The 136,247-nt window shown below is 43.1% G+C and overlaps 1 protein-coding gene across 2 annotated transcripts; it reads right to left on the bottom strand.

The window, feature by feature from the left end:
- Nucleotides 1-26,896: 26,896 nt before the first annotated feature.
- On the bottom strand, nucleotides 26,897-123,989 carry ILRUN (inflammation and lipid regulator with UBA-like and NBR1-like domains). Of its 2 annotated transcripts, XM_058554568.1 has the most exons (5): nucleotides 123,678-123,983; nucleotides 85,098-85,252; nucleotides 78,743-78,940; nucleotides 47,676-48,004; nucleotides 26,897-30,204 (listed from the first exon to the last, which is right to left on the bottom strand). In XM_058554568.1, the coding sequence occupies exons 1-5, from the start codon at nucleotides 123,833-123,835 to the stop codon at nucleotides 30,169-30,171; spliced, it is 876 nt and encodes a 291-aa protein (XP_058410551.1). In that variant the 5' UTR covers nucleotides 123,836-123,983; the 3' UTR covers nucleotides 26,897-30,168. The 2 variants fall into 2 exon arrangements, with proteins under 2 accessions (XP_058410551.1, XP_058410552.1); XM_058554569.1 differs by lacking the exon at nucleotides 78,743-78,940 and having other exon boundaries at nucleotides 123,678-123,989.
- Nucleotides 123,990-136,247: the final 12,258 nt, after the last annotated feature.

The following is a 136,247-nucleotide window of genomic DNA, read 5'->3' as shown; positions in this document are numbered from 1 at the left end:
CAGGCGGAGTGCAGGAATGTGCTGGGAGGAAGTCAGGCGGCCTGAGATGAAGAGTTGGCCTGGGCCTGATTTCCCATTATAAGTAATCCTTCCTTATTTACCTGAACAAATACGCTCCCTGCTTACCTCAGACCGCAGGCGGGCTCCCGGTTAACCCTTGCAGGCCTTCCCCTCCTTGCTGGGGGACCTACACCCTGGCAGCCAAGGAACTCACTCATTCATTCATTCATCCATTAACTCATTCATTCACTCATTAACTCACTCACTTACCCATTCATTAGTTTATGCATAGCTACTGAGCTCATATTATGTGCGGGGCACTGGGGATACATCGAGAGGGACCCAGGTCAGGGCACTAAGAGGGATCAGCTGAGAGCAGGGAACAGACAAGCAAACAGCAGTGGAAATTCAGTGTCACTCACACTCCAGTGCAGGGCTACGGGAGCACTGAGGCAAGGGAAGTCAGCGAGGGCTTCCTGAAGGAAGTGCTGTCTGGCTTCCAGGCCAGAGATGGAGGGAACCCTGGGGAAAGGGACCTGAGGCTCATGGGCCCACCCACCCCACATGGCAGCCATGCTGTCTGTGCCCCACAGGGCCTGGCATAGGGCCATCACACAGCGGTTCTCAGGAAAGATTGGTAGCTCGCTTTCCCAGGCCTAGAGTGGGGGTTCGGCCAGCAGCAGCTTTCTCTCCCACAGTCCCTGAAGGGTGGAGACCACATCCGGGCACCCACTACCAGGGCTCCTCCACCCCCATGAATCCAAGGAGGGCCACGCAGTCAAGCCCTCAGCTTCCTCCTCGTCCTGCCAGGTGGGTTGAGGGCTGTCCCCGGAGGGCAGGGGCTGGCTCTTCCTTTCTCTGGATCACTCTGGAAGGGCACCAAGCACCTGGTACCTGCCTCTGTCAGATGAGGGCATTCTAGATAATGTGTATTGTTATTTTCTAATTTCAGTAGGAATTGTATGACCGCCCACAGCGTGAGTATTCTGGGGATTCAGGAAGATTCCAAGGCCTACAGAACTAGCCCCTCACCTTAACTGATGCCAGAATTCTCCAACATATGGTTGCACTTTTCCACTTTTCCCCCTGGAGAGCCCTCTTCTTCGCTGTTGTCATGGGCACCTCGGTGAGGATGAGTTGTCAGAGTCGTTCCCCAGAGAAGGCTGAGATAGGACAGGATGGAGGTTGGGGGAGGTAACACAAAGTCCTAAAATGGCTACAGCCGGCCATCCTAGCCCTCCAGGGTCAATAAAAAGAAAGACCCCCAACATTCCCATGCAGGACCTCCTCTAGGATGCCTTTCTATACCCTGCTCCCTGCCCAGCAGCCAGCCCTCCTCCCCACTCTCAGGAAGCCTGTGCTTATATCTGATGCAGTCACAATAACAGCCGCTGCTCAGTGAGCACCTACTGTATGCCAGGCACTGTTCAGTGCTCATGAGATGCTAGGGTATTAATCATAGTATGAGTACTACAACATGGGTAAGTACAAGGAGTACTCAATAAATGCTCATGGAATGGAAGGGGTGTCATACATAGTTACCCCCAAGGTCCATTCCCCCCTTTTCTCAGTAAAAAATCCCCTAATTTTTAGCTGGGAACTCAGCTACCTGGAATTAAGACTATCCCAGACCCCCTTGCAGCTAGATGTGACTATGTGACCGAGTAAAAGTGTCATGTGTCAATTTCCAGGAATCTTTCTTAAAAGTAAACAGGAAGGTACCATTTGCCCTCTTCTTCTTTATCTTTCCTCCATCTTGCTGCCTGGAATGAAGCTGTAATGGCTGGAATTTTGGCTGCCATCTTGGACCATGAGGACAAGAGAGTGGAGCAGCTGGAAGGAGCCTGGGTCTCTGAGGAGTGCATAAAATCTCCATACTGGCTTTGGACTGCCTACCTCAGGACTTTTATGAGAGAAACAGACGTTTTGCTTTTGTTAAGTGGGGTCTTTATTATTCAAAGCCAAGCCTGGTCCTAGCCAAGATAGACCAGAAGACAGACAGACAGATGAAGACAGAACACTCTTGTAGTCAGAGAAGATATCTCACTGCTGGGTGGCTTTGGGAAGGGGCCTGGTCATACTACAAAAAACCTTGACCTTGGGAAGTCTACTCCTTGAAGGCTGGGTACAGCCTTGCTCTGGACCCAAGGGAGCATTTCATAGGTGTCTCCAGGGATGGGTGGGCCTGAATGGACGGATCAGGCTAAGCCGTGCAGAGTGTGGACAGTGATTCTACCTGCCCAAGCCTGGAGCAGGGAATCAAAGAGCCTGGAGCCTCTGGAAGCTGGAAAGGTCCAGGAGGCAGCAAGGAGAGGACTCCCCATCTGCTCAGCTCGCGCTTAGCACTAGACTACAGTGCTAAGAGGCTGTACATGTAAGGGATGGACATTAGTGGCGGGCTCAAGGCAGGTTTGGTGCCCACCCTGGGGCAACTGTGGCGGGCTCCAGGGGAAGAGAAGGCCAATTAGGGCCCATCCTTAACCCATGAGGGGACCCCGGGATGCAGACACCCCTCAACACCTTGATCCATCCAGCATAGTGCTGTGGCACCAGCTCAGCATTTGACCCAAATACATGTCTTGGTTCTGTCACCTTCCAGCTTGGTGACTTTGGCCAAGTGTCTGAAACCTGCTGGACAACCCCCCCCCCATCCCCAGAGAACTCTCAGAGCCCTTGTGAGGAGGGAGATAATGTTGGTGAAAGTGCTCTGTGAACCCAGACGGCCTGTCCCAAAGCCTCGCTAGCCACCAACCACACACCCCATGTCTGACACATGACATCTTACTCCCCACAGCAGCCCTTCCACATAGATATTACTAGGCCCATTTTTCAGGTGAAGAAATTGAGGCCCGAATGTTTAAAATATCTTGCCCAAGGTCATAGCTGGGAAGCAGATTCAAACTCAAATCTGCAGTCTCCTTGATCACGCCGTGCCTGAGGGGACCCTGTTAGTTCCCCCGCCCCCTCAGGGTCAAGTCCCAGGTCCCTGGCATGGGTCACTGGCTCCACCAGACCTTCTGCCTCCTGCCCACAGCTGCCCCGGGCTGGTCTCCTCTTCAACCCCCCTCTGGCCAGCTCCCATCGAGTGAAACGTGCCCCCCACTGCCCCGTTCTCCCCATCCAGACCCCACCCATCTGTTGTGGGCGATGCCTGCCCCATAGCCACCCCGGCACACAACCCACGCTGGCCCCGCGTGACTCGATCCTGGAACTTTTTTCTGACCTACTGAGATAACATATTCTCTCTCGCCACTGGGGTTTCTGAGCTCGAGAGTGTAAGCTGGGAGCTGCCAGCCTCGGGGAGAGTGTGCCGCCACAGCGCAGAGGAGAAGGACCCTCCTGATACCGCCGTGTGAACACCTGGAGGAACCGGTCGCTTCCTTCTTCTGTTGTTCACTGAGGTCTGAGTTGAGTTTCTTCTACTTGAGCCCTCTCCTCAAGAGCCCTCTCCTCCAGAACGCTGTCCCGCGGCTGCTCCAGCCCGGGCAGGCCTCACACGGCACAGTGCTTTGTGTTCCGGTTGTTTCCCAGCATTTCTTCTCCCCAGGATTCCGACTCCTTGAGTGCAGGGCCCCTGGAGCAGCGGCAGCATCAGACCCAACGCGCAGATTAGGGTTTCTGGAGCAGCTGGCCTGTGCGCCCCTCCCCTGTGCGTCCTCTCCTACCAGAGCCCATCAGAGTGAAGAGCATGGGGCAGGGCCTGAGGCTCGGTTTCCGTGCTGCCATTTCCTAGTGGTGTGCTCATCTCAGGCCCCTCTGAGCCTCCCTCACCTCCCCGGAAATGGAAATAATACTCGCCCTGCTGCCCCGTGGGGTAGGGCGTTGTGAGGAGTGGACATCACTGACAGAAGTGGCTGTACTTTGGAAAGGGCAGTCTGTCTCTGCTGGTCAGTTGGTCAGATTGCCGCCTTCCTATCTTCCCTTCTGCCCCCATCTCCCTGCACCCCCACCCTCCTACTTGGGTCCTGCCCTGCTAGGAGCTGCAGCCTGGGGGTGACGGCAGGGACAAGGCTGGGACCCATGCCAGCCACAGAGAGACGAGCCTGCCAGTAGGTTCTTGCCTGTCCCCTGCCCCCTTGACACAGGGCCCTGCTTTCATCCCAGGCTCCAGCTATGAGAAGGTGGGAGCAGCAGCAGGGAGGGCTCCCCTGTTGACGTGTGAAGAGCCTGGGGCTGCTCACCCAAATGAGACTGTGGGGCAGGATGTGCAGGAAGCCTGGTTTGTGGGACTCAGAGACCATGCAGCCCTTGTGGTGCGGAGGGAGACCCTGAGACCAGAGAGGCTGGGGAACCGGGCTGGGATCTGAATGCAGACCCTGAACCGTGCTCACATGTGGCACGTGCTAGCTCATCTAATCCTACTAAGTCCAGCACCTGAGGGGTTCGCTGACCTTCTCACTCACGGACGAGGAACAGAGGCTCCTAGAGCTTCCCGAGAGTCAGGCTAGAAAGTGGCAGAGGCGGGATTCGGGCTGGCTCTGTTGGAGTCCTCTTTCCAGGACACCACGCTGCAGCTAGATGGGGGACAAGGGGACCAGGAACAGCCTAGGGGGTGGCAGCTGGGTCCTCAGGGGCCACATAACTAGGCATTTCCATCAACTGGAGTATGCAGAGCCCACTTGGGCCCAGGGTGGCCCTTGGTGCCCCCGGGCCCTGACACATTGCTCTGCACAGGCCACCGTGCACTTGGAGTGCCTACTCTGTGCCAGGCCCTGCACGAGGACCAGGGAAGTAGTGACCAGGCACAGTCTCGCCTGGGAGTTCATGGCCTGGTAGCCACAGCCGCTCAGTGTCTCTCTGCCATAGAGGGCACAGATGACCCCCAGCATCCTTCCCAAGGCTGGCCATGTGTGGGCTTACTGGTTTCATGAACACCTACTGTATGCATAAGCCTCTCCATTCTAGGAGAAGCTGACAGGTGGGAGATGCCAAAGGCCGCCCAGCTCGGGGCCTTGTTCCCCAGGCCCTGGACGTCCTCACCAATGCCATCTTCTGTCTGTCCCCACAGTGACCCCTCAGAGAGACCCCAAGCACCAGAGGGGGCCTGAGCAGATGGGCCTATGTCCAAGGCCTGGCTGTACCCCACCCACACACCCTTCTCTGTAGCCTCACCCACCCACCCCCATTGCCATTCACACCTGGGACACCACCTGAGGAGGCCTCACCCCACCACAGGGCCCCAGCACAGCCCTTAGGGTCCCTGGAGTTTCCCTGTGGATTGAGCCAGGCAGGGATCCTGCCTGAGACGGGCTCCAAGCCTGGGGAACCCTGCAGGCCTGGAGGCAGACAGGACACACACAAAACATCCTCCCTACCCTGCAGGCCCCTGCGATGGTGGAGCAGGGTGGTGTCCCTGGCCTGGTCTCTGCTACACGAACCCACTCACTCCACAAACACGCGCTGAAGGCCTCCTGTGGGCCATGCTCCCGGGATTAGCAGTGACCCTCGCTGGGTATACATTCTAGAGGAAAAAGACAGTCAACAGTAAAAGTAATAAACGAGTAAATTATATAGTACACTAAAAGACGATGAGCACCATGAAAAGGAGGACGTCAGAAGTGCTGGGCGGGGCGTGCAGAACAGCGTCAAATATGGTGGTCGGGGCCAATCTCCTTGAGAAGGTAGGATTTGAGTGAAAGCATGAAGGAGGTGAAGCCATGAGCCCTGCAGTTATCTGGAGTGTTCCAGGTAGAGGCAAAGCTTGAGCAAAGGCCCTGAGGTGGCTCATGCTTGCAGAGCATCCAGGAGGTCAGGGTGTCTGGAGGCGGGGCGGTGTGTGGAGGGGGATGAGGCCAGGGAGGCGGTGTAGAGCCGACTCCAGGGCCTTGAAGCCGCGGCCCCTCATTTCTCCAGCCTTCCCTGCCAAGTGCCTCACTTGTCTGGTGCACTGTGAGCCAGATGTCATGCGGATTGCTTCACAGAAGTTAACTCATGTAACTGTCTTTACAGCCCATAGAGGTGTCACCCCTATCCGTAGTGTCCCTATTTTAACCTCAGTGAGGAAACTGAGGCATGGAGAGGGTGGTAGCTTCTGTGTGAGGCGTGAAGCCAAGATCCGAAGCAACTCCCTCCCTGCTCAGTGCGTCAGCCATCCCTCCCGGCCTGCTCCAGAGCGCCAGGTGCACCCCCGGCCCGGCCGTCGTGGGGGGTGGAGGTGGAGGGGCTGCGTCACTGCCCACACCCGAGAGCTGGACGCTGCCTTTCCCCCCATTAGTGCAGAGCCAGCAGGGCCTGACAAAACCGCAGGCCCAGATAAGAGCACAATCGGAACCTGTTTTGCTCGCAGGCCGGCTGGGGGGCTGGGCCGCGGGGCGGTGGGAAGTGCGCGGGGCCACTGGCAGCCCTTGGGCCCTGCTATCAGCGGCTCTGCCCACCCCCTGCCCATTAGCCCCTTTGAAATTTACCCACCTTATCAGGGGCGAGCTTTCTGGGGGAGGGCTGGTATGCCTTCGTGTCCAGCTGCGGAAGGCGGCCTTCCGCCTGGCTCGGCCTCTGCCCAGAGGAGACAATGTGGGGGGACGCGTGCTGGGAAAGAGACACCGAAGGGGGGCCCCGCCTCTCACACACACAGACCTGGGCTGCTGGCTGGCACCTCCCAGGCCAAGTGATTGCCCTGCCCCAGCGCTGGCCCTCCCTGCCCTCCACACTGCCCCCTCGAACTGAGCCCAGCCCGCAGCCCCCTCACCCCTCCATTCAGACTCCTCTCGCCAGCACTCCTGCTCAGCCTCCCTCCCCTCCCCCCGGCCCCTGGCCGGCTTCCCTCAGCAGCCAGGCCCATGACACGCCTGCACCCCCGTCACACCCTCTGCAAATGTTGATTGCGCACCTACTACATGCTGTGGGCACAGCAGTGAGCAGGACAGACCCAGCCCGCTCTCCCACGGAGCGGACACTGTCATGCTGGGGGCAGAGGAGAAATAAACACAAATAGGTAGCAGCAGGTGTCAGAAGGTGGTGACTGCTGCTCTGGGGCACAGGTGCAGCAGGGACGCAGGACAGGGGTGTTGGGGCAATCTGGAGTGTGTGAGGGGCGAGGGGTCAGAGACAGCCTGCCTGAGAAGGTGATGTCTGAATCAAGACCCAAAGGGCTCTAACTCTCTCTCTCTGTGGGGTTAGACGCACAAACACAGAAGGGCAGAGCCAAGAGGAGGATAGAGATCAACCAGTCTTACAAGCTCCCTTTTTACCAAGGCTCAGAGAGGGCAGTGAAGTGCCCAAGGTCACACAGGACAACGGCAGCAGAGCCAAGCAGGAGTTAGAGCCCAGCTAGGATCCTTCCCCCCCATTCCTGCTGCCCCCAGCCTGGGGCACGGCCAGGGCCCTGGGCAGGACAGTCTGGGGGGTGGGCTGAGCCTAAGAGTGCAGATGCTTACAGCCATTTGACGGCCCTTTGCAGCCAAGGGGCCCGCCAGGTCTTGTTTGAGGCTAAGGGTTGGGGCTCAGACCCTGGTTGGATGACTACGGGGTGCATGTGGATGGCATTGTGACGCTGGGAGCTCCGCCCTCAGTGCGCCCGCTCAGTGTCGTGGTCCCCTGGCTCCCTCGCCCACCTGTCTGTGTTCTCCGTCTGCCCCTGGATGTCCAGGTCCACCAATGGCCTGACCTCAAGGGCATGTTCTTCTAGAAGCCCCTTTCTACTCCCGACCCCCTTACTCCCAACACAGGCCTGCTCTCTTGTGAAGGGGCCAGTGGCCTGGAAGGGAGGAGGGGGCAGCCGCAGCAGCCATGGGCAGGTGGTAGTGGACTCACAGGGCCGGGCTGGGCAGATCCTGGGGTCTGACTCATGCCCGGTGGGCTCTGAGGAGATGGATGAGCAAGTGGATGCTGAAGGGAGCTCAGGCTAGTGGGCCGCTGGGCAGGCCACCCCCTTGGAGTCCTGGGCTGTGGGGGATGGTGTCAGAGGCCCTCAGGACACTGTTTCTATGAGCTGGAGAAGCCCGAGGCGGCTGGGCTGCTGGAGAAGAGCACTGAGTCTGGAAATCGAGTTCAAACCCCAGCTCTGCTGCATCCTCACTGCGTGACCCTGGGCAAGTCACTTCCCCTCTCAGCCTCAGTTTCCCCCTTCAGTAAAAGAGCAACAAGGATTCCTTCTTCAAGGGATGTTGTAAGGAGCAAACGAGAGGGAGTGCAATGCCTGGCACACAGCCAGGCTGTCAGCAGTGGGTTCTCCCTGCGGGACCCCTGTCTCACTCCTCTAGATGTGGCCAGAGTTTAGAGAGCACTCAGCATGGGCCAAGCCCCTTAGAGGCTTTTTTAAAGGACCCCTGTTAATCAGATTAGTCATAATCCTGGGTTTATGACACCCACCCACCATGAGTCCATGCACAGCCCTCTCTTAATTTTTAATAATATAATGAATATTGTGAACCCACTGCCAATCCAGGACCAATGCTACATGTATTAACTCACTTATTCTTCACATCAGTCCCATAGTTTTTGTTCTAAATTGTCCCCAATTTACAGATGAGGAAATTGAGGCACAGTTGAGGGTTCGGGCATCCTCTCCACTGAAGGATGCTGGAGATGCACCAGGTACATTCTTCCTCTGACATCCTGTTCTGGGCTCCAGAGCCCTGGACAGTGATGTCCTCACATGACCCCCACCCCACCCTTGCCATGTCCTGTAGCTCAGCTGAGGGGATTACGACCACAGGCTCAGCCCCCTCCCCCTGCAGGGCCCCATCTTCCACAGCTCTGACACCTAGGGGAGCCTCTGGGAGCAGTCTGCCTGGCCCTGCACTCCCTGCCTGCCCAGGCCTCCCACAGCCCCCTCTCGACCCCACCCAGTACTCCTCCCAGCCCAGCTCACTGACACAAGAGCCTGGGGCTCCTAATCACTCTCCTAGCCTCCTTCCGGGGGGTGCCCAAGAATAAATGAAAGAAATTAATAAGTGAATGAATGAGGATGCTAGAAGGGGAAAAGAGACATTAAAAGAAAAAAATACAGAGCATTTCTGAGAGCTGGGGGGTGGGGAGGGGTTGGGGGAGGGCAAGGTGGGACTTAGTGTTGAAAGATGCCCCTTTACCAGCTGCCACACTCAGGGAGCCCCTGTGCCCCTTTGTGTGGATCTGACCCTCAGATCCTACTGCCCGGGCCCTGACCCTGAGTCCTGCCCCCTCCCCCATGGTGACTTATCAGATCCAGTGGCAGCCACAGAGTTCCCAGAACCATCCTAAGCCGATACAGCTAAAGCTGCTTCAGGGGCCTAGACTGTGGGCGGGACGCTCCTGCCGGGCAGCAGCACCACCAGCCAGGAAGTGCTCGGTGCCCTCACCTGCTGCCGGGAATGGCCAGTTCCCGACGTAGGGCTGGGGAGGGTTTGGGGTCCGGGGCAGAGTCAGGGTTAGGCTAAGATTGGGAGGTCCTGGGGTGTCCAGATGCAATGCCCGGGGAAGCCACTGTCTTCCCCACACATGTGGGTCTTGACCTGTATGGGGGAGCTGGTCACTCTTGAGAACCTACTAAAAGCTATAGATCCCCCACTCAGAATACACACACACATAATTACAGGGGCTCACAGACACCCCAAAACCCCTCCATGAACCCCAGATTAAGAGTCCCTGTCCTGGATCCTGGGTAATGTGTGGGAAGGACTGTCTGATTCACCTCCAGCTAACAGCAAAACATCTGGCATGCAGTAGGTGCTTAATATGTGCATATTTCCACAGATCAACAGATATAGACTTGTTGGATGAAGTAAAGGGCAGCTGGGGCTGGGCTGTGCGTTGGATCCGAGAGTCCGAGTTGGGAAGGGAATGGAGGGTGAGGCAGGGGCTGTCACTCTGCAGCTCACAGTCCCCCACAGCTCCCCATTGTCCTCAGGGCAAGTGCAAGGGGATTGTGGGGCATAGGAGGCCATGTGTGACCCTGCCCCAGTCGCCCATTTTGCTTCAGCTCACAACCGCAGGTGCTGATTCAGCTCTAGGAGCTGCTAGAAGCTCTCCCCAAATTTACTTATTCCAACATTTACTGAACTTCGACTCCATGTCACCCTGTTCTAGACACTGGGGACACAGGGGTGAACAAAACAGGCCCTGCCCTCATGGGGCTGACAGTGGCTCTTGCTTTTAGATTCTTCTACTTGCCCTTGTACTTCACCTTCAGAATCCAGCATGGGCATCGTCTCCTCTAAGAAGCCCTCCCTGACCCTGCCATTCCCAGACCCTGGGATCACAGCATGGATCCCACCTTATCAAACAGTCCGTCTTGTTGTCTGTCTCCTGCTCTGGGCTGGGGGTGCAGAGTCGGGGGCTTTGTCTTATTTGCTTGGCATCCTTGGACTCCAGTGCAGTGCCTGGCAAACAGCTGTGCACGGAATAAAGGGATGGATGGATGGATGGGTGGAATGTGTTGGGGCTGGGGGTACCAACCAGGAAGTGGGAGGGGAATGGAGGCTGGGGCTGAGGTATGTCTGGGAATGTCTCTGGGAGGGCAGAGGGTGTGGGGAGGGTGCAGGGACCGGTTCTCTCCTCCCGACTCCGGTGTGAGACCTGAGTGCCCTGGACAACAATGGCCGCAGGCTTGTGGGAAGAAGGAGGGTCAGGGGAGGGGTGATGAAGAATAGGACTTGCTTCCTGGTCTGGGGTTTCCAGCCGCTCCCACCCCACCCTGGGGCTCCAGTCAGAGGCACTCCTCCCCTGAAGTGACTCAAGCTCTGTCAAGTGGAGAGGGCTGCAGGGGACGTGGGCATACAGACCACCTGCGTCGGGCCCTGGGCATGGGAAACACGGAGCTCCTACCTCCTTGGGTTGTGACCTCTGTGTCTTCAGCTCCAGGAGGGGCTGAGACATTGCCCGTCCTGTGCTTGGACCTCAAGACAGGCTCAGAGAGAATAAGGGGTCTGCCCGAGGTCACACAGCTGTGGTGACACTCATGGCCTCTGCCGTCTTCATTCTCAGGCAGGGCCTGCCCAGCTCTGCCAAGCCAAGGAGGGGGCCTCTCTGCGGGTCCTCCCTCCTGATGGAGGGGGCAAGCCAGGCCTGCCTCTGAGGGTCCCACCCACATCGGAGATGAGCAGGGGCCTGACCCACCTGCCCATCCCTGGCGCACCAGTGGGCAGCGGGAACAGGACAGAGGGTTGGTGGGAGGAAGTCCATCAGCTTCCCAGTGTCTCGATCCTGTGACCGCCTCCCCACCTCCTTCACCACTAAGGCTGCCCCTCTCCTTTGGCTGCCCTCCTTGAGGAGGGGAAAGGAGAGAGGGAAAACAGAGGCCAGGGAGGGGAGATGTCATCAGGTGTGTGGGGACTGTAAAAGCAGGAGAGAGGTGTGAAGCCAGTGTGCCTCCACTCCCGAGAACTATGGATCTCAGAGCTGGAAGCTCCAGTTGAACTAGTCAAATGATTCATTTTACAGAGATGAAGCAAAGGCCCAGAGAGGGAAGGGACTTTCTCAAGGTCACACAGCACTGTAACTGCTGAGCTTATGGAGTGTTTTCTCTGTATAAGGCACTCTTTTACGCACTTTACACATATTAACTCCTTAATCCTTCCAGCAACCCTATGAGGCAGGTGTACTATTATAATCCCTATTTTACAGATGGAGAAACAGGCACAGAGAGGTTAAGGAAGTTGCCTGAGGTCACACAGCTTGTGAGTGGCAGAGCTAATCTGTGAGCCCAGGCAGCCTGGCTCCAGGGCCTCGTGCATAATCTCAAGTTTTGTTACCCCTTGCTATAGTTACCAAGTAGGAGTCTTGGTCCCTCCTTGGCTTCTGCCTGCTGTGTGGCTTCAGTTCAGTCTCTCATGGTCTCTGTGCCTTTATACTAATAAATATAATAATAATATTACTATTTGTACTTACTGAACCCTTTCTATGGTATAGGTACTGTGAACAAAGGCCTTTTCGACATAATGCCATTTAATTCTCATAATAACCCTATAGGGTAGGTATCATAACCTTCACGTGCAGATGAGGAAACCGAGGCCCAGAGAAGTTAATTAAATTGCCCAGGGACACACAGGTAATAACAAACAGCCAGGATGCAAAGCTAGCCACGCCCAAGCTCTGATCACGACTCTGTCCTGCCTGTACATGGGCCGGGATGGATGAGGGGTCAGAGTCAGTCAGTCCCAGGAAGGTTGTTCTGTCCAGCCCTTCCCTCCACCTTTGGAGGCCTCTTGTCATGTGCACCCTTCACTGGACCAGCAGCCTGGTGGCCCCCAGGAACTGCCCTACCCCCCGCCGATGACCCTTGCCCCTTTCTGCCACCTGACGCTGCTCCTGCGTCATGTCGGAGAAGCCAGGATCCCCGCGCCCAGTCTGGGACACACTTGGCAGCAGCTGCAGGAAGCAGGACCCGCCCAGCATCTCGGGTGTCACTCACAAGCCCTCACCCTGCAGCCGGTCACCCCCTCTCCCCCACTCCCTTACTCACAGTCATCCACCACTTCTTCATTCAGCCCCACGTGTGCCTGGCCGAGGCCCTGCCCTCGGCTGGGGAGCTGAGACCAGCTGCCCGTGTGAACAGGACAGGCAGACAAGGAAGGACCAGGAGCAGGAAGCGGGGGTGGTCTCGGGGGTCTGAGAGGCCGGGAAGGCATCATGGCAGAAGCCGTCAGAGCCGGGACTTGAGGGACAGGCCAGGACTTGGTGAGGTGTGAGGGGGGAAGGGAACAAACACGTGCAGAGCTTTCCGAGGTGGCGCCGTGCTTGGCATTTCTCACATGTGAGGCATACATATGAGTGGGGCGAGGGTGACAACTTATGTGACCTCAGTTGTGTCCCCTCCCTGGGCCTCAGTGCAGACCTCTTGAGTTGAGGCGAGGATTAACCTCTGACACGCGTAAAGCAAGTGCTGGGGGTGGGGGGGCTGATCACCCGGGGCTCCTCACAACAACCCTGTGCAGAGTTCTGTTCTTACCCCCATTTCAGAGACAGGCAAACTGAGGCAGGGCAGGGGTGAGGCGACCTGCCCATTGCTGGGCAGTGGCAGAGCTGCCACTGAGCAGGCCCTGCCACTAGAGCGAGGGCCTGCCTAACCAGGCATCCCAGAGCATTTGAGGCAGGAGTGGGTTGGAAGTCCAGGGGCCAGAGAAGAGCTGAGGCTGGAGACCCTCTCTTTGTACCCCTAAAGGTGGGCGGGCCAAGGGCCTGGAACAAGGGACTCAAGACCCGGCTCTAGCCCCAGCCCTGCCTCTGACTTGCTGTGCAACCTCCACAATTTCCTTTCCCTCTCTGGGCCTCAGCCTGGTCTCCTGAAAGCTGAGAGGTTGGATTAGACAGTCTATCATTAGGTCCCTTGTGGGCCCTCTCAGTACATGCTCACAGCCCTCTCAGTGTGGGGAGGGACCTGCCTCTGCCCCTCACTGAATTTACTCTCCATCACCATTCCCAACAACACTATCACATTGATTGGGCAGGCTCTTTTCATATGCAGCCTCATTTCATCTCCACACACCCTTGAGGAAGCTCTCATTTCCAGTTTACAGATGAGGAAACTGGGACCCAGAGAAGGTAGGAGGGCGGCCAAGGCCCCACAGAGAGTAGGTGAGTGGATAGAATGAGAAGCCAAAATCTTCATGCCCCTGCCTCTCCTCGCAGGGTAGATGGTCACCTGGCCCAGTGGAGACCACAACTGGCTTGTCCTCCAGCCTAACAGACTTGGCGGAGGTTTCAGGACGGGGTGCCTTCACTGGGCCTGCCTGGTGGCCACCCACCGCCTGGGGCTGCTCAGGCCTCGGCTGGGATCCTGGGGGCACCATCTTTGCACGGTTCAGCGTTTCACAGGCAGGGGCTGGCAGCGTGCACCACGGTGAGTGGCAGCTACCATTCCCCTGCGCTGCTCCACCAGCGAGCTTCCCTGGGCGCCGCCATGCAGCACAAGCCCTGCCCTCTGGGAGGTTCCGCCTCACTAGGCGGACAAGAAGAATAACAGTAAGACCATGCACAGTGCCTGGCAGTTCTCAGCATTGTACACGTTTAAACTGTTAAATCCGCCCATCTACCCTAGGAGGCGGGCACTACTATTATCAACCCCATTTTACAGACGAGAAAACTGAGGCTGAGGAGAGGTTACATCACCTCCCGGGTACACACGGCTAGCAGGCACAGAGTGAGGGCTTGAACCCTGGCAGCTTGGCCCGATGGCGCTGTACTGCCGCCCAACACACATGAAACGAAGGACAATAGCTCACAGGCAATCTGTAATTAAGACTTGAACTGCACAGGACAGACTCTCTGTGCCCAAGGGAAGCTGAGCGGGAGGGAGATCAAAGTTCCAGAGGAGAAAGCCCGAGTCCTGGTGACCCAAGTGTGGGAAGGGGTGGTCAGGGTTGAGGCACAGGTCTCCTGGAAAAGGCATTTGATCCCTTCGAGATACTGAGTCCCCACCTCACAGGTTACAGGCACTTCACCTCCTTACCCCCACACCAACCTGCCCCTCCCATTGCACAGATGGGATAACTGAGGCCCGAGCTCCGTCCAGCAGGGCCCTCTGAGAAGAAGGGTGGGGATATCAGGCTGAGGGGATGAGTTCCTGGGGGCCCAGGAGGAGGAGATGTGGGCCCTGCTTGCCTGGCCCGGGACCTCAGCTCTCCAGGTTTCCTGTCCCATCACCCGTCCTCCTCCCCCATCCCCTCTCCCCCCACACAGTAGGGGCCAGCCAGATGAGAGGCCAGCAGGCTGCCCTTCACCTGAGGCCTCCTAAAACATCCTTTAGTCCTCACAGCCAGCCCAGGTACGGGGCCATTTCACAGCAGGAAAATCTAGAGCTCAGAGTTTCAGTGACTTACGCAAGGTCACAGAGCTGACTCAAGGCAGGTGGGTTTGCCTCTCTTGAGGAGGAGGAGGAAGAGCAGAAAACAGAGAGGAGAGGAGAGAGGAAGGAAGGTGAGGGAGGGAAAGGACAGGGGGTGGTCTCAGTTGTCCTGAGCCCCTTCTCACAGCTCCCTGCTCTGGCCTCAGTCTCCCTGGTTGGCTTCCCCTCCCCCTTCCCAGAAAGGACAGACCACAGCCCTGGCCCCAGCCACGAGGCACCCTGCAAGTGGACCATGTGGTGTGGGCCCAAGAGGGTGTGGCCTCCTGGGAGGGGCCGGGGAGGGGCTGTTTGTTCCAGGGCGGCCCAGGTTTGGGGATGGCTTTATGGTGCCATCTGGAAGATGTGGCACGGGCGGGCCTAGCTGGCCCAGGGCCAGGGCGGGGAAGGGGGCACCGGGGCACAGCGGGAGCTGCCCCCCAGCTGTTGCCTGGCCTCAAGAGGAGGGCGGGGGCCTCAGGTGGGCGTGAGCCCAGTGCAGTCTGACGAAGACCCTATGAGGCAGGAACTAGCCCCGTATCATGAGTGAGGACACTGAGGCCCAGCAGATCAGTGAACTGCCTGAGGTCATACCTGGCCAGGTATGAGTGACATTGGAGCCTGTGTCCTACCCGCCTCTCAGCACTGCCACATAGGCGCTGGGCACAAAGGGCAGGCCTGGGACCAGAGGACCTAGCCCAGATGCTCTGAAACCTTGGGCAAGGGTCTCCACCTCCTTAGGGCTCAGTTTCCTGTACTGTAGAATAGGGATAATATACACCTTCTGGGTTGATGGATGGGAGAAACAGCTGAGACAGAATTTGTGACCACGGTCAGAAGGATAAGAGAACAGTAGCCCCAGGATGGACGTGGGCGTGTGTCCGTATCATGTGGGTTGATAGCTGACAACCCCACAGTGCTCACTGCTACCACTGCGTAATGTCCTAGCCTGGCATCTGAGACCCCTGACGGCAGGATCCAGCTCTGCCCCTCCCCCACAGCCATTCCCCTTTCCCTCTGGGGGAGTATGAGCAGGCTTCTCTCCTCGCTCTGAGCCTCAGTCTTCTCATGTGTCCGGGGGCGGGGGTGCAGACAACATTCTCTGTGGAGGGTCCATGGGAGGCTCCAGGGAGCCGCTGTATGAGAAAATGCATCATGTGTACATGAAGTATTATTACGCACTAACAGCACTGCCACCTTAAGCAGTATCAGTCCGTAGCTCCTTGGTGAGAAGGAGTTTGTTTGATCTTCCTCAGGGCCTCAGAGATATTATGGTGAGAGCCAAAGTCTGGGCAGCAGGACTTGCAGAAAGGGACAGCTCCGGGAGCCAGCCCGTTCCCTTTCCTCCCCAGCACCCTGAGGCACTTTCTCCAGGGGGAAAGGCGCCCGGGACTTAGGTCTCTGCCCTGCTGGTGAAAGTTACTTCTCTCACATGGTGGGTTTGGGGGTAGGGCTGGCTCCTCTCCAAGCCCAGTGAGCTGCCAGTAGGGTCTGCCTGGGACTGTGGGGATCCAGGGTGGGGAGGCCCTGCCTCCTTCATCAGGCCTCCTGGAGTCCACCATTCAACCACAACCTGGGATCCAACCCACTAGGGAGGACCACTCAGGGGACCCATAGGGACCACAGTCTTAGACCTTTGGCATTTGCTAGGTGTCTGGACCCAGCAGCTCCTCTGAAAAGCCTCAGTACTGGCACAGGAGCCCCTACCCAGACCCCTCTCTGATGTTTTTGTCCTTTCTCCAGACTTGCCTGACACCTGCCCTGGGGGCCTTCCACCTGGAGCTGTGTCCCATCACCTGCCCCTCAAGGGTCTACAGCCTCTGACTCGGGGCCACTTTCCTGAGGGCTGCATCCAGCACACATTTACTGAGTGCCGACTGCGCCTGATGCTCCCCGACCACCTGGTTTGTCTCTATCCACTGCCTTCCCCTGGTTTGTCTTCTTGGCCCTTGGAGGAGCCTGAAACAATCTTCTTTAGGTTTTGGTGTGATGACTGTCTGTCCCCATTGGAATGTCAGCTCCTTGGAGGCAGGGACTGGACCTGGCTTGTCCACTGCTGTGTCTCCAGCTCTGGTCCCTGCTGAGCAGGGGGGTGGGGAGGCCCTGCCCTGCCTCTGATGGACACCAGAGGCTGGTGTGCTGTGTTCTTACAATTACCTCCATCCTGCCCCTTTCCCTCGAGCAACCCTGGAGGGTTTCTGTTACTGGTGACCTCCACAGGTTCAGAAAATGTGCTGCGGGCTCCTTAGGAGAGAATATACAGGTGCAGGTGAGGGTAGATGGCCTCAGAGGTGAGGGAACAGCATGAGCCTTTTAAGTACAGAGATGGAAGAGTGCAGAGCATGTATAGGGAAGAGAGCGTTATTTGATTCCCCAATATCCATTCTCTCTTTCTTTCTTACAAATGGAATCCCAATTTTCTTGGATGAAATAATGCCAGCATTCCTTGCAGACAGAAAGAACAGTTAACCAAGTTCTGGCCAATGGCATATACATGAAGTTGTTGGGTAAGGATTCCAGGACACTTCCTTCAAAAAGGGATTGATTCAGTCTTTCCTCCTTTCTGCCTGGAACTGGAATGTGATGGCTGGAGCTGTGGTGGCTACATTGTGACCACAAGGAGGCCCCGAGGATGGAAGCCAGCCTGTAATCACCTTCAGACTTGACATTTAACGAGAGAAAAATAAATCCCTATCTTGTTTAAGCTACTGTCTTTCAGGACTGTTACTTGCAGCCAAATGCAATTCTTAAATGACTCAAGAGGGCCTGTTAATATCTTCTTCTTTGCCATCTCCTTTTTTGTCTAGATGGTCTTGGATGACCATTTCACTTATGGAGGGCTTTGAGAAGCAAAGGGGATGAAGAGAAGGGAACAGGGAATACATGTGAAGCCAACTTGGGAGGAAGTCAGGGGGTACCCAGGAGAGAGATCCTCTAGAGATCAGCCAGGCCTGGGAGTGTCCAGGGAGGGTCGAGTCTGAAGGGACCCTAGACTCAGCTCTCATCCACTGTTCCCCTCCACAATAAATCTGCTGATAAACATATGGCATCCAAAGCACATACAAGTCCCCAGTAACGCCACCCCATTCTCCCAATTACATGTAGCCAACATTTGAAAATGCTCTAATATGCCAGGATTTCCCCTACCACCAGCCCTGGCCACTGTATCAAAGGGGTCAGGGCCCTGGACTGAGGCTGTGGCCAGCTGTGGAGTGAGGGTGCCGAGGCCAGAGCCAGTGCTGTGGAACTCTGCCAGGCCCTGTGACCAGACCTGGGGGTGACCATAGATGCCCTCTGCTGGGTAGGGCAGGCCCTCGAGGACACAGAGAGTGCTCGGGTGGACAGTGCAGCTCATTATTTAAGCCTCACATCACGTGGGTGAAAAGACAGAGCCCAGAGAGGGGGAGTGGCTCCATCAAAGTCACACAGCACTAAGGGCAAGGCAGGTGCCAGAATGTGCATTTCACAAAATCCATAATCGACATCTAAATATAACAGGCATCTGTCTTTTTGCTTTGTTTGGGCTGTTCTCCTTGCCTAGCATGCTCTTCTCCCAGATATCCACAATGATCACTCCCTCAGCTGCTTCCCATCTTTCCTCAAACATCTTCTCAGTGAGGACCCCCTCGCCTTCTATTAAAGTTGCACTTCCCCCTCCCTTCCCTACCCCTTCTCATTTCTCCACATCCCTTTTCATCACCCAGTATATCAGATATTTCACTGTATGTCAGCTCCACAAGGCAGGGATATTTTTTGTGTTTCACTGCTGCATCCTCAGCATCTAGGACAGGACTAGACCCAAGGTAGGTAAGTGCTCAATACATATTCACTGACAGAATGAATGAATGAATGTCAAGCCTCACCAGTACAGTCATGCACCACATCACAATGCTTCGGTCAATGATAGACTGCATATCTGACAGTGGTTCCATAAGATTAGTAACATATAGCTAGGTATGTAGTAGACTATACCGTCTAGGTTTGTGTAAGTACACGCTACGATGTTCGCACAATGACGCAATCGCCCAACAACGCATTTCTCAGAACGTATCCCCGTCATTAAGCGACACGTGACCAAAGTGCTTCTGCAGATGGAGGGCACAATAAAAATGCTTGAATGGCTTTTTCTAGTGCCGAAGTCTCCTCAAATGTGTCCCCCGACGCAATGGATGCACTATGCCCCAGGGTAGGAGCCGCAGCCCCTGAGCTCACAGAGCTCGACGATCCTTTGTGCGCCAAGATACGCCCATTTAAGGGCAGGCTGAAAACAAAGCTTAAATTGTCTCTGCTGCTTTCCTCATGGAAAAAACAAAATAGGCCCTTCCAGCCCTTTTGTGATCATGGCCCTCTATTAATGTGAGGGTGTGCACACGTACATTTATGGAGTGTGGTAGTCCAGAGGCAGAGAACTTCCAGTCTGGCCGCTTCTTAGTATGTGCCGGTGGGTCTGAGCCTCAGACTTCTCACCTCTTAAATGGGAATAACAGGCACTTACCTTAACAGAATACTGGTTCCTCATGTGAGCTGCTGAGTGGGAAGGCACACGAGAGAACCTGCTGGGGCTCTGGATGTGTTCTAGATCTTGACCTGGGTGATGATTAGGCAGGGTGTGCATAGGCGAGAGTTCATCATGTTGAACCCCTGAGCTTTGTGTTTTTTACTGCATGTAAAGTGTACTTCAAAAACAAAGAAAAACTGTACTGACTCCAGAAGGTTCTTGTGAGGACAGAACAGAAAGAATTTCAAATATACCTGACTTACAAAGAAAATTACTAAAAAATATCAACTATTATTAAGTATGAATGTGTGCATATGGGTGCGAGCTTTGGTGTGGCATGGGCTGGTATAAGATTACATGACCCTAAGGGTGTGGTGGTGTGTCTGTGTATGAACTAAGGTAATGAGTGCCCTGTGTAAGTGGATTCACGTGTGTTGTGTGAACATACATTCTTGAGTCTGAGTGCTGCACAGAACTGCACATGTATGTTGGAGGACATACTTGTGAATGTGTGTGCACGTGCAGGTATGTAGAGGACTCTGTTCTCTGCACCCTCATGTTATACACCGGACAGAGCCTGAATGCTGAGCCAATGGCACTGGGACTCAGCTGTGCTCCTCATACCAGGCTGGCATAGGGCCTGCTCCCCCACACCCACACCTCCCGGGGGAGACAGGAGACTGAAGGCCTGGGTAACGGCTCCCAGGGCCCCTTCCCTTCCCACAGCTGTAACTTCTCAAAGATGCAAATACCTCTTCGCCCCATGCAAATGAGTTCTGAGAGCTGAGGCGGCCTCCCCTCAGGGCCCAACCACCGCCACTCTCCCCTGGACCTCCCTGGCCTGGCTACCCAGCTCGGGGATGGGAGCCAGCTGGAGTGGGTTCCCGTTTCCCAACCAGTGACTCTTTCTCTTCCCTGGGGGGCCTTGGCTCTCTCCGCCGGCTCAGGTGTCCTGGAGACAGCCTGGGCTGGGAGTGGCCCACACTGGCTGTGGGACTCTGGGAAACGCAGTGCTCTCTCTGGTGGGGCTCTAAGTCTCTTCCTGGCCTCCTGTTTGGGGATGCTCTGAATGTCACCGTCCCCAACCCAAAGTGCTGGAGAGAGGCCTGGCTCTCCCAGACCCTCCTGCATGGCATATTTACTGAGGGCCCCACTCACAGGACTCTCAGCCTACCCAATTCTCCGCCGGTGCTCACTTTTCCTGTCTCCTAGGTCCTGTCTCCCCATCAGGGACGTGCGTTTTCGTGAGCCCTGGATGGCCCACAAAGGGGGCTCCACACACACACTGCCCTCCTGACCCGTCTTGGTAACAACCGCCCCAAACCCATCAGCTCTCTGTGGGCACCCCCAACCCCAAGCCTTCACCCCATGGCTCCTGGTTAGAGTGTGCTCAACTATCAGGAAGCCGGGATGTGTGGGAGGAGAGGTGAAGGAAGCAGCATGGAAGCAACACCTGGAGGTGCGTGGAGGACTCGGGTGCCGTCTGGCACCAGCAAGTGCCATGAGGATGGGGTGCAAATGCCACCTCGGTGCCCACCTGTGGCCTGGCCTCCCCCCGGCCCTGGTGCTGACACGGATTCTTGCAGGCACCTGGATGCAAACGTGTCAGCCTCCATGCCGCGCCCTGGGAAGTGGTAAACCACAGCAGCCAAACCAGTTCCCGTCTCTGGGCTGTCACTCTCAACCTTGGGCACACCTGCGATCCCCGCCTCTCTCCAGGAGCCCCCACCACTGTCTGGGGTCTAAGCTGGGCTGGGCAGTGTCCAGCTCCAGAAATCACGCCAGCCCAAGGAAGTCTCTCCTAGTCTTTCTCCCCCAGTTTCTCCTACACATTTGTTCACTTTTCCATTCAACAAACGTGGACTGGGGGCCGGACCCGCGGCGTAGCGCTTAAGTGCGCGTGCTCCGCTGTTCGTGGCTTGGGTTCAGATCCCGGGCGCGCACCGATGCACCGCTTGTCAGGCCATGCTGTGGTGGTGTCCCATATAAAGTGGAGGAAGATGGGCACAGATGTTAGCCCAGGGCCAGTCTTCCTCAGCAAAAAAGAGGAGGATTGGCCTGGATGTTAGCTCAGGATTGATCTTCCTCACAAAAAACCCAAAAAACAACAACAAAAACAAATGTGGCCTGAGAGCCTACTGCATGCAACTGCTGAGTACAGCTTCCTCCCTTAGAGCCTCTTAGAAGAAATTAGGATTCATCTAGACTCTCTTCCAGAATGGTCCTTTCCAGCATCCCAACTTCCACCTGACTAAGAAATATCAGCAAGGCAAGGAAATAAGACCTGTGGTCCAGGGAGAAATTCCTGAGCAGGCTGTGGACTTTTTGGACTCTGCCTCCCAAATGCCCAGTGTCCCAGTCCCCTCTCCTCAGGAGCCCAGACCTCCCACATCTGGCAGGTCACAAAAATATAACAGTCACCACAAACTGAACACTTACTATGCACCAGGTATACGATGCTCGACTTTTATGATGGGTTTTAATTCTCATGATACCTCTGGAGAAAGGAACTGCTCTCATTTACAGATTGGGACACTGAGGTTCTGAGGGCTTAAGTAAAGCAGTCACACAGCAGACAAGCAGCAGAGCCCACATGCAAACCCAAGCTTGCCTACCTGGAGTGGAGAGCAGAGGCAGCACTTGCCCTGGAAGAGGTGGAACTTGGAAAACATACTTGCAGGGGGCGTCAGGCCAGGACAGTATCCAGCTTTCCAAACAAGACCTGGGGCACATGGCGCCCTCTGCTGGCCTTGTGCAGTCCCCTCAAGGGCCTCCTGCTCTCCACGCTTCCCCCCTCCCACCCACAACATGGCTCAGGGCAGCCACCCCTGAGAAGGCATTCGTCGCCACTCAGCCGCAATCTCTCCCTGGCCCTTGCTGTCCCACGGCCCTCTGTGTGCGGGGGCCTCAGCTGCTCAGAGGCCCCAAGCAGTGACAGCCCAGCCTTTCAGGGATCTTGCGTGTCTTGGTTGCTGATTAGGGCTGGGGGCTTGGTGCAGGTAAGCGTGGCCCCCACAGGGCTTCTCTCCTCAGGCCTCCACTCAGACACAGGCCCCTTCTCTCAGACTGCTCCCCTTTCCCATAGCCCAGCAGGAAGAATTTCTAGAACTTGGCTCCAGGGAAGACAGGACCACAAGAGCTAAGCTAAGTGGGCCCTGGCTCTACTCCTCACGCCCCTGCTGCCTGGTTCCTGGGTGGGGGCCACCCCTGGCCTGGACAGCATCTAGCCCCTTGTTCACTCCATAACCATCTGCAGGAGGGACCAGCAGGGAGAAGGCTGGGACACAAAGGTCTAGGGACAGGACAGGCATTGCCAGGACAGGGGAGAGGTCAACTGCAGTCATCAGAGCTCTGGAGCTGAGGAGGGATCTTCTTGGTCAGAGAAGACCCTCACAGAGGGAGTTGGGGCTAAGAGCAGGCTTTGAGGGAGTCTCTGACAGATGAGGTCAAACCCACTGACACTCCTTTGATGATCTCATCCAGTCCTGAGACTTGAAATTCCATTCAATTAGCGATGACTCTCACGTTATATCTCCTGTCCCAACCTCCCTTCTGAATTGCAGACTTTATATCCACCCGCTGGCCCAGCACCTCCCACGGATGCCAAAACAGGTCCCAAACTGACTCCTCATTTCTACCCCAAAGCCTGCTCCCCATGCAGCCCCACCTGTCTCAGGTAAGAGCAACTCATCCATCTAGTAAGTCGATGCCAGCTGTTTAGGCCCCAATCTCAGGAGTCCTCTCTCTTCACACTCGACCTCTAACCCATCAGCAAATAACTGTTGGCTCAATCTTCAAAATTTTTTAAGGATCTAACTCCTTCTCACCACCTCCACTGACACCATCCAGTAAACATGGAGTCTCCCTGCTTCTGCCCTCGTCCCTACAGTTTATTCTCAACACAGCAGCCACAGGGATCTTCTCAAGGATGTCGGATGTGTCCTTTCCTGTGCTCACAACACTTCAATGGTTGCCACCTCCCCCGGAGTGAAAGCCAAAGCCATTTCAGTCACCTCCCAGCCCCACACGACCTGACCCCCTCACCTCTCTGACCTCATCTCCTACTACTCTCCTTGCTCACTCTCCAACAGCTACGTTCCCATCTCAGGGCCTCTGCATCTGCTGTTCTCTGCCTGGAACGTTCTTACCCTTTGTGTCTATTAGTGAAGGCTTCTCCGTCTTGTACAAAACAGCAATCCTCTCCCGCACCAGCACTCCCTATCCTCCTTCGTTTTATTTCTCTCCACAGCACCTGTCACCTCTTCACATATGTCTTTGTTAATTGTCTGTCTACTCTGACTAGAACGTCAGCTCTACGAGGGCAGGGGTTTTGTCCCTTTTGGCTACTGCTGTATCTCCAGCTCCTACAATAGTGCCCGGCACATAACTAATGTTCAATAAATGGATGAGTAAATGACCTGCAAAGTGGGAAGGGTAGCAGAGCTCGCCACGATGGGCTGAGGCAGCAACTGGGAAGCCCATGTTTTCATACCTCATCCCCTCCAGATACAGACAGCAACAGGACCACCCGGGAGAAATATTCCTCATAGAAGCGCTGATCTCCTTTGTGTGTCTCAAGTATGCAACCTCTCTCCCATCTTCCCATAGGATTTCCTCGCTGCCCTTCCCTTTTCTCCAATCTTCAGGTCTCAGCTTAAGTGTCGCTTCCTCAGGGAAGCCTCCCAGATACCCCTAAACTAAGTTAAGGCCGCTTACTCCATGCTCCCCAGCACCTGCACTCCATCTTCACAGTAGTTGTGACATTTAGGAGTTACCTGTCACAAACTGAGCACCAGACCAGCCTGCCCTCGATTGCTGCATCTGGATAGTTGTGAGGATTAAATGAGGTAATTCATAATAAAGAGTTTAACAGGAGGTGGTCAATAACCATCAGCCAATATTACCATAATTATAGTGGACACTTAGATATTTGCTGTTTGTGATAGAAAAGCAGCACACTAGAAAATAACATTTAAGCCAGAAATCACAGCCTGGATAAACCCTGGGAAGTGCTGGGAACCATGGCCCACATTTTGAATATTACTGTTCTAGATGACTTTAGCTCCCTCTAATTCTAGTGGGCCTGGCCAAGACAGCCCTGGCTAGATCCGACTCAGTCTCAGAGGTCAGGTGGATGGGGGAGGGAAGGCATGCAACACTTCAGGCCATCCCCTACTATCCTCACACAAAGTGTGGTCCGAGGGGAGGGCCAACGGTGCCCACCCAGCTGGGAGCCTGTTAGAAACGCAGAATCTTGCCCTCTTCCCCAAGATATACTAAATCAGAATTTGCATTTTAAAATGTTTGAGTTTGAGAAGCACTGCCCGAGATCAGAGCATCTCAGAACTCAAGGCTAAAAAGGATATACATAAAAAACTTCCACGAGTTCCATCCAGGTCCTGGTTTCTAAACCAGTACACCTCCATTTTATCCAGGAGGCACCTGAGACCCAAAGTCATGCTGGCCTGTCACAACCCCTTCTGCGGACACCCTGACCCCCAAACTCACACACGTTCTCCCCTATCTCAAAGCAGTCTCGTCTGTTCCCTGTTCCACTCCTACTTTCAAAATCCAGGGCTGCTATGAGTGCCCTTGGTTCTCTTGGCCGCCAGACAGGGCTGGACACCAGGCGGTGTCTGGGAAAGTCACTGGGTCACAGCAAGCAGATGAGGGACGGGCCTTCTCAAGAACACGGTGGGAGGCACCAGGTACAACCTGAGCTGGGGCAGGGAGGCGGCCTGAGGACCTGTTTGCTCTGCCAGAAAGGCGGGGCCCGGACCACTGCAACTGCCTCCCCCACTCCCCACCCCCCTGACAAAAGCTCAGCTGAGAGCCCCCTCCCTGTCACCTAGCCCCCGTGGGAATGGCTCAAGCCAGGAGCTACCAACAAACCTGCTCCCTTCTCCCAGGGCCTGGTGACTTCTTGACAGGTTACAGCCCCAAAGACAAACAGATTCTGCCAAGCAAATAACTGTCCAGCAGTGGGGGTGTTGGAGAAGGCCTGGGAATGGGTCTGAGCAGCCAGAAGACCCAGGTGACAGACAGGGTGGGGGCCCCTCTCCTGCAGAGAACAAACTTCCGTGGGCACTGGGAAGGAAGCAGGTTGCAGGAGCACTGTCACGGCACCATGGGCGGGGGCAAGGGCACTCACCCAGGGGTCTCAGGCCAATCTCCAGGCTCCCTTGCCCTGGGCTCTGTATCAGGCTATATATACAGAGAAACAGTTCTGCATTCGGGCCTCTGGGACAGGGACCAGTTCTCATGTGGTGCCTCCATTTCTCTCACGCAATCTGTGGCCACAGGTTCCCGTACTGAGCTGCCTATGGGGAGTTGGTCAGGGAATCCCCTCCCCACAACTCCCACAGCCTAGATGGCCCAGCTCACATCCAAGGCCACCATCATTTAGAATACATAGCTTTGCCAGGCAGGGTGAAGGCCCATTCTGGGGTCTGCAATTAAGTGAAAATAATGCCAGCATCTGGGAGCCCTGAGTCCTGGTCTGTAAGACTCAAGCAGCAACCTTCCCTCTCTGATCTCACTTTCCCCTCAACATAGAGAGGTGATGATGTGACTGAGGACAAACTTGAATTCTGAGCTCTTAAGAGTGCTACAGACATGAAGAGATGGCACCACTGAACCCACCATTTGCTGTGTTATCTGCCAATTAAGTCTCTTTCATGCTGACCACCGTGTAACCCACCTCCCCATCTCCTGGCCAAGGTCACAGGCCTGGCTGGAATAAGTACATGGGGTAGGTTCCAAGTTTGTTTGTCAATTGCCTGGAGCGTGGTCGCCACCTGACTCCCAGGCTCCCAGGCCAGTCTGCAAAAACTTACCTAATCCATACTATACCAGAAGGAGCACCTAGAGCAACCAGGAACTATACCCAACAACCATGGGAAGATGCACTCCCTCTTCTAAATCTAGTATGCCAGGAGCCCAGTGGGGACTGAGGGGGAGGACTCCCCAGCTCAGCCCTGTCTGCTTTCCCAGTGGGAAAGATGCCTGTGCAGCTCTGCATTCTTCTGTGCTGGTCCTGTACCTGTGCTGTGTGCCTGACATAGTAAAGGCCCAAACAACACCTGCTGGCTGATCACCACTAACTTGGCCGATACTTCTTTTTTTTTTTTTTAGTTTTTTTTTTTTTTATAATTTTTATTTATTTATTGATTTTTCCCCCAAAGCCCCAGTAGACAGTTGCATGTCATAGCTGCACATCCCTCTAGTTGCTGTATGTGGGATGCGGCCTCAGCATGCCTGGAGAAGTGGTGCGTCGGTGCGCACCTGGGATCCGAACCCAGGCTGCCAGCAGCAGAGCGCACGTACTTAACCGCTAAGCCACGGGGCCGGCCCGAGGCCGGTACTTCTTATGTGCTGGGGATCGAGTGGTGCTCAACAGATGCATGGTACCCTGGGGACCTAAAGGCCATTGGAAGCAGTTTCCTCACCTTTCTGGTCATTGGGAGCCAGGAAGGGCAGCAGATCTAATTATAATCCCAGGATTGATTTCCCAAACATATAATGAAACTCAAGGTCTCAGTTTTCCCATTTGCAAAAGGGAGAGACCCAAAGACCAAAAAGTGCACAATACAGAGCCACTGGGGGGCCAGGCAGATACACAGAAGTCTCGGAGGCGCAATAAAACTCACTGACACACGTGAAAACAGGGTTTTGTGTGTTAATTTAATCATACAAATATTCATTTATACAGTAAGGAAAAAACCTCCTCAACTTCATCTCCTCCCAGGCACCATGAGGCCCCACCACAAACGCCCACCCAGCTTGCTGGTACATACCATTGTCCAGGTGGAGGGGCAGCCACTGCTGCTCCAGCATTCACCCAAGGAAACAAAGGAAAGGCAAGGCAGGGTGGGGTGGGGAATCAGCTTGCATTTCTGAGCCCTGGCAATCCCACCATCCTCTCCTGCTGGGGCTCAGACTGAATTTGGGGAGGTGTTTCTCCTTGTGCCCACTTCCCACCTTGGCCACCCTCAGGCCACACACCAGCTGTCTTGGTGAGGTTCTCTCCAGGCTGGAAGTGCCTTTGATGGGCTTAAGGTTACAGCCAGTCCTTACTGGGGGTGAGAAGGCTGTTTCTTATAGAAAAATGCCCCGAATTCAACTGTCCCCATGGCAAAAAGAAAAAAAGGCATGCACGCGTGCACACACATCCACACACACCTCACTCCATGCACACAGACAGGTTCTTCCCAAGCCTGAGCCCCTCTGCCTCCTCCACTGGGCTCAGGCCCCTAAGGATGGTGCCTGCCTCACCTCCTGGGTGCCAGACACTGGTGGTCCTGCCCAGAGGCAGCCTGCCATTTGGTGAAGAGTCCAAGAGGAGCAGGGACTAGTGGAGCTGAGAGGGTAGCCTCTACCACCCCACTAGGCAGAGGAGGAGATGGGCTCTAGGCATTGGCTCACAACCCAAACCAGTGAGAGGAGGCAGAATAAATGGTACTGATACCCTCCTGGTCCTGGGGGAGCCATGGACTCCCTCTGCCCCTACTCCAAGGCTTGTACTTGCTCTGGCCCTCTGCAAGGAGCACACCTCTCCAAGAATGTGTACAGAAATGGTTTGCTCTTGGGAGGGAAGCCAATGTGCTTGGGGACAGTTACCTTCCTGGGTGAGGGTGACTATAAGCAAGAGGAGGAGAAGGATGCTTCTGGCAGGGCCAGACCCACTGATGGTGGCCTATGAAGCCCTTGCTGAGGAACCACAGGCAGCCCCTCCTAGGAAACGGGGCAGGGACACCTAGTGTGGGGCAAATGAGCAAGCCAAGAAACCAGGGATGTAAAACCTCCCATGATTCTGCCAGGGGCAGCTGGAGACGTGCTGCTTTGAGGGCTATCAAGTGAGGAGAATGGCTGGGCATGTGTGGGCTCCAGGGCGGCAGTGTCCCAGGAGGTTGGCACCAACAGCAGTGGCAATCTGGAGTTAATAGGGCCCTCAGACAAAAAGCCATAGTGAGCCCCTGGCTTGGGCCAGTGGTGGCCTGGGCACCTGGCAGGGATGCCCCTCTGCTTGGGAACGGGGCACTCATCGTGTGCATAGAAAGTGTGTGCTCCAGTGTTGAGCCCTAGTCCAGCCCCAGACCCAGCTGTACTGCCCTTCTCAGCAGGCTGGGTCCACCCTCCTCCCGGGCTTTTCCAGTGGACCAGTTTATTCCTTATTTTTTGGGGGGTGGGGAGGTGAAGGGGGAATTTCATACAAGCTTTTCTCCCACAATCAAGCTTTAAAAAACAACAGTCTCAGAAGAGAATGAGGAGGAACAAACAACACACATTTTTGGAACTCAGACACCCAGACAGAGACAGACAGGCAGGCAGACCCTCACCCACACCCAGGCTATATGACCCCTTGCAGCCGCTTATCAGCTGGTCTCCCTGCTTGTCTCACACCCTCAGGGTGGGTGGGGGTGTGGTAACAGGCAGGCGACCCTGCAACCGCACCCTAGATCCATATCCCTGGCTATCAAACCAACCACGACTTGAGGGAAGGAATGGGTGAGAAGAGAAGAGGGACTTTGCATATTCTTGTATCTTTGGCAGACAGCTGTTCTGGCCTGGTTCAAGCTTCCCATGGAGATATCCACATCTCAAACTGCTCAGATGCCAGTGGGGCCACCTGCCCAAGTGAGAAGCCAGCCAATCAGCCTCTGCTTGGCTGGGCTGCCCCTCACTCACCACCTCCCAATAATCAAGCATCCTGCTCAGGGCAGGGGTCCCCTCATTTCCATCAAAATGTGGTCTCCAAGATCACATACTCAGTAACTGTGGCCCTTCCCCATGGTAAATTCCCCATTCAGGGCTGTATTTTCATACCTTAACAGTTCAGCCTCCATTAAAAGGCTGTGAGAACACCACAAAGGACAAGTGGAGGGAAACACCGGGAAGGGAGTTGTGTGACAACAGAGAAGCATGGGACATCTTCACACTCGCCTGCTGCACACTCGCTGGTGAGCTGCACCAACACCCATGTGTATGTGCACATGGCACAAGCATATACCCAGCACAGAGGCACTGTTCCCAGAGCAAATGGGAGCCACTGTATATGAAAAATCCAAAAGAGCAGTAGGCATGATGGCGTTTCTCTCTGCCAAGAGAAACATGGAAGAAAAGCAATTTGAATTGTTACCAGTGTGTGCAGAAGGACACCTCTCGGCCTCAGAAACTCCTACGTCACCCAAGATCTATCCTCAAGGCTTCCTCTGCTGGCCACACAGGGAAGTTTGGTCTTCAGAGAAGTTCTGATGGTAACAAGCCACAGGGTTGATGAATACAAATGTCAAAGGTGTAAATCAACAGAAGACTAAAGAGAAAAGAATAGGAAAAGGGTGATAACTCATTGGTTGATGCCATTAAAAACAAATGGGGTCAGAGACTCCTGGAGTCATGTGGCACGGCAGATGTCCTCCTGTAGCACTGACCCGCAGAGTCCCCAAACATGCCACGCCAGCTTTTAACCTGAATCGCTTCCAGAGCAAGCAGCTATTCTATAAAGAGTATGTTATCCCTTATCTAAAAAAATAAAAGTGGGGAAAGAGGGAAAAAAATTAACATGTGCTCAAAACTACAACCTGTCTGTAGGCAAAATAATTTTTGTTTAAAAAGATGGCTTTTTTCCCCCATTTTAAACTTATTTTCCCTTCCCGAGTGACCTAACGATTTGTTAGACTGGCGCCTAATAAACAAAACCCAAGGTGGCTGCATGGATTTCTTCTTGGTAGCCTCAACACCATTCCTGCGATTCAGCATTCACACATGCATACTGAGTTTACTCAAAACTAGTCTGTTCTGCTTCTTCCTCTTCTTCCAGGATGGGGGTCAGAGCCAGGGGTCTGTACGATGTGGTCTGCAATCCAGAGGAACCCCTTGCCCTCCCCCGCAAAGTCAGGCCTTCTGTCTTTTAATTTTTCTTCTTGCTGACACCCGTTTAAGACTGGCCGAAGGGGTAAGGCCCGTGGAGCCCCTAGAAGAGAGTGAACACAGTCAGTGATGGTAGACATAGCAGGTAAAATCTGACAACCAAACCGAGTGAAAGAATCTATGGTTCCCAGTGAGCCAAAAGGAAGCGCCAAGGCACAGAAAAGGCCTGAAGGTTGTCCTTGCCATGCAAAACCTCAGGAGGTCAAATACTAGCACATTTCAAGTTGCTATGTGTTCTCACTCAATCATGCCATCCAGGGGAGAGACTCCTCATCTTTCAACTTCTAGATCAATGGTGCCAACTTTCCTTCACTCACGTCACAAAGCCTTCCTTCCTTCTTGACAACACTGTCCAAACCTCTCTGCTAAAGATCCTTGTACACCATTTTCTGCACCTTCAGATGTAGGCTACTGCTGGCTAATGACACTTATATCAACAACAAAAACATTACAGCAGAAACAGTGACTGTCTACTGGGCACCCAGGTACCAGGGATGGTACTAGGAGCTTTGAACACATTTGAACACCCTGGAAGCCAGGTGAGTGTTATTACACCCATTTGACTGCTGCCGATCTGACTGCAGAGACTAAGAGACTTGTTCAAAGTCACATGTGTAGTAAAGGGCAGAGCCAAGATTCAAAGCTAAGTCTGATCTTTGTTCTCCCCACATTGCTTCTCCCTTGCCACATGAGGGTAAGGTTTATTCCAAATTCCCAAAGGCACTGCTGTGCTGCTTGGTTGGGTAGAAAAGGCTTCAGAGTCTCACTTTCCTCTTATATTAAGAACGAGACACCAAGATGTGCCAACACCAAAAGCAGCTGCATGAACTCACTGGAAGGTGACCTGTGCTTCCCTCCACCTTCTCCCCTCCTCCCAGAGTATGCTTCTTGGAAAGACCCAGTCAATGCCAAGACCTAGGAGGGCAAAGGTAACAGTGACCAGCCTCACTAGGGTCCTAAACTCCAAACTGACCCAGAAGCAGCAGGGCCCTTGGACCAAAGGGACCAAATGGGCATGCAGAGCAGGCACCTCAGCCGTAACCAAGACAGGTGACCACAAGGGTTTCCCAACGCTTGACAACTACCTAAAGAATCCTGAATCTAGGCACAACTCGGGGTGAGGAGGACAAGAATGACTGAGGTGATGTTTTTCATTAGCTTAATGGGATGTAGGCAGAATTTGAACATGACACATTTCTTTGAAAAGAAATAAAAGTGCTTAGTTGCAGGGCTGCCAGTGATTGAATCCCTTTTCAGTATGACTTTGTTTTGTTTGCTGCAATCTCCCCAGCACCTAGCATGGCGCCTGGCCCTTAGCAGGCACCCAGTAAGTATTGGTTGAATTAATAACTGAAAGAGGACAGGTATTTCTCAGACTACTACTTGGAGTGTCAGACCCCTCTAAGTCACAGGAATATCAGCTGTTTCAGAACCAAGTTTTTAAACAGCTGCTTAGGCCTAGGGACATAAGTGTCTAGGTTATGCCATCCATCTGGTCACAGCCTCCTGGGGCCCAGGAGAGGCTGGGCTCTCTGGAGGTGGTTAGCTGGGGATGCATAACCCTCACAGTTTCCACTGCAGTGCATTGCAGGTCATGCAGAACTGGGAGAAGGAGATCTGGGTTCTGCTCCTGGCTTTGCACCAGCTCACCAACTGACCTCTTAAGTAAGGTCCTGTCCGCTCACAGGATCCTGTGAGGCTCCTCCTTAAATCTTTCCAGATTTAAGGTTCTAGGAATCGACACAAAGTGCTTGGGGCTAAGGAGGCTGAAAAACAGTATTCCAAGAAAAAAAATGCGCTTTCGTCACGCTATTAGGCTAGAGGTCAAAGCTGCCAAGAATAAGGAACATGAGACTAAAGTGTCCATAGTTTCTTCAGTAGAAAGCACTGAAATTGCTTTTGCTCCTCCCCCTCTCCCCCATATAAAGCCTCAAAAGACTAGGAGTATGTCTGAAGCTGCTTGGTGGTTACCACTGAACAAAAGTCCTGAGGAGGTAAATTTGGGGGATGGGCAGGCCAACACTGGCGAGCAACAACTATGAGCCAGGTGCTGCTGCAGCACTTGAACGTGTTCTCTTTAATTCTCACAAAGGTCCACTGAGACAAGTATGATCTCCAAGTTCAGAGAGGTGAGGAACCTGGTCAAGCGCACAGAGCTGGAAAGTAGAGCAGTGGTGTCTAAAATGCCAAATGCCACAGTCTGCCAGCCCTGAGCCAACCATGCCTCCAGCAGGCAAGCCAAGGCTGTCACTATCTCAGTAGCCATGGCACCTACCTACTCAGTCGAATGTGGGCTGGGGTAGCAAAGGGCTCTCAGGCTCCATTTTGCAGGGCCTGGTTGGAGAGTCACACACACCAGAGGTGGAAAGTAATAGATGCTTAAAACAAGCTGCTCTCAGTACTTTCCAACAACATTCATTCATCCAGAGCAATCCAAGGAAAGCAATAAAGGCTTAGATTCCCCTAAGATTTAGAACCAATACAATGCTCAAAGGTCTCTGTGCAGGAAAAAAAGCACAGAGAAAAGAAAACCCGAAAAACAAACAACATTTGTTTTCTATGAAATATTTTCCCTTTTATCCTAAATTTAACTGCTTTCCAGACCAAAGCTCCACACACTTCACATGGGCCTTTCAAAAGCAAGTACTAGCCTGTGACTTGTCTGGAATGCTTGGAGAAGGGAGTTCATGACTTTGCCAAGGTGCTGTTGCACAGTCTCATTTTATAGACAAATAAAATGGGTCCTACGCAATTGGCAGAGAGAGGAATAAAGACATGAGCATTTTCCGATTTCCATTTGAGTGCCCCAGCCCTTAGATCATTCAGTGTGGTATTTAACTAGCTTAGATGATGGAGTCATCGTTGATCCTCTATTTACTGACTGAGATTCCGTGCCTTTTGGAAAGAAAAATGCTACGTAATTCCCTTTCACCCAGAGAATGGCATATGGAGTTGTTGATGTTTAATTGGCACAGAAAGGTGGCTTGAGGAACAAGCTCTATTTTCCTTCCTCCCAAATTAACTATCATCACTTCAAGAAAGGGAGAGGGAGCCAATCCTATTTCGAAAGCACGTCATCATCTAGACTCCCCACATGCAGGATTATAGGTGTCACAAGTGGATGACGGAACAGAGGCAACGCAACATCAGTTGTAGGGGAAAAGCTTGGCAGAGAGGCCAAGAACAGCTTGTCCAGGGCATCTTACGGCAGGAAGCCAAGAAGTAAGCGCCTTTCCTGACAGTGGGATGGAGGTATATTCAAAATGGGAGACCCACCCACATTTTAGGTTCCCCTGGAGTTCCAAGACCCAACGTAACAGGTTCTGGTGGCTAATGTCTCCAACCCTAGCCTAAAAGTAAAGTTGGGCAAAACAGATAATGTTCACTCTCTGCTGGGGCCTAGAAACTCTTCAACTTTATCTGTAGGAAAAGCAAATGCCAAATATATATATATTTTTTTGTGAGGAATATCAGCCCTGAGCTAACATCCATGCTAATCCTCCTCTTTTTGCTGAGGAAGACCGGCTCTGAGCTAACATCCACCGCCAATCCTCCTCCTTTTTTTTCCCTAAAGCCCCAGCAGATAGTTGTATGTCATAGTTGCACATCTTTCTAGTTGCTGTATGTGGGGCGCGGCCTCAGCATGGCCCGAGAAGCAGTGCGTTGGTGCCCGCCCGGGATCCAAACCCGGGCCGCCAGTAGTGGAGCTTGGGCACTTAACCGCTAAGCCATGGGGCCGGCCCCAAAATTTTTTTTCTTTTTTTTTTTGTGAGAAGATCAGCCCTGAGCTAACATCTGACGCCAATCCTCCTCTTTCTTCTGAGGAAGACTGGCCCTGAGCTAACATCTGTGCCCATCCTCCTCTACTTTACATGGGACGCCACCACAGCATGTATGTCAGTGCGTGCCCGGGATCTGAACGGGCGAACCCCAGGCGGCTGCAGCGGAGCACTCGCACTTAACCGCTTGTGCCACCGGGCTGGCCCCAAATATTTTAACTACCCTGGCATCACTGACATCTCTCCTGTAACAGTCATACCACTACTAATAAGGAAAACAGACCAAGAGACAGATGCATCAGATGGTACTACAGAGCCCTGAATTAAACTCTGAATCAAGCAAAAAATTGAAGCCATCACAGCAGGATCACAAAACTCGGGGAGTCTGATGTACAAGGCCACCCTCCTCTCTATGAGGAATCACTTCTCACCACATAGGGAATCGCAGCAAGGCTGGATTTATCCCTGTCAACAGAAGGTATGAATAATCAAACCCAGAAAAGAACTCCTGTATCTGACTTCAGGTCTAAAGGCCAGTTCCCCAGGGCCTAGCCAACTTGCATAGAAATGGGTTTTCAAAGGCACTGTTTCTTGGAGCAGCCCCCCCTGCTGCTAGGGGACAAGTGTTCCTGGTGAAGGAGAGACAGCTTTTAGGTCCACAGGGGTTGAGATGTTGCCTGTTTGTCTCAGGCTCCCTTAAACTTTTCACTGAACAGCTGTCACAGCCGTGAGCCCTGGGATCTAAGGTCTACTTGGCTATAGGGCAAGTGAGCTCTCTCTCAAAGCACAGAAGCTCCATATTTGCCAGCTAAGACAGAGGGGCCTCCCTGGTTGCTGGTGTCTGGGCAGAGATCTTGGCCTCAAGCCAGCTGAATGATTACAGTAGTTGGGCCAGGTCCTCAACTGCACTTCCATGATGGGATAACTACTGCAAGCCATAATTTGGCTCATTCTCTAAAATATTTTTAAAAGAGAACATTTATAGACATAAAAGATAAGCTCAATCTCATTCATCACAATCTTTTTTTTTTTCTGGAAAAGATTTGCCCTGAGCTAACATCCGTTGTCAGTCGTCCTTTCTCTCTCTCTTTTTCCCCTCTCCAAAGCCCCAGTACACAGTTGTTGTATATTCTAGTTGTAAGTCCTTCGAGTTCTTCTATGTGAGCCACCACCACAGCATGGCTACTGACAGACAAGTGGTGTAGTTCCGTGCCCAGGAACCAAACCCAGCTGCTGAAGCAGAACACACCAAACTTTAACCACTAGCCCATCAGGGCTGGCTCCATCACATCTCTTGAAAGGACAATTTAAGATCTAGTACTTGTGATCTTGTTCTCAAAGCAAACCTAAAAATAACAACTAGCTCTCTGGTTTGTTTTTCACGATAGTTTATATTGTGAAATATATAGTTTCACAGTTGCTCCTGTAGAATAGCAGGATCACTCCCAGCAAGTGATTTGGTTATCACTGATCTTACGTGTGTATCTGCTAGATCTAAAAGTTCTTCCTAAAATTACACAGAAATCAAAATAACTTTTCCAAGAAGGAGTACTAAAAACTGTCACTGAGTGAAAACATTAACTATATGCTAAAGTACTAAAAAACAGGAAACTAGTTTTGTTTCAGCTAGAACATTTTTAACAAGTTTATTCATCAATTTTCAACAGTAAGAAGTGTTATCAGAAGAGCAAGCTGCCCTTTTATGAGGGTGGAACCTGTTTCTGCCAATTATTTCTGCCTTGCACACAGTAAGACTCAATTATCAGTAAAATGAACAAATAGGGGGCTGGCCCCATGGCGTAGTGGTTAAGTTCAGCGTGCTTCACTTTAGCAGCCCTGGTTCATGGGTTCAGATCCCAGGCACGGACCTACACCACTCATCAGGCATGTTGAGGCAGCAACCCACATATAAAATAGAGGCAGACTGGCAACAGATGTTAGCTCAGGGCTAATCTTCCTCACCAAAAAAAAAAAAAAAAAATGAACGAATGAACTGTGAAATGTTCTGTTTTTTGAACTTCCAGGAAATAAAAAAGCAGGCTGAAATTCCTAGTGAAACAAGGATGTCTTCTGAGGGCTTTCTGGGTTACTGTTTGTCTATATGAAAGTTTCTTTTTTAGAGAAAACATACGGAAACTTTCACATACCTATTTTTATTTTGCTTTTATTTTGTGATTTGATTTAAATAAATAAAAAGGTTTACAAAGGTTAATAAAAAGACAGGAGCGTTTGCTGCATGGCTGTAAAATACATGCTCTCCCGGTGTATACTGATAGCAGCATCAGATAACACCACAAGGGCCTTTCTCCCTCTCCTCATTTCCTGGGCCAGTCCCCGCCAGTGCTTCACCCACCTAGTGCTCCTTTTGTATCACTTATGTACACTGAAGGCAAACACAGAAGAATAGGGTTTAGTACTAAGTTCTGTTCTGATCCTGTACTGCAAACATGGTGTGGTGAGGCCCAGCTCACAAGGCTGGCTTGGCTGGCAAGGGCCAGAGACTGACCAAGCCCTGATCAAACCCATTAGTCTCTCATTAATTAGAAATAAAATAAAGTCTGTAGTGGAGTAATGGGAGGGCAGTGAGGACTCTCCCAGGAGTACTCAAACCAGGGCCCTTCCCTTGAGGGCTGCCGACCACTCAAGGAGGCTCAAAGTGGTATAGCAGGGCCACATCAGCATGACGGGAACTTCTGCAGATGCTTCAACACTGGTGTTCAAGCCACTTTCACGTGACTCCTCAAAATTTCAAAGGTGTATTTGATGCACTGGCTGAGGATGAGTGTGAGAACCAGCCAAAGAAAAGAAAATAAACCTACTTTTATGCATGAGGGCTCATCACAGGGCAGGCTCAGTTCACAGCCTTCTGGCTGTGCCAAAACTGTGCTTAAAAGCTTGACTGAGTTATAAGTGCACTGAACTAATTTTTTTTGTTTGTTTGTTTGAGGAAGATTAGCCCTGAGCTAACATTTGTTGCCAATCCTCCTCTTTTTTTGCTGAGGAAGACTGGCCCTGGGCTAACATCTGTGCCCACCTTCCTCTACTTTATATGGGATGCTGCCACAGCATAGCTTGATAAGTGGTGCGTAGGTCCCCACCCAGAATCCAAACCTGTGAACCCCAGGCCGCCGAAATGGAGTGTGCAAACTCAACCACTACACCACTGGGCCAGCTCCGCTGAACTGATTTTTTAAAAGCCCTATAAAACCATTTTTTATACCTACCTCTGTAATACAATTTTCTGTTACTCTTAACTAACTTCTACAGTCCTGCAGGGTACCTTCTTATCTATCCATCCATCCTCCCTCTACCCATCCATCCAATCCTTCATCATGCATCCTTCATTCTTCCTCCCTCCATCATCCATCTTTCCATCCTCCCTCCATTCTTCCTGTCATTCATCCTCCCATCCATCCAAAGCTTCTATGGCCAAAGGCAACTCCCAGAGCCTTCACCTACTCCCTGACAAATCAAGCAAATCACTGTGAAGAATAAAACTCAAACATAACTGTTAATGAAAACACATTATTTAAATTTCTACAAAGAGAAGGAGGATACTGGCTGAGTTCAACTTCTCCTTTCAGTGAAGACTTCAGAAAAAGCTATCTGCTATCTGGAATTCTAGCCCCACAGATCTCATGTAATAGCAAGGGTGACAGAATCTAGGTGGGATGCTGGCAGACAGAACTCTCCCATGGCCATCTCCTAGGGCAGAGGGGATTCCTAAAAAGGAAGAAAGAACTGATAAGAATCTCACTGAGGAGGACATCCAAAAGGAGAAAAGCTTATCCAAGTTCCTAGCCATGTCACCACTGGTGCTGCACTGTGGGAATCCTGCTGAGGCACAGGGTGAGGCTGCTGGTCCCATTTCCTCTCAGAATTTCTATTCAAGCTCCTGTACCCTTCTGTTAACTACAACTACCCTTTCCTTACATGTTATCATCTTCCCCCATCTCTTTTACAATTAATTCACAGCATCACCCCACCCACCCTTACGGCCAATGGCTGGCTGATTGAGGGAGGAGAAAAAATTGTCCCTCCTCGGTCCCATTCAGCCATATTTGGTTTCTTCTTGCCACGCCCCTGCTCAAAAGTATTGTTGGCACTGTTTCCTTTCACATGAAAAGTGAACTCTCCTTTGCTTGGCTTTCAAAAGTCTTCTTCCAAAATTCACCCCACCCTCTTTAAGCACACCTCACTCACCACAGTCAGGCTGGCCAGCATCCCGTGAACACACCCTGCCTGTGGTTGCTCTGCCTTCCTGCATGTGGTTTCTCTTCTCTCCAACTCAGTTTGAATCTATTACCCACCTAGGTATCACTTTCCTGGCTACTCCAAACCTCACTGCCTTCCCCTTCCTCCAAACTCCTATGAGCACTTAAAAGTCAACTGGAACTCAATATACTCCATCTTTACTGACTCTCATTCGTTCCTATGAGCTAGTCACATCTATGTACTCAGACAGTAAATTCTTTGAAGATAAGGATTAGCACAGGCTAAGCACCTAGGGGGCCTCACTTATTGACTAAATAATAGCAAGGCTATCTCGTGTAAAGCAAACAGTTCTACCGCCCTTGGGCAGTAAAATCACAGCAAAAAGCCCAAGACCCTCAAGCCTTTGCAGGCGAATGTCCACAGCTTTGGAAAGGGTCTCACTTTCAGCTGAGCTCTAAGAAAGACCAAATTTTCCCCCTGAGCTACAACATCATCTCTTAATCTTACATTCTGCACCTGGTCCTGCTAGAAAACAGTTACAGCAGACTTAGCTGAGAACAAGTCATTTGAAACCTGAACATATATACCAGGAGACAAATTCTCACGTTTTTGAATTACAGTTATCTGCTTGAACCTATAATTTCACTAGTTCTACTTTGAGAACTTTTTATTTATTTATTTATTTATTTATTATTTTTTTGTTGTTGAGGAAGATTGGCCCTGAGCTAACATCTGTTGCCAATCTTCCTCCTTTTTTTCCCTCCCCAAAGCCCCAGGAGATAGTTGTATGTCATAGCTGTACATCCTTCTAGTTGCTCTATGTGGGACGACGGCTCAGCACGGCTTGACAAGCAGTGTACAGGTCTGCACCCAGGATCTTAACTGTTGTGCCACTGGGCCGGCCCTGAGAACTTTTATCAGAAATTAAAATGCTAAATTTAGAGTATAGGTAAGAGAATGCGTCCTTACAACCAAAATAAAATATGCTGGTAATCTTGAGAACACTAGCTCCGTTTCAGCTACAAGACTGCCCAGCATCAGACCAATCTAAAACAATGCTCAGAGCCCCAAAGCAAATAAATTGGAGCTGAACAGCTTTGAAGCTGTTGAGGTACAAAAGGGAAAGTTCCTGGAGGTACTTTTTATTCTCAGATAGTAATGTTACAAACAACAAAAGACATTTCAAGGCTCACAGTGTTTGCTTAATTTATTTTTAAAATGCACACATGACCCATGCCAATGCAAACACCATTGGCTAGGAGGACTTGACTGGATCCGCTGGGTTTTCAAAAGAGAGTCAACGTAGTATCTATCAAGCCAGAGTCTCCTGGCAAACTCCTTCTGGGACAGAATGTGCTAATCTGTCAGTGAATGGGGGCAGGTTCTTCAGTTGCTCTGCATTGCTTCCTCCTTGGCCACATATTTTTGTAGCTCCTAAAGGAGGTCTCTACAACCTGACACTAAGTGTAAAACCACCTTCAGAGAACAGCTAACAAATTGCTTCTGCCAGCAAACTTCATCACAGTGTGGTCTAGAAGAATATTAGACTCAAACTAGGTTCCTGAGTTCCAGCCCATGCCCACCCTCACTGTGTTGTGTGAATGTCAGCAAGTCACTTACAACCTTCTTACTCTTTTCTCAAGAGAAAAGTGTAACTACAAAAGTCACAAGAGTGCTATGAATTAATAATAAGAATAAATGCAGTAAAGGTGCTTTGGATAACATGAAGTGGTTTGTTTACATGTCAGACAGAGAGTATTAAGCTCAGTTCCTGGACCTCTTCTCTATCTATACCAGTGGTTCACAAGTAGGGGAATTTTGCCACCCCCCTGGGGACAATCTGGCAATGTCTGAAGACACTTTCAGTTGTTACACTCTGGGGTGGGGACGTACTACTGGCATTTAGTGGGTCAAGGCCAGGGATGCTGTTAAACATCTTACAATACATAAGACACGCCCTTCTAGTTGCTCAGGCCACAAACCTTGGTGTCATCCTTTACTCTCTTCTCTCCTACATCCCCTTCCAACACATTAGCAAATCTGTTAGCTCTAGCTACAAACTAGACCCAGACTCGGACCACTTCTCCTACCTCTGCTGACACTCGGGTCCAAACCACTTACTCTCTTCACCTAGATGACTGCACTAACTTCCCTGTTGGCCCCCTACTTCTATCCTTGCCCTGTATTCTCCTCATGAGAGCCAGAGCGATCCTTTAACAACACTGTCAGACCACTTCATTCCTCTGCTCAAACCCCTTTAATGGTTCCCTTTGTCCCTCAGAGCAAAACCCCAAAGCTTTACAAGGGCCCAGAAAGCCCTCCATGACCTGATTTCTGTCCTCTGACTTCATTGCCCTCCACTGTCCTTTCCCCCCTCACTCAGTTCCTTGAACAAACCAGATAAACTTTCACCTCAGGGCTTAGACGGCTGTCCCTCTGCCTAAAACATTCTTTCTCCAGATAGCCTTTGCAGACACAAAACCCAACTTTAAAGGGAGTAAGATAGCCCCTAAGTATGTCCTAGTTCTAAAATACTAAATATGTTCAAAGGGAGATTTTAAATTTGTTCCAGAAAAATAAAACTCCACAGACTGTACCTTTTGGTCACAACCAAGGAATACAGACAGGTTTTGTGACTTCAAGAGGTATAGGTGTGGGCTGGCCCCGTGGCTTAGCGGTTAAGGGCACGCGCTCCGCTACTGGCGGCCCGGGTTCGGATCCCGGGCGCGCACCGATGCACCGCTTCTCCAGCCATGCTGAGGCCGCGTCCCACATACAGCAACGAGAAGGATGTGCAGCTACGACATACAACTATCTACTGGGGCTTTGGGGAGAAAAAAAAAAAAGGAGGAGGATTGGCAATAGATGTTAGCTCAGAGCCGGTCTTCCTCAGCAAAAAGAGGAGGATTAGCATGGATGTTAGCTCAGGGCTGATCTTCCTCACAAAAAAAAAAAAAGAAAGAGGTATAGGTGTTGCTGTCACAACAGTGAGTTAATGGAAATTTCAATGTCAACAAAAAACTAAACCCACGTGACCACGGAAGTTCTAGGGAATCTTTTCCCTTCCTGGATGCTAGAGAGAAAGGCTGATTTCTGTAGCTTCCATAATAGCTTGTGGGGAGAGGGGGTTTAGTAGTAGAGAAGTCACATAATATTTGGTCAATAATTGGCTTGATCCTCATTTGAAATGCAGGAGTACAGTATAGAAAGCATGCTTTCCCCAGCCCACAGCTATTAGCTCAGCTGATAAAAATGTGCACTTGAACATTACTTGTAATTGGGAAGCAATGTAGTGCACTACATTGTAGTAAGAGAGCAGCCTCAGGACTCAAAAACAACTGCTTTTGTTTGTATCCTGGTTTTACCACTTTCTAGCTGCACGACCTTGGGCCAGTCATCCAATCTGTGTAGCTCAGGTCTCAACAACTGTAAAGGGGATAACAACAGCACCTGTATCGTAGTACTATTGTGTGGACTAAGTGAAGTAATGCGTGTCAAACACTGAGCCTGCTGTCTCTGGGGAAGAAATACTGGCAGTTGGGAGGCAGGGAGGTGACCAGTGTTTTTTGCAATAAGTTTTGTAGAACTACTTGGCTCCTTAAACTATGTACATTGATAATTTTAACAATAAAAATTAAATTTAAAAAGTCCTTAGCACATGGGGCTGGCCCGTTGGCGTAGTGGTTAAGTTCGCAGGCTCTGCTTCAGCGGCCTAGGGTTCGAAGGTTAGGATCCTGGGTGTGGACCTACACACCGCTCACCAAACCATGCTGTGGCAGCATCCCACATAAAAAAACAGAGGAAGACTGGCACAGATGTTAGCTCAGGGACAATCTTCCTCAAGCAAGAAGAGGAAGAATTGGCACAGATGTTAGCTCAGGGCCAATTTTCCCCACCAAAAAAAAAAAAAAAAGTCTTCAGCACAGTGGTTGGCACATAGTAAGTGCTCAATAAATGGCAGTTTTACAGTTCTGATTACTGTACTTTCACTGGCCTCTGCCCAGGAATAGCATGCTTTTGCTACTTGTCCCTTGCCAGAGAAGAACACAAGCTGGATAAAATACCAAGCGACACAAGTTTTCCTTCCAGCTTCTCTCTGAGCCATCTTTAAAGCTTCCATGGAAAGGGTCTGTATCTGAGAACGAAGATTCAGGTTTCATGGCAGTGTGAAGGTTACACTGCCCTCTATCGCCTCACATACCATTAGCCCAACTAAGGACACCAACCACCTGCCTTCTGGTCAAATTCACTACCCTCTGAACTGGGCAAATGTTGGGCTCAATTCCCTTAAGTTGCCCCAAACCCATACCTTATTATTATGTTAAACTTGCTGGCTACTTCAAAGTAGATAATAAGATCCACAAGCTATCATAACCTCAGGCCCTTTTAGCAAAAGATTTGCCTTTTCCAAACCTCCCCCTGTAACCTCTACTACAATTTCTAAACCCTCACCTGAACAGAGGGAAAATAGCTCTTCTATGCCTTAGTCAACACAGATAGCAGCAGGTCAGAAGAGAGTTGATTTCGGATGTAATAAAAGCAAACTGACTCCTCTAGCCCCAGATTCAAAATTTACTAATAAAGCGTGTCAGAGAGAGAGAGAGGAAAAGGAGCAGGTGGGAACGTGGGCAGGCAGGGCAGATGCACTCAGCAGTGGCTGACGCCGGAGGAGTGCGATGAACCTCCCCACAAAGATAATAACAAGTTTCTCCTTCTGAACTAGCACTTGGCGGAAGTAATAACAGTGGTTCAGACGGTAATCCAGTTTAAAGGAGGAGTACTGTATGACATATACCAGCTCCAAACATTTTTCTAAGTAAGAATAAACAAAATAAGAGCCATAGCCCAAGTAACAAAATAAATGAATTTGGGATTCTTCTCAGCTCCCTCACTGTAAATTATTACTCTTTTAGAGAAAGGAAGTAAAGCATTTGGCTGCCCTAAAGAACAGCCCCTTGGTTTCTGCCAGCCACACTCTTATTCCCAGCCGTCCTGAATCAAACCATTTGGTTGGTATCTTACGCCTCTGTAAGGCCTTCTTAGAAAACAGAGATTTAAAAAATTACTGGCCAACAAGAAAAAGTAGCAGCTAATTTAACAAGGCCTTATTCTCCTTCCTCACCTCTATAAATTGTTTTTCACTACTCTCACACTGTCCAAATAGAAGCTATCCTGGCCTCCAGAGATGAGTCAGAGAGCTGGAATTCATGGCAAGACTAGCCTTTTCAATAGAGTGAGCACCTATCCTACTATGACCCTTTGTCCTCAGAGGCTCTTGAGCTAGTCACATAAAAAGGGTTCATTAAAACAGCACCTAACCTTCACCAATACTTGATAGGACTGTTCACCCGGGACAGGTCAGCCACAATTGAGCTGACAATGAAGCCAGCCAACTTCTAACAAAAGAGCAAGGAGTCAGATTTATGAATCTTTGGAGCAGGTCAGCATATACTTACTTTCCTGACTCCCTCTGACAGCTCTTACACAGGGAGAGGTCAGGCCGTCTGGACTATGGGATGGAGCTAGGGCAGGTGTTCCCACCCAGAGCTTCCCCCGAGGCACGGAGCACTGAGTCCAGAGAGCTTATAGTTTTTCAAGGGAAAAACCAGCTGGGGAAGGGCTCTAGGGGTGTCCAGTTCCTGGCACTGACAGATGTCCCACTATGTTGACATATCCACCCAGCCCTCATAGAGCAGGTGCATGAAGCAATCTTTTCATGTCATCCTACCAACCTTAGCAAGTTAAACTATAACTATGGAGACAGCAGGAAACTATATCTGCGTACTAAAACCGTGGTCCTGGGCTTCCAAGAGCATCATGTTCTTTCCCAGCCTTAATGGCAGGCAGGGAATTTCTTGAGAGTAAATCAAATCTATTGCCAACTCAGTGATCCCTGACACCAGGGCATCAGGAACTCCTCCTACCCATCCAATAAAGATGGCACCTGGAGTGAACTGAAAACACGTGCCCCAACTCTAGAGTCCCAAGGGTCTCTCTCATCCTTTCCACTCGTTCATAAATAAGAGTGCTATTTATTATAAACACCACATGGTTTGTGCACCCCGAGAGTTATAAAAACAGTTTTTATTATTATCAACCAGGAAAAGAATTCACTACTTTAAAGACTCAACAAATAGGGGAATTCTTCAAAAAGAAGATGCCACAGGCAATCCTCAGTTTACATTAGAGCTGCTTATCTTATTTCAACTCTGCTTCTTTCATGCCTTGATGATAGTGAGCATCAAAGCAGTGAATGCTTTGGCTCAACACAGCCTCCAGCCCAACAGGAGGATCTAGGAAAAGCCCAGGCTCACCTACTAGGAAATATGTTTTAGTAATGTGGCACCTAGATTTGAATCCCAGCTTTGCCTCTCACTAGCTGTGTGGTACTGGGCAAGTTACTTAGCCCCTCAGAGCTTTGGTTTTCTTATCAAAAAATTAGATGATACATGTAAAGTACTTGGCAGCACACCTGGCACATAGGAACAGTTAAAAATAACTCTGATATATACCTGATCTCATCACTTTGTCAAGTATACCCTTCAGAACCCAAGCATGTCTGCCTTTAAAAATAAATAAATCTTGGGCCGGGCCCGTGGCTTAGCAGTTAAGTGCGCGCGCTCAGCTACTGGTGGCCCGGGTTCGGATCCCAGGCACGCACCGACGCACCGCTTCTCTGGCCATGCTGAGGCCACGTCCCACATACAGCAACTAGAAGGATGTGCAACTATGACATACAACTATCTACTGGGGCGTTGGGGGGAAAAAAAAGAGGACTGGCAATAGATGTTAGCTCAGAGCCAGTCTTCCTCAGCAAAAAGAGGAGGATTAGCATGGATGTTAGCTCAGGGCTGATCTTCCTCACAAAATAAATAAATAAATAAATAAATCTATATTCTCAGGCCAAACACAAATGTTTATAATTATGAATTATCTCTACTTTAAGATATCCATTTAAATATAGTCCCAACTCTTTTCAAAGCCACTTGTAATTATTTCATCCACTGCTCTTCAAAAGAACACACTGCTACCAACTGAACCTATCTCCCATTGTCCATCACCCACATCTCCTAACCACATATCCCTTACTCATTCTGCCCTCAGCACTTAAAACTGTTCTCCATACCATTGTCCTCTCTGTCTGTCTTTCCAAATCTGTCCATTCTTTGAAAAGCCCTTTCCATCAACTCTATTTCTACTTCACCTCTGCATTCCCTAATTCTAACCCCTAGCCATACACACAAATTACACAGTTGACTGTGTTGTTCTCTACTGACCAAATTCATACTTGGTCTTGACTGAATTGTACACGTTTATCTCCCCTACTGTACTGTAATCTACCAGTTGGTAGGGATAACTTTTATTCTTCAAGTCTCCTACCGAACAATGTACACTGCTCTAAACAGTGCACAAATATGTTAATAAATACTTACTGATGACTGTCTACACACCCTGCCCCATTTCTAAGGAGCCCTAAGAGGTGGAGCTGACTCAACTTTAGCCAGAAATGCTTTCAGAGAACTTGCTGGATACTCACATAAGTGCTTTCTGAATAAGATTCTGTTTCAATTAAGAAAAAAGAAAGGCTCCAATTTCTCTCTGACATCTAAGTTTTCCATTCTCAATGCATTATAGCCAATAGTCTCCTTGATATCAAATCCACTGAGAACCTTTTTTCTGTGCTTCTTGCAAATGCTACTTCTAAATGATCCTACAGAGTTCACAGAAAAAATTAGGTAACATACCACAAGTTCATCAACCTCAAGAAATATCTCAATAGCCTCACCACAGCCCAGCCCTTCCAAAAAAAGCATGGCAGGACCTCAATTAAGGCTGATAGGTAATCCATTCCGACTCGCTACCCCTGGGCCAGGGCAATCATCACGGAATTAGTTCAAAGGCATCAATCTCTAAAGCCCTAAAGGAGTAAAAAACAACTGACAGCTTCACAACTCAGGAAGATGAGTGCAGTGCCCTGGCCAGGAACGCCAGTGCTCTCCTAAGACTATAGCAATGGCTGAGCCAGGTACTTCACAGTTGAGTAAAGGGGCTTCCATTACAGAAAGCATTGGAGCAACTGGTTTTCCTCCTCCAACTCTTCATCTTCCCATTAAACTCAACTGCCTCAAGTTCCCATTCTAACAGAGCATGCATAGCCTAGGGCCTGTACCACCTGGAACAGTCATACTCGGGAAGGTTAAATTTAAGGAAAAAGCATCTGGAGCAATAGGAGTTAGAGGAAAATCTTTTATTAGAGTGTTAAGACGGGAAGTCTTTCCTCAAATACAGGCAATTTACTTCCTTCCCAATTTACTTCTCTTATATACTGTACAACTAACATGACTCCACAGAATCCTTTAACCTTTATAATGACCATCCAATCAACTACTAAGTCAATCCTTTGTTACACTAGTATTGAATGAAGTTCCTCTTACTAGACTGTGTGGAGAAAGAGTATTCACAGCACCAAGTTTCTTTTCTTAATTTGCCTCTTGATCTAGACCATATATAAAGCACTGGTCAGAAAAATACCATTCTCACAACAGAGTAACTTGTCCTTCAAATAAACATCAATTTTATTTTTAAAATTTGAGGGTGAATGCAACACAAAGCAAGGACAGACTTAACAGTTATATAGATGGGATGCTGGGCCTACTACACAGCATTACGAGTCAGAGAGGAATACACTGGAATACTCATAGGCCCCGCCTCACGAACTACCTACAACAGTGAGCGCTCAGCTTCAGGGCTTTATTCAACCAACCAAAACCAACAACCAGGCACCATCATCACCTTAGCAGAGTGTAAAAGACACCGTTTAATCAGCTAGCACAGAGAGAAACAGATTAAGATATCAAACACCTAGAAGAGTATCTCAGAACAATCAGAATATTTAAAATCATGGTTAACTCAACCCACAATTCTCTCACTTATTCCCCATATGTGAAAAGTCAAAATATCACTTAGGCCACTCTGTGTTGTGGGTGAAGAGGTAGATGGGCCATAACAGACCGAAAAGATATCAACAAGAAGATATGCAAACAAGGTAAATACAATGAAAAACCAACAATATTTAGGATAAATAATTTAGCTTGTCTTTTCCCTCAGGAAAAAAAAAAACAAACAAACCCACCAACAACCAAAAAAAACAAAGTAGGAACAAATTCCAAAGGTGTGTTGTTGTTGCTCTAAACTTAGTATACATTTACACGGGAAGCATGGCTGGTGATATTTTGACTTTCTTTTTTAAATGCTAAAGGTAAAAAACTTCGTTCTTTCAACACCCAAACCAGAGCAGAGAGACAGTAGTAAATTATAAATGTGGATGAAGTAACATCCACAGGACATGAAGATGGCGGAGGGGGGAGGGGAGAAGGGGTAGGTTTTTGCATTGTTGCTGTTGGCAGGAGAGCTAAGCAGTCTTAAAGAACATTCTAGGCTTCTAGGTTTGCCATGAAGGGGTATCACAAATCCCAAGGCCCACCACCTACCCCTTCTCCTCTTCTCCAAGGGCACCTACCTTACTGTAAGTCACTACTGATAAGTTGTTTGCGTGACTGCTGGGGGACAGATTTACAGAGTTCTGTGAGAGTCTATTCTCATCTTGCTCGGTTTGGTCAGGAGCAGGAGCCCATGTGTTTTTGCTGATCGAGTCGAACTCGGAACCCCCAGGGTCTTTTAAGTTGTTTTCATCTGATTGTCGGTTCTTTTGGGGAGAGGCAAACGGGTTGAAGTTTCCTTCTACCTTGCGATGTGGCTGTGTGTTGAACTCCGTTTCAAAAGATGACAGCTGCTGCGTTACTCCTAAAAGTCCACCCACCTCCACACTGAGAATCACCCAGATGACATCTGAAACAAAAAGGCAATTCAGGTCAATGCCAGGCATACCCTCAAGGCCCAAAGCAGCCATCAGGAACCCCAAACACCAATCAAACCTTAGAAAGCAACTTTCTTCTATATGCTAGTTTTAAAAACTTGCTGACAAAGTAGTCCAGTACATCTGCATCGCATGCAGTTCCACATTTCTGGTAATGTGAAGTACAAATTCAGTAGAGGTCTGTGGTGAGACCCATGAAACTATCTGCAAAAAGGTCGTTACTAGTTGATTCTGATGCACATCTACATTTGGAAATCATTACTCCAGCAACAATGATCAATAAATAGAAATCTAAAAGCTATTTCCCCAAAATTACAAACTCTTTGTGGGTTTTGCTTTATTTCTGCACATGTTTAACTCAGAAAACTCAGGGTGGGCATAATTCTTGAGTCAAAAAATGCTTATAATTACTAGAATTGCAACTTATCAACGCCCCACCCCCCCAAGTTTGGGCAATTCAGAGTGACCATATATTGTCCAAACTAGGACAAGTGAGAGCAAAAGAAGGAGCTATTAATAATCACACCAGGACACGGGTATAAACCATCACTAACCCTGACAAATTAGGACAGATATCACTATGTGGCTATTTTCACAATCTATATGATTAAAAGATACCAAAAATTTAGTACGCCTCAGACTTTCTAAAATAATCCAATTTAACACCAACTATGCATTTCTGTCATGTAGGGAAACCCTACTGTCTACACTGAAACCATAAGAGATTTGTTTTAAAAGATGCACCACAGGACTTTTGGTCATAATTCAGTTCTTTATTTTCGACTGCCAAAGCTAAGGGTTCAAACAGAAGAATAAAGAAAGTGGCAGTTTCCTTTGACATTCAGCACCTCAATTCAGAGAAGAGTGGCATCTACTTTCCTACTAAAAGGTTCTCAAAAAGTGAGCTACAAAAAGGCCAACAAGCTTTTAAGTGTGAACCCTATTGAAAATAAATATGAAAAATTGTCCAGGCTCCTAAGTAACTGCTGGAAGGTTGATAGGAAATAAGTAAATTTCCTCTCAAATAAATTTCATCAGTTAGCTATACGGAAATATAGATAATATATAAGCCTAGAACAAATACACTAAAATATCCAAGATAGTGAAGGAAATTGAGAAAAACCCTCTTGGGCTTTGTTCATTCTCAATTTTCAGTTTGGGTTCTGTATCTGGGTAAGGGGATCTTAAGAGTGTCATACAGCCCTAAATACTCAATTTAAGGTTAGTGGTTTGGGAGCTGTATTAAGAACTTGGTTGTGGGCTGGCCCTGTGGCTTAGCGGTTAAGTGCGTGCGCTCCGCTGCTGGTGGCCCGGGGTTCGGATCCCGGGCGCACACCGACGCACTGCTTCTCCGGCCATGCTGAGGCCAAGTCCCACATACAGCAGCTAGAAGGATGTGCAACTATGACATACAACTATCTACTGGGGCTTTGGGGGAATAAATAAATAAATAAATAAAATTAAAAGAAAAAAAAAAAAGAACTTGGTTGCATCCAAACAGCTGAGCCAGAGCCCTCGTTAAGCGGAGATGCAGCGACATCTGCTGTTCACTTCTAGAATTAGCAACTCTTTTCACCTCTTGAAGAAGCTAAAGCCACTAGCAGCACCAGCATGACTCACAGGAAGGGGCATCCATTCCAGACAACTTATTAAAGCAAATGTGAATCCTCGTGTAAACTGATACCATAAAGGTTGATTTAACACTGTACGCCAGGAAATGCAGCATGCCACTTCACTTAGAAACCTGGGACGAAGCCAGGAATGGTGGGTTGGAGGACTTTCATTTAAGGCTCTAAGTCAATCTCATAAACCAATATGACATGGGCCTTAAAGAACAATTCAATGGCAGACAGCCTGAAGGAGGTTCATTCCACGCTCTCCTATCCTAGCTTTCTAACGAAAGGCAACATTCCTTCACTCTACCATTCCTTTCTCTCGAATGGATATGCCTTGTCTTACAGCACAGTGATTCCCACTTCATCTTCTACCCATCTGTTTTTCAAAATCCTTTTGTAAGTACATGATATGTTTAGCATACTCAGCTACCAGTCATATGCTTCGTTTTCTCAGCTCAGAAAACTAAACGCTTATGAAAAAGGACAGTCTTCTGAAGGCTGTTATCAGTATTCGAGACTAATGACATGAGTCCCTCTGGCTTTAAGCACTAAAGCTTCTTTAACATAACTCACTGGGCCTTATCATACTTAAGCCACTGCACTCTCTTCATCTTGGCTATTTTTCTGTACTGTTCATAGATCCTACATAGTAGCTACAGAAAAAATGTCATCTAAGCCGCCAATGATTTATAAACACCAAAAATAAACAATTCAGTTCTGATCCTCCACAGTTATTACCATGTTGGGTCATCACAAACAGCACAATATGCCTTCTCTCTGGTACAATCTGAGCCATCTAAGTATTACCTTTAGACTTCACTTTTCAGAATGTGTTCATCCCATGCATAGTGTGTATGTGTGTTTTGAAATCAAATAAAAAGGATGATAAAAATGGGCCCAATAAGCTTGTTTCAAGAGGTTGACCATTTCCAATTCTTGCCAGAACACCTCAATTACTGAGATAAGAACTACCGGCCAGATATTTTACGATCTCTGATGATAAAACCACAGCTGTAAGAAATCTTAGGGGTCATTTACTGGAACTACTTCACTCTCTAGATAAAGGATCCGAGGTGTGGAAGTAGAAGTGATGGGCCCAAGATCAGACTTCAAGATAGAAGCGGACCTAGATGACGACCAAAAACTCCCAGCTCTGAGTATATGGCTTTTTAAACTCACATTTGTTTCTTCCTAACAGGAACCTGGGAAGCCAAGTACCCAGGAAACTAAAGCTATAGTTAAGTCAATCCCATTTCCCAGGCCATAGTATCTTTACCTACAGACATATGATCTTTGGCACCAATAACAAGAATAGGCCAATGCGATGTCCTGGAAAAGTAGCCGAGAAAGGAGAACCAAGTGCCAGGCCTACACAGGGAGGGCTCAGTAAGCAAATGGAAAAACTGATTTTAGAATGTCTTGCTTAAGGTGATATTTTAAAAGCACCTGAGCCAGAAGGTACTGTAAATATTATTTCATTCAACTCATCCCTTATAATATGATAAAACCTTTAATAATAAGTATAAAATTTTAAAAAGTATAAACTTCTCTTTGCACAAATGTATAATAAATTACTAAAGAGAGAATGTAACTGGGGCCGGCCCCGTGGCTTAGCGGTTAAGTGCGCGCGCTCTGCTGCTGGCGGCCCGGGGTTTGGATCCCGGGTGCACACCGACGCGCCGCTTCTCTGGCCATGCTGAGGCCGCATCCCACAAACAGCAACTAGAAGGATGTGCAGCTATGACATACAACTATCTTCTGGGGCTTTGGGGGAAAAAATAAATAAATAAAAATTAAAAAAAAAAAAAAAAAGAATGTAACTTTCTTATTTCTTAAGTTTAGACTAACACAAGTGTAGAGTAAAAAGAAAATATTTTACTTGGAGCCCAAGTCCATAATCTTCATGAATCATGCTGACATACAAAGACATCCTCAGATTATGGTAAGAATGTTAAAAACATTTGCATATACCCAAAAGCTAGCATCACAGATCAAAATACATCATAATAAACATAAAAAAGCATCCACAATTTGTCCACTAAAAGAGAACTGTTAAAAAGCAGTACCAAACTGGTCAATTTGTTTCTTGTGGGGCTATGGGTTACAATACACGTACAGCATGGGTACACATATACAGGAGTTGAAAAAATAAGTAAGTGGATGGTGGTGGTGGTGGTGGTGGGAGCCATGTTTTCCATTGCTGAAGAACGGTATTACAGATATGCAAGAAAGGAAAGTATTCTAAAATGAACCCTGTGGTACTGGATTAAAGTCAGAGAAATCAATATAAACTCATGTTTATCTTAACACATATACAGACGAAGAAACACAGAAACAATTATAGGTATGTCTGTATGCAAAGGTTAGGATGCACTGATATATTACCTAGCTCGGTCTGGCGAGAGGGCCTAAAAGTAATGATACCCCAGGAGCAACAAACATACCCATTGCCCAGTGGTTTCTAAATAACCGTTCTCCAATAAAAAGAACAAGGGCTCCTTGGAGAAATGGCTGATTCTGGGGCTAGGGCACAGAACACATAAGATGAGCCTGGAACATTTTGTAGTACCAGAAAGTAAGGAAGTGCTCAAAAAACAAAAGGATAGGGGCATGTCACAGGGATACAGGAGCCACCTGAAAGAGTCTCCTCTGGCCAAAGCTGGAACAATTTGGGAAACAAAATAAATAACATACTATCGGATTGTAACTCAAAGAAAAAAATAAATATCCATGAGTCCATAGTGACATAAATACGACTAAACTAAATGGGGGAGAAGAGGCAAACTTCCTTACAGAAGAATTCCAAATAATATATGTAGATACTCTCCCTTCCAAGAGGTGGAGCCTCATTTTATAGATCCCCCAACCCACCTTGAAGGTGGGCTAGTCTTAGTGATTTGCTTCCAAAGAATAGAGTACAGAAAGAGAAAAACAGTAACTTGAAAGCGGAGAAACTGGCAAACAAACTATTTAACCAAGTGATCAAGGTTAACATCACTAGTGATGTTATGTAAATCTCAGGTACCCCTGAAAGGGCATGTCACCTCTCTGGTATTCTTCTCCAAGCCCATAACATCAGTCTAATCATGAGGAAAACGTCAGACAAACTCAGATTGGGAAACATTATAAAGGATATTTGCCAGTATTCCATAAAACTATGAAAAACACAGCAAGATTGAGAAACTGTTACAGACCAGAGAAGACTGGGAGACACGACAATTAAGTGTAATATGGTACCCTAGACTGGATTCTCAAACAGAAAGAGGTCATGAGTGGAAAAAAGTCTGGAGTTTAGTTAATAGTAATGTATCAGTGTTGATGTCTTCATTCTAACAAGTGTGCCACAGTTATGTAAGATAATAAAAATGGGGGAAACTGGGTATATGGGAACTCTGTATCATCTCTGAAACTTTACTGTAAATCTAAAATCATTCCACAGTAAAGTCTACTAAAAGAAATTAGTATAGCATTAGAAAATTGTATTTTCAGACATTAAGAGGTAAAGTTGCAACAGAGCCAACGCTCTGCAGTGAACTGACTATAAAGGAGAGTGCTTTGATCCAGTAGAGGGTAGGACAAAGTGGTAGCAGGGCAGGAAGGAGGGGCCTGTCACCTGCTCAAATTCTTCAGAGGCCTCAAAAAGACCACCTTATCAACTGGACACATGAGTTACTCCTATCTGTGGGGAGATCTCTTTTCCAGTACAACCTCTTGTCAGTAGAGCAGCAGGGGCCAGTTAACAGTCTTCAAACAAGGGCAATAGTAATGACTGTATAAATGAACCATCATCTTGATGTGGATGTTGGGCTGAGCGTGCCTCTGGCCTGCACAAGATGCAAACAGAAACCACTTAAAGCAAGCAATAAACTGCCACATCAATAGGTTCCACTTGGTCTGGGCTTCCCAAGGGGAAAGGCCAGGGGACTTGGGAAAGCACCACTTTCAAAAACCCAGTTTACAAGGACACCTCAAATGGTTCAAACTGCAGCTAGGACTCTTGTAGGCTTCTGATCTCTAGAGCAACCGCCTTGGGCTTGTCCCCAGGAGTTGTGAGACAAAAATGCTATGACACCAGGAGACACAGCTTGGCTTTACTCCACATGTACATGGAAGATTATCATGGAGGTCAGTTCTAGATTTGGAGGTTGCAGAATCAAATCGTTCCTGAAGCTCAACTCATCTTCAGTGCACAACAGGAACCTCACATTTCCCTTGAGGATTAAGCAACAACTTGGGTCTATAGAGGTAAACAGGCTCCAGTCAGCTGCTGGGCTACAAGCTGTGGGCTCAAACTTTATCTCTGTAGGAAAGCTGACTATATATTGCCTAGCTTCAGTGAGAGAGACTTGAAAGGAGAGTTTGAGCACACATGAGTTACTCGTAACTCAAAACTCTCAAAAGGAGAGTAGTCTAGTGGACTGAAACAGGCCCCAACAGTAAATAGTGCAAAGGTCAGTATTACAAGCAGGTCTCGACATCTTTGTGTCTGTCTCTTAGAATTACCAAGGTAGCAATGTGTGCGTGCCACGGTGAAAAGAAAGCACTTCTAATTGTCCTTGCACTAATCTGCCCATTCTCAACTTCCAGTCTGCATTTCCACGCTATTTACTCAACATAGTAGCTTTGCTCCCATAACACATGCCCAGGCACTCAGATGCTTTCACTACATCTATCCACACACCACCTACCTCAGCATCTAAGGGGCGTGCGGGTAGAGCCAGGCTCCAGTTCATTAGCCCCTCAGAGAACAACTCCTGATTTCTGGGGCTTAGGCCCCGTCTACAGCAGTGACTGCTGAAGGACTGCCTCTACTTAAACTCCGCTTCCCCACCCATTCTCACTTCCAACCCTACCCTGCCACAAATGTGCATTACAAACTTGTTCCTTAGATTAGGTATTATTCTCAGGAATTTCCTTTTAAAATACAAATAGACCTCAAAGGAACATATTAAGCTACCTTAACCTCATTATGAGATCAACGAAGGAGCACAAGTTCACAAAGGGGAGAGAGAAAGAGAAGAATACGGAAGAGCACTGGAAGCCTGGATGAGATGAGACAGTAAAGAGTTCCTGGTGCCCATAACAAGAGCAGGGCTCAGAGAAAAGCTGAAACGGCAACAACAAAGAAACTATTCCTACTTCACAATTTTTCCAAATCATGCCCTATTTAATAATCATGAGCTTGTACCTTAAAATGGGGGGAAGGGGAGAGAAGTATGGTGATCATTTAATCACTTATTTGCTTCAAGTCTTAGGAAATATGGATCCCTACTTCCCAAGTCCAGTGATATCAGTGCCATGGAACGGAAAGAGTAAAAACATGTCTGGGACAAAAGATGAAAACCAGCTCGGAATGAAAAAGAGAAAAACAACCGTGCCATTAACTGGGCTGGGAGGACAGACACAGATAAAGGCAGGTATAAAGTTAACAGAAAACAGTATTTCTCCCAACGTCATACAGCAGCTGTAAAATGCTATAAGGACCCTCTCTTTTTGAGTGGCTTCTGCTTTCTTACCAATGATGCCTCAGACCCACTTTGCTACAGCCATGGATTATTGACGATACCCAATTCTAAACTGCCCTTGCCTCATGACAGCACCCAAACCCTAATTAATCCTCTCTTCTACTCCTGCCTCAGAAACCACAGCCAACCCAAAACTGATCCCCACATCCCTTAGAGACTCCTCAGAATCCTTCAGCAGGAACCCAAACCTTGCAAAAGCTGCTTCCCTCATCCCTCTTATTGCAAGGCATTCCACAGTTCCCTGGGAGTGCCTTCCCTCACCGTATTATGTCAGTAAATCTGGTTTTGTCAGACTACAGGCTTGTTTCAGGTAATCTCTGAACCCAGATCCTTCCTCTCCTCTCAGCCTCAATTCCTAGATACAGAGACTCTACCCCTTCCTACCAGTCTTCCCTTCTTGTAGGACTGCTCTCCCCCGAAGTGGGCCCAACTAGCCCAGCCATCAGCTGATACCATAAGGAAGGAAGAGTGCATTCATTCAGTGACAGGGCGGTCAGAAAGAGACAGAAGGAGCAGCCCTGAGAATAAAGGAAAACAGAGTATACCGTGTTCTAGAAGCCTAGTGACAAAAGTGTTTGAAGGAGGACAGAGTCATCAGTTGGGTCCAGTACAGCTCATAAATCAAGTAAGTTGAGGACTGGGAACAAAGCATTGGATGTAGCACCATGCAGGTCACTGGTGATTTTGAAAACAGCAGCTTCAGTGGAGTGGTGGGGACAGAAGCCTTAACCGAAAGAATTTGCGAGACTAGGAAATCAGGAGATGGAGACAGCCATTATCAATACAAAATTTTCCAAGGAGTTTGCTATGAAGGAGAGCAGAAAAATGAAGAAGAAGCTGGAGGAGGAAAATTAACAGCATTACACTACATATAACAGCAACAAATTTAAAACAACTCAAATGTCCATCAATAGGGACTGGCTGGAAAAACAATGACCCATCTACCTGAAGGAATACTCTACAGTCATAAAAATGAATGAAAAAGATCTCTAGAGTGATCTCAAGAATATATTATTAGGTGAAAAAAAGTAAGATGCAGATCAATATCTATAGTTATGACACTTTTGTGTAAGAAAAGGGGCAAATTTATACACATTTGCTAGTATTTACAAAACAAAAACACTGACTGGATAATCCATAAGTGAATAAATAAAAATGGGTACCTATAGGGGGAGGAAGGGACTAGCTGAAGGGGATACGGATGGAAGGGAGACTTCTCTAAATACATCATTCCTAAATTTTGAGTTAGGACTCATAGAATGTTTTACATAGTCAAAAAAAAAAAAAAACTAGGTCAAAGAGGGGCAAGAATAAGGACTGAAGATAAGAAATAAATTTCCTAGGATGATGATTGACACAGGGTAGGCGCTCAATAAACAGCAAATTATTTAGCAGAAGTACGTAGCACTGTAAGTGACACTAAAAATGTTTACTGGGTTGCTCTGTTAGAAGTTAGAGTCAACGTTAAGAGTAAAGTCTGATGACTGGTTATGTCTAACTATAGCTAGAGGACTATAACAATGACAATAAAACAGGTTTCATATATAAAATCTAAGAATTTAGGATACCTATAAAAAGGGTATATAACCTTTAACTCCTCCTCCTCATTCGTTTTTTTTTTTTTAATTTTTTGTTTATTGCAGTAACACTGGTTTATGACATTGTAAAAATTTCAGGTGTACATCATTGTACTTCTATTTCTGCATAGATTACATCATGTTCACCACCAAAGTACTAATTACAACCCATCACCACACACATGTACCGAATTATCCCTTTCACCCTCCTCCCTCCCCCCATCCCCTCTGGTAACCACCAATCCAATCTCTGTCCCTATGTGCTTGTTTATTGTTGTTATTATCTACTACTTAATGAAGGAAATCATACGGTATTTGACCTTCTCCCTCTGACTTATTTCACTTTGCATTATACCCTCAATGTCCATCCATGTTGTCACAAATGGCTGGATTTCATCGTTTCTTATGGCTGAGTAGTATTCCATTGTGTATATATACCACATCTTCTTTATCCATTCGTCCCTTGATGGGCACTTAGGTTGCTTCCAAGTCTTGGCTATTGTGAATAACGCTGCAATGAACACAGGGGTGCATGTACCTTTACAAATTGGTGTTTTCAAGTTCTTTGGATAAATACCCAACAGTGGAATAGCTGGATCATATGGTAGTTCTATCCTTGATTTTTTGAGGAATCTCCATACTGTTTTCCATAGTGGCTGCACCAGTTTGCACTCCCACCAGCAGTGTATCATTCATTAGTTTTATTGAAAGCAACTAGAGCACTAAAATTTCTACTCTAAAAATTGGCAATTAAAGGTAAAGAACTAAGCATTTAATCTAGCCTTATTTGTAAAACTGAATTTCAAGATAAGTCACTGCTGATAAAAGTTTTTCCCCCTCAGAACTACTCTAGCTCATATCTGTGGAAGAAACTGTCACTTTGTAACCCCTAATTGAAATGATTCAAGCAACAATCAACGAATGAAACCATCAGGCAAAAGGCTGGTTGACAGGAAGGACCTATGCAATGGAGGGATCAGGCTGTCACCACTTGAACCCTTTGATTAACCTTAGTAACATGAAGGGCCAAATAATTTTGAATAGCCAAAACAACTTTGAAAAAGAATGAAGTTGGAGGTCTCATACTTCCTGATTTCAAAACTTATTACTAAACTACAGTAATCAAAATAGTGTGGTACTGACAGACAGTCAGACATACAGACCATGAAGAGAATGAAGAGCTCAGAAATAAACCCTCACATTTATGGTCAAATGATTTTCGACAAGAGTGCCAAGACCATTCAAAGGAGAAAGGACAGTCTTTTCAACAAACGGTGTTGGGAAAATTGGATATCCACATGCAAAGAATGAAGTTGGACCCTTACCCTTACACCGTATACAAAAATTAACTCAAAATGGATTAAAGACCTAAACATAAGAGCTAAAACTATAAAACTCTTAGAAGAAAACATAGAAGAAAAGCTTCACGACATTGGCTTTGGAAATGATTTCTTGGATAGGACACCAAAAGCACAGCAACCAAAGAAAAAAGATAAATTGGACTACATCAAAATCAAAACTTTTGTGTATCAAAGGACACAATCAACAGAGTGGAAAGGCAAACCATGGAATGGAGAAAATATCTGCAAATCATATATTGATATAAGGGGCTAATATTCAGAATATACAAAGAACTCTTACAAAATAAAACAAATAACCTGATTAAAAAATGGGCAAAGGACTTGAACAGACAAACTGAATGGCCAAAAAGCACATGAAAAGATGCTACACATCACTAATCATTAGGAAAATGCAAATCAAAACCATAAGGAGATACCACCTCACACTCATTAGGATGGCTACTATCAAAAAACAGAAAACAACAAGTCTTGGCGAGGATGTGGAGAAACTGGAACCCTCGTGCACTGTTGATGAGAGGGTAAAATGGTACAACTGCTATGGAAAATAATATGGCTGTTACTCAAAAAATTAAAAATAGAATTGCCATATGGTCCAGCAATTCCACTTCTAAGTGTATACCCAAAAGAACTAAAAGCAGGGTCTCAAAGATGTATTTATACACACATTTTCATAGCAACATTATTCACATTACCAAAACGTAGAAGCAATTCAAATGTACATCAATGGATGAATGGATTAAAAGTGTGGTACAGGGGCTGGCCCATGACCGAATGGCTAAAGTTCTGCGTGCTCCACTTCAGCGGTCTGGGTTTGTGGGTTCACATCCCAGGCGCAGACCTACTCCACTCATCAGCCATGCTGTGGAGGCATCCCACATACAAAATAGAGGAAGACTGGCACAGATGTTAGCTCAGGACTGATCTTCCTCAAGCAAAAAAAGAAGAAGATTGACAACAGATGTTAGCTCAGGGAGAATCTTCCTCACGAAAAAAAAAAACACACAAAAAGTGTGGTATATACATACAATGAAACATTATTCAGCCTTAAAAAGGAAGGAAATTCTGAGACATCCTACAACTTGGATGAACCTTTAGGACGTATGCTAAGTGAAATAAGTCAGTCACAAAAGGACAAATACTGTATGATATCACTTATATGAGGTACCTAGAGTAGTCAAATTCATAAAGAAAGAAAGTAGAATCCTGGCTGTCAGGGGCTAAAAGGAGAGGGGAACGAGAAGTTATTATTTAATAGGTACAGAGTTTCAGTTTTGCGAGATGCATAGAGTTCTGGAGATAGATGGTGGTGACGATTGCATAACAACGTGAAAGTACTTAATGCCACTGAACTGTATACTTAAAAATGGTTAAAACGGTAAATTTTATGTATATTTCACCACAATTAAAAAAAAAAACCCAGTAAATTTAAGCTAGTTGCTCGAAGTCAATCGGTAATATATTATGTGGCAGAATCAAAACCACAAGTCAGATCTCTTTAATTCTGGTCTAGTGTTTATATGTAACACCATGGAGCACTCCCTCCCCAACCCTGTCAGTTTTGAGTGTTGAACCAATCAGGAAATAGATAATACTTATGGAGACAACTATTTCTGGCAGAAAAGACGGAAATATTAACATTCTAATAATTTAAACTTCTATAGTCTACTAATAAAGCATAATCTGAGTGGGTGATAGCAGAACTGCAGAAAATTAATATAGCATGAAAGTACATTTAAGCAACTTAAATTACTAATTTAAATTTCAAAGTACAATTATGTTTAAGGATAATTCAGGGAATCTAAACTATATCTATAGCACATTAAGAGCCAAATGTATGCAACTAGCATAAAATACACAGACTGAAACTTGCATTTTAACAATCATTTTGGCATTAACATTGAAAAGCACTTAAATATAATATTGGATAAAAGGGCTTAACATTTAAATATTGTCTATTTTATATGCAAATAGGTAGAAAAATGGCTGGTATTCTTATTCCTTCACTACTTCTACTGAATTTCTCAATCAGTCTGATTGGGACACACTTGGTGCTTCTTGATATCTGCAGTATTTTCATCAAAGGGTAATTTAAAATAGAATATTTGAGCAGAAGAAGTACTCACAACTAAGTATTTAGTTCAACAACTAGAAAGTCAAATTTTAGACTAGCAACTGATTTACTTAATTCAACCTTAAATATCCTAATTAAAAAAAAAAAGAAGGGGCCAGGCCGGTGGCATAGTGGTTAAGTTCACATGCTCCACTTTGGCGGCCTGGGGTCCATGGGTTTGGATCCCAGGCATGGACCTACACCATTCGTCAGCCACGCTGTGGAGGCGTCCCATATACAAAGTAGAGGAAGACCGGCACAGATGTTAGCTGAGGGACAATCTTCCTCAAGCAAAAAGAGGAGGACTGGCAACAGATGTTAGCTCAGGGCCAATCTTCCTCATCAAAAAAAAAAAAAGAAAAGGCCATTTTTCTTGGTATACATGCTTCTAAGGTGAGGATTTAAGGACTCTGATACCTTTCTACAGAGTTACTATGTATGTTTTGAATACTTAAAAGCATAATAAGACACATGCCCCATCTGTCTTTTTTTTTAGAAACTCAAACCCTATCTTTCACATAATATGGACAAAAAGTGTAAAACAGCATTATTGATTGTAATTAGTTGGCGAAAGCTTTTCCATCCTAGAGATCTCTGATAATGCACTACATTAACTCTGCTCTTCCTTCCCCCTCCTCCTAAAAGAGGATGGGCTTTGTTTCTGGCTTCAGGGAAACTGCTCCCAGTCAATATCATCCTAGCTGGACCAATACGAGAACCAGCAAAACAAAGACAACAGTAACCCCTCCCCTCACCGTTCTCTCCAGACATTACGTTATAGACATCACATTCACCAAGTCAGAGTCAAAGACAGTAACAAAGTACAACTTCCTAAATGCTTCTTCATTCTTTATTTTCCCCCTCATTTTTCACTTTCTTCTTCATTTCTTTGGTCTTATACAACTTTCCTAAGCATCCCTTCCTCTTCATTTCCACTGAAGACCCTTAACAGTCCAAAATATTTTCCTGGCTAGAGTCTGGGCACAGAGCTTTGGGGAAATGAATGATTATTCACCCCTAAACTGAAGTAGGGGTAGTAATATCCACACAAAGGGGATCTTAGGGCTCACTCATGGCCATCTGGAATTCTCAATCCTACAAAAGGGAGTCAACCTTACCTCCCACACACATCTGAGGTGCAGAGCACACAGATGCCCTCTTGGGCCTCTTAGTCTGCACCATGATAATCTGCTACTCACCTCTCTTCCAGATGACCTGTGGGTGTAAATATTCTTCAGAATACTATCACCTCCAATCTATCTCCCACTCTTTCGCACACAGAACCCTCAACTCATGCCAAACTGCACTAGTCACACACAACCAAACAAGTTTATGCTTATTTAATGCAATCTGGAAATGCGGTACCTTCTCTCTCTCTCACCAATCTGAATCTACTTAGTTAAAATACTGCATATTTGAAAAAGCTCTTCCAGACCATTTGATCTAGAAAATTATTTCCTAATGTGTACTATTTTTTATTAGTGAAGAGAAGCATTTTTAATAGACAAATATTTTTTAAGACTTTATTTTTAGAGCAGTGTTAGGCACAAAGCAAAACTGAGCAGAAGATAGATACACCCTCTGCCTCCACATTTGCACAACTTCCTCCACTATTAACATCCCACACCAAAGTGGTATACTTGTTACAATCAATGAACCTACACAGACGCCTCATTACAACCCAAAGGCCATAGTTTACATTAGGTTTATTCTTGGTGTTGTACATTCTATGGGTTTTGATAAATGTATAATGACATGTATCCACCATTACAGTATCATACAGAATAGTTTCTCTGCTCTAAGAATCCTCTGTGCTCTGCCTATTCATCCCTCCTTCCCCTAGACCACTGATCTTTTTATTATCTCCACAGTTTTGCCTTTTCCAGAATGTCATATACTTAGAATCATACAGTATGTAGCCTTTTCAGATGGCTTCTTTCACCTAGTAATATGCATTTAAGGTTCCTCCATGTCTTTTCATGGATTGAAAGCTCACTGCTTTTTAGTGCTGGATAGTATTCCATTGTATGGATATATCACAGTTTATTTATCCATTCACCTACTGATGGACATCTTAGTTGCTTCCAAGTTTTGGCAATTATAAATAAAACTGCTATAAACATGGTAAGAGTTTAGTTTTTTAAGAAACTGCCAAGCTGTCTTCCAAAATGACTGTACCATTTTGCATTCCCACCAGCGATAAATGAGAGTTCTTGTTGCTCCACATTCTGGCCAGCATTGGGTGTTGTCAGTGTTCTGGATTTTGGCCATTCTAATAGGTGGGTAGTGGTAACTTAAATTAATTTGCAATTCTCTAATGACATATGATGTTGAACATCTTTTTATATGCTTATGTGCCATCCGTATATCTTCTCTGGTGAGATGTGTGTTCAACTCTGTTGCCCATTTTTTAACTGGGTTGTTTGTTTTCTTACTACTAGTTTTAAAAGCTTTTTGTATGTTTTGGATAACAGTTCTTTATCAAATGCGTCTTTTGCAAATGTTTTCTCCCAGTGTACAGCTTGTGTTCTCAATCTCCTGACACTGTCTTTCTCAGAGCTTACCAATTCTTTCTTTCATAGATTGTGCCTTTGGTGCTGCATTTTTAAAAAGTCATTGCCACATCCAAGGTCATCTAGATTTTCTCCTGTGTTATCTTCTAGGAGTTTTATAGTTTTGCATTTTACGTTTAGGTTTATGATCCATTCTGAGTTAATTTTTGTAAAGAATTTAAGGTCTGTGTGTAGATGCATTTTTTTTTTGAGTGTAGATATCTAGTTAATCCAGCACCATTTATGAAAAGACTATCTTTTCTCCAGCGTATTGTCATTGCTCCTTTGTCAAAGATCAGCTGACTACATTTATGTCAGTCTGTTTCTGGGCTCTCTATTCTGCTCCATTGTTCCATTTGCTTCTTCTCTCACCAATCCCACACTGTCTTGATTACTGTAATTTTATAGTAAGTTCTCCAAATTTGTCTTCTCCAAAACTGAGTTGGCTATTCTGAGTTGCCCTTTTCATACAAAATTTAGAATCAGTTTGTTGATAACCCACACAATAACTTGATGGGATTTTGATTGGGATTGTGTTGAATCTATAGATCAAGCTGGGAAGAACTAACATCTTCACAATATTGAGTCTTCCTATTCATGAATATGGAATCTCTCCACTTATTTAGTTCTTGTTTGATCTCTTTCATCAGAGTTTTGTTGTTTTCCTTGTATAGATCTTGTTCATATTTCAATAGATTTATACTTAAGTATTTCATTTTGGGGGAATGCTAACATAAATGGTAACACATTTTTAATTTCAAATTCAACTTGTTCATTGCTGGTATACAGAAAAGTCATTAACTTCTGTATATTAACCTTGTATGGTGCAACCTTGTTACAACTGCTTATTAATTCCAGGAGTTTTTTTTGTTGATTCAGATTTTCTACATAGATAGTTATGTCATATGCAAAAAAAAAGAGAGAGAGTTCCATTTCTTCCTTTCCAATCTGTATACCTTTTATTTCCTTTAATTTTCTTATTGCATTAGCTAGGACTTCCAGTACAATGCTGAAAAGCAGTGGCCTTTTCCTTACCTTATTTCTGATCTTAGCAGGAAACTTCTAAATTCTCACCATTAAGTATGATGTCAGCTGAAGTGTTTTTGTAGATCTTCTTTATCAAGTCGAGGAAGTTCCCCTCTATTCCTATTTGCTGAGAGTTTAATCATGAATGGGTCTTGAATTCTGACAAATGGCTTTTCTGCATCTATTGATATAAACACGTGATTTTTCTTCTTAGCCTGTTGATGGGATGGATTACATTAATTAATTTTTAATGTTGAACCAGTCTTGCATATCTGGGATGAATCCTACTTGGTCATGGTGTATAAAATTCTTTTTTTGTGTGTGAGGAAGATTAGCCCTGAGCTAACATCTGATGCCAATCCTCCTCTTTTTGCTGAGGAAGATTGGCCCTGGGCTAACACCCGTGCCCATCTTCCTCTACTTTATATGGGACACGGCTACAGCATGGCTTGACAAGCAGTGAATTCATCTGAACCTGGTGCTTTCTGTTTTGTAAGGTTATTAATTGTTGGTTCAACTTCTTTAATAGATATAAGCCTATTCAGATCGTCTATTTCTTTTCATGCGAGCTTTGGCAGATTGTATCTTTCAAGGAATTGGTCCATTACATCTAGGGTATCAAATTTGTAGCCACAGAGTTGCTCTTATTTTTATTTTTTTATTTTTTGTGAGGAAGATCAGCCCTGAGCTAACATCCATGCTAATCCTCCTCTTTTTGCTGAGGAAGACCGGCTCTGAGCTAACATTACTGCCAAACCTCCTTCTTTTTTTTTCCCCAAAGCCCCAGTAGATAGTTGTATGTCATAGTTGCACATCCTGCTAGTTGCTGTATGTGGGACGCGGCCTCAGCATGGCCAGAGAAGCGGTGCGTCGGTGCGCGCCCGGGATCTGAACCCGGGCTGCCAGTAGCGGAACACGCGCACTTAACCACTAAGCCATGGGGCCAGCCCTAGAGTTGCTCTTAATATTCCTTTATTATCCTTTTAATGTCCAAGCAATCTGTAGTGATGTCCTGTCTTTCATTTCCGATAATGGTAATTTGTGTCTTCTCCCCTTTTCTCTTAGTTAGCTTGGCTAGTGGCTTGCTGATTTAACCGATTTTTTCAAAGAACCAGCTTGTGGTTTTGTTGATTTTCTCTACTGATTTTCTGTTTCCAATTTCATTGATTTCTGCTCTCACTTCTATTACTTCTTTTCTTCTGCTTACTTTGGATTTAATTTGCTCTTCTTTTTCTAGTTTCCTAAGGTGCAGCTTAAAGATTTCAGGTCTTTCTTCTTTTCTAATATATGCATTCAATGCTATAAATTTCCCTCTAAGCATTGCTTTTGTTGCATTTCACAATTCTGATAAGCAGTATTTTCATTTGCACTTGCTTCAAAGTATTTCAAAATTTCTCAAGATTTCTCTTTGACCCATGTGTTATTTAGAAGTGTGTGGTTTAATCTCCAAATACTTGGGAATTTCCCACTATCTTTCAATTGTTGATTTCTAGTTTAATTCCACTGTGGCTGGAGGAGATATATTGCATGATTTCTATTCTTTTAAATTTGTTAAGGTGTTTTATGGCCCAGAATATAGTCTATCTTGGTGAATGTTTCATGTGAGCTTGAGAAAAATGTGTATTCTGCTGTTGTTGGATGAAGCAGTCTGTAGATGTCAATTATATCCAGTAGACTGATGTAACTGAGCTCAACTATATCCTTAATGGTTTTCTGCCTGCTGGATCTGCCCATTTCTGACAGAGGGGTGTTGAAGTCTCCAATATAAGTGGATTCATCTGTTTCTCCTCACAGTTCTATCAGTTTTTGCCTCACATAGTTCGACACTCTGTTGTTAGGCACAGCAACATTAAGGATTGTTATGCCTTCTTGGAGTACTGACCCTTTTATCATTACTTAATGCCCCTCTTTATCCCTGATAACTTGCTTTGGTCTGAAGTCTGTTCTGTCTGAATACAGCTACTCCTGCTTTCTTTGGATTAGTGTTATATATCTTTCTCCATCCCTTTATTCTTAATATAGAGCTATCTTTATATTAGAAGTAAGTTTCTTGTAAACAACATACGGTGGGATCTTGTTTTGTGATCCTCTCTGACAATCTCTTTCTTTTAATTGATGTATTTAGACCATCGAGGTTTAAAAGTGATTATTGATAGAGCTGGATTAATACCCACCATATTTGTTAATGTTTTCTATTTTTTGCCCTTGTTCTTTGTTCCTACTTTTGTCTTCCACTGTTTTTCTGCCTTTTGTGGTTTTAACTGAGCATTTTATATGATTCCATCTTCTCTCTTGTCTTAGCATATCAATTATACTTATTTTTTTTAGTGGTTGTCAGTGGTTACATTTACAACTAATCCAAGTAAAGTCTGAAATGACACTATACCACTTCACGGATAGTCCAAGTATCTTATAACAGCAAAATATTCCTAATTTCTCTCTCTTGTTCCTCGTATCTCTGTTGTCATTCATTTCACTTATACATATGCATATATATACACATATACAAGATACATAATTGAATACACTGTTGCTATTATTATTTTGAACAAACTCTTTATCTGCCAGATCAATTAAAAATAAGAAAAATGAAAGTTTTAATTTTACCTTCACTCAGTCATTCTCCAATGTGCTTCATTTCTTTGTATAGATCCTAGTTTCTGACCTATATCGTTTTTCTTCTCTCTGAAGAACTTCCTTTAATATTTGTTGCAAGGAAGGTCTACTGGCAACAAATTCCCTTAATTTTGGTTTGTCTGAGGCAGTATTTCTCCTCAACTTTTGAAGGATAACTTCACAGGGCACAGAATGCTAGGTTGGTGGGGGGGTTTTCTCTCAATATATTAAATATTTCACTCCACTCTCTTCTTGCTTGCATGGTTTCTGAGAAGTCATATATAATTCTTACCTTTGCTCCTCTATTAGTAAGCTGTTTTTTTCCTCTGGCTTCTTTCAAGATTTTTTCTTTATGTTTCATTTCCTGCATTATGAATATGATATGTCAATGTGCAGTTTTTTGGGCATTTATCCTGCTTGGTGTTCTCTTAAATTCCTAGATGTGGTTTGGTGTCTGACATTAATTTGGGGAAACTCTCAGTCATTATGGCTTCAAGTATTTCTTCTGTTCCTTTCTTTCTTCTTCTGGTATTCAATTATGTACTTCTTTTGTAGTTGTACCACAGTTCTTGGACATTCTGTTCCATCTTTTTTCAGTCTTTTTTCTCTTTGCTTTTCAGTTTTAAAAGTTTCTACTGACATATCCTCAAGCTCAAAAATTCTTTCCTCAGCTGTGTCCAGTCTACTAATGAGCCCATCATAGGCATTCTTCATTTCTATTAGTTTTTGATCTCTAACATTTTTTAAATTTTTTCTTAGAGTTTCCATCTCTCTACTTACAATACCCATCTGTTCTTGCATGTTGTCTACTTTTTCCATTAAAGCCCTTAGCATATTAATCATAGATTTTAAAAACCCCTGGTCTGATAATTCCAACACTCCTGCCACGTCTGACTCTGGTTCTGATGCTTGTTCAGTCTCTTCAAACTGTGTTTTGTGCCTTTTATTATGCCTTGTCATTTTTTGTTGAAAGGTGCACATGATATACTGAGTAAAAGGAACCACAGAAAAGAGCCCTTTAATAATGCAGTGATAAGGTGTAGGTGGAGGGGAAACATTCTGTAGTCCTATGATTAGGTCTCAGTCTTTTGGTGAGCATGTGCCCCTAGACTGTGAACTTCACCAGTGCTTCTCAGGTTTTTTCCCCGGCTTTAGATGGAACAGGATGGCTAAGAGGACTGGAGCCAGCTAGAGTTGGTTATTTCCATTCCCTTAGGTCAGTTAGGCTCTGATAAAACCACAGCAGGTTAGGCTGTGGTAAAATAATTTCTCCTGAGGGCAAACCTTGTTAAGAAGAACAGAATACTCTGGGTAATTTCAAAATAGTTACTTTTCCCCTCCCCCTGCCAGAAGCATTAGGGGATTTTTCTCCAATATTCACTGTGAGAACCTGGTAGAGATCCTCGAGGTAAAACTCACAACAGTGTGGGGACACCGCAGGAATTTTTCTCTTTCAGGCTTGTCCACACTGAGCCTCCAGTAATTTGTCAATTACAGTTCCTGTTTTTCTACCCCAGTACTGGTTCCCGCAGAGGTTTCTGTGATTCTCTGTATAATTTTCAGTGCACATTAGGCTACATATTCTGTCTTGGGTACTCCACACAAGCCATCAATGACCTGGAATCTTTCACGCCACCCTGAAGATCCCCCCAGGACGCCAAAGAAATAGATCATTTGGATATCTGAGATGAAAAAACCTTAAGGAATCTTTACTAAGAAAAGTTCATACAAGACAAGTTAACAGTTGAGGAGGGATTACTAGACAAGGTTTCACAATATAGTCAGATCTTTTAATAATAACAACAAGAATGTTAAGAAGAAGAAGCATCTAACGCTTATTCAGTGCTTACCATGCCAGGTGCTGTTCTAAAAGCTTTTACATGCATTAACTCCTCTAATTCCCTCAAAACCCTATGAGGTAAGTGCTGTTTTCCTTAGTTTATAGATGAAGAAACTGAGTCATTAAAAGATAAAATAATTTCCTAAATGGCACACTGTTATTACACTGTTGAACTAGAAGTCAAACCCAGACAGTATGACTTCAGAACTCATGCTGCTACTCTACTGTCCTTCTTTACAAAAAAAAGAATATTTAAGACTTTAACTATAAATGAGCCAAGTAAGTTATGGTTTGTTCATTTTTAGCAAGCAGCCCAGATTCTATTTTTGAGACGGCTGTCTAATATATTTTATTATTTGGTCACTATTTATATATCTTACCCCAACACAGCAAAAAGAATTATCGACCCATAGAGACAGAAAGTACATTAGTGGTTGCCAGGGGCTATAGGAATGGGGAGTGATTGCTTAACGCATGTGGGGTTTCCTTTTGGGGTGATAAAAATGTGTTGGAACTAAATAGATGACAGTTGCACAATACTGTGTACGTATTAAATGCCACTGAGTTTTACACTTTAAAATGGTTATTATGTGAATTTTATCTCAATTTAAAAAAAAGAAAGAATGATCCAATGGAATGGTATGCAACTAATAAAAATTGTGTTTTTGAAAGTAATGACAAGGGAAAAGGTTCTAAAATATTAGTGAGTAGGAAAAAAGTAGGTTACAGAACTATATGTAGCACAACACAAAAATTTTTTTCCTTTTAATATTTGGATACATATATTACCAGTGTCTATATCTGTATAACAGAATAAATGTTTTCTTTTTTCTTCGTATTTTCTATGCCATTTATTTCTTTTATTATGAGAACAAATCTATTTTCAAAAGAATTTAATCACAAATAAGTTTAGCAATGTAACTGATTTAAAAGTCCTCAAATAAGAGAACAAAGAGAAAACAAATAAAATGGTTGAAATAAATTCAAATACCAATAATCAAACTAAATGTGAATAGTCCTAAACACACTAATTAAAATATAGAGATTGATGGAATAGTTAAAAAAAAAAAAAAAAAAGGCCCAACCATATGTTGCCTGCAAAAAACTCCAAATATAATGATTTAAGTAGGTTGAAAGCAAAAGGTTGGAAAAAATATATATCATGCAAACATTAATCAAAGAAAGCCAGAGTGGCCATATTAATATCAGATAAAGAAGACTCCATAGTGAAGACTATTACCAGGGGGAAAAAAAGAGGGACATTACACAATAATAAATGGATCATTTACCCAGAAGAAGTAATCTTAAATGTGTATGCACCTAACAAGAGAGCTTCAAAATATATGAACCCAAAACTGACAGAACTGAAAGGAGAAAGAGACAAATCCAAAACTGAAGTCGGAGTCTTCAACAGTTTCTCAGTAAGACAGAACAAGGAGACCTCCTCCACAAAAAATCTACACAGATACAGAGGAACTGAACGACAGCATCAACCAAATGAATCTAACCAAAATTTATAAAAAACTCCATTCAACAATAGCAAAATACACATTCTTTTGAGGTACACCTGATATATTCACCAAAATGGATGATATCTCCTGGGTCATAAACACCTTAACAAATTTAAAAGAATTGAAATCATACAAAACACATTCTCTGACCATAATGGAATTAAACGAGAAATGCTTAAACAAGATAACAGAAAAATCATCAAACATCTGGAAATTTAACAACACACTTCTATATAATCTATGGGTCAAACAGGAGGTCTCAAGGGAAATTAGAAAATATTTTGAACTGAATGAAAATGAAAATACAGTCCTTCGAAATCTGTAGTATGCAGCTAAAAGCAGTGTTTAGAGAGAAATTTACAGTTACAATAGACTAAATGTCCCCTGCAAAATCCTTATGTTGAAACCTAACCTCCAAAGTGACTGTATGTGGAGGTGGAGCCTTTGAGAGGTGATTAGGTCACGAGGGTAGAGCCCTCATGAATGGGATTAGTGCCCTTATGAAAAAAGATCCCAGAGAGCTCCCTTGCCCCGTCCTCCACGTGAGGACACAGTGAGAAGACTGCTGTCTATGAACTAGGAAGCCGGCACTCACCAGATACCAAATCTGCCAGCATCTTAATGTTAGACTTCCCAGCCTTCAGAACTGTGAGAAATAAATTTCAGTTGTTTACCAGCCACCTAATTTATATTATTTTATTATAGCAGCCTGAATGGACTAAGAAAATAGTATTAAACACCTACATTATAAAAGAAGAAAGATCTCAAACCAATGACCTCAGCTTCCATCTTAAGAAACTAGAAAAAGAATAAAATAAACCCAAATAAAGGAGAAGGAAAGAAATAATAAAATTAAGAGCAGAAATGCATGTTAATGAAAACAGAAAAACAGAGAAAAATCAATGAAACCAAAAAGCTGGTTCTTTGAAAAGACCAATAAAATTAAGAAATCTAGGGGCCAGCCCCGTGGCTTAGCGGTTAAGTGCACGCGCTCCGCTACTGGCAGCCCGGGTTTGGATCCCGGGAGCGCACCGACGCACTGCTTCTCTGGCCATGCTGAGGCCACGTCCCACATACAGCAACTAGAAGGATGTGCAACTATGACATACAACTATCTACTGGGGTTTTGGGGGCGGGGGGGGGGAAGAGGAGGATTGGCAATAGATGTTAGCTCAGAGCCGGTCTTCCTCAGCAAAATAAAAAACGAGGAGGGTTAGCACGGATGTTAGCTCAGGGCTGATCTTCCTCACAAAAAAAACAAAAAAAATTAAGAAATCTATCAAGATTATTAAAGAAAAAAAGAGAGGAGACACAAAATACCATAAATGAAAGAGGGGATTATAACTACAGACATTGAAGGCATTAAAATGATAATAAAACATACTACAAACAACTCTATGCACAAAAATTCAACAATTTCATGAAAAGGGCAAATTCCTTGAAACTACTCAAGTCACTCAAGATGAAACAGATAACCTGAACAGATCTATAACTATGAAAATAAATTGAATTAGTAATTAAAAACCTTCCAAAAAGAACCCCCAGGCTCAGATGATTTCACTGACAAATTCTTTAGAAGAAGAATACCACCAATTCTACACAATTTGTTACAGAAAAAAAAAATTGGTACAATATACTAGAGTTTGTAGAGCCGCACTATCCAATGGGGCAGGCCACTAGCCACAGGCAGCTATTGAGTACCTGAAATGTAGCTCGAGTCACATGTTGAAATGATAGTATTTTGACTATACTGAGTTAAATAAAATGTCTTAAACATTTTTTAAAGTCCTCAAATAAGATTTAGGTCAGAAATAAGATCTTTTTCTTAATCACTTCTGATTTCTAAATATAAAAGAGAAACTGTAAAACTAAAAAGGAAAAATGACTTTGAAGTGGCAACTAAGCCAAAGACTAACCCACTCTAGCATTCAATTGCTTTCAAGACCATCTCAAAACAAACTACAAGTAAAACTCTTAGAAATCATAACTGGAAGGACACTGTTCACTACAAAGCAAAATCCAGAGGTTAACAGGCTCACAGCATTCCTTCCTGGAGCCAAATGTCCAATGTTAACATTCTCTTTGTAAAGAAAGGAAAGCATAAGCTCTTTAAAGATAAAAGGAGAAAAATAAACAGAGCTAAAAAAAAAAAAAAAGAAAAACAACTATTTTTTCAAGATAAAGATTACAGAATGAACTAATTTCTAAGTGATAAATATCTTCGCCATTCCAAGGAAAAACCCATTAGAGCATTATGTGGCTAGTGTCAAAGCATCATTACAGGAACAGAATGCATTTCGCTTTTCAGTAAGAAGACATCCTCTTCAAAGATTCCCATCTTTAACTACAAGACTATTGGGAGGTTTCTAAAAATAAAGTAACAGGTACATTCTGAGCAGTAATTAAGGAATATAAACTACATCAGAAAAACTAAGATAAAGCTTAAAAGCCCTATACATTGATTATTTTAAATAGTAATCATTCTGTTAAAAAAAAAAATCACATATTTTTCAGTAGTTTTATAGCATATACTGATAAATTAGGTATTCATCATGATTTGAATGGAAAGCAATTATACTTGCTTCCTTATTTATAAGAAATATGCTCTGGTCTGATTCACAGGCAAGTGTACATACACAATGGCACTTACTAAAAATTCCCATCACACAACAAATCAGTAAAACCTTAAGAATTTCTCATCTGAAATAATTTCAGCATATATGTAAACATTTTTTGTGAAGGGGAAATGTACATATTTCCTCCTCCATTGTAAGTCTTACGTTTTTCCTTGTTTTTAATATTTCTGAAATAAAAATGCATCATATAATCAAATGTGTTCATTTAATATGGTAATGGCTCTACCCCTTTCCCCTTAAGAGAAGTGGTCATTAAACTAATGATGGATATTAAAATTACTGTCATATAGGAATCAAAGAAGTGCAGGAAGTTTTATGTGTAAATGTTTTACTATGATAGGACTATACCCTCTAAGTAACTAAAGACTTTTTAATCAGATCCAGTCTCAGCTACAGCCCTTACCAATGCATACACACAAACAAGTTAAGGATTATATATATTTTTTAAAAAATGAAATCATGCCTAAGTATTTAATTTTAAAATGGTCAGTAAATAAAAATAACTATTTATTTTCTTTTTAACAATAAGTATATTAATATTTTAATAAAGAATTATATTTGGTTAAAAAAAATTTTTAAGGAACTGTCAATCCCCAAATTCAGAATTCTACAAACCTAACATTCCAGATCAAAGAAGTATCTGTTAACAGAAGGGCTCTGGCTACCATAAGAAAACAAAAGTGTTGCTTTCAAATTATATTCTTGCCTTTCTACCAAATCTTTATACATATATTTGGTCTACTGAGAAATAATGAAACTAATTATAAAGCAAACAGTGTTAGCACTAACAGTATACAATAAAACTACTCACAGTTAAATTTCAAAAATAGTTAAAACTACTATATGATGCTTCATACCTGGACTTGCAAATATTTTATTTACCACGCCTTATAGATGGATCACTGTTTCATCTGATTTCTTGATTTTCTATGCTCCATGGAGGTTCAAGACCCACATATTTGCATTTTAGAGGTTAATATGAACAGTAGAGCCATTTCACTTTGCCTTTAACCCATGTTTAACTACCTGGAAATGACCACCAAACAATCACCACCATCTGGTGGTAATACAACCAAAGGCAGGCTTCCTTCTCTGACACTGAAATAGCCCAGCACCTTATAAACTTAATACAGACCTCAGAACGTAAAGATACTTAAGGATTTCAGATTTCACTTACACTTTGAAATGTCCCTTCTAAAAACATTTCCCATACAAGTCACAATCAATTTGGATAGCATTTCTTTTATCAAAAAAGAAATCTGTTGTTTTCAAGGGCTACTCATATTTCTGATATCAGAGAATTCTAGAGATCAGAATTGAAACAGAGAGCATCTTACTGAGGACCTTCTAGAAGCAAAAGAGGCAGCCTTTTTGAGTCCAACATACAAGAGACACGTTCTGAAGGTGGGGTCAATAGGGAAAAGGGCAAGAGAACTGGCAGAAAAAGACACCTGTGTGGAGTCCAGAGAAGGTCTGTATGAAATCAGAGCTTCTTTCATAACATGATCAGTTAAAACACAGGAGAAGAATGAGGAGGAACAGTCCTGCATTACCTGGCTAGGGAGGACATTCCGTAAATTGAGAAGCTAGAACAACAATTTACAAAGGTTTTAGGAAATAGTTTGGTTTACACAGAGCAACCAACAAGTTTCCTAACGTGTGGGACATATTATGGCTTGGGAGCTTAGTAAGGGAAGTACCATTTCTAACCTCTGAGAAACTAAATGAATAATGTCTAAGTATTTAATCTACATATGAAACGTCTCTGGGGACCCATGTGAAGTATTTAACAAGAAGAGCTACTTCAAGTGGGAGAAACCATCACTAGCATATGATAACCAGAGTATCACTTGATCCTAGCCTACTTCACAACTAGAATCCCTCCAATTTAGAAGGAACCATCCCAAGTGCAAGGATAAATCTCTCCCGTGGAATTTGGAAAGAGGGTACTCTACTAGGAAGAGGGGAGGCATGTTACTGTTGGTACCAAGGCTAACATGCTGACAACTACTCATGCTGCTTACTCCTTCCCACGAGTCAAGTGTCCTACAGGAACTGTGTATTCCTAGCAGGACAGAACTCCTTGGGAACACTGATATCTACCCAACTACCTAAGAGTTTCCTCATCAATCTCAACACCCACCCTCATTCCCGCTCACTCTGGAAATGGAGAGAGGACTTGGGGACCATGTACCCCACTCTCCCTAAACCCTAACAAGCTTCAACACCTTGGAGCCAAAGTTCCTTTGTGAACCTCATAAAGCAATGAGGGCCAAACTAACGACAAAGATCATAAAACTACCTTTGCTAATTTATAACTATAATTTATAGCTAATTTATAACTTTTAATAGACCTTAGGCAAATCATTAATTCTCTCTGGTCTTCAATTTTCTCGTCCATAAAATGTAGTAGCTGGGGCCGGACCGGTGGTGCAAGCAGTTAAGTGCGTGCACTCTGCTTTGGCAGCCCGGGGTTCGCCGGTTTGGATCCTGGGCGCGCACTGACGCGCTGCTTGTCAAGCCATGCCGTGGCAGCGTCCCATATAAAGTAGAGGAAGATGGGCACGGATGTTAGCCCAGGGCCAGTCTTCCTCAGCAAAAAAGAGGAGGATTGGCATCGGATCTTAGCTCAGGGCTGGTCTTCCTCTCACACACACACAAAAAAATGTAGTAGCTAATACTTCCTTCATAAGGTAATTAATATGCAAAAAGCCTAATATAATGCCTGACGTACAGTAGGTATTAGATAACAGGTTGCATTTATCTAAGAAGCAAAAGTCTGTTAAACGATAAAATAAAATGTTTGTGCTTGAAAATAAATCTGCCAAGAATCAGACAGTTAGTGGTACTCAACCAAGGGAGCTAGAAATGTATGTGGTAGGGGAGGAGGGTTGGTTGTAAAGGTGAACATGTGAAGCTACAGGTATTTAGGGCTATGGTGATACATACGCCCCACATTATGAAGAACTGTCCACACAACATGCCAACAGCACCTCTGTTGACTCTGAGAGAGCATAACCAATCTAAAATGGGGGAAGGGGACCCATTTTGTAAATTATTAAGTATAGCAAAAATTTCTTTTGAGGAACAGAAATGAGCTGAAACAACATAAGTGTTATTATAAAAAATAAGGAGAATGAATTCTTTCTAGAGAAGACCATCTAAAGACTACAGAAGACACCACCCCACCAAAAACAAAACAAACAAAAAAACAAGGTTTGTTGTCAAAACAGAAAGATAAGGCACAGACAAGTTACCTAACTTGTCCAAGTTTGTGCCCAGGCAAGCTAGTCCTACATTCCACACTCTTATGCCTGCACTACTCTCAATGAGCTAGCAAGGTAAGAATGAGCAGAAAAACTGGGACGAGCCAATCATAGTTAACGTGGCAGTTTATTTTTTTTTCATGTGTTCATAGTTGTGGTTTTATATATATTATATTCACTTTCTGCCAGTCATTTAACATCTTTGCTATTAGGATGTGTTTCATAATCAACAGTAATCTGGATTCAATGAAATATGATAGTTTGCAAAATGGAATTAAATTTACTAGAGCAGATGAAAGGTTTACAAACTGTACTCCACAGAGCCCTGGAAGTCATCTCAGAGAGCAGGAAAACACAAGCCAAGGAGGCTCCCAATTCAACAAAACCAGTTTCATTTTTATCTTTTCCCCTTTTTAGAGGGAGCATTCATATATGCTTTTATGAAGAAAAGCACTAATTACGAAAAATGCCCGAGGGGCCAGCCCGCTGGCGCAAGCAGTTAAGTGCGCGTGCTCCGCTGCAGCGGCCCAGGGTTCGCCGGTTTGGATCCCGGGCCCGCACCGATGCACCGCTTGTCAAGCCATGCTGTGGCAGCATCCCATATAAAGTGGAGGAAGATGGGCATGGATGTTAGCTCAGGGCCAGTCTTCCTCAGCAAAAAAGAGGAGGATTGGCAGATGTTAGCTCAGGGCCGATCTTCCTCACAAAAAAGACAAAGAAAAATGCTTGAAAACCATGGAATCAGAGGAATTATTAAGATCCTCTAAAGGTATGAGATTTCACAAAGTCCTGAGAAACAACTTACAGACTATAAAACCAAGAAAGGTTTTAAATTCTTTATTGCCTCCAAAGTTAGTATATTTATACTCTATTTCCAGAATTTAAGAGGGATGTTACAAGTATAAAATTTAATGTCCCACATAGTGATAATTATTTTTAATTTAACACAAACACACACAGAAACAAGACTAGAGCTCTCAAACACTGGAGAATGCTAAGAAGAAATATCTTGGCATAAAAGAAATTTAAAAAAATCATGTATGTTGTCTTTTTCCTCCCTTAAAAATGTTGACATTCATTTAAAAAATCTACCGAGTAGCCACTCTCTGCTCTGCACTGGGCTCAGCTTTTTAAAGAGTTACAAAGATAATCAAGACATTTATCACCTTAAGTTTCAAAGGTGACATGAGACATTCATCAAATTAACTGGGTAGAAAGAGACAAAGTGCCAAAGGAAGGCAAGGGTAGCTCAGCAGTAGCAGAAACTATTTCCAACTGTGCGGGTGAGAAGACACTTAGGAGAGGTGGCCTGAATAACAAGAGTCCAGAAGGGAAGGGACAAATAATCTCTCTGCATTCTGATACATGGTTACATGTTCATTTGTTATTCAACAAATAGTTCATAGTCTAGTAGGAGAAAGGATAAGTGAACAAACACCTATAATACAATATGTTAAGTATAGTAACAAGCATGTGCATAATATTAATGAAAAAGGGAGGGATGAATTTCCTTGGGGTAGTGGGGAGAGCAAGCAAGGGGAGAGGAAGGAAGAAGGAAAGGTGACTTCAGGGCCCTGAGGATGAGCAGTAGTTTGTTGGAAAGAAGGAAAAAGATAAAGATTTCAGGCAACGGGAACTACACAAGCAGCGGCATGGAGAAGTGAAAGCATGCGATGTCTTCAGGGACTGGCTGTGGGGGAGTAAGGACGTGACAGAAGATGAAAGTGAAAATGAGGTCAGGCCCAGGTTGTGAGGAGCTTTAAGGCCCAAGCCAAGGAGTTTGGCTTCATTACAGTAGGCACAAACGTTTTAGGCAAAGAATGATATCACATAAGCACTATAAGACACCTTTTCTAACATGAAAAATTTTTGAGGCTGTAAAAATATTTTAAAAAAACATATATGAGAACATTAATTCCAAGACCCCTTGAAATAACTCCAAAGGTCCCACTGGCCTGAGTCCAGTTAGGAGCTCCCTAAGGGCAAGAACTATTTACTACTTATTTTTCTTTGGATTTCAGGACATGGGATACAGCAGAATCCAATAGGGACTGGTTTGTGATTAAGGACAATAAGACAGAACAAAAAATGTCTCCAAGGTTTCTGGCCTGATCATTTCAGTGGGGTGCCGTTGAGAAGAATATAAGTTCTGCCTGGGAGATGTTAAAATTCAGAAACCTACAAAATATTCAGGTGTTCTGTCCATAAGCAGTTAAAATACAGGTTTGGAGCTCCGAAAAGAGTTTGCAGGCACAAATATGAATTTGAGCATCGCTGTGTATGCTGTACTGGTGACAGCTGAAGCCACAAAGGAGGACGAGGTCACCGACCATGAACAGGGCCCAGCTCAGAATCTAGTAATCCCAGGGCAAAGACAAAGTTAGACAGAGAAAGAACATTCAGAGGAGGAGGAGAATCAAGAGAGGTATCATGTGATTCTAGGAAGGTACACATTTCAAAAAGTATTTGGAGTACAGTGCCAAATAACAGAGGGTCAGTCAGCATGAAGACTGTAAAGTGGCTTTGGATTTGGAAACTGGGTAGTCACTGATAAACTTTCATTGGAGTGGATAAAGGATAGATTACGTTGAAGAATAAATGGGAAACAGGAAGAGGAGATAATGAGCACAGACCACTCTGTTCAGAAAGTTTGTCAATAAAGAGGAGGAATACAAGTCTTGACAGGTCATCAGGTGGAGAGAAGTATGCAAACTCTGTGCATTATCTTCTTTTACATAGCTTGTGTCTAGACACTCTGAAGACAAGGACTACCTTCAGTATTCTTATAGCACCTACTAGATTATATAATTTAAAAAAGCAGCACTACTAAAACATTGTTTAGAAGATATATATCATACACTTTCCTGAATTTTAACTTAATTCCTAGTGTAAAAGGGAGAGTGCTAGACTGAATCAACTGGATAGTCATAAAATTCAAGTCATTTACCTGCATGGGATGACTGGTTAAAAGAGGCCCTGCCCTATTAACCTGACAGGTTCCGTGAGCAACACTGGGGATGCTATAAGATGTTACCTGAATTCCTTCACCCTGGGCTGCACAAGGACATACTCACCTCCATAGTAGAGTCCTGTAGCAGTGCACATCCGCCACTGTCCCTGATACATTCCTGCTCTGCTCGGGCTGCACATCTGGACGCTGACATCTGCAATCTCTTGGGGCTCTAGCGATCTCACCATCACCATGTTCACATGTCCAAATTGGTCTCCCCCGACATATTTAAGACAAACCCCTGGAGGCCAGGCCTCTGTCCCTGAGTTCAAGCAAAAGAAAAAAATGTTAGGCAATCAGTGGTCCTACGCTGGGTGCAGTTCATTACAAAACTGTAGACAAGGCCCTTTTGTCTCTCACACATACGTAAACCTACCCACATATCCTTGAGCCATTTAACACCTCACACAACGGATGAGAAGGAATTATCAGAATCCACAACCTCTGACCAACAGTCCATCCCTAAGAGAAGGCACATACGGCAAAAGCAAGGCAGTTCCTCAAGAAGATGTGTTTCAGGTGACCCCGGGGAAGACCACACATCACACTGAATCTGTAGAACCTAAGAATCATGTCTACAAAGACCATGGAAATGAAGCACAGACACATCTTTGGAGGACTGCTCTCTCTACTAAGAGGTAATACATGCCCATTTTCACTTGAACTTTTTAAGCTGACATTCAAAGTAAAAATATGCCTGATTGTCCCGCTTTTCCATCGAGGCAAGAGGATGAAACACATGAGGAGTAATTTCTATGCTATTATTAAAACTGCTTTTTCCCTGATGTATGAATTTTCTTCTGGAGTCCTTAACTATGAAAAGACTGAGGCTCAATAGACTGCAAATACAAGACAGAGCAGTTAAGTGAAAGTTTCATTTTCAGGTTTAAACAGTAGTGCGGGAAATTTGAACAGTAGGGTGAACTCTCCTGAAAACAACACAATGAAACTGTGGTCTCGGGGGTGATGACACCAGCCAGAGGTGCTTGCAGAAAGGATAGGAATGGCAATACAGAGAAATGGCTTTGGCAGGAATGTCTTTCCTCCTTTGGAAGTGGCAAAGATCTTAGTTGGTACCTATTCCTGTGTACCTATTTTCATGTAAACAAATCAGAAATCTATATATTGACTTGTTCTGATCAGTCATAGGTGGCCACATAGTGACTAATGTGATCTTTCCTGTGAAGCCTACCCAATATACCCCTTTTTACTGTAAACAAAACCTCTATATACCTTTTTTGGGGATTTATACATTTATTATAAAAATAAATCACTATGAAAAGTTGGACATGGCAGGGATCTCAGGACACAGCATGCTTGAAATTTACCTAATAGTACTCTAGGCTGCCTCGGTACCTTGTTCTTGAAGTGCCAGGCTGGTTTTGATACACCTGATGGCTTATTACTGAAAAAGGAACCAGAGAGAAAAGCAACCAGAGCTCTACCGCTGAGATCTCAGCCCCATAATGAATAGCACCCCCAGTGGCTCTTAGATCTTAAGAGGTAGCAGATGAAGCAGTGGCCACTATGTTTTGTCATACCCTCGTAAAAAAGCTGTCAGCAAAGTGCTCTCTTAACACTAGAGAGAGCAACTGGTTGTGGATGATACACTGACGATACACGCAAATTTTGTTTTCCATTTCTAGGGCCTATGGCCTGGCAAAAGCATATTTGTCTTAGGTCAAGAATAGCAGCAGCTGACACGAAGCACCTTACAAAATGTCCGTCTCAAAAGACCAAGATCCAACAAGGAAAATTAAACTACTGTTATTAGGGCTGAATTCACAATTATTCTTAAAACAAAAACACACACACACGTAGCAAAACAATGTCTGTTTATATGAAAACCCAAGAATGCGTCTGTTTTTGAACTTCTAGGAAAATAAGGAAAACCAAGACTGTCTGGGTGTGAGAAATACTTGGCTGTCCTGAGCAGATAACCACAAGCAGCTGAGACAGTCAGATCTCTAAGCTATGTAAAAGAGGGAGTGCTGCTATATTTCAGGGAGATTGAGTTAGCTGGTAAAACATTAAATGATTAACAAATTATGCGGCTACGGTCCTAATCTTTTTAGTACACCAGATACGCTATTAATGTAGTACTTGGAGAGCCTCTTGAAGAAAAAACGGGAAGAGTTATCCACCATCAACTCTAAAGTGTTAATTTGCTATAGAGTGAAGAACCAATCGCCTGCCTTCTGAGAGTTACCAACAGTTCACCATGACATATAGTTCTTACAGCCCCAAGTGTTAGGTCAGATAACTCTGAAAAGGTCAAAGATACTGATTCTTGATACAGAAGGAAGGGAAATACTGGTGAGCTGTTTGGACCACCAGACTAAGCATACCTGAAATCTGAATTTGAGAAGTATAATACAATAAGGCTTCAAAGTAACTCTTAGTTGTAAATTGGCTTAATGGGGGATAGATATATCTAGAAGAAAAGAAAAACTAACCTGTGTTTTATGACTTCCCAAGTTAAGTATCACAAGCATGCATATGATTAAGGCTCTGATTCTCCAGTTATCACTGAATATAAGTTTGTTTAAAAAAAAAAGTAAAAACAAAACAAAAACCTGTCATACGGCAATTTTGACATGATAGAGAGCATGGCAAAAATGAAATAAAAGTCCATCAGTTCCAGAAAGCCTGGGACTTACTAGGTATAAGTGATTATAAAAGTAGTTTGGAGACAGCAAGAAACATCCAAAGAGCAATGCGGAAGAAGAAAAATCACGATACAGATCCTCTATTCTTTTTAACCTCTGTAAGTTTGCAGACTGCATTTCAAATTAACCTACATGTAAACAGGGACCTTCATTGATCTTGTCATCATTTTCTCCTGATACCTGATAAAGTGACTGGAACATAATAAAATTTGTTGAATGAATGAAGCAGAATTATCTTCTTTATAGTCATACTGAAGAGAAAGGTAGAAAATTAACTATTTTAAGAAACCAAAAGAAAAATGCAGGAAATAGTTGTTCTTTTTCAAGTTCTTTTCCTGACTCTTGTTTTATTTCACTTCTACGTAGTACAAAAAAATAAAGATGACTCCGAAGCCACTCTTACAACTACTTCATATGACAATCACAACTACTTCACCAAAGCCAGAGGAACACCAGTTATCATAACCTGCTCAGCTTAACATTCACTACAGTTGAACAGAGCACGGTTGTTAACAACTGAGAAGCTGAGTTAGTAAAGAGAATTGTCTACTTTCATCTTTAGAGGGACAGTTTCAAATTTTCACTTTAAACTCTAATTGGAAAGTTTCCTACTCAAGTTTCCCAAGCTTTTAATACTTACATAGTGTCAAAAGTCTGGATCCTGAGATTCTGCACCTAATATCATTAAATGCCTCATTTCTGCTTTTCTGTGGTCTGCATCTAAGGATATTTTTGTTTTGTTTTTTTGTGAGGAAGATCAGTCCTGAGCTAACATCTGTGCTAATCCTCCTCTTTTTGCTGAGGAAGACAGGCTCTGAGCTAACATCTATTGCCAATCCTCCTCCTTCCCCCCGCCCCCAAAGCTCCAATAGATAGTTGCATGTCATAGTTGCACATCCTTCCAGTTGCTGTATGTGGGATGCGGCCTCAGCACGGCGAGAGAAGCGGTGCGTCGGTGCACGCCCGGGATCCCCACCCGGGCCGCCAGTAACAGAGCGCGCGCACTTAACTGCTAAGTCACGGGGCCGGCCCCAGCGTCTAAGGATTTAAACAATATCAGGAGTTTAACTTTAAACAACGTGTGACATTTATCTTCTTTGGGAAAGCTGTTGGGACAGCTATACGCAGTTCCTATCAATCTCATCTGTTGTATATGTGAATGCCCAGCATGCCTAAAACATGACAGCAGAGAGGCACCATGAAACTTTCAGTGAGCACTTATCTCTTAGGAAGGTTATGAATGACAGTAAGAGAGCCAGAGGAGAAATAGCTAAGGCCTGCCCTACTTCTGTGTTACTACTCTATTTCCAGACAGAACTCAGGCCAGATTAGGATGACGCCGAAAAACCAGTACATGTGCATGCTTTCCCTCTAATAACACACCTGTTACTTAGTTATGGGAGGCCAGTTTCTCCTTAATCAAATGGAAAGCATTTAGCTATAGATACAAAACTATTTTACAAGTGGGTGAACAATTTCCAGAAGAATAAAAAACCTATTTGTTCAAAGCACCTTGAAAGGTAAAATCTCTAGCAATTGTTGCCCAAGTTTTCAAGAGGTGTTCAGGAACAAGAATGCCCTTTTGCAGAAAGAAAGGCTGCAGACCCAGAGGCTGTTTTAAACTGGAGTTACTATGCAAAAGCAGGAGGAAAAAGCAGCCAGGCCCACCAATACACATTTTCTCCAAGTCAAGGTGAAAGGCAGGCTCTTTGGGGTTTTGATTTCACATTCTAGCCATTTTATATCAATCCCCCCAACACCTCATTAACCCAAAGAACTGTCCAGTGAGTGAGTAGATTTATCAAGAGGCTTTCTGAAATATAAAATGGTTATTCTGCAACAAGATAGTATTTAAAACATTTCAGGGGGCTGGCCCGATGGCGCAAGCAGTTACAGGCGCGCGCTCCACTGCAGCGGCCCGGGGTTCACCGGTTCGGATCCTGAGCACACACCAACGCACTGCTTGGCAAGCCATACTGTGGCGGCGTCCCATATAAAGTGGAGGAAGATGGGCACGGATGTTAGCCCAGGGCCACTCTTCCCCAGCAAAAAAAGAGGAGGATTGGCAGATGTTAGCACAGGGCTGATCTTCCTCACACACACAAAAAAATTTCAACAGTATTCCAGCAACTTTCAATATTTAAAAACACTATAAAGAACTCATGGAAAGCCAGGCCATTTTCAGTGTTTTCACTGTAAGTAAACAAGGTCTTGGATTAATTTTTTAAAAGATAAATAAAACTTTTGAATAAGTCATACTTCCTAAACAAACATCACTCACTTAAAAAATTCATGTATAGGTTTCAAAAGTATTTTTGATCATTAACACAGTAGGTTTTAGTAATTCAGAGAGGAAACATGATAAATAGAAGCTGAACTAAAGAGCTTGTTTTAATATTTTTTAAAGCAGGCACCACTTAAGAAAGGTGAGAAAGAAGTTAAGCAAAGTAAAGATAATCAAACTTTGAACAAGAATTTCAAGAAAAATGGAAAATATGGCTATTTTCCCACATTACCACGTGTCTCTCAAACTAACAAAGCACCAGACTATTATAACCAAAAGAGAAAAGAAGCTAATGAAAATTTTACAAAGCCATGAACGTCCCCAGTCATCTACAACAGAGTCAATCTGGATTATGTGTGTTTGCTCAGTGACACACCGAACCTTCATCCAAGGGAGAATTACTTCTAAATAAGCCAGAAAAACTAATAATAACCATTTGGTACATTAATTATTAAGTAAAAGGCTAGCTTAGCCAGTTTTTCCCCATCATAAAAGAATTGATGTTACAGAAATGAAAAGTAAACAGAGTCAATAAAAGGTCACTTTCACAGGTTTGAGCCCAAACAAAGCGAGTTTCATATCATCTTTCTAGATAGGGTTCCACTACACTCACAAATTTTAAGCTACTCATTTTGCCTAGTTTTCCAACTCAGAATTTCTCTGTAAGTCCTTATTAACAAGGAAGTTAAAGCATCCTCACCCAGTTAGCATAAACTGTTACTGGATGGGACAAGAAATACTAAACCTACTCAAATAAAAAAAGTCTTTAGAAAAGAATTTAACAAGCAAAAGGTAACAATTAACAGTTACCAGACATATAGACACTATTTTCAAAGAACTGTGGTTAACTTTTTAATTTTTCCTAAAGTCAGCAGTACATCAAAATAATACTTCTTAAAAACAAATAATTTCTCAATCTTTCCATCTTGCCCATTTTGAGCAAATACTTACACTTCTTACCCTATTTTTCAAAGTGATATTAACATCTCAGATATCTCAACGAAATTTCAGATAGAATCATCCTGTGGCTGCAAAGAAATGAGCTTTCAAAAGAGTAGATGCTCACAGCTCCTTCTAACTACCTTGTTCTATTCAAGGACGTGCCACCTTTAGCCTGCTGGAAATAACTGGAAGATTAATTAGAGCAGAATTAAAATGATGGAGTAGAACTGTACAGGTGGACACAATACCACCACCACACACAGGCTTAATTTCTGATATCAAATAAATATTGAATCATGTTTAGACGCCAACAAGACTTAAATCCTTCTTCCTACTCTAGGGCAGGGGATATTTCATTGATGTTTGGTCACCATACTAGTCCAAGAAAAAAATGCTACATCATGTATAAGAAAAAGCTAAGAGTTACACAATCACATAACTTAAGCTACAAGATTTCCTTATTTCTTTTTAACCGCTAAGAAAAAGAAAACTGAGCAAGGAAGAATTGCCCATTATACACTTACCAGAATTCTGGATCCGCCATGTTTTTATGAACTGAGTATCAGGAGGTATCGACTCCCCTTCTCCTATGGTGACATCTTCAACAAAGGACATAGAGGGCACATTGATGTTTGGGCTCTCAAAGTCATAATAGGCGCCAATTGCTGCTTGTAGGTTCCTACAAATAAAGAGAAAAGGCAAAAAAGACTTCAGTCCTGCCCAAAGCATATTATCCTAATTGTCAAACAAAAGGAAAAAACCGGTTTCTTAGGGTTTGTTATAGAACCTAAGGCTCCTGGTATGCAAATCTTCAGAGCCATTGTTTCTGGCTGAGGAACTACAGGAAAAACACCAGGACCAACAAACTTGCACATCATATTCTTCCCAAGGTACCCACACAGAAAGTAACAAATATCAGCACCATCAGCAACAATGTGAGGAAATCTCGCTCTTAGTCACAAGGATAGCAAGCATGGGTAAAGAAGTCAATTAAAAGAGAGCTCCTCTGTAACTGTAACTAGAATTCAAAAAAGCTCCATTTTTAAAAACAGTCTAATTTTTTGAAAAAGCAATACATGCACATGGTTTAAAAAGTTTCGTACAGTGAAAAATTCCCATCTTATCTCTTCTTTCCTACACACACACACACACACACACCCGGGTAGTCGTTCATATTACTTTCTTAAATATCCTTCTAGAACTTCCTTATGTACATACAAGCAAATGATATATTCTTATTTCCTCTCTTTTTACACAATTGGTAGCATATTATACACTGTCCTTTGCTTTATTCCCTTAACTCTATATATCATGAAGACATTTCTATGTCAGTACATGAGTATCCTCAATGTTTTTTACAGCTGTATCCACTGTATGTACAGATACATCATTAATTATGAAACCAGTCCAATTCTGAGTTTGTCTCCAATCTTTAACCCTTCCATATATAAGCTTAAGCACACATCGTTTTATATACATGCAAGTGCACCTGTGGGATAAATCCCTATAAGTGACACTGCTGGGTCAAAGGGTATATATATTTGTAGTTTTAACAGATACATCTAAATTTCCCTCAATAAAAGTTGTACACTTAATGAATGCTCCCACCAAGAATGTATGAGAGTGTCTATCTTCCCACTTGCTTATCAACAGTGTTTCTCCAAAATTTTGTATTTTTGTCAGTCTGATAGGTAAAAAATAAGATCTCAGAGAGATCTTTTTTTTTTTTGGAGGAAGATTGGCCCAGAGATAACATCTTTTTTTTTCCTTTTTACTCCCCAAAGCCCCAGTAGATAGTTGTATGTCACAGTTATACATCCTTCTAGTTGCTCTATGTGGCACGCCACCTCAGCATAGCTTGATGAGCGGTGCGTAGATCCGCACCCAGAATCCGAACCGGGGAATCCCAGGCTGCCGAAGCAGAACTCGCGAACTTAACCACCACGCCACCGGACCGGCCCCTCGGTAAGATCTTAAAATGGTTTTCTCTTATTATGAGAGAGGTTAAGTATTTTTTACATGTTTTAAGGAGCCATTTGCAGTTTCTTTTTTGGAAGTACCATTTGTAAATGTTGGTGTTCTTTTTAATCACTCATAAACCCCCTTCTGTCAGAAGGAACTACCAAGCACGCAAACCATAATCCCTAATTGAACAGAATCACATGACTGACAGCTTGATTCATCAGTGCCAGAAACCAAAGACCACTAAGGGGTTTAAGTAAGCTGTATTCATTACAGACATCAAAGAAGCTGTTGGTGATTACAGTAACTGCTTCTGTTACGGTCTTACTCAAACTAGTGACATCATCCCCAGTTCCCACAGTAGACAACAACACAAATTGCATTTTTCTAAACATAACGAACCATAAGCCAATGGATCTAGTGGGTTGTTTTTAATTATGCATAAACATAGCATGAAATAAGCTCTGACAGTACACAACTGTTCAACAGACATGCTGTTAACAGCAAATACTTTTCTGATGGGGCCTGCCTGTTCCTCCAGGTGTTTGCAGCTGCCAGAAACGAAGGCTATATTTAGAGCAGTTACCTCAGGTCAAGTCTCATGCAATAGTGGCCTGTCATGTTAGTTAGTAATGACTGGAATTACACCACCAACAACTGCCTGTCTATCCTGTGTGTGCTAGATAAAATTTACATAGAGCAGAGCTGGGCCAGTGGCCAAACTGTGCCTATTTGCTTGACCGCTCAGTAGGAAGGCTCAGACTTGATTGTTCCCAGCAACTTTGTTATCCAGCTGCCTGTGATCCAAAGTGAAGAATATGTGACACGTCAAACTTGGGGACGTCCAACCCTGCCACCCACAATCAGGCTTAGGAGTACATCTGGAATCAGCCTTACACTTAGGGACCAGGGATAAAACGAGGGAGAGAAAAATAAGCCTGGTTTGCATTTGTTCTTCTGAAAACTAGTTGTAAAAGCTGCATGTCTACCTTTTCATAAAGATAATTTTTCCGCCGCAGGTCTCCAGCAGGTAGCCTGCTGAATTGTTTTCTCTTCACTTGGCTGTAAAATATGCTTGGGAGGGAAGAAACTATTTGTGCACTCAGGACAACTGCCAATTCTCACCCTTCAGCCTGTGTCATATTTCACCACTCTGCTCTGCTTGATATCAGACAGGACTTTGAAACCACTGTAGTAGAAACACTAACAAGTGGAAAAGTCCAGCTACCCTACTTAGGCAGATCCAACCCCCTCCTCAAATCTCCGTTCACACATCCCAATTCATCCCACAGCCAAGCCAACAAAACTGCTTATTTGTACCTGTATTATACAAGTAATTCAGCCAGAGAAAGATTAAGAAACAGTTTTAAAGTCCAAAGTGAAACTGAAAGTAGTGAACTGGACTCCTGGCAGGAAGCAGGAATGGAGGATGACAAAGCAAATTCATTTCCCAAGTACAGGGCAGAGAGTGGACTTTAGCCCAGTGGTGCTCTAACCCATGAAGCAGGTACACAGCTCAAAATGTGGGTACACAGCTCCTCAGCGCTCGAAAGATTTAGATCACAGCCTCACTGGGCTGAGCAACAAAAGGAATAGACCAAACAGCTCCAATTCAGTGTGAGAACAAGTAGACAAGATAGCATGTATTCCCATTCAAAATAACATACTCAACTATTACTAGCCAACAAGAAATTCTACATGAAATAGAGCTGGCTGAAGAGATGGAAAACAGAGAACACTCATTCAGTATTCAGCCCAGCCTGAAAGTTTAAACTTCCAGGTTCCTTCAGTGTTTTTGCTCAAAAAAAGTTTTTAATCTGATTTCAGATGGTTAAAAGCACCTTGAAGAACAAAAGGAAGCAGTGTAACAGTGGGAAAAAAGACACAAGCTAAGATGGAGGATGGTAATGGTTGCACAACATTGTAAGTATACTTAATGCCAGAGAACTGTACACTTAAAAATGGCTAAACTGGTAAATTTGTTATATAGCACAGGCTTTATTTGGACGCAGCTCCGACCCCAGGCTGTGGGGCTTTGAACACATAGCTAAGCATCTATGCCAGTTTACTCACCTGCAAAACTGAGTTTTTTTATATTAAAAGATTGGTATATATTTTATATTACAAGGTTGGCATTATAAAGTTGGCTGTGAAGATTGCATGAGGCAATGTGTGTAAATGCCCTAAGCTGGCAGTCATTTATTCAGCAAATATTTAATTAATGAGCATTTATCCATGTGCTGGGCACTCGAGCTTGGACTGGGGGCAGAACAGACAGCAAGAAAGATAAGGCCCCTGCCTTTACCAAGCTTACAGTCTAGGAGACTGCAGCAAACTGGGGACACTCAAACAAGGGTAACTCCAACTCCTCTCATACCAAGGCTGTCAGCCCAAGGCAGCTTTTCCTACTTGGGCTGAAAAATGGGCTTGGTGCACAGTACAGTTTCCCCTGCACTGATAATCAGGTTAACCTGATCTAGAGTAGAATTTGGTGATGCTGACATATGTACCCTACCGAAATGCAATTTTGTAACTCAGAAGCAATATTGTCCAACCTTCACATTATAGATAAGGCCACAGATGCACTGACAGGTAAATAACTTGCCCCAAGCTAGACAATTATTAGAATCTAGAACCACAGCTGATGAAAGGCATAAAATTTTTAACTTACCCAGAATTTGCCAATTATCTAATAACACTCTGAACATCTGATTTTCTTAACATTTTAATTACCATCATGAATTCAATAAATGAATTAGTTGTAATCCTCTCATTAAGCTGAATTCTTGAAATTGGTTAGATACCTAATCTTGCATATACAGTAGTCCCCCCCTTATCTGTGGTTTCACTTGCCACCGTTTCAGTCACCCTAGGCCAACAGCAGTCTGAAAATATTAAATGGAAAATTCCAGAAATAAACATTTCTAAGTTTTAAGCTGTGCGCCATTCTTAGTGTGAAGAAATCTTGCACTTCCCCGCTCTGTCCTGCCTGGGACGTGAATCATCCCTTGGTCCAGCGTATCCACACTGGGTATGCTACCTATCTACCCATTAGTCACTTAGTAGCCCCCTGGGTTATCAGATCGACTCTCACAGTAATGCAGTGCTTGTGTTCAAGTAACCCCTTTTTTTACTTAATAAGGGCCCCAAAGCTCCGTTAATCTCTTACTGTTCCTAATTTATAAATTAAACTTTATCACAGGTATGTATGTGTAGGAAAAAAACATAGTCTATATAGGGTTCAGTACTACCTGCAGTTTCAGGCATCCAATGGGGATCTTGGAACATATCCTCATGGATAAGAGGGGACTACTGTATTCACAAACATAGAACATTTTATTTTTGTACTATGTATACAAACATAAGTCAGATTACTGGTCTTAAGAAGAAAAATCATCTTTACACTGATTATACCACCAGGAACATCACCCAAAAATATGAGGGTAGAAAACAGTTAAGAAAATCAGGAGGGCTGGCCCCATGGCTTAGCGGTTAAGTGCGCGCGCTCCGCTGCTGGCGGCCCGGGTTCGGATCCTGGGCGCGCACCAACGCACCACTGCTCCGGCCATGCTGAGGCCGCGTCCCACATACAGCAACTAGAAGGATGTGCAGCTTTGACATACAATTATCTACTGGGGCTTTGGGGAAAAAAAAAAAAGGAGGAGGACTGGCAATAGATGTTAGCTCAGAGCCAGTCTTCCTCAGCAAAAAGAGGAGGATTAGCACGGATGTTAGCTCAGGGCTGATCTTCCTCACAACAAAAAAAAAAAAAACAAAAAGAAAATCAGGAAATCAGAATTAAAGAGGGAATGCCAGCAGTTGAGAATTAGCTCAGATTCACAGGGAAATAAAATTAAATACCTTCTCCTTCCATTCTCTGAACAAGTAAGAAACTCAAAAGGATCCAACTTATTTATTATTTAAGAGAAAAAGAAAACTACCCATCTTATTTGGACACAAATTAAAATGAGAAATCAGAATAATGAACTGATCCAGTTAAGCATGAACAGCAGCATCGGGCTTGGTGCGATACCTATCCTGAACCACAAAGAAGTTTCCCTCACCTGTGGAGCGCCAGTGATACTGCTACTGAGGCCACAAGCCTACCAGGCATCAGGAAGGCCTTAGTATCTCTGAATGACTGAAAAACCTGAGTAGGAAAAGGATCAGCAAAATCAGTGGCGGTTCTTACGAGGGCTTTCCAACATCAACTCATGGAATCTAACGTGGAAGAGGAAAAAGAGGGGCCAAAAAATACGTACTTGTGACTATCGTGAATTTTAAGGCCTGGGAAGAAACTGAGAATTTCATTAAAACAGAAAGATGACTGCAGGTAGAGAATAGGAGTTGGGCTAAGGAAGACTCGCAGTATTTTCAAACCTAAAAATTAACTCATAGATGATACTAGTTAATATGTGAAGACAGTAGAAACAAGAAAGAACTTGTGGGAAATTTCATTAAGAAGAGTAACAAAGTTCACACCAGCATTTACCCACTTCTTAGAGCCACAAGATTATTTCTTCTCTCTTCTTTTCCTGGCAATTTATTGATCCATTAATTTTATTATTTTTTAGAACTGGTCCTTCTAATTATCATCAGCAGTTATACTTTTTCCAAATGGAAAGTGAAAAACAAGCATTCTGCCATGAAAAGGCAAGGTGACAGCACCGTTTTAGATTTAAAGAGACATTAACAACTAAATGCGATATATATGGTCCTTGAGGTCCTTGATTGGACTTTGATGCTCTAAAAAAACAAGAAAGGGTTATTAAAGACATTTGTGGACAACTAAGGAAATTTAAATATGGACTGGATATTGTTTATTAGTAAATATTTTTGTAACTTATCTTAGTGGTTAAGAGAATGTCCTCATTTTTAGGAGAAGCATGTGTTTAAGGATGAAGGGTCATGATGTCTACAATTTTCAAATGAGTCAAAAAAATTTTACAGGGGGTCGGCTGTGTAGTGTAATGGTTAGGTTCCCACACTCTGCTTTGGCAGCACGGGGTTCACAGGTTCAGATCCCAGGCACAGACCTACACACCGCTCATCAGGCCATGCTGTGGCAGGCGTCCCACATACAAAATAGAGCAAGATTGGCACAGATGTTAGCTCAGGGACAATCTTCCTCAAGTAAAAAGAGGAAGATGGGCACAGATGTTAGCTCAGGCACAATCTTCCTCAGCAAAAAGAGGAAGACTGGCACAGACTTTAGCTCAGGGACAATCTTCCTCAAGTAAAAAGAGGAAGATTGGCAATAGATGTTAGCTCAGGGACAATCTTCCTTATCAAAAAAATATATATATATGAAGGGAGATTTGTATGGTATGTGAATTATATCTCAATAAAATTATTTTTTAAAAATTTTCTATAGAGAAAACAAAGGCAAAAAATGTTAACCACTGTTGAATCTAGGTGGTAAGTATGAGGGCATACAATCTATAATTCTTTAAAATTTTCTGTAGGTTTGAAAAGTTTATAATAAAAAGGTAAATAGAAAAAAAGAAGAAAGAGAAGGTATCCTTTATCCTGCCACTGGAAGATACCAAAAAAATTCAACGCACAGAATTACTACAACCATCTTAGGAAAATGAAGGGACCTATGGGAACCTCAGAGGACCTAATGAGGATAGACTGATTTGAAGAGGACAATCAGAAAGAGGGAAATAATTGCTGTGTCCTTGATGATATAGTTGAACCACTAAAGTAGGCAACCCCAGAGCCATCTTACATTGGGTATTCTTGTCATCTGAGACAGTAAAATTGGCTTATTGTTTAAAAAACAAAAAAAGCAGATTCTGAGGACACAGTGACTCGACACTGGCTTTCTAAGTGCCTTTGGCTAATATGTCAGGATCAAACCATTTTTCTTTTAAAAAAAAAAAAAGAGGTGAAATTCACATAACACACAATTAACTACTTTTAAGTATATAATTCAGTGGCATTTAGTGTATTCACGATGTTGTGCAACCATCACCTCTTTCTAGTTTCAAAACTTTTTCATCACCTCATACCCATTAACAACCCTCCACACCTATTAAGTAATCCATTCCTTATCCCTCCCTCCCCCATCCACTGGCAACCACTAATCTTCTGCTTTCTGTCTCTATGAATTTGCCTATTCTAGATAGTTTATATAAAAGAAATCATACAATATGTAACCTTCTGTGTCTGTCTTCTTTCTCTTAGCATGTTTTTGAGATTCATCCCAAATTGTAGCATGTTGATCAGGATTTCATTCCTTTTTATGGCTGAATAATAGTCCATTATATTTACATACAGTCATGCATCACTTAATGATGGGGATACGTTCCAAGAAATGCATCATTAGGCAATTTCCTTATTGTGTGAACATCATAGAGTATACTTACACAAATCTAGATGGTATAGCCTACTACACACCAGGCTATATGGTACTATTCTTACAGGACCACAGTTGTATACCCAGTCCCTTACTGACCAAAACTTTATGAGACACGTGACCTTACTATTTTTTGTTTATCCATTCATCTGTTGACAGATGTTGTTTCTACCTTTTGACTATTATGAGTAATGCTGCTATAAACATTCACAGACAAGTGTCTGTATGGGCACATGTGTTCATTTCTTTGGATATATACCTAGGAGTAGAACTGCTGGATCATATGGCAATTCTATGTTTAACTTTTCAAAGAACCCCCAAACTCTTTTCCACAGCAGCTGAACCATCTTACATTTCCACCAACAATGTACAAGTGTTCCTATTTCTCCACATCCTCACCAACACCTATTTTCTTTTTCATTATAGTCATCCTAGTGGGTATGAAGTCATATCTGACTGTGGTTCTGACTGGCATTTCCTTAATGACCAATGATCTTAAACATCTTCTCATGTACTTCTTGGCCATTTGTATATCCTCTTTGAAGAAATGTCTATTCAAATCTTTCATTTATTTTTTAACTGGGTTGTTTGTCTTCCTGTCGTTCAGTTGTTAAGAGTTCTTCATATATTCTGGATACTAGACCCTTATCAGATATATGATTTACAAATATTTTCTCCCATTATGTAGGCTATCTTTTTACTTTCTTGATAATGTCCTTTGATGCACAAAAGTTTTTAATATTATTGAAGTCCAATTTATCTAATTTTTCTTTTGTTGCTCGTGCTTTGGATGTCAAATCTAAGAAACAATTGCCAAATCCAACGTCATGATGATTTATCCCCATGTTTCTTCTAATAGTTGTATTGTTTTAGTTTTTATATTTAGGTCATTGATCCATTTTCCAATAATTTTTGTATAAGGAGTGAGGTAGAGGTCTAACTTCATTCTTCTGACTGTGGTTATCCAGTTGTCCAAGCACCACGTGTTGAAGAAGATCAAACATTTTTAAGAGGAAAAAAAAGCAGGACGAACTCTTGGGTATGGGTGGGATCCTGCCCTATTTATGACCCTAGCCCTTGGTGACACTTAATGGCAAGTGCAATAAATGGCAAAGCTCAGACTTGGGAAATCAAGTGGGAGTACAAGCTGAGACATGCACAGCACCATAACTCAAGTATGGTATGCTTATGCTCAGACCACCCTAAATGCTATTTCCTATTCCCACCACAGTTTCTAGGACTGAAGGAACCAACCAACATTCATCTGTGAATCAGTCAAACTAAATTATAAGCACAAAAATTTTTTTCCCTATCTGCCAATCAATAAGTATACAGTATTTATTTCTTTTATATTTCTTTTCTTTTATTTAAGTTTTCACTCGTTCATGCTCTAGGTACTGGAAATGCAAAGATAAATAAGACAAAGTCTGCTACCAAGGAACACAAAGTCTATTAAGAAAGATTTGGGAATAAATAGTCATAACTCAATGTGATAAATGTCAGAGAAGAAACATGGTAACCAAGGACTATGCAAGTACAGAAGAGGAAATACCTAATCAAACTTAAGAATTCAGGGAAAGCTTCATTGACTAAGTAATATCAAAACTGTACCTCGATGGACTGGTTAACCTACAGAAAGGGGGTGAGGGGCATTTCAGAGAGAGGGAGAGAATGTGCCAAGGCACACAGATATATGAGAACTGCATGCCCCTTCTCTCTGGGAATTGCCCTCCTTATCCCCTGGAAAGCAGATATAAAATAGGACAAGAACATAACTTAAGGAACTTCCATGTTAATATATGACTCTGCTCCAAGCCACAATTGATTTAGTCCAGGAATGAACTCCTGATCCAAAGTTGCGTCAATCTGAACTTCCTGAGAAATCTGGGACTGGAGCTGAAAGAGATGGCAATTTCTCCCTGAGTACCTGGACGGAGCTTTTAGTGCCGTAACTTTGTCCACTGGACAAAAGGGCAAAGAAAAGCAGTCTTCAGAGACAAAAGAACACCACAAACTCACAAACAGCCAGAAAAAGAGAGGCCTGACAACATTCAAGTCCCTGGTTCTGGTTGTTTCTGAAGCCCTAATGAATTTTTTTTTTTTAATAATTTTATTTATTTATTTAGTTTTCCCCCAAAGCCCCAGTAGATAGTTGTATGTCATAGGTGCACATCCTTCTAGTTGCTGTATGTGGGACACGGCCCCAGCATGGCCGGAGAAGCGGTGCGTCGGTGCACGCCCGGGATCCAAACCCGGGCTGCCAGCAGCGGAGCACGCGCACTTAACCGCTAAGCCACGGGGCCGGCCCCCAAATGAATTTCTAACTTAGACTCTAAGATATCCCAGTATCCTCAAGATTCTCATTTTTACTCAAGCTAGCTTAAGACAGGGTTCTGTTCACCACCTCCACTAAAGTCCTAACTCATGCAAGACTGAAGTATTGGAAAAGTGACAAATCCAAAACATGTAACAAAGACAAAGTGAGGCAGGAAGAAATGAGGCCTCCTCCATCTCAGGCTAGGAAGCTAGCAGTCCTTGTGTGCAACAAAGCAGTTGTTCCACTTCAAAACTACATGGAGCTTTAGGAGCTTTGGACAATAAAAGAAAATTGCCCACAGAAGACTGTGCTAACTTCAGTAAGGTTCTGCAAGACAATCCAATCTGGCCTCCCGAGAGAAGATATGACACACAAGACAAGAATATAACTTGAATAAGCAAAGCCCTTTCTGCCTAAAGCCAGAGATCTGAAACCTCTAACAGTGTTCCCCCAAACTGCCATCCCCTCCCTCAATATAAAGTATATCTGACAGAAATGCAGCTGGGGAGGGCTGAAATACAGAGGGTAACATCCCATAAAAGATTTGAGAAAGTTCTAAATCCAGAATTTTCCATCCATGCCCTGAGGTAGAGACCTTTAAACTGGAAAGATAAGCAAAACTAAGGGACCTAACCTGGTCCTAGCTATTCTCTTCAGCAATCTCAGAGGTTAAAAAGTCTAATTATAATATTACTGGAGTTGATTATTTACCAAAGGAAATGCAGCAGTATGTAATGGATAAGCAATGAAGTGAAGTTTTAAAGGAGTTCTATCATCAGGAGCCTGTAATTATTATACCCCTGGTCAAACTCTAGGTCCAAAAGTGGCATCTTATTGGAAGGAGAAGGCTAAAGCAGCATGGCCCTCATATAGGAACAATCTCCGACCCTGTCCCTACATCCCCTGTGCTCCCCTCAAGTATGGTCCTGAAGAATATCAGACATGGGGAATCTTTCTGCGGGAAGCCAGGTCAAGGCCTTCAGTCCTCTGCCAGTGAAATGAGTTAACGGGTGACCATGAAACTTGCTGATTTTCTCTTACTGCTCTAGCCCTGCAGAAGATAGTATATGCTCTGTATTCTTACTGCTTGTATGCCCTGGGCTGAGAACAGTTCCTGGCACATAGAAGGTGCTTAGTAAATATTTCTTGAATGGAATAAACCAGTGACCAAAATATATTACTTTTCTTTTCTCCTTTTTATCTGGTTTCTCAAATTGGTATATTGGGCAGAGGAATGACAACAACAAAAAAATGTATCATTTAGCTCAGGGACTGCTGATCATGCAAATATATATCTGGACCAATCAAGACCAAACTAGGGAAAACAACTAGAGAAAACAGCTATCTTCCAGAGACCTTCAGCTGGTGGGATAGGGCACCTGTGACAATAAGTCACAGTATGATAGCTGGACCTAACTAGGAGTCATCTCTCATTGGGGAGGGGATGAGAGTATCTGTAGAGAGTATGCCTCGTTTAGGCAATGCTCCCACTTCCACGTAGGACTCCAGTGTACCGAGTGAGATCATTCCAGAGTTGGCATGGGGGTGGTCACACCCAGGAATTTAGAACTGGAAATGAGTTTTTCTCATAGTACCTGAGCTATAAACTACACATCTGGGAACTTTCGACAGTCATGGTTCAGAGATGGAAGACCACTGCAAACACCTAGATACAACATACATAGAAAGAAATCTGAAAGTATTTTGAGTCCTTGGTTCCAGTTGTTCCTGAAGCCCAAACATATTCCTGTCTTTGAAGTCTATGTAACATAGCAACACCCTTAAAATACCCCACACCCCTTTATTATTATCTAGTTTGAAGTGAGTTTGTTACTTGCAACATAATAAACCCAGATTAATTCAAAATTGTATAATGTTTTCCAGGGACAGGGTCTGCCTGTCTGGTGCAAAGTCTGTTACAAGAGGCAGAAGAGGTGCTGGAAAGGTAAATTAAAACTTAACTCAGATCCAGCAATCCCACTTTTGGGTATCTATCCAAAAGAATGGAATGCACAGTCTCAAAGACGACACATCCATGTTCATAGTAGCATTACTCACAATAGCCAAAAGGTTGAAACAACCCAAGTGTCCACCAGCAGATAAATGCGGTATACGCATACAATGGAATATTATTAAAAAGGAAAATATTTTATATAGAAAACTGTAAAGAATCCATTGAAAAACTATTAGAAATAACCAACAACTACAGCAAAGTTGTGGGGTACAAAATCAACTTACAAAAATCAGTTGCGTTTCTGTATGCTAACAACGAACTAACGGTAAGAGAACTCAAAAACATAATCCCATTTACAATCGCAACAAAAAGAATAAAATATCTGGCCGACCCCGTGGCGTAGCAGTTAAGTGCACACGCTCTGCTGCAGTGGCCCGGGTTCGGATCCCGGGCACACACCGACGCACCGCTTGTCAGGCCACACTGTGGTGGCGTCCCATATAAAGTGGAGGAAGATGGGCATAGATGTTAGCCCAGGGCCAGTCTTCCTCAGCAAAAAGAGGAGGATTGGCATGGATGTTAGCTCAGGGCTGATCTTCCTCACAAAAAAAAAAAAAGAATAAAATATGTAGGAATAAATTTAACCAAGGAAGTGAAAGACCTATACAATGAAAACTATAAGACATTATTAAAAGAAATCGATGATGACATAAAGAAATGGAAAGATATCCCCTGTACAAGGATTGGAAGAATAAACATAGTTAAAATGTCCATATTACCTAAAGCAATATACATATTCAATGCAACCCCAATCAGAATCCCAATGACATTCTTCAAGGAAGAACAAAGAATACTAAAATTCATATGGGGCAACAAAAGACCTCAAATAGCAAAAGCAATCCTGAGAAAAAAGAACAAAACTGGAGGCATCACAATCTCTGACTTCAAAACATACTACAAAGCACTAGTAATCAAAACAGCATGGTACTGGTACAAAAACAGACCACAGATCAATGGAACAGAATTGAAAGCCCAGAAATAAAACCACACATCTATGGACAGCTAATCTTCAACAAAGAAGCTAAGAACATACAATGGAAAAAGGAAAGTCTCTTCAATAAATGGTGCTGGGAAAACTGGACAGCCACATGCAAAAGAATGAAAGTAGACCGTCTGCTTTCGCCATTCACAAAAATTAACTCAAAATGGATCACAGACCTGAAGGTGAAACCTGAAACTATAAAACTCCTAGAAGAAAATATAGGCAATACACTATTTGACATTGGTCATCTTTTCGGATACCATGTCTACTCGGACAAGGGAAACTAAAGAAAAAATAAACAAGTGGGACTTCATCAGATTAAAGAGCTTCTACAAGGCAAATGAAATCAGGATCAAAATGAAAAGACAACCCACCAGCTGGGACAAAATATTTGCAAATCATATATCGGACAAGGGGTTAATCTCCATAATATATAAAGAACTCACACAAGTGAACAACAAAAAACAACTCGATCAAAAAATGGGTAGACAATATGAACAGACACTTTTCTAAAGAAGATATACAGATGGCCAATAGGCACATGAAAAGATGTTCAACATCACTAATCATCAGGGAAATGCAAATCAAAACTACACTAAGATATCACCTTACACCCGTCAGAATAGCTATAATCACCAAGACAAAAAATAACAAACGTTGGAGAGGTTGTGGAAAAACGGGAACCCTCATTCACTGCTGGTGGGAATGCAAACTGGTGCAGCCTCTATGGATAACAGTATGGAGATTCCTCAAAAAATTAAAAATAGAAATACCCTATGATCCAGCTATCTCACTACTGGGAATCTACCCAACGAGCCTGAAATCAACAATCCAAAGAAGCTTATGCACCTCTATGTTCACTGCAGCATTATTCACTATAGTCAAGCAGTGGAAGCAACCCCAGTGTTCCTCGACTGATGATTGGATAAAGAAGATGTGGTATATGTACACAATGGAATACTACTCAGCCATAAAAAAAGACAAAATAGTCCCATTTGCAACAACATGGATGGACCTGGAGGGTATTATGTTAGGTGAAACAAGCTAGAGAGAGAAAGACAAACACCACATGATCTCACTCATATGTGGAATACAAACCAACACATGGACAGGGAGAACTGTATGGTGGTTACCAGGGGCAAGGGGGTTGGGGGGGGTGGGCACAAGGGGTGAAGAGAGGCATTTATATGGTGACTGACAAACAATAATGTACAACCAAAATTTCACAATGTTATAAACTACTAAGATATCAATAAAAAAAAAAGGGGGGGCGGGCCAGCCCGGTGGCGTAGCAGTTAAGTGCGAGCGCTCCGCTGCAGTGGCCCAGTGTTCGGATCCCAGGCCCGCACCAACGCACCGCTTGTCAAGCCATGCTGTGGCGGCGTCCCATATAAAGTGGAGGAAGACAGGCACAGATGTTAGGCCAGGGCCAGACTTCCTCAGCAAAAAGAGGAGGATTGGCAGATGTTGGCTCAGGGCTGATCTTCCCCACAAAAAAAAAAAAAAAAAAAAGGAAATATGTCACACACTAAAACATGGATGAACCTTGAGGATGTTATGCTAAGTGAAATAAGCTGTCACAAAAAGACAGATACTGTATTATTCCACCTATATGAGGTATCTAGAGTAGTCAAATTCATAGAAACAGAAAGTAGAATGATGACTGACAGGGGCTGAAGGAAGGGGGAAATGGGGAGTTATTGTTTAATGGGTACAGAGTTTCAGTTTTGCAAGATGAACAAGTTCTGGAGATAGGTTGCACAACATGCTTAACACTACTGAACCATACACTTAAAAATGGTTAGGATGGTAAATTTTATGTTATGTGTATTTTACAACAATTTTTTAAAAATTTAATTAGAATGGAGCCAATACGCTTCATTAAAAAATTTGGACTTACCCCTAAAAGCAAAGGAGAGCATCTAAAGGTTTTTTTAAAAAAAAAAAAAAAACTTTATTCAAGTATAATTTACATAGCATAAAATTCACCGATTTCAATTATACAATTCAATGATTTTTAGTAAAGTTACAAAATTGTAAAACTATCACCATGTTTAGCAACATTTTCATCATCCCAGTATTGTCCTAATCCCTATAATGTGTAAATATGTTACATTACATGGCAAAGGGTAATTAAAGCTGCTAATCAGCTGACCTGAAAATAGGGAAATTAGCCTGAATTATCCAGGTGAACTCAATGTAATCACTTCCTTAAGAGCGAAGAGGGAATTGAGAGAACCAGAGAGATGGCAATGTAAGAAGGACTCGAAAGACATGCTGGGTTTCAAGACGGAGAAATGAGGCCATAAGCTAAGGAATGCGTGTGGCCCCTAGAAGCAGGAAAAGGCAAGGAAATGGATTCTCTAGCAAGAATATGGCCCTGATAATACCTAGATTATAGCTCAGTGAGACCCATTTTGGACTTCTCAGCTCTCTTAATTGTAAAATAATAAAGTGGTGTTTTTTTAAACCACTAAGTTTGTGGTAATTTATTACAGCAGCAAAAAACTAACACAATGGCTATTCATTCTATTATTCTTTCTACTTTAGTGTATATTTGAAAATGTTCATCATAAAAGGAAAAAACTATGAATATGAAGGCAGACTAAGGATTACAATTTAAAACATGCTGTTTTCTGCTGAGTCATTTCCTTCATAACTCTGCTTTCAAGAACTCAATTATCCATTAAAGATGCATATTTAGAAGTAACTCCCACTTTTCTTGCTCCTCAAATGTAACTGTCATGAATACTTCCTGAAAAGGCAAACGATCACTAGGTTCAGAGCTAACTGCAATTTTTGAAGCTACTAGAACACTGGCCCAGAGGAGACATGAAAATGTATGGTACACAAAAGTTCCCAGAGTGACGAATAGAAAACGTGATTCAGACAAAGCTATCTTCATAAACAAAGCATTTGTGGTTTACTGTTGTTCATGAAACTTTCTTTGGGACATAATTTAAAGCAGCAGTTACAAATTGATCAGGTAAATCTAAAATTAAGTATTGTTTTCAAAAGTGTGTTTACCTAACAGGGAACTGACAATAAGCCAGCAGTGGTCAAGTGTATCTTATCCTACAGCCTAGTCAGAGAGCTATTTTCTAAAAAATACTAGGAACTTTTGCTTTCTTTATTTTTAAAAAAGGAAAAAGTGCCAAAAGCTAAATTGTAAACCAATACTCTATTTTCAAATCTAGCTGTTGTTACTGCATACAGAGAAAAATGCGTAAGCTTTGAAAAGAAATACCACACACCTTTCACAAATACCTTTGATTAAAATGCTCCACATGGGTCTAATATGTCTTGCCTTTGAGATTTCCTGACGGTGTGCTATAGGGGCCAGCTTCAAAGCCTTTCAGTTTCATCTCCCCTAAAGAACAATGCTGACCATACCATCTTTGGAGATAATACAAAGCAAACTTCAGCATACCTCACCTCCAAAAATGCATACTAGGATACACATCTAAGAGAGAATCTACGGCCTATGTTATCACTCTTATTCTCTCCTCTAAGAACAAAAGGGTAAATAAACCTTGGCCAAGTTCTACATCTACATAAAGATGAACAAAGCCAACGCAATGCTATTACCACTATGAATAATGCCACATGGTATTAATGCCAACTCAACTCATTCTGTAGCCAACCCATCTCCAAATACACTGTGGCTATATTTGGCTGCTCTCTGGTACATGTGAGATAGGTACCTTTAAAAAGCTGCACACTTACAGCTAGGAGATTAAATTAAATTAGATGGAACTTGGAGAAAGAATATGACAGGCAGATTTTATGATAGCTCACAAACCTGAGAGGACCAAGCTCCTTTTTCTTTTACAAACTAATAAAATGACACTATATGTCACAGATTGCTGCCATTTTTAGTAGTACCTAATCACTGAGAACAAACTAAGGAAGACAACATTTAAAGAATATTTCCTCTAAAAGTCCTATGACACTTGCAAACAATCTCACATACTCTGTTAATGTTTTCATGTTCTGGGAAACCAACTACAGATGACAAGCAGTCAGGTTTAGACAGCTCATCCAACTATGGCATTTCTTATACATTACAGAAGAAAAAATTTTTTAAAATAGCTCCTTTGCATGACACTGCATAATTACCATCAATTAAACTACAAAAAGTCATAAAACCAAAACCACCCAAAGAAACATGAAAAAAAAAAAAAAACTATCAAATTTGGTTTACGAAGAAAAACTAATAAAAACTGAGGAAAAAATTTTTCTGTAGCTTTTTCTGATTCTTCCTAAAAACAAGTGGTCTCTCAAAGAGAGAAAAGGAGCAAACATCCCAAAATAATGGAAACACAGCGAAGGAGTTTATGTATTCCAAGCTTCACAATGGTCAAGATCTCTCTCTCCAGTACCTTTTCTTTGGATCCTCTGTGGGTGAGGGTAAGGCAAATACACTTAGTTCTACACTCTTAAGATATACTAAAAAATAACTAAAAATTTGCTTCATTTACCATAAAATCCTTATGACTCTAATATGATAAATTTCATTTAAAAATTAGCACTATCTTTACAAAAGACTGCCAACTAATAAATGAAGAAGGAACAACAGAACTAGAAAACTACCTTTTTGCAACCAGTTATGCAATAAACAAATGACTCAGGCGAGGATCAGCAATGGATACTAAAACAGTTGGGAGAAAGATTGCTAGGGAAAAGGATATTCTCATCATCTATCACAGATTACTTATTAATTACAAAGGAGAAAAACAGGTGGACACTCTTTTAACCAAATACTCAAATTTAGCATAATAATGGGACAAACTAACAGCATATGTCTTCCTGATGTGATACAACACAAGACACAGAATCATCTATGTATTATTTCTAACAAAAAAATGTTTAGGCTGAATCTCATTGAGAGGAAACAATCAGACTAATCAACAATATAGGACATTCTAGAGGACAACTGGCCTGGACTCTTAAAAAATGTCAATGTCATATAACACCCAAATGTCAAAGGTAAGGGAACTGTTTCAGATTAAAGACCATTAAAAAGACATGACATGGGCCGGCACCATGGCTTAGAGGTTAAGTGCGCACACTCCGCTGCTGGCAGCCCGGGTTCGGATCCTGGCGCGCATCAACACACTGCTTCTCCGGCCACGCTGAGGCTGCGTCCCACATACAGCAACTAGAAGGATGTGCAACTATGACGTACAGCTATCTACTGGGGCTTTGGGGGGAAAAAATAAATAAATAAAATCTTTAAAAAAAAAAAAAAAAAAAAGACATGACAACCAAATGTAAGATAAGATGAGTGAGAAGATCTTGGATTTAAAAAAAAGTTATCAAGGGCATTTTGGAACAAAGAGGAAAATCTAGATATGGACTGTATATTGGATAATACTATTGTTTCCATGCTAAATTCCTTGCAGCGACAATGATAATGCAGTTATGCAGGATGATGCCCTGTTCTTAGGAGATATTTCCCAAAGGGCTAAAGGGTGAAATGTCATGATGTCTGCAATTTATCTCAAATGGTTCAGGGGGAAAAAAATGTATAAAATCCATAGAAAGAACTCTCATACACTGCTGGTGGGAATGTAAAATAGTAGTTACTTTGGAAGAGTTGGGCAGTTTCCTGAAAAGTTAAACATAACTTTACCATACAAAACAGCAATCCATTCCTAGGTATTTACCCAAAAGAAATTACAACACACATCCACTCAAAGTCTTACAAGCAAATGTTCACAGCAGTTTTATTCATAATAGCCAAAAAGTAGAAATAACCGAAATGTCCATCAACTGGAAAATGGATAAACAAAACATGGTATATCCATACAATGGAATGCTACTCAGCAATAAAAATGAATGACACACTGATACATGCTAAAACATGGATAAGCCTCATAAATATTATGCTAAGTGAAAAAAGCCAGATACAAAAAACCACATATTACATGATTCCATTGATATAAAAAGTGAAGAAAAGGCAACTATTCCGAGACAAAAAAGACTAGTGGCTGCCTGAGGTTAGAGGTGAGATGGGGGATTAACTGTAAACAGGCAGAAGAAATCTTACTGGGGTGATAAAAATATTATACAATTGGATTGCAGTGATGATTGCTCAGCTCTGTAAACTTACTAAAAATCATTCAATTACCCATTTTAAGAGGATTAATTTAGGATATGTAAATTATACTTCAATAAAGGTGCTTAAAAAATAAAGCAAATAGAGTAAAATGGCAATTATACAGGTATTCATTGTGCTAGTCTTTCAAGTCTTCCAGCTTTGAAATTCTTCAAAATAAAAAATTAGGGGGCAGATCAGAATGAACTCCACAAAACAGACACACAACCCAAAATTAGTGTTTCTAATTGCAGATTACCTAAAGGAGGTAAAGGACACGGCACAACTCTGATAGATTTAGGATTAAATAAAAGAAGAGCACTGGAACATAGGGCCAATTTTTATCTAAGGATCTGATTAACAATTTTTTTCTACTTAGGTATTATTTTTTCCTAATTACACAAGTAATGCATATTCATTGTAGAAAATTTAGGAATTAAAGTGAAAAAGAAGGAGAAAAAATTAAAGTATAAAAAAGAAAAGGGCCAGTCCGGTGGGATAGTGGTTAAGTTCATGGGCTCCACTTCAGCAGCCTGGGGTTCACAGGTTCAGATCCCAGGTGCAGACCTACACACCACTTAACAAGCCATGCTGTGGCAGGCATCCCACATATAAAGTAGAGGAAGATGGGCACAGATGTTAGCCCAGGGCCAATCTTCCTCAGCAAAAAGAGGAGGATTGGCAATGGATGTTAGCTCAGGGCTAATCTTCCTCAGAAAAAAAACAAAACAAAACAGGAGAGGTTATGCATTTGCCTAAACCCAACAGTTAGACTTCAGATCCCCTAATATAGTCTAAACACCACATAGCCTGGGGACTGCCCCACCCTGGAGGAAATGGGTGGGGCTGTTAAGCCCTCAGTTAACAAACCCTACAATTAGGCCCACAGCTTCCAACCCACTTTTTGTGTCCTCTTAAATAGGAGCAGATAGCCAAGAACCACCAAATATTTAAGGTAAAGCATCTAATATGAAAGAAAAAGACTAAAAGCAAGCAAACAGAAAAGGCAACCTGAATGAAGAAAACAACAATGAGATCTCCCAGAAAAAAGAGCAACACTTCTGTCAAAAAGTGAAAAGAGAAAAGATAAGATAGAGGACCAGACCAAAAGGTCCAATACCTGAAAAATAAGAGATCTAAGAAAAGAGAATAGAGAAAATGAAGGGGAGGAAATAAAGGATTAATTTGAGAAATTTTCCAAGAACAAGAGGACAGTTTTCCAGACTGGAAGAGCTCCCCAAAGCTGAGCACAGTGTATGAAAACACATGGTGAAATGCATCACCATCACATTTCAGGGCACTGGAGACACAGCAAAGTTACCAAAAACTTCCAGAAAGGGAAAAAACAGGATTCATTCAAAGAACAAGAATCAGAACAGCATCACATTGCAACATTTGCACTGAAAATCAGAAGACAAAGGAGCAGCGCCTTCAAAATTCTGAAAAAAATATTCCAACCTTAAAATTACTACTTAACCAAACTTCGGATACATCAACCAAGCATCAGAGTAAAATACAGTTTGAGAATACAAAAGTCTCAAATTTTATCTCCTCTGCACTCTCAGGAAGTTTAAAAAAATGAGGTCCAGGAAACACAGGTTCCAACAAAGGGGGGAAAGTGTGAAAGAAATCCCCTGGGTACCCAGGGTGAGAGCTGTGCAGCAGACCTAGAGCTCACCCAGTCCAGATCACAGGTCAAAAGCTCTGGAAGAGACTTCTTCAAAAAGATAAAACTGGGGGCTGGCCCGGTGGCTTAGTGGTTAAGTTCATGCGCTCCGCTTCAGCAGCCCAGGGTTCACAAGTTCAGATTCCAGACACAGACCTATGCACCACTCATCAAGCCAAGCTGTGGCAGCATCCCATATACAAAAAACGGAGGAAGATGGGCAATGGATGTTAGCTCAGGGCCAATCTTCCTCACCAAAAAAAAAAACCAAAAAAAAGATAAAACTGATAGAACACCTAAAGTGTCTGAACCTATTGAGAAGAGATTCATAGTTGGTAAGGAGTTTGAGGATAACTCAGTAAAAAATATCTAAGAGACTGAGCAAACCAAAAATCAAGACGATTACTACCCTTAGGGCAGCAAAAGTCTGTGCAGAAAAGGAAAATGAATCCAAGTACCGTACTCATCCCTTATCTTCGGAGGATACATTCCAAGATTCCTAGTGGATGCCTAAAACCACTTATGGTACTGAACCCTACATATACCATGTTTTTTCCTATACATATATACACATCTATAATCAAGTTTAATTTATAAATTGGGCACAGTAAGCGATTAACAACAATAACTAATAATAAAATAGAACAATTATAACAGTACACTGTAATAAAAGTTACCAGAGATCTTAGCAACCTCAGCATATGATATTTTTTCTTTCAAGTCAAGAACTTGCACCTTTTCATTTAAAGGAAGCACTTTATGGCTTCTCTTTGGCATATCTGAACTGCCAGCATCACTACTCTTGCACTTTGGGGCCATTATTAAGTAAAATAAGGATTACTTGAACACAAGCACTGCAATACCACCACAGTCAATCTCATAACTGAGACAGCTACTGAGTGACTAACAGGCGGGTAGCATGTACAGCATGGACACACCGGACAAAGGGATGATTCACAAGCCTGGTGGGACAGAGCGGAACAGCACGGGATTTCATCATGCAACTCAGAACAGTGTCCAATTTAAAACTTATGAATTGTTTATTTCCGGAATTTTCCACTTAATATTTTCAGACTTAGGTTGACTAAGGGTAACTGAAACCCTGGAAAGCAAAACCATGGATAAGGGGGACTACCCTACACTAATGGCTCAAGCGTCAATAAGCATTTAAATAGTTAAAACAACACAAACACTGAAAACTGATTTAACCAAATTACAAATAATTAAAATGCGAGAATGGGAGATAGGGTGAGTGAAACTAACAATTACCACGTGCCAGCACAGTTCTGAATCTTTACACATATTAATTTATCTAATCCTCAGATAAAAACTTATATTGTCTGAGGCCGGCCCCGTGGCGTAGTGGTTAAGTGCGCGCACTCTGCTGCTGGCGTCCCAGGTTCGGATCCCGGGCACGCACCAATGCATCATTTGTCAGGCCATGCTGTGGCGGCGTCCCATATAAAGTGGAGGCAGATGGACATGAATGTTAGCCCAGGGCCAGTCGTCCTCAGCAAAAAGAGGAGGACTGGCACGGATGTTAGCTCAGGGCTGATCTTCCTCACATAGACACACACACACACACACACACACACACACAAACTGATATTGTCCTTATATATGAGGGAAACAAGGCACAGAGAGGGTAAGTAACTTGCCAAAGGTCACAAAGATAGTAAGTAGCAAAAGTTTTGAAATTTGCTCTTCACCACCACATTGGCTCTCACAAAACCAAATCCCCATTTCCCTGTGGGAATTCAACACATAACAGTTAAAATTGAAAAAATCAATAGAGAGGTAAAAATCTAAAAATCAGTTGAAAGAATTAAAAAAGATTACCTCTGGGGAGTGAGATAAAGAAAAAGGGATCTAGAATCCCTGTTCCTTTTAACAAGCCTGTAGAACTACTTTACTCTTTAAACTATGTGCGTTTGTAACTTGGATAAAATGAAAATTAAATTATAAGAAAATATACTTCCCTTTAAAAATACTTTTTAAGTAAACATTAAAACTCTTATTTAACCCTAGAAAACCAGACATACACACCAATACAACAGAGGACAAAGGGCAAAAAGAAGCCCAAATATATATATATAAGCATTTGATACATGATAAAGACAGCATTTCAAATTATTGGGGAGAAATGTGAATTTCTCAATAAAGGGGAAAACTAATGAATCGTCTGGAAAACATGTTAGATATTGACCTCCCACCACATTGCCAAATAAATTTCAGTTATAGAAAAGATTTACATGTAAATTATGCAATCATAAAGAAAACAGAGGTGAATAATTATATAACAATTAGGCAGAGGAAGGATTTCTAAGCATGAAACCAAAAGCAGAAATCAAAAAGGAAAAGACTGCTGCATTCAACTTCACAAAAATTCTCAAAAAAGTGCTACATAGTAGAAAATATTATAAACCAAGTTAAAAGAGAAATGAGAGGAAAAGTAAGCATTTAATAAGAAGCTAATTTCCTTAATACGCAAACAGCTCATACAAATCAATGAGAAAAAGAGTAACAATCCAATAGAGGTAGAGAGGAAAACACACGAATAAGTCACAGAAAAATACAAATGGCCTCAATAAAGCTGGGGAAAAAAATACAAATGGCCAATAAAGATATGGAAAGATGTCCTATCTCATTCATAATTAAAGCAATACAAATTAAAACGAATACATTTTTAACCCACCAGACCAGCAATAATGTAAAGACAAAGATCATTCTTGGGTTGATAAGAGTGTGGCAAAACAAGTACTCTTGTATGCTGGTAGCAAAAATGAAAATTGGTACAATACTTTTGGAGTGAATTTAATATTATCTATCAAAATCTAAATTGCCTATACACTCAGCCCCAGCAATTCAACTTCTAGGCCTGTATACAGAAGTGTATAAAGATACCTGTACCAGAGCAGCTTTATAAAAGCAAATACCTAGAAAGCAACTGTCCATTCACAAGGAAGTGGTTAAATAAAATATGGTCAGCCACAATGGAATACCATGCATCCATTTAAAAAAAAAGATCACGTCCATAGCATACTGTGAAGTTAAACAAGTTAACCTGAGAACAGTATGTATAGTATGATTCTGTGTGTGCGTGTGTGTGTGTGTGTGTGTGTGTGTGTTTAAGTATGGGGAAGGGGATAAGACCTCTATATACAAGATGGTGCACCTAGCTCTCCCAGTTAGAAAAAATCTTGACAACTAAAGTGGATAATGGATCTGAAATGGCCCAGCCTGAAGTCCATACTTAACAACATATCTAAGTTTGTTTTAATGTATTGTGGAAGAGACAATCTCCCAACAAGGCCTAACATTGAAGACCTAAAGACATCCATCAGGGCCTACTTTCATGACTTTTTTTTTTTTTTTTTTTTGGTGAGGAAGATCAGCCCTGAGCTAACATCCATGCTAATCCTCCTCTTTTTGCTGAGGAAGACCGGCTCTGAGCTAACATCTATTGCCAATCCTCCTCCTGTTTTTTCCCCAAAGCCCCAGTAGATAGCCGTACGTCATAGTTGCACATCCTCCAGTTGCTGTATGTGGGATGCGGCCTCAGCATGGCCGGAGAAGCTGTGCGGCGGAGGGTGCCCGGGATCCGAACCCCGGCTGCCAGTAGCCGAGTGCGCGCACCGAACTGCTAAGCCACGGGGCCGGCCCTACTTTCATGACTTTTAACTATCTATTTGGAAAAAGTTCTTTTTCAGAAAAACAGTAGGAGAAGGGATTCAAATCTGCATGGAGAATGAAGAAAAGTATAATGATAACTTCTTATTAGCATACATAAGGACTCTGTGACCACTCTGATCAAAAACGTGCCTACAAAGGTACAGAATGTCTCTGAAAAAGTAGAATAATGGCCACTTATAGAGAGTGGGATGAGGGGAACACACAGATTTATGTACTATCTAAACTTTCCACAAGAAACATGTATTATTTTTATGATTATATAGCCAAATAAAATTTTAGGAAGTTAAAACACAAATAGGAAACCTGAAAAACATGCGCAAAATACAGTTTACAAATATCAATTTTTAAAATGCCAAAAACGCCAAAAAGCAAGGACATTTACAGGTATTAAAACTACGTAGACTAATACCTAGAAAGATACACAGAAGACGGAGTGATATTGGTTATTGCCTCTGGCAAGAGATAGGAAATCTAGAATTGGAAAAACACTTACTTTTCATTGAAAAATCTTTGGTACTATTTGAATAATTATTTTTTAATAATAATAATTTTTTTAATGTATGTAGAATATTCAGCAATAAAACAGAATGAATTTCTATATGTGACATATGCTACGATGTGGATAAACCTTGAAAACATTATGCTAAGGGAAAAGAGTCAGTTGCAAAGGCCATATACTGCATGTTTACATTTATATGGAATACCCAGAAAAGGCAAATCCAAAGAGACAGAAAACAGAATGGTGGTTGCCTGGGGCTGGGGGTGAGAGTGGGGACTGACCACAAAATGGCATAAATCTTACTGAAGTGACAGAAATGTTCTAAAACTGGATTGTGATGATGGCTGTACAAATCTATAAATTTACAAAAATCACTGAACTGTACATTTAAAATAGGTGAATTTTATGATCTATAAATTATACGTCAATAAAGTTATTACATTTTAAAAACCCAAACAAGTAGCCACCACATAGCTGGAATTTGCTTTAAAATATTGTCCTTCTGGTGGGAAAAAAGAAGAAAAAAAGGCAAAATATTAATGATTGTGAAATCAAGATGATGGGTACATAGGGTTCATTATACTTTTTTTCAAAATAAAAAGTTACGTCTATAAAAAATAGCCAACGTGCACACGCACACACACACAAAACATAAGACTTCACCAGCAATCAAGGAAATGCAAACTAAAACAAGTAATGCCTTTTATCTATCAGATAAATCCATTCAGCAAAAATTTAAAATTTTAATTCCCAGAAAGCAGGCTTTCTAATGTCTAACTGTTAAGATTATTAATTGGTACATCCTTCATAGAGGCAGTCTGGCAATGTTTATCAAGAACCTTCAAAACAGCATACCTTTGACCTGGCAATTCCACTTCTAAGAATCTGTCCTAAAGAAATAGATGGGCTATATATCACAATTTTTTTTAAAAATTAAGAAAGAGAGAAAGAAGAAAATATTTAGGCAAGTGAACAGATATTTATAACAGTGAAAAAAATCAATAAATAGCTGCTTAAATAAGTTACAGAATACTCAAGTTATGGCATACTAGCAGCTGAAAAACAAGGAAAGATATCTATAATGTTTAGTGAAAAAGTAGGCTATAAAGCCATTGTATTATATGAATATATTTTAACTTAAAACATATAATAATATGCATATGAATATCTATATACACACATCCATGAACACAAACTGACAGCATTGATTAGCTCTGAGCAGTACTGCAAGTGGCTTTGTCTTCCTTTGATATTTCTGAATTTGCTGGGTTTCTGTATTCAGTATTATTATTTTTACAGTCAGAAAAAAAGGATATTTCCATTTCCCAAAAAGGCAAACTTCCCTATGGAAAAATGGACAAAGGGCACGTTCAGTCAATTCATAAAGTACTCATTAGAAACGACAAAATACAAATTAAAATGAGATCACATTTTTTTTTACCAAACTGAAAAAGACTTTTTAAATTATATTATGCTGCAGTGATGAGATATTAAAGAAACAGTCGCTCAAACAGTAGTGGCGGAAATACAAATCAGTCTGACCTTTATGGAGGAAATAATTTGGCAATTAAGTATTAAGAGCATTAAAAGCCATGTTTATCTTTAGTCCGGCAATCTAATTCTAGGAATAAATTTTAAGGAAATAATTAAGAATGCAAGCAAACATTTAGCTACAAGGATGTTCAATATTGAGTTTATATTGACAAAAACCTGAAAACATATTCAACAAAAAGGAATTATTAAATTATTCAATATCCATGTAATGTAATACTGTGAAACCTTTAAAAGAAAAAGTGTAGAAACCTATTTATTAAGAATGGAGAAGTAGGGGCTGGCCCTGTGGCGCAGTGGTTAAGTTCAGCGTGTTCCGCTTCAGCAGCCCGTGTGCTCGGGTTCGGACCCTGGGCATGGACCTACACTACTCATCAGCCACAGTGTGGCAGCGACCCACATATAAAGTAGAGGAAGACTGGCACAGATGTTAGCTCAGGACTAATCTTCCTCAGCAAAAAAAAAAAAAAAAAAAAAAGGAGAACTCATCATAAGAGATTGTTACCTGAAAACAAATTACAAATAGTGTGTGTACTGGTTGAAGAGTAACCTCCAAATTCATGTCCACCCAGAAACTCATAATGTGATCTTACTTGGAAACAGAGTCTGCAGATGTAATTAGTTAAGATGAGGTCATACTAGATTAGGTTGGGCCCTAAATGCAACTGATTGCTATCCTTCTAAGGAGGGGGAAATTTGGAGAAACAAACACACGAGGAAGAAGGCCATGTGACTAATGAGGCAGAGACTGGAGTGATGCAGCCACAAGCCAAGGAACACCAAGAAATGCCAGGAGCCATCACAAACTAAGAAGAGATAAGGCAGGATTCTTCCCTAGAACCTTCAGAGGGAGCACAGCCCTGTCATGCCTTGATTTTGGACTTCCAGCCTCCAGAACTATCAGAGAAGAAATTTCTGTTTTAAGCCACCTAGTTGATGGAACTTGTCACAACAGTCCTAGAAACCCATATGGTACATAAAACACAGCAATCCGGAGCACAGACTCTGGTTCCAGGCTGCTTACATTTGAATCCTATTTCCGCCCTTTATTATCCACGTAACTTTAGGTAAGTGATTTAACTTTACTGAGCCTCTTTTCCTTTCCTGTAAAATGAGGATAACAGTATTTATTTCCTAGAATTACTGTGAGCGTTAAATTATATAATAAATGTAATCACTTAAAACAGTACCTGGAATATAGTAAATACTCCACTTTTGTAGAGCAAACACAGGTGTACACACACACACACACACACACACTATAGTTTAGAAAAATATAGATCAAAAGGTTAAAATTATCTATCTCTGGGTCCTGTGAGTATGGCTTATTTTTGTTTTCTTTTTGCTTACTGGTACTCTCTAGCTTATCTAAAATAAGATTTATGTCATAACAACACTGTTTATGTCATAATAAAAGTTATCTTTTTAATTTTAAGAAAACTTAAAAGGCAGTGCTTCCCAGTTATAGTTGTATGTAAACTCCAACTCTCAGCTAGTGATTTCAACTCCCTCGAAGTCTGTTATTACATATTTGTATTAAAAAAATTAAAAAAAGCAAAATTTACTTGAGAAAATAAATGCCAACCAGAAAGCACTTTAGAAGCACATCGTGTATCATTCAATCAATCATTACTAGGCTGTTGCTCCATAATAGGCTATGAATCACTGACCTCAAGCACAATAATTCAAGTGTGAACTCTTGGAAACATTTAACAGAGCAGAGGCTCAAATATTACAAGAAAACACAACTGGTCATTTTTTTTTTGTGTGTGTGTGTGTGTGTGTGTGAGGAAGTTTGGCCCTGAGCTAACATCTGCCAATCCTCCTCTTTTTGCTGAGGAAGACCAGCCCTGGGCTAACATCCATGCCCATCTTCCTCCACCCTATATGGAACGCCGTCACAGCATGGCTTGACAAGCGGTGCGACGGTGCGCACCCGGGATCCGAACCGGCAAACCCTGGGGCCCCGCAGCAGCACGCACACATGTAACTGCTTGCGCCACCGGGCCGGTCCCCAACTGGTCATTTTTACAAGTGAGTCTTTTAAGACCCAGTACATAGTAAATTCAGTGGGGCTGAGTTTCATGTTTGGAATAAACTGCTCCCCTTCCCAAGACATACATTAACTTTGGCAAATCATTAGAAAACCACTTACAAAATCAATTACCTTTCCAACAAGTGAAAAATGCATTAGTTTCATCTGTACAAGGTGATTTAATACGCGTTAAACCTCTTCGGTGAGTTTCAGTCTTAAAAAAACTTTTTAGGGTCCCTAAAAAGTTCAACTGATAAAACGTATTCTCTGATAAGTAAAATATAAGTACGTAAATTCAGATGAGCTCACTAGATAGTTTACTTAACACATTTTGCTCTTAACAGAGCAAAACGAAGTTTTAATAATTATATGTGATTACTGGATATAAGTCTGTTGCTTGATACAGTGAAGGAATTCTACTGTATTGCAGAGACGAAATCCACCACTGCATTGTTAATTAAAAAAACATATCTATCTGATCAGCCTATCCAAGTACTTTGACAGCTAATTCAGTTCCCACTGAAGCAAAGGAGGTACAACGGCCGTGGTACCCACTACTTTAGTAATAATTCTAACTAGATAATTATTCAAATTGCAACACCATTTCTGTAAAAAAAAAAAAAAGTCTATATATAATTTTATATATATACACACACACAGAAAATTCCCCATATATATGTGTGTATATGGATGTGTGTGTGTATATATATATGCATGCAAAATTCTATAGGAATAGACATTTCCTAAAAGGTACAGAAGAAATCGTAGTGGCTGTATCTGGAAAGGAGACGGGATTTTTCCTTTTCACTTTTAGTCCAGAGGCTGCAAATCAGTGGCCCAAGGACCACATCTCACCTACAGATGTGCTTTATTTGGCCCCAGTGTTTTAAAAATATTTAAATTAGTTAGCAACATTTGAAAACCAGGAAATTTCCCATAACAATCTGAATTTCTGGCTTCTCTTGAAAAAACAGAAAAATCTAAGAACACTGGACTGAACCCCCATTCCAGCACAGCAATATTGTACTTAAGGCAAATATCAGACATCCTCTTTACAAAAAGCAAGTGCTTTCCAGCTCACACACACTTCAACTGTTCATGTTCCCCATCTGGCACCTACAGGCATTTTAGTTTGCAATCCCTGTTTAAACCCTCCTAAACTATTTGAACTTACTATATACTTACATTACTTTTTAAGGTTTTTCCTCAATGAAACACACCGGCAAAGATCCAAGAGAACTTTAGAGAGCTTACAAAATATTTTTCTCCATTCACATCTAAATAACTAAATGTTATCTAATTTTTCTCAATAATAAATTCTCTCATAAACTGATTATAAACAGTTGTCTCAAACTGATTATAAAGGATATTCAGTACAAGGAAATATGCCTGGAAAGGTAGGTATATAAAGTGAGGCCAATCTTTATAGGGCTCAAATTGCTTCCAGAAACAATATTCTTGTTGTTATTTAAATCTTAATTTGCTTTTCATGTCATGTATAGAACTGTTAGCAACACTTACATTTCATGTCCAAATTAAACCTACAAACAAAAAAGCCTGAAAAGGAGATTAGTTTCTAAGACTTCTTTCTTCTAACAGCACTAGACTTCAAGATTTCCATAAAAATGACGACTTTACTCCCATCCACCTTCATGCATTACTTCAACAAAGATTTACTGAGCACCTACTATGTACAAAGCATTGCATCAGGTGCTTGGGGAGAAACAAAGGCCCTTAGGGGGCATTTTCCTCTCCAGGGTGTGTATCGTATATGACAAACGTTATTAAAAAGGCAAGAGCAGAGTTCGGAGAAGACAGCACTACTAAGAACGGGGATTAGTGTCCCAATTTCAAATAAACAATAGGATTTCATAAGGCATAAAGAGAGGAAAGAACAGCATTCTAGGTAGGAGAAAAAAGTTTAAAATCGTGAAAGAAAAAGTATACGTGGGAAATGAGCAGCAGACCAGTCTGAATGGGGCAGAGAGAAGCAGGATATCCAGCACAAAGATGTACCGGAAAGGTAGAGGCAGATAAGTGGGATCAATCTTTGGAGGGCCCTGAATGACAAGCTAAAGCTCTCTGCTCTTTATCTGGTATGCAACAGGCACTGTTAAAGGTGTCTGAGAAAAGAAGGGCGCAGATCAAAGCTGTGATCTGGTGGTGGAATGTCCACAAAATGGACTGGAAGGAAGAGAGCCAGGTGTAGAAAACCAATTTGGAGACTATTCCTATGCTACCCTGTTAAAGTGGTAACATAATCTACAAACTAAGGTGGTGGCAGGGGGAATGGAAAAAAGAAACAGCTGGGAGGTGCACTGCAGAGTGGAAACGAACTGGGTTTGGCACATAATCTGGGGTGTCCAGGAGAGACAGGGCGTTGGAAATAACTCAGTTCAAGTCTAATGTCTGGGAGACCACTGAGCTATTAACAGAACAGGGAAAAGTCAGAAAGAAAAGCTCGTTGGGAGCGGGCATAAGGATACACTGATCTTTTAAACACATTTAGTTTTGGATGCCAGTAGAACATCCATAAGTTCTTTCCCCCCTCAGAAAACCTTGCACTTTTCTGGTCCAATTTTTAGTGATGGCCGAAGAGAGCATACATTTAATACAAGTAAATGACATATTTAATGCAGAGTCAACGAGAAGCCAGTTCCAGAGCATATAACATGATCAAAATTAAGCTCCATAGAATGAAGCTGGACTCTTACCTCAAATCATATATAAAAATTAACTCAAAATGGATCAGTGACCTAAATATAAGGGAAACTATAAAACTCTTAGAAGAAAACATAGAGGTTAATCTTTATGATCTTGGATTGGCAATGGATTATTAGATACAACATTAAAAGCACAAGCAACAACAAAAAATTAGATAAACTGAACCTCATCAAAATTAAAAACATTGTGCACTGAAGGACACTATCAAGAAAATGAAAAGATAATCTACAGAATGGGAGAAAATATATGCAAATCACATATCTGATGAGGGTCTAGTATCCAGAACACATAAGAACTCTTACAACTGGACAACGAAAAGATAAACAATCCAATTAAAAAACAAAGGACTTGAGGGGCCAGCCCGGGAGCGCAGCGGTTAAGTGCGCGAGCTCCGCTTCGGCAGTGCATGGTTGGCAGGTTCGGATCCCGAGGGTGCACCGATGCACCGCTTATCAAGCCATGCTGTGGCGGCGTCCCATATAAAGTAGAGGATGATGGGCATGGATGTTAGCCCAGGGCCAATCTTCCTCAGCAAAAAGAGGAGGATTGGGGGCCGGCTCGGTGGCGCAAGCAGTTGGGTGCGCGCGCTCCGCTTCGGAGGCCCGGCGTTGGCAGGTTCGGATCCCAGGTGTGCACCGATGCACTGCCTGTCAAGCCATGCTGTGGCAGCGTCCTACATAAGCAGAGGAAGATGGGCACGGATGTTAGCCCAGGGCCCGTCTTCCTCAGCAAAAAGAGGAGGATCGGTAGCGGATATTAGCTCAGGGCTGATCTTCCTCACACACACAACACACACAAAAACAAAGGACCTGAATAGACATTTCTCCAAAGAAGATATACAAATGGCCAACAAGCATATAGAAAGACATTCAATATCATTAGTAATTAGAGAAATGCAAATCAAAAATCACAATGAGGTACCACTTCATACCCACTAGAATGGCTATAATTAAAAAAAAGAAAATAACAGGTGTTGGCGAGGTTGCGGAGAAATTGGGACAGACTCTCATACATTGCTAAGTGGAATGCAAAATGATTCAGCCACTGTGGAAAACAGTTTGGTGGTTCTTCAAAAAGTTAAACATAGAATTACCATATGATCCAGCAATTCAACTCCTATGCATATACCCAAAAGAACTGAAAACAGGTACTCAAACAAATACATGTACATGCATGTTCATAGCAGCACCATTCGCAATAGCCAAAAGGGGAAAACAGCTCAAATGTCCACCAACGGATGAAAGCACACACACACACACACACACACACACACAGAGGAATATTATTTGGCCATAAAAAGGAATGAAGTACTGATACATGGTCTACAACATGGATGAACCTTGAAAGAAGCCAGACACAAAAGGACAAATATTGTATGATTCCGTTTATATGAAATATCCAGAATAGTAGGTACATCCACAGAGAAAGAATTCAGATTGGTGGTTACCAGGGGCTGGAGGCAGAAGGGAATGGGGAGCAACTGCTTAATGGGTGTGGGGTTTCTTTTTGGGGTAATGAAAATGTTTTGGCTAGACAGAGGTGATGACTGCACAACACTGTGAATACACTAAACGCCACTGAATTTTTCACTTTACCATGGTTTAATTTTGTCCATTTCATTTCAATTTTTTAAAAATCAATAATATTCCAAAACAAAAATAAAAATAAGCTCCATGTCTTGTCACTCCTGATCCCATTAACCATATTCTAGCCAACCCACTCTTCTAGATGTCTCTGCTCCACTTGCTCCTTCCTGGTTTCACTCAGGAAATATCCTCTACCTATAATACACTGATTTTCCATCAATTCAAATCCCCCAACCATTTCAAAACTTCTAACAAAGTAACTTGTCATAGCAGGCACTCAATCTTTGTGAATCACTGGTTCTATCTGATTCAGTCCATTCCTACCTGTTCTGAAATTTTACTCATTTAATTCAGTATTAACATATGAATGTTTCCTCCTTACTATCCCAAAACTTTTCTCTGATAGTTTCAGGCATGTTCTTTTCCTATTAGAAAGCAAATTATGACAGAGTCTATCTTCTGCTTTCACATTACACTATCTGCTAGGAGTCTATCCAAAATATATTTGTTTAAATACTGTCTGGTTGATAGTTTTTGCTGTTATGTGCTACACAAATTTTGTGTGTAGGGGTGTGGGATGATAAGAGGTGGTAAAGAAACCACCTCCACCCACCCTAGCCACACTGGAGATTAGTTCTGACTTGATCTATGATCAGAAATGCAAGTCCCACAGCAAAAGGATAGTAAAAAGACTTCCTGTAGGACAGCAATGAACTTTTTACTGTGTTCCTTTTAAAACTAAAATGAATCTGTATGCTCTATTTGGAAACTATGTAATATCATACCCAGAGTCCCAACTTGTGTGTGTCACCCAAAAAAAGACAAATAAAGTGGAAAAGAAGAATGTCCAAAGCAAGAACTCACAACCTTCTTAAAAATGCAATAAGGCACACAACACTCCATCACTGAGTGTTATGCAACCCTTCCCTACTCTCTTCCTAAAACTGCTGCTTGGCACAAATTCTTTAAGGAAACTAGTATTAATATCATGTTTTATCTGTCATAAAGAGACTTTTCCTAGATTCATACAGATAAACCAAGGAGTGGATCAGAAACTCATTTATCATACAGGTGACTGAGAAATGTATTAAGACCAGGTAGGGGAGACACTGAGATCAGGTAAGAGGTACAATTGATTTTCACATCTAGATTCTGATTTCACTTCATTGCATAGTGGTTATACCTTTATTTTATCCAATAGGGTGCCTCTGACAATGTTGAGAAAGTCAACAAGGTATTATTTTATAAAAATGTTTTTCCCAAGTTACTTTTCTAGAAAACATCTGTTCCATCCACCACAGACACATGTAGTGTTCCAAAAAATACACACTGCTTCCTGAAGATACCTGGAGGCAACCTAGGACGTTGCAACACAAAACTGGAAAGCAACAGCCTAATTATTCATTCGGAGGGAGAGAAACAGCTAATGTTGTCCATATGTAGTCAAAGATATCTTCCTCATACCTATACTGAGAAATAAGGCCAGTACTAACTCTTAAGTTAATATCCTCTAAAAATCTACAAGTGTTATTCACCTCTTGTCACAAATGCTAAAGAACAACTTACTTTGAAAACATAAGAGACAAATGACTTTGAGGGCCAGAAGCGAATTTAAAATCTTACATAACACTGAACTGTACACTTAAAATTGGTTAAAATGGTAAATTTTACGTTATGTATATTTTACTACAATTTTTTAAAAATTTTATGTAAGCTTTCCTCTGAATCCTGTTGGTTTCCCTTGAAAAAAACATATAAATATAATAGACTACATTAAAGAATGAGAAGCCATGAAATTGAATTTGTTTACATTATAAATGGTTGAAAATTTTTAGTGACTTGAATTAATAGAAGCTTTCTGACCTCTTAAGGAAGATAGTTATTAGATACTCTCCATCTCTGAGGAGGACATAAGCAAATGAAAAAAGCTTAAATTGTAGTAAGAGAGATTTAGTTTTCACATAATTCTAACTTGAAAAGTAATTAAACACTATAAAAAGGTGTTATGCAAATCTCTGCCCTCAGGGACGAAAGGATAAGCTATCTTGAAAGGGTTATATGCAATTCTGCAGGAAAAACTGGAATGAACTAGAAAATTTCTTAAGCCAGCTTCCAGTTTTAGAATTCCAAGTTCTATATTCACAGCCCAATAGTGTCTCTGGAAGACATTCCACCTACAGAAAGTTATACTAATCCACAAGTCACTTCAGTTTGGCTTTGGATACTGGGTTTCTTCACCACACCATTATTCACTTCATGTACTCAGGAACTGAAAATTGACTACTTTTGTTAAGAAGCAATTCCACCACTCTCTAGTAGCATAGCTGCCAGCTCAGTTATAAACATTACAAAAATGCTTAAACTGAAACAATACTTGGCTCTAAATTAAACAAATAGGAATATCTACATAATACACACCCAATCTAAGACTAAAACAAATAAATAAACAAATCTGTGTTTACAGGGTAGATAATTTACAAGGCCACAACATTCAATTCAGTTTTTCAACAGCTTCTTAAAAAGTTGCTTGTTATCAACAAGAAAAAATAAATTCTTACTTTTGAAAACAAAGGCATAGTCTTTCCAACTCAGGTTTCGTTTCAGAAGACTCATGGGTTTCATTTTAAAATAATGATTTTTAATTTACCACATTATTTTTTTAACAGTCATCAGACAACTGAATGGTGGTTATTTATTACAACTCAAAGCAGGCACTTATGAAGTCACAGGAAGGTTAATCATCTCAAATTCAACAGGTTAACCACAGCAATTTGAGAGAGCTTTTGCCATCATTTATTAGGACTATCTCAACAGCTTCCAAAGTGAGACACTAAACGACACTTAAAAACAACACATTTCTAGACTTTAGGTACTTAAACAACACACATGAATATTCTGACCAAATATGCGTGTATTTTTTTAAACTAGATAGTATTAATTATGTTGCATATTGGTTTAAAACAAAAACCTAACAAGACGAATTGAGCCAGGTCAACATAGGAAACAAAATACAATACTGGATTATGGAGCTAACTGCTTTCATTAGAAAGAAAAGAATAACAAGCCTTACTTCCTCAGTTCACAAATGATTTTTCATTTTACAATCAAAGAAAACAACATGACTTCTACAGCCAAAAAATAAGGTAATGTGGATTAAAGCTGAGTTATCACTTAACTGCCTGGATTCCTAAGAAGCTACTGACTTCTAACTGCTTTAGAACCAAAATACAGGGCCGGCCCCATGGCTTAGCGGGTAAGTGCGCGCGCTCCACTGCTGGCAGCCTGGGTTCCGATCCCTGGCGCGCACCAACGCACCGCTTGTCCCGCCATGCTGAGGCCGCGTCCCACATACAGCAACTAGAAGGATGTGCAGCTATGACATACAACTATATACTGGGACTTTGGTGGAAAAATAAATAAATAAATAAAATTATAAAAAAAAATAAATAAAACCAAAATACATTTTTTAATGGTTCACTCCTTTGCTCAGAAATGTATCATACCTTGTTTAATATAGAGATAACATCTCATCAGAATACATGCTACTCTGTGTCTTTGCGCTTAATTTTTTATAAAAAATTGAAAAAATTTTTATAATGCAACTATAATTTTTAAGTTATTTTTTCTCATCCACAGCGGGCCTCACCTTTCACGACACCTAAAAACAAACAATCTTAGATGTTAAACACACACACCTCAAACAAATAAAATTCATTACACTCCTTTTGTAACCATAATGATTGTACTAATAAATACTAACTCGAAAGAACTAACAACTTATTAGGGCAGGGTTTAAAAGGTACAACTCACAAAGAGGTGGGGAGAAATAATGATCCTCCCCTACCAAACTGGCAGCAAGGATATGCCAAGTTTCCTATGCTGAAGTAGTGTAAAGAAGGGAGAAGGGTGGGAAGCAGGCAGGCAATAGATCAACCCTCCCCAAGATATAGCTTTACTTCTAAATTTCATCAGTGTAATATCTCTTCTCAGTGTTTTCAATAACTCCTATCACTTTCTGACTACTTAAACACCATAGGTTGGTGTTCAGAAAACTACTATAAGGCTGTAGTCCCTGTCTGAAATCATCCCAGACATAGAAGAGACAAGTGGAGATCACAAATGCTTATTTAATTATACAGACTATCTCCTGCATTCAATGCCTCAAAGAATTTTCTAAACATCTAGAAATTCAATCCCACTCTTGGTATAACAATCAACTTTAAAGATGAAATAATAGGACCCACCAATGATGCTGCACAGAAAAAAAATTCACATATCACTTGTGGTGCGGCCACAGCTACAAGTCTCCCATTAGTAAGATGAGCATCACGCAGGATAGGGCTAGGCGAGGAACGGGATAAAGACTAGGCTCACAGCCTTTTTTCCTGGCATTGCCTGAGGCATTCAGTGGACGAGGAAGAAAGGGGAGGCTGGTTGTATAGTGATGCCAAGAGAAACAAGATTTCACATGTCAGGGGACTGAGTGCCCAACACAGAGAGCAAAGAGCACTCATCTCATGGCTTTTCGACCAAAGAAAGATGAGTTGTTTCACCTGAAATCCTTTCAAAGGAAGTCGAACGGTCTCCACTTCACCACTCACCCCGAGTGAACTCAACGAACCTTTCTCAGAGAACAAGGGGAAGCCCTGCTTATCAAAAATAGCAAGTGCTATATCCAAAGCCAAGAAACACTCCTTCAGTCTAAGTGCCACGGTCTTCTGTCCCAATTCAGTCTTCTACAAGGAGACTCCAAGCCAAAAATACTCGGTTTCCAGTCTAAGTCAAGTTCTCCATTTCCCCAAACATCTACCAACCGAGCTTTCTTTCAGATAAGTCCCTCTCCATTCCGGCATTCGGGAGCCCAGGGCTCCAGTCACCTCAAAAAGTCCCCTCCCCCCAAAAAATCTCCTTTCCTTCACTTTTCCTAAGGGTTTTCCCAGACGCTGTCCCAGGTCTAGGCTCCCGGTCCTCCATTAGATCTACTAAGTAGATCCCACTTCTTCCTGGCACAACTTTTCGGAAAGTCACCTCTTAGCGGACTCACTTGTCCTCCCCCATAATATTCTTCCCTTTTCCCTATCTGTCCTCGAATGGAAACACACACACACACACACACAATTCTTCTCAGCTCCTAACTCCCAAGTCTCTCCCGCGCCCCAGGTTCTTCCATAGCACCTAATTCTCTCCCGAAGTTTCCCATATCCCAAGCTTTTTCCCCACTCCCCAAATTCAGATTTCCTGAGCTTTTTACTCTTAGCCAACATTACAGCCCTCTTCCTCCCAGGTCTACCCCTACGCCTCGGTGTTCAAGTCTTTTCCCCTTTTCCCACGTTCCTCGGCCCCTAACTCTCCAGAGACTCTGAGGCAACCCCTCCCCAATCTCCTTCCGCCCCGCCTGCCCTCCGGAGCCCCCAACTCTCCTCGTGAGTCCTCTCAAAGCCCTGCTCAGTCCCCAAATTTCTCCCATACCCCTGGGGCTCCCCCACACGCTCTCCCCGCCTCGGAAAGGGGGTGCCCCTCAGTGCCCGCCCCGCACGCCGGGCTCGGGTGTCCCTTCCCTTCCTCTCGGGGCCCCGAGGCCGCTGCCAGCGTTGGCGCGGCGGGGCCGGCTCACCAGTTGGTCATGTCCAGGAAGAAGGCGCAGCCGGCCGGGTTGAGCTGGAAGCCGAGCAGCCGCTGGAACTCGGAGATGAGCACGTCCTTGTCCGTGGTGCCCAGGCAGCTGAACTTCTGCATCAGCTCGGGGTCCAGGTCCACGTCCATGCCCTCCATGGCTGGGGCCGGACACCCGCTTCCCCGCCTCCTCACAACCGAGCCGCCGCCGCGCCGCCGGGCCCGGGGACCGGGAGGGGGCCCGCTGCTAGTTGGCGCCGCGACCCCGCTCCTCTGAGGTAGGCCCCGGGCCTCTCACCGCCTCATACGGATAAACTCAGCCACTCACTCACTCTCGCGCTTCCCCCCCTCCCACCCCCCCCAGTGCTGCCGCCTCCGCCGCCGCCGCGCCTCTAGCTTCTCCGCCGCCTCCGCCTCCTCCCGCGCCGCGCCCACTGCGCAAGCGTCGCCTGCCTAGGCCCCGCCCCTTCCTCTCCCGGAGGCCCGCCCCTCGGTGGCGTCACAACCCCGTGACGTCCCCCGCGTGACCTCACCGCGGTGGAGCGAGGGGGCGGGAAGCGAGGAGGCGGAGAGGGACGGCCGGGCGGCGGGGGTGACTCCTGGCCTGACCTTCTCCTCGCCCCGCCCCCACCCTCAAAGGGAGGAGTTGGGGGAGAAGCTCGCGGACTTAAGTCTATGGTAATTCCACCATTTTGCAGGTGAGGAAACTAAAGTCCGGGGAGGAGCAGAGACTATGGTAAGGTCAAGTTCCAAAGTTCAGGCAGGACTCAGTCCTCCCAGGCCGGAGTTTGCCCCTCGCGCTGGAAGGACTTGTTTGCTTAAGTTTCCAGAGCTCTTTTCCGGGAGAGATACTGCCGTACATCTTTGGTTCCCGGCCACCCTCGGAGATGATTGCTACAGTTTATCGGTGCAGTTTCTGTTATGGAACAGGAGTGTCGAGTCTCCAGGGGGTAAAGGAGGCCTCAATACAAACGTTAGTCACGGGTCCAGAGAAACACCACACACAATCTTCCACCCACTCTGTCAAGACCTGCCCTCTCAAAGGTTAAGTCACGAGAATTTGGCACGCCTTATTCTGTTTTTAAAATAGAAGGCCAAGTGCTACTGTACATTTGGTACACCTACCTGGTCAAGGCCCCATTTCAAGATCAAAGAATGAGAAAGGAAGTATAGGGACCATCTTGTCTAGCCCTTTGGATTCCTTCTCTCAGCACGTGCTTTTAAACACTGCTATTTGCCAGACAGTCTGCTACATCCAAAGGGGAAAAAGATGAGTTAGAAATGGTCTGCCTTCAAATAGCTCTCTGTTTTACAAATAAAGAAAGTGAGATCCACTGGCTGGCCCCATTGGTTAGAAGTTAGGTGTGCGCACTCCGCTGCTCACTGGCCTGGGTTCGGATGCTGGGTGCGCACTGATGCACTGCTGCTTCAGCCATGCTGAGGCCGTGTCCCATATACAGCAACTAGAAGGATGTGCAGCTATGACATACAACTATCTACTGGGGCTTTGGGGGAAAGGTAAATAAATAAAATTAAAAAAAAAAAAAAGAAAGTGAGATCCAGAAAGCTTATATGCCTTGTCCAAAAATACAAAGCAGCAAAACTAGAATCCAGCTTTCAGGTTCCTAATGGAGTGCATTTTGCATAACTTCGAACAGCAGACAGAACTAGAATAAGTGACCAGTATTGTCTGGGGTGCTAGGAGGTTTTGGAAAGGGAAAGCATTCTACCTCCTCTGTCCTACTATGAAATAAGAGTTAGTAAAACATAATGGCTTTAAAAGCCTGGGTTCAAGAGTCAAATACATTTGGGATTCAAATTCTCATTCTGCCACTCAGTGGTAATCATAGTGCTTGCCCAGGTAGGATTGTTGTGAGGACTAAGTGAGGTAACAATATATAAGCGCAGTACCATGCCTGCTCCATAAGAAGCACTCACAAAACGGTAACTAGTATTGTGGCCATAAACAGGAGATGGCTGTGGACTTAGTGACACAAGCAGGCAGGACTTACTTCTTCATCTGGCTCCTCTTCTAGTTCGTTTCCCTTCCTGGTACTCTGTTAAAATATGAAATATGTGCCCTTTCTCCTTTCTTAGTAAGGGACTGCCCTTTCTATCCCCAGTGATTTTTTCCCTCCAACAGGAATATCTTATGGGAGACAGATACCTTTAACAGTGTTGTAATAATACTTACAAACTCATACAGTTATAAACATTATTACAGTTATAAACATTATATTATAAACATTTTATAAGAAACTGTTCTTGGGCCTCTAAGATCTGTGTGGAAACTTGGATCATTGCCAGGGCCTAATTTTGGGGTGGCCACAATGTTAGAATATTTCACTAGTATTAAGGACAATTCAGTCTTCCTCAGAGGTGAGCACATATTGTCCCAATCTTATGGATGATGGAAAGGGGACACAGATTATAAAAATCCCAATATTAGAGCTGAAAGGATATGAGACTGTCAAGTCCAACCTCCCCATTTTACAGATGAAGAAATTGAAACCAAGAGAGGGGAGTTGATTAACCCAAGATCACACAGCTAGGAAGAGGTCTCCAGACTCCCAGTCCAACACTCCATCCACTATATCCTGCTACAATTCCCTTTATACTTTGAGTTCAATTTAGCCTTACATACAAAATAATCAGAAATTTTGATGCAACAGCTGATTTGATGTTAGACTATAGACTTTCTAGAAAGTGTTTTAAGTTGTAATATCTATAGATTAAAGTTATGTTGACTAAGGATCCAAAAGGAGAAAATGTTTTTGGAACCTGATGACCCCATTAGAATGCTGACCCAAGGGAACTAAAACTCTTGGCCAACCCTGTGCAGTACTAGGGTCTTAGCTCACACCTAAACAGCCCACATAATGCAGAGATGAGATCCTTGCAAATAGGAGACCCAAATGGCTCAGAACTTCAGTTTATGATAGTAATTATCTCAAAAGAGTACAACTACTCCTGAAGTAAATTCTGAAACTTTGTGGGAGACATTTTTGGTTCTCATGAGATTGGGGGTGGTACCCTGGCTGTTAATTCTCTGAGATCAAGGATGCTAAACATCTGCAATTCTTGGGACAGTCATGCACAGTAAAGAACTGTCTCATCTCTAACTACTGTGCAGAAACACTGACCAAGGGGGCTGGCACATTAGATATGAAGGAAGAACCAACCCCCGCCCCATGAAATGGATGAAATGATTCTGTTGTGGGGATGGGATATGAAATGGGGGACATGAGGTGTTACCCAATCAGGAGACTCCCAGGAATGTGAATTTCCACTTGAGTCTGAGGGGTTATTAACAACACCTATGGTTCTGCCCTGATGGCTCTGCAGCTTTGTTTTGTTGGAAAGAAGGCCTCGAGAGGTTGAGAGGCAAAGGAACAAATTGGTGAGCACCACCCTGAGGAAGGAAGGCTGACAGCAGTGTTCCAAAAGGGTTTCTAGGTACCATCTCAGAACTATGTCAGGGGCTGTGCTTGGATATGTCACTGCCTGGAATATGCATCCAAAACCAGCCAGTTTCTTTCTGAATTTCTTGGGCTGGTAATCTTGCGTAAGAAAGTTAAACTAATCCCAGATCTCCAGACCAGGTCAGTTTCAGGGTTTCTGAAGGGAGTTGAGTCATTCTATTATTCAGAAGTTGAAAGCTGAGGAGAAAAGTGATTCATCTCACGGGGCAGCCTAGATTGCCTCTAGATCTCCAATTCCTTAAGATTCTGAATTGCCAAGGCCAACTGGTACTAAGATTATGGCACAGCATAACTGATTCAGCAATAAACAGAGAGTCTGAATAGATGTTAGAGTGCATTATATGATAACAGCAACTTGTAGTAAAAACTTTTTGGGTGTACATCCAAACCATGATGACCTCCCTTATCTGCTAACTATTAACAACCTTCTAGGTGGCCCCCAGCAGCCATATCTACCCCACATAACCCTGTCCTTTAGCCCCCACTGATTGGACAAGAGGGAGATGCCTGACCCAGGATCAGCTAATCAGATTCTCTCTCTCAGGAATTTGGAATTGGAACTCAATGAGTTGGTGGAATAAGCCTAGGCTATTTACTTGAAAAGGAATGATAGAAATACAAGAAAAGAGACCACTTTGGGGAGTCACCCATGAAAAGGAGATAATGCGCATCAGCAGAGAGCTGTGAAGCAGAGAAAAGCAAAGATAAGAGACCTGAAGGCATGAAAGAGAGAGGTTCCTGTCATCTTGAGTCCTAGTTGTTCAGCTTCCCTTAGATTCTATGAGATTCTCCAGGTTCCATTCAAAATACATGATCTCCTGGATGAAGTCAAAGAAAGAATCGTTGTCAAAAACATTTAAGAAGGAAATAAAGTGAATATTTGACTTCTAAATAGAAATGGACGTCCTACTCTTAAAAATAATGGAAATACCAGGCTGGCCCTGTGGCTTAGCGGTTAAGTGCGCGCGCTCCGCTACTGGCGGCCTGGGTTCGGATCCCGGGCGCGCACCGACGCAACGCTTCTCCGGCCATGCTGAGGCCACGTCCCACATACAGCAACTAGAAGGATGTGCAGCTATGAGGTACAACTATCTACCGGGGCTTTGCCGGGGGGGAGAAGGAGGAGGATTGGCAATAGATGTTAGCTCAGGGCCGGTCTTCCTCAGCAAAAAGAGGAGGATTAGCATGGATGTTAGCTCAGGGCTGATCTTCCTCACAAAAAATTAATTAATTAATTAATTAAAAATAATGGAAATACCTATAGAAAAAAAAATGAGAACAAAAACAGGCAGTTTCCAAAAGAAGAAATACAAACGGCCAATAAATATATTAAAAGATGTAATATGCCATTCATAGTGAAAGAAATAGATTAAAACAATAAAGTATCACTTTTGCCTAATCAGATTGTCAAAGCTTTAAAAGATTTATAATAGCTTTTATTGGCAAGAGTATGGGGAAATAGGTATTTTCAAACACCACTGCTTCTGGGAATATAAATTGATATAATTTTTCCTAAAGGTGAGTAGATGTGAATTTAGATAAATTGGTATGAAGAACCTTAAAAATATTCATATACTGTAGCCCCAAAATCTTAGTTTTATAAATAAGCTTTTCATAAAAGTATTATAATAAGTATAATAGTGAAAAGTTAATAAGTTAGAAATAGCCCAAATGTCCACTAACAGGAAAACTATTGAAAAAAAAGTGTGGGCAGGGATGGACAAAATCCTTACTTTGTTCTTTTCACCACTATAGTTTTACATGAATCGATGACCAAAAAAAAAAAAAAAAAAACTAAAGAACTAGAAAGAAACCTGAATATTTTAATAATCTTAGAGAGAAGATCTCTCCAATCATGAAATGAAAGAAAAGACTGATAGTTTTGCCTACGTAAAAAATTTTAAACTTCTTTGCTGTGAAAGTTAAAAAATAAAATTTGAAAACACCCTAAGCACAGTCAAGAGACAAAATGCTAATTCAAGGACAATGTTTGTAACATATAGGACAGAGTGCTAACACCTTCATTTAATAAACAAAAAGTTATTAAGATCAATGAGGAAAAAATCTAAAGGAAAAATTGGCAATGGAGGGCCGACCCTGTGGCTTAGCGATTAAGTGCGCACGCTCTGCTGCTGGCGGCCCGGTTTCGGATCCCGGGCGTGCACCGACACGCCGCTTCTCTGGCCATGCAGAGGCCGCGTCCCTCGTGCAGCGACTAGAAGGATGTGCAGCTATGACATACAACTATCTACTGGGGCTTTGGGGGAAATAAATAAATAAATAAATAAAATTATTAAAAAAAAAGTAAAAACGAAACAATTTATAAAAAAAAAATTGGCAGTGGACATTAGTGGGCAATTGACAAAAGAAAAATATAAATGACCTATAAGTGTATGAAATATTCTGAATGCCATGAATAGTCAATAAATGCAAATTAAAACAAAAGTGACATATCATTTTTATCTATCGGTTTGGCAAAAATTGATCATAGGCAATGTCCTAGAAGGTGTGAAGAAAAAGCCAATTTCATACAATATTGGTGGGATTACAGATTGGTAAAACCATTTTGGAGGGCATTTTGGCAGTGTCTATTAAAATTTTAAACGTGCACCCTGTATCTTAGCTATCGTACAAATAAACTAAAAAAAGATGGCCAAAGATATGTGTAGAAGGATGATCACTGCAGAATTATTTGCAATGCTGGAAAATTGGAAACAAATGATCATCAGTAAAGCTTTGATTAGATTATACTGCATTTATACTCTAGAATACTACACAGCCATTTAAGAAATAAAATGGGTCTATATGAACTAACATGAAAAGATGTAGAAGCCTGTTAAGAGAAAAAAAACAGCTGTTAAATAGTATATACACTATGACCTCATTTATGTTTGTTTAAAAAGCATATGTGTGTATGTTATGTATATGTATGGAGTATGTGCATAGCAAAATATCTGAAGGAATATACACCAATGGTTAAGGAAGGTGGATTTATGGTAAAGTTGCCAGATAAAATATAGTATAGTGAGAGAGATTTGAATTTCACGTAAACAACAAATTTTTTTTCTTTTTTGCTGAGGAAGATTCACCCTGAGCATACATCTGTTGCCAATCATCCTCTTTTTGTATGTGAGCCGCTGCCACAGCATGCCCACTGACAGACAAGTGGGGTAGGTCCACGCCAGGGAACCAAACCCAGGCTGCCAAAGCAGAATGCGCTAAACCTAACCTGTAGGCCACCAGGGCTGGCCCCAACAAATTATTTTTTAATGTAAGTATGTCTCAACATTAACTGGGTGTCCTGTATTTTTATTTGCTAAATCTGGCAACCCAATTTATGGGGAATGTTCACTTTTAATGTTAAATTTCTGTATTGCTTGAATTTTTACAATGAGCATGTATTACCTTGGTAATTAAAAAATTAAAATTAAAAAATTAAAAAAAGATAAAATTTTAAAGTAATATTTTTAAGTTATTTTATGTTGGTAAGGTAGAATATTATAAAACTATTTTAAAAACACATTTTTGAGGAATGTTTAATGGTATAACAAATCCTTAAGTTAACATCAATTTTTAAAAGTTGCATCAAAACTATAAATACAGTATAATCCTATTTTTAAAAAAATAGATATAACTCATTAAAATAAGCATAGAACTGGAAAGAAATATATCAAAAATTACAACAGATTATATCCCACAGAAAAATTGCAGTGGATTTCTGTTTTTCTTTCTACATTTTTCTGTATTTTCCAAAATTTTGACAATAAGGGTGTATTTGAAAATTTTTTATGATAAAAGTTGCCTATACTATGTTAAGTAAAAAAAGTAGGATGTAAAATTAGTATAGTGTGTGAACCTAACCATTTAGCAAAAGATTGGGAATAGTAATAGAGAATTATTAAAAATAATTTTAATTCCTTTTTATAATTTGCTATATTTAAAGAAATAAATAGATCAACTTTATTTTCTTTAATTGATTGATCTATTATCTCTGCTAAGACAGAAAGATGTTTATAGTGGGTCCTCCCTATCCTCGGTTCCACGTCCATGGATTCAACCAACTGTGAATTGAAAGGCCTATGATGGTTGCATCCGTACTAAACACGTACAGACTTTTTTTCTTATCATTATTCCCTAAACAATACAGAATAACCAATATTTACGTAGCATTTACATTGTATTAGGTATTATAAGTAATCTAGAGGTGAATTAAAGTATACAAGAGGATGTGCATAGGTTATATGCAAATATTACATTATTTTATATAAGGGACTTGAGCAACCATGGATTTTTGTATCCAAGGGGGTCATGGAACCAATCCCCCAAGGATACTGAGGGACAGCCGTACAATATATTCTTAAATGATTAAATATATGACAAAAAGTAGTATTACCTATGATCCAATTTCTAAGAGATATTCCTGAATGAGTGCAAGAGATGTCTGGAAGGATATACTCCAAGGTATTAACAATGACAATCTCTGAGTGTGGGGAATGATGGATATTTTTACATTTTTCATCTGTATTTTCAGATTTCTAATAAAATGATCATGTAATAAAACATTAAGAGACACTTCATTTTGAAGAAAAGAAAACTGGGTGGCCTGGGGGCTTGTCAAACATGAGTTCATTTCAGTTCTTCACATTCTCCCCACGTCAGCTGCCTTAAACCTTTAAGCTGCAAAACCTAGGAAGCAGCTAACAGTCAGATGAGCTATTCAGTCGAGCAAGCATGCTGGCTTACTATGAGCGAGGCTGAAATAGGGACCGTGGCCCAGAAAGAGAGCCTTCATCCTTGTGCTGTGAGACCAGGGACAAATTACTTTGTTTCTCTCTAGACCTCAGTTTCCTAATCTCTATATTGGGAATGCTGCAAAAAGACCACTGAAGTGGAGCAAGAGAATAAATCAAACAAAAGGAAGAAAAAATATTTGAAATTTAACCTACAGCTACAATTAGTATTTGCATAAGCATAACCACAAGCCAAAACTTCCATTCTGTGCTTATTTCCCCAGATTGGAAGTTTAAATAAGGTAGGCATAAGTGCTTGTAAATGTTAAATATTAAGGTATTATATGACAATGGGAGAGACAAGGACATACATTTCTATAAATAACTATATAAAGGTAGCCAACAATGCAAAGCAGCATATATTCAAGTGCCAAGGGAGCAGTAGACAAAGAGGCTATAGGACTTGGGAGGAGGGAAGAGTCGAGAGTGGGCTGGGATGCACAGCGAGGCCTTCAAGGAGACCTTACGCAGGCCCTGGGTGATTCTCCACAGGGTTTGAGGAACAAGCTAGTGAGGGGACACATTATGACAAAGTCATTTAGGCATTTGTTTGTTGTTTTAATTGTGGTTTAAAAAACACATTACAGGGGCCGGCCCGGTGGCGCAAGCGGTTAAGTGCGCGCGCTCCGCTGCGGCGGCCCGGGGTTCGCTGGTTCGGACCCCGGGCGCGCACCGACGCACTGCTTGGCAAGCCATGCTGTGGCGGCGTCCCATATAAAGTGGAGGAAGATGGGCACAGATGTTAGCCCAGGGCCGTCTTCCTCAGCAAAAAAAGAGGAGGATTGGCGGATGTTAGCACAGGGCTGATCTCCTCACAAAAAAAAAAAAAAAACCACATAACAGAATTTACCATCTTAACTCTTTTTAAATGAACAGGTCAGTAGTGCTAAGCATATTCACATTGTTGTGCATCCAATCTCCAGAACTTTTTCATCTTGCAAAATTGCAGCTCTATACCATTAAACAACAACTCCTGTTTCTCCCACCCCAGCCCCTGGCAACCACTATTCTACTTTCTATTTCTATGAAGTTGACTACTCTAGTAATTCTACAGTATTTGTCCCTTTTTGATTGGCTTATTTCACATAGCATAATGTCCTCAAGCTTCATCCACTGTCGCATGTGTCAGAATTTCCTTCCTTTTTAAGGCTGAATAATATTTCATTGTATGTATATACCACATTTTGTTTATCCATTCATCCTATGATGGACATTTGGGTTGCTTCTACCTCTTGGCTAATGTGAATAGTGCTGCAATGAACACGAGTGTGCACATATGTCTTCAAGACCCTGCTTTCAAATCTTTTGGATATATAACCAAAAATGGAATTTCTGGATCATATGATAGTTCTATTTTTAATTTTTTAAGGAAGGTCCATACTGTTTTCCCTAGCGGTTGCAGCATTTTATAGTCCTACCAACAGTGCACAAGGGTTCCAATTTCTCCACGTCCTTCCTAACACTGGTTATTTTCTGGATTTTTTGATAGTAGCCATTCTAATGGGTGTGAGGTGATATTTCACTGTGGTTTTGATTGGCATTTCTGTGATTATTAGTGATGTTGAGCATCTTTTCATATGCTTGTTGACCATACGTATATCATCTTTGGAGAAATGTCTATTCAAGTCCTTTGCCCATTTTTTAATCAGGTTATTTGATTTTTTGTTGTTGAGTTATAGGAGTTTTTTTTATATATTCTAGATATTAACGTCTTGTCAGATACAGGATTTGCAAATATTTTCTCCCATTCCGTGGGTTGCCTTTCACTCTGTTGATTGTGTCCTTTGATGCACAAAAATTTTAAGTTTGATGTAGTCCCATTTGTCTATTTTTGCTTTTGTTGCCTGTGCTTTTGGTGACGTACCCAAGAAATCACTGCCAAATCGAATGTCATGGGCCAGGCCCGTGGCTTGGTGGTGGGGTGCACGCGCTCCGCTGCTGGCGGCCCCAGGTTCGGATCCCGGGCGCACACCGACGCACCACTTCTCTGGCCATGCTGAGGCCGTGTCCCACATGCAGCAACTGGAAGGATGTGCAGCTATGACATACAACTATCTACTGGGGCTTTGGGGGAAAAATAAATAAATAAATAAAATTGTAAAAAAAAAAAATCGAATGTCATGAAGTTTTTTCCCTATGTTTTCTTCTAGGATTTTTATAGTTTGGTTTTTATGTTTAAGTCTTTAATCCATTTTGGGTTAATTTTTGTATATGGTGTAAGATAAGGGTCCAACTTCATTCTTTTGCATGCATTTGGGAATTTTTAACAGCTACAAGACCCAGACTCCTGTTTGCTGCCTCCTGTTTTCTGTACTGATCACAAAAACATACCTAGAAGTGACTCCAGGAAAAGGAGCAAAATCTAAGGTGTATTTGAGGGGGCATTCTCTCTTGGATGTGAATGAGTGAGGTTGAAGAGCAGCCTACTGCAGTGAGCGGTACCTCCACTTTCAACATTTATCCAAAACATGATGGGAAAGGACCAGATCCCCACATTTGGGGTTTTTCTAGTTCCTCTACCCTATTACTCTACTCAAGAGATACAAAAATGGGAGGCACCAACTTATTGTACTATCTTTTCTTCTGAACAGAGTATCTGATGCCCTGCATCTCTTTTTTCCTACTGTGGTAAATGGGACAATGCAAAAGAAAACCTGAATGTCTTTATCTCATGTCCCTTGACCTAGATACATCCAGAAGTAGTCATTCTTTTTTTCTTCTTTTTTTCTTCTTTTCTTTGCCCTTTAGTTTACCAGAGCCAAAACATCTTCCAAGTAAACACCAATTCCTTACCTCTCCCTCATGTAAAAAAAAAATACCTCCCAACCCCTCTCATTTATTATAATCACTCTTTTCACTCTTTCTCTAACTGGGTCACAATGTGTAAAGCATCTTGCTGTCTGCATCCTAGGTAGAGATAAGAAAGAAAAGGAGGAGAAAGGGAACAAATACATAATGAATCCTTACAATGTGCCCAATGTCCATCACTTTAAGTATTTTGACTCATTTAATTCTCACAACAAAATGATATCAATATTATTATTACTTCCATTTTACATATAAGGAAATGGAGAATGAGAGTTTAAATAATGTGCCCAAGAAGACACAGATGTTGAGAAAGCCAGCATTTAAGCCCAAGGCTCAGAAAGAAACCTGTGCCGTCCTCCTTACTCCAGATTTCTTTCAGTTCTAAGGAGTTTACCTTTTCATCATGTTCAGCCTGATTGTGTTTCTATGGAGCTGGCGTGACTTTTTCTTATTGGGGTCCTTTGATCATTTCCGGGATACTGCCAGAGGAAATTGGGGTAATAAATTCGAATATTAATGCTAATATCTTAAATTTATGTAATAACACCTTATAGTTTTTCAACATATCCATCCATACTCTCATCTCATTCTCAAGAAAAATAGATTGTGTAAGTTTATTTTTAATAGCTTTATTATTTTGCAAAGGTCATACATGCTTGTTGCAAATAAAGTTAAGCAATATAGAAAATTATAAAGAAGAAAGTAAAAAAAAAGTCACCCTAAATCCCACTACCCAGAGATAGCCACTGTTAATATTTTAGTAAATATGTCTTTCATGTATCTCTCCATTTGTATAATTTGTCTAAATGGTATCATATTGTATCTGCCTTTCTAGCTTGCTTTTTTTCATTCAAAGAATGTTGAAAACAGCTTTCCAACTCAATAAATATAAATTTACATCATCATTTTTAATGGCTATATAGTATTCCAAATTAGGAATGTATTTTTCTTGACCAATCTCCTATTGATGGACTCTGAGACTACTTTCAATGTTTTATTATTATAATAAATTATTATACCCAATTTAAAAATTAGGGAACTGAAGCTCTGAGAAGCTAAATGACCTATTTTTTAAAATCCAGGTCTGGAACTAAGCTGCTCAGGCCAAAGCCCGAACTTCTGACTCTTAAAACAGTGCTCTCTCCAACTAAATCACAAGTACAGGAAGATGGAATTATTGACATATGATAGGGACTTGACAACTAAAAATGAAATTTTTTTTTTTAACTTTTTTTTTCACGAGGAAGGTCAGCCCTGAGCTAACATCTGATGCCAATCCTCTTCTTTTTTTGCCAAGGAAGATTGGCCCTGGGCTAACATCCATGCCCATCTTCCTCTTCTTTATATGGGACGCTGCCACAGCATGGCTTGACAAGCAGTGCATCAGTGCGCACCCAGGATCTGAACCTGTGAACCCGTGGGCTGCTGCAGCGGAGCACTTGCACTTAACCACTACGAAACCAGGCCAGCCCCCCAAAATGAGATTTTTTA

This window comes from Diceros bicornis, chromosome 14, assembly GCF_020826845.1.
Source record: "Diceros bicornis minor isolate mBicDic1 chromosome 14, mDicBic1.mat.cur, whole genome shotgun sequence".
In the NCBI taxonomy this organism is placed as follows: domain Eukaryota; kingdom Metazoa; phylum Chordata; class Mammalia; order Perissodactyla; family Rhinocerotidae; genus Diceros; species Diceros bicornis.
Note: the sequence above shows the minus strand (reverse complement) of the source record. Positions and strands in the feature narration are given on the sequence as shown.

Excerpts from the sequence above, each read along its gene's own strand:
- ILRUN (XM_058554568.1), bottom strand. The coding sequence starts at position 123,835 with ATGGAGGGCATGGACGTGGACCTGGACCCCGAGCTGATGCAGAAGTTC. Across the intron at positions 48,005-78,742 it reads TACAGGACTCTACTATGGAG|ATGTCATCTGGGTGATTCTC; the intron begins GTGAGTATGTCC and ends TTTTTGTTTCAG. Across the intron at positions 30,205-47,675 it reads CAGTAGTGACTTACAGTAAG|GGGCTCCACGGGCCTTACCC; the intron begins GTAGGTGCCCTT and ends ACTCTCTTCTAG.